At 39.8% G+C, this 144179-nt stretch overlaps 2 protein-coding genes across 2 annotated transcripts; both read right to left on the bottom strand.

Moving 5' to 3' along the window:
- Positions 1 to 41783: 41783 nt before the first annotated feature.
- Positions 41784 to 104927, bottom strand: LOC108665177 (rho GTPase-activating protein 7). The gene is made up of 20 exons (XM_018151905.2): positions 102676 to 104927; positions 62352 to 62423; positions 57714 to 57856; positions 57175 to 57274; positions 53914 to 54080; positions 53278 to 53436; positions 52702 to 52941; positions 51760 to 51913; positions 51099 to 51236; positions 49763 to 49901; positions 49425 to 49559; positions 48860 to 49076; positions 48196 to 48391; positions 47528 to 47658; positions 46961 to 47131; positions 46432 to 46673; positions 45842 to 45994; positions 45571 to 45696; positions 44713 to 44898; positions 41784 to 44482 (listed from the first exon to the last, which is right to left on the bottom strand). The coding sequence occupies exons 1-20, from the start codon at positions 104309 to 104311 to the stop codon at positions 44368 to 44370; spliced, it is 4620 nt and encodes a 1539-aa protein (XP_018007394.1). The 5' UTR covers positions 104312 to 104927; the 3' UTR covers positions 41784 to 44367.
- A 26478-nt stretch (positions 104928 to 131405) lies between these two features.
- On the bottom strand, positions 131406 to 134021 carry LOC108665168. Its single transcript, XM_018151896.2, has 2 exons — positions 133107 to 134021; positions 131406 to 131540 (listed from the first exon to the last, which is right to left on the bottom strand). Exons 1-2 carry the CDS (start codon positions 133995 to 133997, stop codon positions 131496 to 131498), a joined length of 936 nt encoding a protein of 311 aa, XP_018007385.2. The 5' UTR covers positions 133998 to 134021; the 3' UTR covers positions 131406 to 131495.
- Between the last annotated feature and the right edge of the window lie 10158 nt (positions 134022 to 144179).

Here is a 144179-nt window from a genome sequence, read left to right as displayed (position 1 = left end):
ACGCGACAACATTTCTTCTCGCTTCGAGTCACCGACATGTGGAACAGCCTCCCTGAAGATACTGTTGACGCTCCGAGTATAAACGCGTTCAAGAACAGACTAGAAAAGGCCATGCAAGAGCATATGTTTAGTCTTAAAATGCCTCGTACCCTACGGAACAACTGATATCTAGAATCGATTTTAAATCTACCGTCCGTTGAAAAGATCTGATCAAAAGGCCTTATACTATACTATACTATACTATACTATACTATACTATACTATACTATACTATACTATACTATACTATACTATACTATACTATACTATACTATACTAATACTATACTATAACTTTTTAAATATACTGTAAGTATCCTTAGTCCTTAAGCCGATACTAGTACTTATATTTAGGTATTAACATTGAGTTAGGTATAAGTCAACGTTAATTTTTTTGTACCGATGTGATCACTTGAGCTTTGGAATTTGGTGGCCACTTCAGCTTGAGGAATAGACGATTTCTGATTCTCTTCTTTTTTTTTTACTTTCGATGCTTGAGACGCTTTCAGTTTCTTGTAACTCCTTCAATTTTATGCGTTCAATGACTTTCATTCATCAATGCGTTCAATAGAAAAAATCTTTTGTTTGAGTGTGACATATACGTCTATTTTATCTATTTTTAATTCAGAATTAGTATTTGTTGATAAAAATGCTGAAGTATTTAATGGAAGTATCCGTATTTAAAATTCGCTTGGACATAAAATGAATACTTTATTTGTTGTGACATGAATCCAGAAAACGTCTAAATCAAAATTCACTTGTGAAAGCAAGTATTCATGTCAAGTATCAAGTTAATTGCCCAACAACTTGATAATAATCATTAGCTTAGGACTTAGGTCATAGTTCATTTTCTCTCAAATTACCTCCCATTAACCTAGTCAATCAATAGGTTTTTGAAAGAAATACCCCCATGCGGGCGCTGTTTCGAGCGTCTCAATGCGTCCATGATATTTGATCCTTACTAAATTCCGATGGTCAGTCATCGCTTTTTCTGCTCTTTTTTTATTACTCGTGTTTTGTTCAACTTGAAAGCCGAGCCTGCATGAAGGGATGCTCCTTATATCGATAGACCACATGAATGTCATGTGATTAGAAAACTGCGTATTGTGTAGATAGTCTCGATGTAAGATAAATTTTATTTTCAAAAATTTGGCTGCAGCTTCGCTTTAGTTTTCTGTAGAGTAATATAGTTAAGTGTGGTAAATTAAAGCTTATAAATTTATGACATCAACTTCTAGCTTTGGTCAAAACTACTGAGAAGCATAAAAATGACTAAAGTCTTTAATGAAAAAACTCAGAAGTCGCTTATTAAAATTTTCGTAACTTGACACGCTAATGTCAATATTATGGATAATTCTAAAATAAATAGGTTTTATTGTTCGTTGCTAAAAAATTCGCAAAAAAAGCTGTTTTGTGTAACCAGGCGCAGTGTTTTAGTCGGTACATCGTGTGAGCCGCGTGTAAGGATCTGTCTAAACTCGCATTTAAGCCTTCTAATCAAATTCACATGCATTTGTGCTTGGCACAAAATCAATGTAATGATTCAAAGCACTGCCTTCCTCCCCACGATTCACGAATGCAATTTTCCATCTGCCTTTACTATATAAACGTCTCTGCCGATCGAACATTTTCTATACTCTCAACTCAATGGGCTTATATTCAAAAAGAATTCCTAACGAGTTTCAGTTATGACTGTTCTAAATCAAGAGATGTTTTGTGCATTAGTGCTCAGATTACTATGGTATTGAGTTTGTACCAAAATACTTCTTCTGCCCGGCTACTCCTGCTGTCTCATCATGTGAAATTCATTTTGGACTGCTAACAATTTTGTATTATTTTTTTATCTACGCAAAACAGAATAACTGACTGCTCCAAGCCTTGAATCTCCGTTATCGGGTATTTGTGTTAGTTACAAAGTTTTTTTTTGCCTTTAAGAAACATATTTGTTTAACATTTTACTCACAACCGGCTTGAGAGTTTGAAGGAGTGACCAGGCAGGATCATTTGTCCTACGAAGGTTCAACATCGGTGGTGGTCAGGATGCGACAGGCAGGCATGGTATGGAAATCGTGTCTCGACACTGGATTTGCTGAGTCACACAACGGAAGTTTGCAGGCTTGGTGTTGGCAGTCCGAGGTTTTTGCAAACAGCCCCGGGTTTTGCTGTGCAAACTTGCCGGCCTTCTTGTGCAAACTGTTAGTGTCAGCCACTAATGGAATTATTGCTCGCGCCTCGCTGATGTTTCCCTTCGGTGACATCAGCGTGGTTTGACTTGTGATCTGACGTCAGCAAGCACACTCCTTACCTGAGGTCAGATACTCGACTTAATCCCGACATCATCAATCCGTTAACCATCACCCTTCCATCTACCATCACCCTACCATTACAAATGTGTAACTTGATTTAAATTGATCGTGAGGATTAAGATCAACGTCGAGGACTTGACTCTAGATTTTCAGCACGCGAACATCGAGAGCATATAATTATTACTATCAGATTTATGCTGAAACTAATTTCTTCAGTAACCCATTAATCACGTTGCATCTGTTCTCGGCATGAATTGCCACTAAATTCATAGAGTCCAATGTGAGCATTTATGTCTTTGCAAATTGCCTTTGAACGAGTTCGGCAAGCTTCTTCCAAGGTCCTGCACGCCTCCGGAGCCCGGCAAAAAATTTGTACGTTGAAGACTTCAGGTGCACGTGTGTGCCCTAAATTCTGTCGAAAGCTTTTGGAAAATTGTCTGAAGTGCGATCCGTCCATTATTTTGGATACTGAGAAACACTGATGCAAAGTTTTCCGTGTTTTTCATGCGATCTATTAAGGTTGTTGCCGCGCAGAGGCAGCTCCGCTCACCACCAAGATGAGGTTGCATGTGTAGGGCGGTCGGAGGAGGCGATGCAAGAAGATGGCTCATCCGTCGCTGGAATGCCAGGCTGAAAACTGCGGTGTTGACGGGGCGGACGTCATTAGCGAGCCAGGCTAAGTCTTCCTGTGTGTGCCGCTCTACCTTTCATATATACGCACTTGTGATGAAACAAACTAAAGCACAGGAGATTAATTCCAGTTGTTTCTTATTTGTGTAGACTATCTCTACTTACATGTTGATTGCTGTTTCTTCTGTGCATAATTAGTAGCCATCCTAGTACATTATTATTTTTTATTGATAAATCAATAGTAAATCCTTCTCAAAAGCTAGTGATACTTAACAATTTTTGTAGTGGTACTAGAATACGCGACTTTGTTGTCGAATCTCCTTCATTCATCTACTTTGAAACTGCATTTAGAGTAAACATTGGCATAATTGCATGGTTACCTTTTAACCCAATAGTTTTTTCAGATGCATTAGTAAGCTATATCATTTGAAATTCATCTGCATGATTTACACATACATTCCTTGCCGACACTTATAGTAGGTACTCTTGACCTTGCTTCTTGTGACGCTATCGGGACCTCGATATTCGTCCTTTTAAGTACCTGGCTTTCAAATAAGAGAAAGTTATGTCTCTGAAAGTTAAAATCTATAGGTTATTTGAAGCTTTCTATTCGTCTATAAAAAGCATATTTACTGATATAAGATACATCGCTAGGAGGCTGTTTTCCAAGCGAGTTGAACAGTACCACCATGCATTTATAAGATTAATTTCATCCATTAACCGATTAATTCATTTTTTTACTACAAATTGTCATCAGCGCTACAAGATAGTTTCTTTCCCAGCTAGGTGATAACAACATTTTTTAAGATGCTAACATTTATCACAAAACATTTGTCTACCTTCTATACCTGTTCACTACGGTAGACTCACCATGTTCAATATACCTATTATTCCATCGGGGCTAGAAGTAATCAATATCATTATTTCAATATTGAGCCATCCACTTGTTAAAACTATGATATTTCAAATATAACACTTGTCATAGAATATAATATTGGTGGTTTATATTTTGTTAAAACTATGATATTTCAAATAACGTGTATAACACTTGTCATGTAATATAATATTGGTGGTTTATATTTATAACGACGATGAGAAGACATCTCGTTGCTGCGACGATGTTCTGCCTCGAGCAAGAATGACGTAGCAGGCTCAGCACAGTCGGCGTGGCCGCACCTGCTTGCCCTTACAGCACCTGCTTTAGCTATGATTTACCCACTCCAGCTTGCTCCTTACATTTCTTACTTCAATAGCTGGACGATACATTTGTGTCAGTATTTTCATTAAGAATAATCTTTGCATTTTTTAGATGTTCGACTCAATACAGAATTTTCAGGTTTAGAATTACGAGCCCATTTATTCCGACCTGATTCCCGCAGTTTATAAATCAAATTAAACTACCAAAGAGGTATCTTAACATGTATAGCGTACAATTTAGTATTTACAATCAAATTTTGTCGATTTTTCCTTATAGTTCAGAGGATATTCATGATTGTTATGGTACGGAACAACTCATTATTACCAAGTGAATGAACAGTATTCATGATCACACGTAATGGAACAGTATTTATGATTGCTATATTTGTACGTGGTGGTATAAAATTCGTGATTGTTTTGTTGGTAGGATGATGTTCGTGATTACTATGTACTGAATAACACACGTATTCATGCATTCAATTGGATAATATTATTGTTTATAGTCTCTATTCAGCAGCTAGTACTCTCGGCAACAACATCCATCAGACCAAGCAGGTTTGTTGTTCGATAATATTTACTCCTGAAATTGAAGCGTTTTTGGTCGCTAAATATCTTTTGAAAATTATTTAAATGATTTTTTGAGTACGGTATATAATTTGAATTATACCAATTCATTTGTTGCATACTTCAATTTTTTGGGCGTAAATTTCATCTATAGTTGATTCAATGCAAAATTTTCGAAAAAAATGCGTATTATAGCTGCCGAGAATTAACGATGAAAATCCCAAGTCCTTCAGTGTGACCGTCCATTGGTCGCACAACATCGGCATATCGAGTGGAGCTGAAGACTTCTGGTCCAGCTAATCTATATGCGGTACAAATCCTGTTCTATTTTCTGCCCAAGGCGCCACTCCGTGGTAAATCAATAGCCAATCATCGTTGGCCAGCGGTGTGCCGACTACAATCATGCCATTATTTTCATAATGGCAGGAACTGAGAAGCCAATAGACTGGGCACAACATTATGCTTTTGTTTACCAGCGAACTTTTGCGCTATCTGAAGGCGGCATCACGCCAACGGCTCCTCGACAGCAGCGCTCAACACAGGATACTGGTCATGGAATTTATCCTCTTCAGCAGCGCACAACTCAAGTTGCTGGTCTAGAAATTTGCTGCAGTGGTTTCTGGCCGAGATGCTGGATGGTGGCTGCAAGCAATGGCTTTTGACCAGTGAATGCTCTCCAGTGAAATGGTCGCTGCCGAATTCTGCGTATTTCTAACCAACGCATTCAGACCAATGAATGCTGACGAGCGCATGTTGATTCACGGAAGCTGACTAATGGAAATAATTAATGATTTCTCACCAGTTGATGCAATCTACCATGTCTCACCAGTCAATGCAGTCCACGGTTCTGACCAGTCAATGCAGTCCATGGTTCTGACCAGTCAATGCAGTCCACGGTTCTCACCAGTCAATGCAGTCCATGGTTCTCACCAGTCAATGCAGTCCACGGTTCTCACCAGTCAATGCAGTCCATGGTTCTCACCAGTCAATGCAGTCCACGGTTCTCACCAGTCAATGCAGTCCATGGTTCTCACCAGTCAATGCAGTCCACGGTTCTCACCAGTCAATGCAGTCCATGGTTATCACCAGTCATGGCTAACCGTCGTAGGTAACTAAAGGCTGCTCTCTGTACGTTCCAGTGCCTGCTAACTTGCTATAGCAGACTTAACGAATGCATATTTAAGGCTTCATCCACATTACACGCGACATGTGAATTGTGCCCTGTATGCAGTCTGGAACGCGTCTACGAAACAGCGACGGAAGGCGAGATTATCTTGCTTTAGACTACTGCGTCTCGGAATAATTTTCTCGGAAAGAACCGGGACAACCCAGACGAGACGAGAAATTACTGTAAAAAAAATCACGGGACAGAGGTTAAAATTTGTCCCGGAATAAACGTATATGAACCGGGACAAAACTTGAGTCCTAGACTTTGAAACTTCTGTCTCGTTAATTATAAAACGATACGAGACAGATACTAAACGAGAGGTGTCGTAACGAGACGAGACATTTCATAAATATCCAAGGCAAAATAAGATATTCTCGACTATACGGAAACAAAACAAATCATTCCTAGCGTCGTAAGTTTCGATGTTGGTTTACCAAAGCTAGAGTTTACACCTTAGCGAATCATTAAAGAAAGTCTCTTATACCATCACAACCTGCAGCCTACAGCAGATTAGAGTAATGAGTCCCAACCAAGTAGTGAGCGTACACCCTTATGCTCTCCGAACTTGTTCGTTTGACCTCACGGTCATTTAATTTTGCACTTTATTTAAAAAAGCATAATTGTTTTCCTGGCAGATGTCTCGTAGTTTCATGCACATCTGTTCAGAACTAAGGGACTTGTGAGCTGTTCAGTTGTGTAAACTTTTTTCGTTACAATCGAAAATGAAATATTGTTGAAATCTGTAATAATTATTCGCGCTGAGCGTTTCTAACAATTAGTTATGTTTTCTACTCGAATGGAAAAATTTACCAAACGTAGGTGTCCAGCTACAATTTGTCCCTCTCAATGCGTACTTTATTCACAGCAAGTGACTTTCACCATACGACTACCGATAGTTTTTCTTTTCCGTTAAAAAATTCCTGTAGTGGTGTACACCGAATACCTAGGATATTTGGTTATATTAAAATTCTGCTATAAATTGAATTTCCTATTCATTTACTGTTTCTATAGTTGAGTTTAAAATCATTCATGTTCATCCCTCAACTTGATGCGTGAGGTTTCCCTTCTACATTTCCCTTATTACTATCCTAGTTTTACACTCCCCCTCCTGTACCCACACTCTTAAACTCGCGTTCTTGCACCTCAATTGTACACTCTCCTTTATGCATTCCAATTTTCCACTCCCCCTCATTGCAATCCCGCTTTCACAAAGTTCATATATATTCACTTCAACTCTTAAACTCCCCTGCACTCCTATACTCTTACAAACCTTCACATGTACTTCCACTCTTACCATCTTCTTCCTCCATTCTTACTCATCAACTTCTACACCTTATTCTTACTCTTTTTTCACTTCGGTTTTCGCATCATCCCCTTTAGCACTCCCTCTTTTACACTCCCCATCTGTATACCTCACTCATCAGTTTTACTACAGCACACCAACATCCAATGCCTCCACTTCGATTACGCCTTCTTCCTCTACTCCCTTCGTTACTTCTCTTCTCTCTCCGCTTCCTCTCAATCTGCTCTCTACAACGCTCTCACACATGTGCTCAGTTCTTGTTTGTTCAATAGGCAATTAATTACTTGCCTTGAGATCCTCAATGCAGCGAGTTATTAAATAAAAAAGAGCAACTTTAAAAGTGGATCATTCCCAACCATGCGTTGAGATCTCTGACGATGTCTGTTATAGCTGCGTTTCTGCAGAAAATATCTTGTTCATTCTTATGCACTTCGCCGTAACTTCCTTGTGACTTGAGTTCATTGCCACATCGCTGTATTCAAGATTCACAGTTTTAAACAATGTAGTAAATCTGCACAGTAAATTCACGGGTCAACGTCACCAAATAGCTGCGGTGTTGACGTGGCTTACGGTCATGGCATGCCTCCAAGCGCCTCTCGTCTCTTACCCGCGTTTCCTGTCGCGATCTCTTAAATTTTCACTTATATTGCTTATTCCCTTTTTTTGCGTCAAAGATTTCTGGGATTTACTTTTAGCTCAATTTGAAATATTTTCTCTGATTGCACGTTTTTTATTATTATCTATTAAAAATCACCAATTTTTTACGATTTGTTGTCTAAGTCAAGAATAATTAACAAGCATTTCAAGCGCCAAAATTTATTTTCTGCTTAAATAATTTTTTTTGCATGGTAGTAGATTATACATGAAACCACAAACCAAGTATGATTTGTGATGACGAGCATTATTTTTTTCTGTTTTCTTTATTAATTTATTTCTGTTCGTACTATTTTCGTCACTATCATTGTCATCACGTTCATTATTTTCAGCTGTCGAAAATAATCTTTAGTTTCCGTCCCCTCCTTCTGCGTTCCATGCACGTGTGGTTTCGTCAACCAACTTCTCCGTATGATTACCGATAACATTTAGACAAAAAATTTTCACTACTAATGGGCATAGCGAGAACTTCGTTTGGCTAGGGTGACCACAAGACTTATATATACTTACCTTCAAAAAGCTAGGCCTAAATTACGTATTCTATTGAGGCACTTACGCTCAGTTTGGAGACCTTTCACGGTTTCAATTTTTACCGATCTTGTCGTTGATGCGAAAACCACTTTCAGGTATGTCGAGTGTTTAAAATTTATTTCTTCAATTCTTCCTCTCGCGTAATGCAATTTCATACAAATTTTCATACCAGTTGACCTCTTCATTCGATATTTGTTTATGCATCGACTCCTTGCATGCGATCGCTGCGCATACAAAAATAATTGTATATCAAGCCATTATTATTATTTTTATTATTGTTATCATAACTAATACCATTATTGTTACTATTATTGTTATTTCAGCCTTATAGATCGCCAGAACGTCCTGCATCTCTTCCAGCTTAAGAACATTAGAGTGCCACCAGCTTGGTGTGCTACCGGTATGGCATGTTAACAGTTAAGCATGACATGCTATGGGTTTAACGTGTCATCATTAAGGCATGTTAACAGTTGAACATCTTATAAGTTGTACAGGTCACCAGTTGGGCACGTTATAAACTGTGCAGCTCACCAGTTGGACATGTTTCAAGCTGGGAATGTTACAGGCTGAGCATGCTACAAGCCGGATAAGTAAACAATTGGATATGATACAAGACTCGAATATTAAAAGCTGGTAATGTTACAAGATTGGAATGTTACGGGCTAGTAATGTTACAGTCAGGCGAGTTAATAGTGAGGCATGTTACAGTCCAGGCACGTTTGTGCGCGGGCATGTTAGTAGTTAGGCATGTAACCAGTCTGTCATTTCCTATGCCCGGTTTTGGCCTAACTCTTCCTGCCGACGCTTCCGCCACATTCCACCGACTCCTTAAAATCCTGAGCACGACTTTCATTTATCTGCTCCGCCTTGCCAGCCTTCTTTTTAGGATCTCGGTGCCTGGGGCTGAGTTTAACTCGCTCCATCTCTTTATTAAGTCGCCTCAATATTTCTTACGTCGCTGAAGTTCTAAACGTCAACGTCAACGTTATTTTTATTTTTTTACCTATGTCTTGGATTAGAGGAACAAATATATATTTGCTTCATTATTTAAGCCTTAAATTCGAATCTAACACCATTCTTGCATAGATCGTAGTCGCAGCCCGTATGAATCGCTAGGACCACTCGTCATTCACATGCTGGTGCATATTTTTCTGTTTATTAAAGCATAGTAAGGTCGTGAAAATTCAAATTTTAAGATTCGCTTCGTACGCAAATCGTTTTTACTTTAAAATGTACGCCCGAAATCAAAGCCTAGTCTATAATCCGACTCGCATCATTCATTTCATTTTAATTTCCTCTAATTTTTTTGTAGTCGGTACGCAAAGGGTATTCACACTACAAACACTGCGTGTGTCGACTCATGCTCTAGAATAGATAGAATATAATTCGTCTGGTCACGCTATGCCAATCAAAAGATTTGGTGTGTCATGGCGGGCTACCCACGCCTCTGCCCGGCTCACTTGGTATCCACAAAGCGCCTCTGGCGTCCTAGCAATACAACAAAAAACTCCTATTCATCTTTGTGGTCTTGATGAAGAGTAAAATCTTTCAAAGGCGGGAATCGCAGTCTATATTTATGTGTTGTTTTATGTGAATAAATTATCTGTGATACACATGCATGTGTATTTTTATGTAGGTGGACGGAGATTCGCTGAATTTTGGTGAATATCATCCAATGTAGAGACGCACAAGCGGTTGGAAGTGCCTGACTTGACGGTGCTAGAAGTGACGTGAGTATCTACAATGCATTAATGTTGTTTGACGAAATTATATTGAATTGTTCATTGTGCACATTTGCTTACATTGAGTTCAGTGTCGTAGAGCATCTCTACCTCCGTTGCGTGTATAGTGACGTTGTGCACCTTTGCGTACAGTGATACTGTGCATTTTTTAGTTCGGTGAGCTCAGTGACACTGTGCACCATTACATACGGTGCGTTCAGTGACACTGTGTATGCACCATTACGTACGGTGCGTTCAGTGACACTGTGTATGCACCATTACGTACGGTAAGTTCAGTGACACTGTGTATGCACCATTACGTACGGTGAGTTCAGTGACACTGTGTATTTGCACCATAACGTACGGTGAGTTCAGTGACACTGTGTATGCACCATTACGTACGGTGAGTTCAGTGACACTGTGTATGCACCATTACGTACGGTGAGCTCAGTGACACTGTGCACCATTACGAACGTTGCGTATCATGTGAGTAGGTACATTGCCAGCAGCGACTTAACGCACCTTTGTTCCTCGTTCAATGAGGCCTTTAGAACGTGTTTGCTCATCCTTTAGAGCGGCGTGGCAGAAGCTCTTTCTAAATTTGGTGACTCGCATAAACGTTTTAGTCTAGTTTTCTTCGACTCAGAAAAGACGATTTTTCACGGACAGGATAGAAAATTTTTTGCTCCGCTCTGGCTTAAGCAGCGTTTCTTCGATTCTCAATGTTCCGAATTTTTTGGCCAGTGCGTCCACTGAGGAATATTTTTATTATACTTGAAAAACAGATTTTCTAGTCAGGATTTTCACGGTAGAATTCATAATGACAAATTTACCAAATTTTTACAATATTCACACTTCTTTTTGACGAAATTTCTCCAATAGTTATTGTGCGAGAATAAATTAAACCAAATAAGTTAGCCGGAGAAGTCAGTGCCGAGATTAAGAAATGAGCGTAATTCCTGGTCTTTGAGGCATAATATTCGTTGTGTGTACAAGACTTAGGAGAGAATTGACTGCGTCATTCGAAATATATTGTCAAGCATTCACGTTTTCAAGGTTTCTATATTTTGAAAATACGCCGGCAAATAGCAATCCGTTAGTTTTATAATTAGTAAATTAAATTGGACATGTAGAATTATCTATCAGAAAATATTTTTGATGTCACTTTTACTTATTAATAAGGATGAAAAGATTATTCCCCTGCTGATCAGACTTGCCCAAGTGATGCGCTCTTATATTGAGTATACGATGAATAATGAACGTCAAACAACTCATTCACCGTTTGAACTCGATGAATTGATTAAATCTCGGAATATTCGTACGTTTCGTCTACGTCACTTGCCCACTAAAGCCCTTTAGTTGTAATGTCTAAGTTCAATTTATCAGAGCATTATTGAGCATCTGCGGCATCTGTTCGTCCCAAACACTATCGTTTTCAGCGATGATGAAAAAATCAAGCGCCAACGCACAAAAAACGCTTCGCCATGCCGCTCATGAAAACGTTGGGCGGATTGAAGTCTTGAAAAAAACGCCATCGATCAATTCCCTTGATAGACTGGCAGTGTGTCGCCGGGGAATGCATTGCTTTTTCAAAACCAAATGCAATTGAGATCAATCAAGATATCTTTTAGTTACTCGTGACGCTTTCGATACTTGTGCAGTTGAATCTTTCTGTTAGGGTTAAAAAAATATATGTTGTGAAAACATCATTAATTTGGTCGAACAACATGAAAGGAAAGGTACGATCAAAATTCAACGATCTGTGCGATTTCGGTTCGTATGGACCCTACGAGTTTTTTCTTCTTTTTGAGTTGCTGTGTTCGTGCTGAACAGTTCTAACGTCGAAAGTGAAGTGTTCCGTCGATGTTCCTGGTTTAGTTGGGTTTTTTCGCCTTTCCTGGTGTATCAAACAAACTAAACATTGTAGCTAAAATTGTTTCCGTACTCAAGTATTCCCACAATAATATAATTTGGTCGATCTTTCTCGAGAATGCCAAAATAGCTTACAGTTTTCATTTCAATAGTTATATTATTACCTATGAAAATTAAATTTCGCGCATAGGCATAAATTTGACATTGGATGATTCCTACTGTCGTGTCATTGTATAAAATTGTCCAGTTCACCTCAAATCGAAGCTGCTTCTCCTACCGAATGGCTTTAATCAACGCAGTCGATGATGCTATCGCTCCAAAATTGCAGCTTCTACCAGCGTTTCAGAAACTGATAATAAACACAACCTGTTCTGTTAGAACCTCACGGCGTCTTCTGTTTGTTATTTTAGATTTAGGACGTCATTCTTCAACCAAATTGGCATCATAAATTGGACGGGAATCACACGTTGTGGGCTGGTTGGCCCTCGATTTATGAGCAAGCAATTGGTATGAGCTTCGCTGCTAAACTTTATGTACTATGCGTGCACTAAATTTAATTTAAATAAATTTATTGATTCATTAAACATAGTGGGCAAGAAAAGTGAGTGCACTGACGACTGGTGGAGAGTGTAATAATCATAATTGTGCATTTATGCAAATTAGTGATTTTTTATTTTAGAAGTGATATCATCTGCACACTACTTCTTCATGTGCACACTGCCAATATGTTGCCCAGACAAGTGCACGCACATATTTTGCACAGATATTACTCAGATACCACCCAGATATTGCCCTAATAAGCCCATGCACAGATATTGCCCAGATTAGTGCATGCCCAGATACTACATAGATATTGCCCAGATAAGTGCATGCCCAAATAATAACTGGGAAAACTGACCAAGTCACTACTGGAAGCCGAGAGAGTGAGTATTGCTGATGCAGCAACAGGTATCAGAGGACGATGTGCACCAGCAAGTTGAAGAACTACGATGGAGCATTCCTGAGAGGAATATCTCATTGACATGGGTCGAACTATATGGAAATCATTACGAATAGCTTGTATGAGCATTTTATCAACGTAGTCATTGATAAATAACAGGGGCCTCGTCTTCATCATTAACACAATATCCACATAATAATTAACGCAACATCCACAAATTATCATTGGTAGCAAAAACATCAGTAGCGGGTGCGAGGGCAGCATTTTATTCGTATTCAAGCAGTAGCATCGTCACCAGTAGCATCATCGTCAGCAGCATCATCGTCAGCAGCATCATCGTCAGTAGCATCATCGTCAGTAGGATCATCGTCAGTAGCATCATCGTCAGCAGCATCATCGTCAGCAGCATCATCGTCAGTAGCATGATCGCAGCACCCGAGCGTGGGAAGATGACCTGGGCCGCTCACAGGGCGCACTCCATTCTTCAGGCCGCCCCTCTTCCCCCGTCACACTGCCCCCTTGCCCCATCCATCCACTTCGTCCCCAACCGCCCCCTCCCTCCTTGTCTAAGATTTGTACCCCCATATACTTGTAATATATCCCCTGATATTTGTTGCAAAATACTTCGTCACGTTAGTGTCAACCACGGCTGTCTGTGATGGCCTACAATGATTTTCACGACTGTTCACTGTCTGCCATGGCGGTCAACCATCGCTAGCCGCCATGGCGGCCAACCATGACTGTCCTCCATGGCGGTCAACCATCACTGTCCATCATGGCGATCAGCCGTCACTGTTCGACATGGCGGACCAACAGCACTGCCTGACATGACGGACCAAAAGCACTGTCTACTATGACGGTCAACCATGACTGTCATGACGGTACGCCCTGACGACCCATAACGACTGCTCCTTCACATCCTCCCGTCCGCTCCGTAGGATGGCCACAGGAGCGCCCATCCTCTCGTCATGCCCCGTCCGCCGTCGAGGCAGTCATGCCCACAGGCCAGGTCGGCATTCTTGCTCGCGATAACGTTATGGAAAAACTCCGACTAGCTTCTGCCGCATGTCTCAGGTTACCTCTCGGTAATCCAACGGAGCTGCTGAATTTGTTGCTGGTAGTCGCTACGAGATATTTTCTTGCCTGAAGTATTAGTGGAGTAAATTCGTGAGATTTTAACCTATAGTGTACACAGCCAGAAACCTTTGAGTAGTGGTAACTTGTTCTGACTCCAAAACTGTACGTTACGCGGTGTTTGGGTATTATTAATATTGAAATAACCTTATTCCTTATAAAACCTTTCCCGAGCAAATGAACTTTTATCAAAAATTAAGTTAATATTCGCTTCCATTTTTCTGTAACTGTTTTGAGTCTCTGAAGAGCAGCTTAACAGGATGGGATTATTAAATAATGTATTAAATTGGATCCTAGTCTCTGTGTTATCATTTATGCAATATATCCCCAAATAGCTCAGAATGACCCAGCGCTACCATCGTCCAAGAATGTGGTAGATTGCCTGGAACTTAACTCACTGGATGGCCAGCCTGACGTTAATTTTTATGTCGTTATCGCCCGCGGTGCGACGTCACTCGAAGCGTTTCCGCCCTAGGAAATTCTTCACGGTTAATAATTCCTAAGGTAACGTTTGTAATTTCCCAGGTAATCTTGCACATCTTAACCTGAGGCCGGGAAATGACCTAACGGTTGACACACCTACCGCGTTGCTGGCTTCGCCATCGCAGGAAACTTCGTAATCTAATTCAATTCAGATAATTAGGTATCTCAGCAGGAATTATTTGCAATGGCAATTGACTAAAAACATGTAACCAAGATTGTTCTTTTGTTGTCACTGAGGTTTTTATCAATAACGTTTATTAGATACTTAATACTTAGAGGTCAAAATTACCACCAGCACCGTGATTGTCCCTACAATTAACAAGATTATTTTACAATTATTAGTTCTCGTGCATATTTTTTCATATTTGCATTTCTGAGAGCAAGTACGCGGCAAGCTCATAAAGATCTCGACGTTCATGACAATTACGATCCTCTTTCTGAGTCAGGCACGTCATCGCGTTGAAGCTCCACCCTGAACTGTTGTATTCGTAAAATTCGTTACCTCAATGTTCGCCAAGGACGGAATGTTCGCTCATATCACCGAATATAATCGCACGTGCTTTGTTTCTATTTGATTCATCATCTGCAATACGGAGTAGTAAAAAGCTTATTCGCGGTTTTTCCGCGTGATATAAAGATCTTTTATTTCGAGTAGCCTCTTTGTGAGAAGATGTAAAAACTATTATTAAATTAATCTAATTATGCCTTTTAGTTTTTATTTCATATTGTGGAAGAACGCCAACAGCCGTGTGAAGCAATTAGCGCCCATCTCAAGCGCTAACTTCCAGCTGCCTACTTAGTTAGCTTGCTTGAAATACTCAATGTACCAAAATATTCAGGAGCAGTTGAGGTTCTCACCATGCACAGGGAATTGAATTCAAAATATTATTCACAACGACTAAAAAAAATTAGGATGCATATGAGGGCAATAGCAGACCACCCTAAACCTGCATAGTAATTCTATTACGGATAATAAGAAAGCCACATATTAACTATAAGGGGTTCAGATAGACCATAAGGTTAGGAAGGGTTCAGATGGACTTTGTCTATGGGCGCGGCCAGTCGGACCGGACGTGGCGTGGGTGGTCGGTTTCTTGGAGTCCCCGTGGGTGTTGAGATCTCGTGCACGGTTCATTATTAACTTCGGTTACTCCCATTCCATTAGGATAATAAAACTCTGAAATCATCATTATTGTCGGTCAAGATTGAGCACCGCACTTCACGGAACGTGATTCTTCTTTGTATTTTCTACGGCAGGTCTTTGTAGTCAGAGACCTAAATTGTCGGAAACACTTGCGACATACAAAGTACATTATCCATTTTAATGCAAGTTCGATTTGTATTGGAAGATATTTCATTTCAACCCCGTAATTTCGAATCAAAAATATGTCACTGAAGGTGTGAAAGTTTTCGCATTCTCCGCAACGCAATTTGTCTGACGAATCAAGTTGAATTCTTCTTATTACTGTTAATAATGAATTTCAAATTGGGTTCAAAGTCAGATTACGATTAGCGGATGAACGGATAATGCTTATTGAACTGTAATTTTCACACGACTGTCGTGTATGTTTGAGCGTGAAATTTCAATATTGACCTGCCGTTTATGTTAATTATTTGGTCTGACCGCTATGATGTATTTTTTATAGCCTTATGTAATAATTTTGAAATTCTTCAGACTATTTCATTGCATGGGCACCGAGCTTTGTTGGAACTAAAATTGTTAATTGTTAACTGATAATTTAAGTGAATTAAAAGAACAAACTATTATGAAGCACTAGTTTAATGAGCAGTGGTTGGCTAATTCTGACGATATTATGACTTTTCTGCTACGCTAAATCTATTAAATGCATTACCACAAAATCATTAGTTTATCACAAAGGTAAATAGTTATTAGAGACAATTTGAAGCGACGTCCTGGCCCTGACGTAATGACAGGAAGCTGCTAAGGGGGCAACGTGGCTCTCACGGCGCACCCCCGCACCTGATGCCGCGACGCGGTCTGCTGCTGCGCTGACACTGCGCTCTTCGTCATCACGCACTCTCACTCATATTTAGTGATTTTTGCCAACTTTCGGTTTATATTTCAATGTTTACAGGTATAGTGATCTAATTTTCAATGGTACTTGAGGTTCAATTGAAAGCGTCTATATTCATTTCTAATGTGGTTTGTGCATGAGAAGCACTTAATAATAATGAAGTAATTTCTAAAGCAAGATCTGCGCAATTCGAACTCGAAAAAATTTCGAATTCTAATTGGGCGAAAACTTCTTCTGGTTAATTCGTTTTTTCCTATTTTCCTATCTACTGGGATAATTATTCCTGCTATTAAGATCAAGATCGCATTAATAAAACATCACGAGAATTGAAGCGTTAACAGTCGTGTCAGTATCACCGCCATCAGCGAGCTCACGACCACAGCGCTATTTGCAATCAGAGCCTCCAAGAATAATATTATGAAGCAGAGGATGTGAGGGGGAATTGGTTGGGGGGAGGCACCGTGACATTTCTCACGCAGTGTGGGAGATAAAGGGAGCTCTTGAGATGCTGTTACACCGCTGCTCTTCTTGCTGATGTTGCTGCTGCACCGCTGCTCTTCTTGCTGATGTTGCTGCTGCACCGCTGCTCGTCTTGCTGATGTTGCTGCTGCGTGCAAAATTCTGATGGCCTTCCCGTCACCTCGGTGATGCGAGGTGTTGCTGCTGTTGGTTGTTGACAGTTTCGGTGTTGCTGTTATTGATGTTGTTGATGATGAAGTTTCTGCTGATGCTTAATCGTATGTTCTTTATGTTTACACTAATATAATTTTTTGGTATTGCTGCTTGTGCAATACCAAAATATGATATGCAATGCAAATGCAATACCATTAATGATATAACGATGATTTTCTAGAAGCTGCTAAAAGTTGAAACCCCAATACCTGACCGACATGATTTGCTGTTGTTCTCTTATTTTAAACATAACGATCACTGTCTTAACCGAAACGCTCAACATCGTAATTCGTAAATAAATCTCCGTACTCTATACGTCTACATGCTAACGTTCAAAACATGAATCTCAATTCTATATTTTATATATATAGATAAACGGTGGTTTTAATCAGTACCTACTTGAGCACGGGTTGAGTATGTATAGTATGTATATATGTATGTCCAAGACCAGTCGCGACAACCTTCAATTCTAAAATTGAAGAAATTCAATTTTGAATTGCATATATTAGTACAATGAATGAAGAGGTAATGAAGTTCATAGAAAAGAAAGAGGGTTAATGGATATGATAACATGTGTAGGTCGATAGTATTGTGTAGTGTACAGTGCTCGTTCTGAATTGTTTGAAATGAAGCCAACTCACTGTAATTTTTTATTCACCTTGATAAAGTTTAGGTTCCCACTATTTAGTGTTTACTAATTTTTGCAATTTCATTTTCCTCTAGTGGTAATTGGAATCAATTCATATCGGATTTTTTCGTCAGTGATTACCTGCCATTTACTTTCGATATGGCTGAGCATAATGGATACTTAAACCGTAAGAGCAAACTGCGTAGATTTTTTCAAGAAGCTTATCTTTTTTACAATTTACTACCACTTTGCATTTAAATGTTCCGTGTTATTGCGAATGACAGCAATTTGCGTGTTGTCCCGAAATTTTTAATTGAATTTATGAAACCTCGAATGACAGGCTTGTAATTAAAGAAACGTTCTCGTCGGTCTACTCAACTTTACGCTCACTTTGGTCATTGTAAGCAAGTTCTCAATGGTATACCTAGCTCAACTTTAGCTTATGTTCTTTCCTGGACATCTTAGCCTTAGTGAATGTCATAAGTTTTGCTTCAAGTTTGGCGATTATTCAATTAATCGCAATCAGGCTGGATGCGCTGATCAATAAATAAAGTTACAACTTAAATCGTCCGCAATACATTTATCGGATCACGAGGAAGCCGCAATTATGATACAAACAAAATACATTATCAACAAAAAAAAACTTCGTAATAATATTAAGGTTTTTTTAATCGAAGACTTTGGAAAATGACGTGCAGACATAACTATTGTCTGAAATATTTTATTTCTCTGCAAAATGCCTTCTATCGACTTCGGAAGGTTTCTGAATTTGTGCTTGGAATCTGCCGACCATGCACATGTCAACAACTGCATTTATATTATACATATTTTGTTACACGAAAAGCATCAGGTTAGTGAGGTTACTTAACAATTAAACAGCAATAACTCTGAATCGATTTATTTTTAAGATTTATGAATTGATACGTTTTCTTAATAAAAATAAATCAATAGCATTCTAGAGAATTTTTATACATTTTGTATTATAATGTATAATACATGTATTATACATAATACATTTGTATATATATTATATACAAATCCATTTTTTACAAATACAAAACGAAACGTGACGGATTATCGTAAGCGTTAAAATGTTGAATCAAAGCCGAGGCCTCATGACGTGATGGCCGAGAGGTGAGGCAGACTCGATCCCCTCGAGGAAGTCGAGGATTTGCTCGTAAAACGCTTCATGCAAAAGATCTACTGAATGAGCTCATCGAAGCGTCTTTAATCGATCCTTCCTGCCTTTGACGGTCAAAAATTTTATTATATTTTGGGCTTCGTCTATCGTCATCGTAGCTTATTATATTTTTTTATTCAAGTATTTGTCGAGCAGGACTCCAAATTATTGGTCAATATCATTTAGCGTTGTAAGTTTTATAACTTTTTTAGCAATAGAGACCTAAAGATTATTTTAAATGATGTTTTCTTTCTCTTTAATTAGCTTTTGAAGCCAAAAATGGTACCTCACAGTTATAAAAAGAACAGGTACAACTATTTTGCCTCTTTTGTTAAGGCAATACATGAGACCTGAGTAGCTCCTGCCGCGAAGAAGATGGGAGTTAATTTCTTAGCCACCTATGAATACGGAACTGTGAAGGGAAATAACATGGGAATTATTTTCTATGCTTGATTTCAGTGATCCAAATAAAAAAGTTCCATCGTGATCCGGGTATCAAGCACTAGAATTTCTCGTGAGACATCCTTCGGATTTTTTATGTAGCCACACTTCTTGCTTGCCAAAACCTGCCGACCGATCTTACCTTTCTAATTCTTATTATAAAGCTCAGATATTTATCTATGTAATTTATTCTCATACTCGTGCACATTTTTTTGTTCCTCCTGTTCCCCAATGACCGCAGCCACGTTCAACTGCAAGATTTTTTCCACAACTGAACCCTTCGCTGTTAACCTTTCTTTTGTTGGCTCTAAAGAAAACATTAATTTGAATGGCATGCCGTCTTCTCATCGGCATGCGCTCAGCCGACAAGTAGAGAAAAAATTATTTTTTTTCGCGTTCATTTCATTGATAGAAACTTTCAAGGAATTCCCTGTGCAAAACGTACCTTCGATATTTTAACGCAAAATCCAGTGAAAATGAACTCATGCCTTATAAACGTGATGTTTTCACCCTCCTCAGGTACGTTTTTTTTTCATTTCACGTATGTTACATGAAGTGTTTAGCCACTATTCCAGAAGTGTTTGGCCACTTCTGGCTACATTGCTACTTGAATTGAATACATTGGACTCTAATCATTATTATATTCAGTTTAATGACCAAATTCAAATTAAAGACATTAAAAAATGTAACATTCCATATTATTTAAGCGAAAAATTTCTCAGGTCACTATTTATTACAAAATATTCCACGTATCGTGATTATACCATTGATGATATAAAACGCAGGAATAGTTGAATCCATAAATGTGCGTATTACATTGTCAATACCTTCTATTGCAATTTTTCGTACATAATTGCAATAGAAGGTATTGACAAGGTCGTGGGATCGAGAGAGGCAAGATCAACCATGTACAGGAGTTGGAAATATCAGTGCAATCTTAACAGATTATTTTTTATGCATCGTAGCTTCGCTGCGCCACGGCTATCTCACTCGCAAGACTCGAAACATTTGCTCGTACTAATGAACGCCACTAAATCCGAAATGTAAAGATAAACCTATATTGTTTGTTTATGCTCACTGACATTTTATTAGCAATGTATATTCGTATTTTATTCAGATTTACAATTAATAATTGAAAATTTTCTTATTAGTTGTATAAAAATTCCGTACTGTGCTTTGATATAGTAGTCCATTTATCGCCCGCTTGAACAAATTTTAATCCCTAACTAAATCCTAGTCGGGCAAACAATTGATGACCAGCGCAACAAACTTGATTGCCCGCTACCCTGTGCAAGCGCTTATAGTCTTGGAATAACTGCTCTTTTCTATTATAATGATGCCTTTACAGCAGCATCCCATTAATGATGTAATTCACAGCAGCATTCTATTTCTTATTTTCGTTTGACAGACAAAATGTACACTGCTTATACATTTTCTATCTACCTTCAACTGGAAACTATCTTCTTCCAACTTCGATATAAAATAAGATTTCCAATCAATATTTTATAATTATTTTTAAAAAATCTCTACATACCTTGGAAAAACTGTCAGAATGCAGGCAAAGCACCGCTAATTTCCTTTATAGGCCCCGACTCCTGAAGAATTTTTCCTCAAAGAGCTGGCATAGGCCGAGTGAGATTTTTTTGGTTGAGGCAAGGTGCAGGCAGGAGCCAGCGTGAGAAGATCCTCGAAGAAAGCAGTGCATTGTCGGGGATAAAACCTTGCCGCATCGGCAAGAAATCCAAAGAAATTTGGCTCGAGAAAGGCAAGGAATGTGCAAGAATAGGGGCGTAAGTGAGGCCTATAATACCTGTAGAGGTGTGCTTCAATGGCGGCTTAATGGCAAGACGTATACAGGTCGCATTCTTGCCTCTGAATTTGACGGGGTTTGCTGGCACTCTTCTTCTATTCACTATGTCATGCACGGTACTTAGCAGCTACTGACTACTTTCAAATGGTGCTGGCGTATTACCTGTAGATTTGTTTGGTCGAGTTAGCATGAGCGTCAAATATTGCTTTATAATTTACATATCAACTCTATCATATATATATATACATATTTGTTATTAATATTCGGATGCGATTATCTTTAATTCTTCATTAAATTTTATTTCTACTCTTACTAAGTGGGACACCACAATTTTTTTTCACAATGATCAGAGCTGAAAGAATTTTGCATCTTAGTATGTTAGGGTAATTATAATTGTTTTTAGGCCTCTCGATAATTTGGCCATGACCTGAAATCAAATTAATCGCCATAACTTGCAAATCAACCTCCTTTGGCCATGGTCTTGAAACGTAACTATATATATTCCACCCTATATATATATTCAATTAGCAGGTCTGGAAAATCAGCGTTCACGGTTCGACCCCACTTCCTTAAATAAATTTATTCCTAAAAAATGTTTGCAACGAGTATTTAACATAACGTGATCAGTATTAATAACGAGTATTTTAGCCAAGTAGTAATGGGAACTAGTCGTATTGTTAACAAGTTATTTTGTTAGGCAATTAGTAGGATTGATAATTAGAAAACTATCATTATTAAAATTTGCAGTAGTGTTGACAAGAGGTGTAAATGCGTGGGGCTCTTTTTCTGCAAGTATTATTGTTCATGTGCCGTTTTCATCGTAAGTAATATGTTAAATTTTTACTGAGAGGAAATTCTAACAACGCATGTGCGAGTGATGTACTTAACGAGCTTTATTGAAAACGGGTTAGAATGATAACAGTTAGTCTCTTGCTATATTGCTAAACATCTGTTGTTCCTGCGTGCTTTATATTTTTCATGCCATTTAGTGATGCATCAACTTAAAGTCTACGCAATGATTTGCTGGCAACAATGCAACGCCTGCGTCTTGGAAGATCATGCGGCAAAACCTGTTAATGGCGCCTAACTTTTGTTTGTTCGTTTATGTCATTTGGCATTCCAAGCGGCGTGTGTGCAGTTAGCGACCACGACGTTTACGACAATAGCCTGGCTCCTCGTTGTCTTCTTTTTTTCTCTGTGCTTTTGGGACTGAATTTTATTATCCTGTGACTACACACAACAAGGGAAGCTGCGTCCAAACCAGCAAGAGAATGAAAGCCAGCCTCTTCAGGTAGACCGAAATTGGGAAGCAGCAGCCGTTATAAGAGGAGTCCATTGTTTGAGCCTGTGCCTTCTGTCCTGTTCTGCGCGACGTATTTGGAGAGGCTTCCTAAAATCTGCCCAAAATCGGCATCGCTGTGCTGCTGAGGATCACTTTTGCGCGCATTCCACGTGCTGACAAACGCGCTGATTGGAAACGGCTCGTCTGACGCTTAAAAAATCGCGACCCTCAAAGGAATTTGGATTTTCGAGACTTTTTCGCGGCTTTCATCTTCGTAGATGCACCAAGCTTATCGCATTTGAATAACAACGAATTTTTTTTATTTCAATAGAACACAACCTTTTGTAATTATATATATGAATAATTTCGTCGAATATCGTATTTTCTATTTACTTCTTCTTCTGCACTATAAAAAAGTAAATCTATCTTATTTTTGAAAATATGCACTTGCATGTCTAATAACAATTTATTTGCCTGTTTTCTAAGTAATCTACGTGCTAATGCAAGGTATTGTGGTATCCTGCATGCTGATCGCATTTTCTGTAAATTATCGAGCATATTCTTCATATTCAGGAAGTCGCCATTCATTCACGGGTCTAATTTTTACTGGACAATTTGTGGAAAATCTTTTAAAGGAAATACAGGCCCTTTTAACGGTCTCTTTGTCCTTACTGGCTCGGAATGCAGCTCAAGAGCCCCGCAAAATGAGAAGCTTACAAATGCATTATGTGGAACTCGATTTTTTGCACGTAAAAAAATGAAAATGCCCTGGCACGCTCTGACTACCTTTACAATTAAAAAGGCTTCGTCCGCTTTCTTCTCCTTTGTAATATTATGATAAAAACTTTTTGTCATTATCAGGCATTGCTATATATACAATATGACCTATATCAAAGTAGTATCAACGTAGTAAGTGATTGGATGCAGTTGATTTTGCGGTCGAGTCAGTACTCTTCTCAAATCTAGAAAATTCTCATTAAAGAAAACAACCTTACCATACAATTCCAAATATTAATATTAAACTTGGAAATAATTTGCGCAATCAGAGATCGCCTGACCATTAATCGAGCTGAAGGGAACGGTTACCATCTCTGCCATCAGTCACTCTGTGGGGCTGTGGGGCGTACGTGTTGTTCTTGTATAAAATTTGCATTGTTTGTGAAATACTTTTTGTGGCTTCACTATTCTGGATAACAAACATTTGCAGGCTTCACCATCGCAAAGTCCCGGTCTGATCACGTTTGTGTTGAGTATACCACCTTAATTGCACCTGACAATCCCATTGTAGTAAAATAACTAGAATTTGGTATATTCTGTCCATATTCATGTAAAATTTGTAAATCGCTCCAAAAAGTACTAAAATTATTAGATTGATTGTGTGACAAATTCATTTAACAAATAAGGTGACAACGTTGCAAATAAAGTTTCCACCCCGCCTCATAAAACATCAGAAATACGAGTCAATGGAATAGTTGCTAATTTTTTGCATTCCTGTTTTTGGGAAACGGCCTTGGGACTATAACCCTTTGATGCAGTGTTTGTTGGTGTAATTCTCGTTTGTCTGTGAATTTCAATATGTAAATGGATTAGAACTAAAATTGAATAGATTCGAGCAAAGTTTAAAATAGTTGGTTAGCCTGGCGATTCTGCAGTTTTTTCTCCTAAAGTTTTAGCAAAAAAAAAAAATCACTGAAATTGTAGAAAAACCATTAACTAGAAATTTTATTTATGAAATATTTCGCTTCGTACAAATGGAAGCATCAATTCGATACTTGATAAGAACGTATAGTTTGATTCCTTAATTAAACCATCCGTTCTACTGAATGTTGCTCCAAGTATCAACATTTGCTGGACGATTCGTCTAAAACTAAGCTGTGATGAACAAATTTTTGATGTGTTGAGCCGTTGAAAAGTCAATACTGAAAAACACTCGAGTAAATATTTTTAATTATATGCAAAACTGAAAAAAAAGTGCACTTGAAGTCGTGTTCAGAGCTCCAAAAACATAACAATGAAGCATTATTTCCGAATAAAGTTGACTTTTGTTATTGTTTCTGTTTTGATGCATTCTTGTGGCTTCCTTTTGATCTTTGTTCGCTGTAATTCGCAACACGGCTGACAAATTACTCACAAATCGTTGAACAAATTTTCCCCATAGTTTACCTTGTGAATTGTTTGCCCTGAAAATCACTAACGAGAAATTTATGTTCTCCCCAAACCCAGTTGACAGCCACGTTACCATGTAGCTCATCTTTGGCTTAGTTTACAACAAAATAATTAAACCCAAAATATTTAAATCCAAATATAAATTTCCACACACACAGTTTTCCTAGAAATGATTCACCACAAACCCCACTTATAATATATGTTAAGTTTGTACGCGTATTTAATATTATATCCAACCTTAGTATACTGTAATTCACTCCGTACATATTTTTCGTATAATATTTAAATCATATTCTAGTTCGACCTTACAGTTATAATATTGAACATAGTTATCTCAATTTTCAAATACCGAGGCATTCGTATGCTTCATTTTCAAATAAATGAATTGACAAGTCTCTATTTTGGTATCAGGATAGCCATGAAAAGAGATTTGAAGATGGCCAAACAATTCTGTGCGGAATTCATGAAAAATTGCCTGGAAATTATGCGAGGTAAAGACACGTTGAACGAGTCTTTTATATGCAAAACTGTTCGAAACTCTTAAAAACAAAGAGTTTCGAACAGTTTGTTCGAAAGAACAAACAAGTATCATCAAGTATCGAACAAGAGTTTCGAACAGTTTGTTCGAAACTCTTGTTCGAAAACTCTTAACCCTTTCAGGACGGATGTAGACTGTAGTCTACATTAAATTCTAGGCTATTTTTAGGGCATTTCTAACTACAATCTTGGATATTTTTAAACGCCGTTGCAAAGAGTGCATCAACAGCTACAAAGTGGAACTAAGATTTGCTTCGTTGCGTCAGTAGTATGACAGCTATGATCGAGAGAAGACGCGTCAAAACACGTTCCTGAGTCTGGTGAGTGTTACGCTGTTTTTTCATATTTCAAATCTAAGAAATGGTACATGCGAATTTTTTTTTATTTACTGGACATGAGTGTGGTGAATTCTTGGCTTTTGTATAAAAGGAATTGCCATGTAATGAAATCAAAAGTGAAGAGTCTGTCCGACTTCAAGGAAGATCTAGCCATTGGATTGATGAGTCCAAGTTCAACTCCAAGAGGAAGACCAAGCCGCGTGAATGGAGCCTGCACCACAAAAAGAAGGAAACTCTCACATCCATTAGACGCTGTACGTTTCGACAATATTGGTCATTTGCCATTTATTGCTGAAACAAAACATGGATGCAAGTTTTGTGTGAAAGGTTTCACTAAAGTAATGTGCAACAAATGTAATGTAGGTTTGTGCCTTACTAGAACAAAATCTTGCTATGTTCAATACCATACTAAGTAGCCATTCGAAATTGTCTATATCTGCCGGATGTAGACAAAAGGCAACATTTTGTAACTTTTTCAAATAAAGGAATATTTCATAACTATTGTTCTTTCTGTAATATTTAACACCTAAATAACTCATTTTTAGCATGAAAATATTTTATTTTGGATCGCAAGATAATTCAGGCGTGAAAGGGTTAAAATTAAGCGTAATCCAATGCAGCATCCTCAGAAACGCCTTGGTGTGTAGTTATAGCTGTAATATTTGCTTCCACCGATGTGGAAAATAGTTCGTATATATACGGCGCATCACCATGAATGGAATAGTAAAAAGCTCATCGGCCGTACCGAGTATACTATTCTACACTACATACGTACTACAAGTTTCTGCTATGCCTCACATCCTTTATGCTCCTACGAAATGCTCTAAAAAACATCAATGGATACATTTTTCTCTTTGAAGACGTGCCTTTTCCTTCCCATTGATCGTCACACTGGCGGTGGTGGCATCTATTGTACCACTGAATGTTATTCCTACCTATCGATTTAATGCTGGCCTTCAATACAACTTCTTGCTTGCTATTCCTTCGCTTACTTACAAGGCCTGCATGTTATTCGTAAGGAAGAAGCGTGTCGGACGCTTCTACCTAACCTGATAGCTCTTTGATGCTTAGGCCTACTGCAGGGCTTAGAGGCTGGGGCAGCTTGGCTGCAGGTGCGTCCAGGCTTTCCTCTTTGTGCGATCATACATGTGGCGCTACGGGGACTTTTTGCTTGCTCGCCATTGTGGCTGCGCCGTGCATTAATATGTGATGAGTAGGTCTCGAGGTTCCCAGACTCGATGTCAAGCTACGATCTTATTGGATGTCGAGCGTAATATACTCGTTGATAACATGCAATCGATTGATGTTCTTACTCCGAGCATAGAATATTGCATCGGAAACATATAATTCGAGCATTAATTGTACATTTTCAGTAAATTTTAAACGTTATCAATATCTTAGGGTATCACCTCTGATGTAACGTGGCAAATATTTAATTTGCGACAGCGTTAATATCATCATGCATTACAATTAAATTATGTAACTTTCTAAAAGACTGTTGCTAATTTTTTCTGAACGACATGTTAAATTTGGAACTAATGTGCAATTTAACTGAGGCAATGTCCTTCGTCACGAGGTTACTAGTGAGAAAACAGAAATAAAGAAGTTCAAAGTATTTTTTTAATAAGGGTTGCTGCTGACAACGGTGCCCAATTTTACAAAGACAACTAAGCCTAAAACTATTTACCTACTTATAGACAGAAAGTAAGTTGATACTACCAATATGTTGAGCTCCATGAATATATGAATGAATGAATGAGATATGGTGATCTCAATTTATTCATTCATCTCATTTCAATGACCTACAATGTGTCCTTAACGAATTAAATTGTAATTAAAATTAACCAATTATTATATAAGTATTGTTCGAAATTATTTGATCATTTAAATTTATATACTATTTAATATTCGGAACAGTTCCTCACATTTCTCGAGGCCTAATAACCCATTTTCGATGCCTAATAAGGGTAAAAAGTGGGCAAATGAGATGTTTCTCTAGCTCTGAACTCACCCGTTTGGAAGTGTAGCATTTCAGCGGAGTTGGAGGCTTTATGTTACAACATCTTGGTTCGATGTTTTTGCCGTGCGTATATGGGCAGTATTTCCCCTTTAGATTTACCCGCCTTTGTTGGGAAATTTTCTTAGAATTTGACAGTCGCTTGATGCCATTGTGCTGCTGTTCCCTGTGCGAACCTGACACTTTTCGTTATTTTCTGGCACTGCAAATCCTGACATAAATTGAAATTTATTTTTAGACCGTTCAGTCGCATACTTTGACGTAAAATGGTGATCTGTATTTTTTTCGTTCTATCATTATTATTATTACCTTGACATGGTATTAATAGTGTATTTAATGACGTCATCATTATTATTATAAATAATGATTTTTAATATCTGACTTATCTCTGACTTATGTGAGTTATCGTAGAATTCAATCTAGGACGAATTTCTAATCTTTAAACTGATTGTTGTGAAGTTTATTCAACGATTACTGGGTACTTATTCTACCAAAATATTCTTATTATTTTCTAAAAAGAAAAAAAATATAAATTTAATGTGTCGAAATTCTGGGTTTTGTTGAAATTATCTGCTGCGTTTTCACTGTTGATTCGTTTCCAACAATTTCCGAACGAAGAGAGAACAGTGAAAATATTCGTAAATAATTTACCTTATTTTAATTAGGTCATTTCCCTGAACAGTGTTTTTTCCTGAAACGTTTCATGAATAGTGAAATAACTACCAACGCGGGACAACATTCATGTTACTTACGAACTTAACGTAATAAACTTAATTTATGTATTTGGTATACTTGATATTAGATCACATTTGACACGTAATTTTACTTTAGAATTTTATGTCACTATAAAATGATACAAAATGTTTCATGGCTTTGTTGTAAAGAAATGCATTTTTTTAACTTAGTTCTTTGGTGATGCTGGCTTCGCGGATTGACGAAGTGGTCGTTTTCTAGCGTCTCAGGATGTGGTGGGTAACTGCTTCGGACAGACGACCTGCAAAACTCTACGGAGATTGTAATCCTGCTTTAGAAGATTATTGCACCTTACTCTACATACCCATGTGATTTACGTAGATCATAAGTCATTCCACACACTCATTGCGAACCGGAAATTATCGTTGCAGTGAGGTAAGAGCTGAAATGAATCGCTCAAATATTTTAATGCCTGTAAAAATTGGTGCAATGTTGTGGACTGTTTTAAGATGCAAAATTGTTTGTTTGAAAACAGGTTACAAAACGGCAGTTACATTTTACCTTCCACTGTAAAAATGCTTTTGCAGTATTTCAGTGATTTTGATAGCTGCAATATAAATTTCAACAGTGTAAATACAGCCGCGTTGCTACATTTTTAAAAGTTTCTTCCTACAGTCGTTTGTTGTTGTTGAACATGATTCTGAGCAAATATAAAGCATCCGAGCAATTTAAATCAACTAACCTTACTTAATAGAATCTCAGGCTAAGACGTAAATTTAATAAATAATTTTTATTCCGTGATTCAAAAATATTTCACTCTGCTTCCATTTCTATTTATTTTTTTTAATTATTCGCATTCATCAAAATAGCCCGTGCCCGCACGCTCGTTCCTTAAACAAAAACGCGAATATGCGAACGAGAATCTGAGAAAACGATGGCAGCTCAGTGTACGTTAAACGCATAGTCCGCCATTTTTGGGATCTTCAAACGCTAATGACCGCTTCCTTATCGCGAGACTCATTTTAATTCCTTAGCTCCAATGATCGCATCACTTCTTTCTGATCTCAATTGGATCCTGGCTTAATAGAGATTATTTAAGCTTGCTCCCTGCCCATTCACGTGTTTATGTTGGGCCAATACACGCGCAGGCTCAAGTCGTCGGCGTTTTTGCGAGCATTAGCGTCGAATTTCGACGCTCGAAGCCAGCAATGTTGGCTGTTCCCACGGTACCGCAGTTCGTTTTTACGCCTTCTTGTTGTATCTGCGTAGAGCGGGCGTATTTTTTCTGGCACTTTTGGCTCCTTTGGTTTACTCCAATGAGATTACAAGCTGTGACACAAAAACGTGTCTGGTGAGGAAATACGACAGGATGTGGAGCAGGACTTGTGGCCCGAGCCTCGTCTTGTCTTACGCGCTCTCATGGTTGGTCGGTCGGCCAGGCTAAATACCTATTATAATCATGTGAAAATCATTGGCGGCCGACTGTTAAATGGAGTATCACAGCCGACAATTGTACCCCCAGTTTATATAAGGGAAACATTTATTTATAAGTGTTTCTATGTGTATGTTTATGTGGTCTTTTTCCCCCGACTGTTATTTTTCAACTTGCAACATTACTACACATTTTAGTTTCATCCTACGGTACTGTTGTCGTGGCAACTTTCCCTGAATTATATTTTCTTCCAGGCTATTTTTTCCCACTCGCTACCTTTCGTTTTACAAAAAAAATTCCTTATATTTTTAAAGAAATTAGCACAAATGCTATTTCCGAACATAAAAATTACATCTTTTATTTTTATATTGAGTACCACTTTCGGATATATCAAATTCCAGTGACTTAGTTTCTTCCCATTTATTACCCCATACAAAAATTATTTCTCTTGAGCACCCTCCTTTTTTTCTGAATATTCTTATTAAACAACGACATTAAAAGAAATATTTCGATAATGTAATTTCCCTCTCCCCCTCCCCAACTTTAAGCCCCACGAAGGAAACGTGTCAGCGACGTGTTGAGCGTCTGCCATCATCGCGCGCTCGTCTGCCAGGCGCGTCGTAAGGCGCAAGCCGCGGCCTCCAAAACAAACACGCTCCTGTGAAGGCCTAAAAATTGTCCCCCTTTACTCTGGGAACTCTTATTGCATGGGCCTATACAAACACCATGAGAAATTTCCCGCTCGCTAATTTGTTCAAGAATGTGAAGTGAGTTTAAGATGCCGCGTGAAGATGCAGGTGTCACTGACGTGCCAGTGTCGTCATCGTCACTGAGGTGGAAGGTTGTAATGACACTTTATATGTTCACATTTTTTCTCCTTGCGCTCTATTTGATTAACATCCACTTTCGAAGACAAGTTATCATTGCCACAATATTAGTTTCTTATCCATATTACTTACAAAAACATAATTGAGAAGACAAGTTGCTGAAATCATAGGTTGTGGTATTAATGTTCCCGCTGGTCACATTTCATCATAATCACGAAGCGGTAGCTAAACGTCTCAGTATATAGCCACACGCCTTCTCTCATTCACGTCTCGGTTGCCCCACGTCCGGCTAGTGACACGTCGCAGTTACCACACGTTCATTCACACGCACGTCTTGGTAGTCATACGTCCCGATATTCACACGTCGCGCTAGCCACACGACTCTACACGCACACGTCTCGGTTGTCACATGTCTTGCCAATGACACGTCGCGATAGCCATACTACTCTACACGCACACGTCTCGGTTGTCACATGTCTTGCCAATGACACGTCGCGATAGCCATACTACTCTACACGCACACGTCTCGGTTGTCACATGTCTTGCCAATGACACGTCGCGCTAACCGCACAACTCCCCACACGTACACTCCGCGATTATTACACATCGCATACACGTCACACATATAGCAGCAGTCACTCGTCGCCGTAGCCACAGGCCTCATCACGCACTCGTCGCGGTGTCACAGCTGAGGTCAACAGGCGTCTGTGTCAGGTTGATGTCAGCTAAAGAAGAGGCCAACCTGCGTAACTCTTATCGAAATACTTATAATGGTATTTGTGTGAGCATTATGTTATCCTCGAGCTTTTGAAACTCTTACATTTTGAGAAATGTAAGACTTGATATTATGAGATTTGTATGTAAAAGTATGAGATTTGTATGAGATTTTTAAGTAAAAGGGGTACTTCTATGAAGCTGTAATTAGAACTTTTATGTAAGTTTTGAGATCTAAAAGTACACAAAATAATTAATTATGATTAAAGATTTCGTAGATATTTGATGATAATTACCTGTGAATCTTGTCAAGCTCAGGCCATTATTGGGTAGTCCGATCAAACTGTGGCACAACGGGATAATTTGCACTCGACATTTTCGTAGTTTGTTGTGGCCAGGCCCTTATTTTTTCAATTGTTATAATGATAAAATCTTCTATGATAAAAAAAAACAATTGTATGGCCAACGGTTGCTTTCAAGTATCAGCCAAGCTTATTTTTTCACGCTGGAAGCTTGACCTAGGAACGTGATTGCAGTGCAAGGTTCAGGAGGTTGTGGCTCCGAGGTTTGACTTGTTCCTGCCTCCTTCAGCGCCTTCCACTGCACTTCCGCCGTACGAGAGGCCAAGCGTTACGACCGTCACAATTGAGCGTGTGAAACTCCAGCTAATTAATCACCACATTCTCTAAGAATCAAGCGGTCATCGTATGATCTATAATGATCGCATATCATCGTCTGAACGTCAGGCCCTGAATTCCTCTAAATATAAATAAAATAAGGTTCACCTCTTTATAAAAACCCTAAATTCACAGATGATATTGTTTCGCTTGTCTTATTTCTTTAGCTGTTGCAATCCTGGAAGTCACTTCCGTCCGCTCTATAGGTGCGCCGTCAGTGCGTACGTCTGAACTGCGGCGTTCGCACATGGAAACCAAAACCAACGGAGCGCATCCGCATGTCCCGTTCTATGTTAAATTTTAGGGCTGCATAACCTTTGACTTGACAATTCGGCGGAAAACACTGAACATTGTGCACGAATATGTAGCTTTAATAATTCAATGTTCATTTTTGACAAAACTCACTCGAGGTTGTGTTATATAACGAAGTTTTCCATAGACAGGATTTTGACAGTTGACAGTAGTTTGAGTTGTACTAAAGAATTAAAACTGGCGGAAAATGTAAAACTTGCGAGTTTATATTTGTAATATAATTTTTTTTAATTTTGCTACATTATTTATTTTATTGTACTTTTGTTTATTTAATTTTTTTTGCCGAAACGTTGCTCAATAATCTTAATATATCTGTGTGCTTTATGTTTATGAAGTTCAATCATTTGCCATACCTTAAAGGACAACTTGACGAAGCTTTTGCCAGGTTAGTTAACGAATTAATTCGATTAATTAGTTGTTAAGCAGTAAATGAGTATGGAAAATAAACTTGCGGTTTACAATGAATGTGTGATTACTGCTATAACGATTTCCATTGCATTCACGATCACTTCGAGGATTTGCATAGAGTAAATTTTTTAGCATTCTGAAGAAGTGGCCTACGAAGAGAGACCTAGCTAGCGAGATATCTGACCTAGCGATGTTTTATTCATATCATTATGTGGGGAAAATAAAGGCCCTACAATATCGAGATGTGAGAGTAACAAGTGTGTTCAATCCTTTACGTTGTGTCACAGCCCGATCAACTTCTCTTTGATTAAGTGACTAAGCATTCTACGTGCAATTATGATCGTATGGTAGCAACCGAACGTTCAATAATCAACGTACAACTGCCACATTAAGTTGTCACACTTAGCGCCATTACTGGAAGAACGCTTCTGCAGCGCCCGGAACTGCGTTGAGAGGAACTACAACCTGGTCGTTGGTCATATATACAGTATATATCACCCTTGTTCATGGTTAGGGTATACATTGTAGGTCTAAACTTTGGTTCCGTTTGCTGAACTGAATTATTCTACAAATCTTATACAATGCATGTGTGAATTCATTAATTATGCTGATGAAAGTCTTGGATTACGGAAAAAATGTGCGTAAAATGTAAAAGCCCCAATTTTCGTGGAGTTACGTACGATCTTCCTGGAAATTCGGATCATAATATTTCCTTTTACACTCGCTTGAAATTGAATAAATTTTATTGACAGCCTCCCACTGTATATAAGATTACATGGACTTGAATAGTTTTCTTACATCACACCGATTGCTCAATTATAACTAATAAGCGAATAAAGATTTTTAATTTATAACAAAGCACAGAAACCACGTTTTGTTTTCGATCCAAGATTTTCGTGGTTCAATTCTTGAAACAGCCAAGCAAGCCGAATTAAGGGCCGAAGATGCAGCCAAGCCGTGGGTCAAAACTGCAGCTAGCAATCGTGAACCGAAGCTGCAGCTAGCCATCGGTAAGCCGAAGCTGCAGCTAGCCATCGGGTAAGCCGAAGCTGCAGCTAGCCATCGGGTAAGCCGAAGCTGCAGCTAGCCATCGGGTAAGCCGAAGCTGCAGCTAGCCATCGGGTAAGCCGAAGCTGCAGCTAGCAATCAGTGGGTCGAAGCTGCATGCTGGCAATGGGTGGAGCCGAAGCTGCAGCTAGCAATCAGTGGGTCGAAGCTGCAGCTAGCCATCGGGTAAGCCGAAGCTGCAGCTAGCAATCAGTGGGTCGAAGCTGCATGCTGGCAATGGGTGGGTCGAAGCTGCAGCTAGCAATCAGTGGGTCGAATGCGCAAATAGCAATCAGTTGACCGAAGCTAAAGCGAATGTAACTTTCTACTCTGGTTTGTGCGATTAAACACTTTTCAAAATATTTTTAGCCATTGATGTTTTATTCGCTTTCATCGAATTTTGTTAGGTATGATTCATGCTGCGCGAAATCTGATGGCATTATGATACCTCTATTATAATTACGAGTTGGGATGAATTTTTAGTTATTCATTCACCCGTTTGATGATGTGGGAATTTCTACAATGAAAAGCACCTGGCTCATCTCATCGAGCGCGTATGTTTTCTCTCCCTTTTTTATCTTTATTTCCGGCAATCCTGTGAACCAAAAAACGTTAAATTTATTTTTCAGATAATTCCTGCCGCAGTTCCTACAAAACCTGAATTGTAATGTTTCATACAAGTAAATCACGATACAATAATTTTCCAGCACCAACGAAATATCTTGCAAAATATTCCAGAGGTTACAACTTCTCGTCAATAAACATCGTCGGGTTTTATCCCACTAATTGTTCCAGCGAAGATACGAAGCAAATTTACGATCATCCTCCGACTTGAGATCATCGTAGGCATTTTCTTGAACGCAGCTGCTCACGGGTTCAGGAATAAGAGGGCGTCACATCACGAAACATGGAAGACGCTGGCGCCAACAGCTTCGTCCCGCCAGTCATTGCAAACCGGCTTCAAAATACACCACAAATCTTGGAAAAAATTCCTGACGGGCGTTTCTTTGAAGCATCACCATTGTGTTCACTGCTTGAAAACAATGCGGATTTATTTGAAGGTGATTTTAGTTACGCTTCTTTTGTAATGACGATGCAAATTAATCAGAAGGACGCGTCTGATTTGTAGCGTAGCATCTCAACTATTGCGTACGTGAGAATGTGCGTTGCACAATCTTATACTAGTACTTATAATCTCACTTCAATATTATCAATAACAATTTAGTTGATAGCAAGGTGTTTCTATGTTCATTATTCAAGTTAACGCTTGACGAACTCAGTTTGAACTTGAATGGTCAGGGGTAACTATAGGTATACGTTGCAACGCTTACTGAGTACTTGACTCCCGGACGTGAAGTAAAAGAATTTGTTTTAACTAATATAAAGGTACGGAATTGTGGGCGAGGAGTCGTGATTGCGGTATCTACAAGCTGGGCTTGTGCTTAGTTTTTACAGGGAATTCCCATCAATATCTTAAGTATTCCCTTATGTCACAAACCAGTCGCTATAATGAACGTAAATTATGCTGCTCCTCGCACGGCAATGACAAGCCCTTTGACGCCGATCCATTCCTGTCCTTGGAGAGTTGTGGTTTTTTTATTTATTATTTTTGTCTCACGAAAGAATACTCAAGTTTTTCATTATTCCCATTTAAGTTCAGATAATTTCGTGGAAATATCCAAATGCTTTTTATAAGAAATAATGGTAAATTAATATGTATATTAGTATTTAATATAAAGACATTTTTGTCGTTTTTTAGAGCTGCAAATTCAACGTCTCCAATAAGTATCCTTCATCCGAATGGAAATCTGCTTTAGGACAACCACCTATATTACACACAGTAGAGCTTTTATAAGACGACTATGGACCAATATCATCAGCCCTGAAGTGGAAGTAATTTCCAAAATAAATTCTAATAACATCTTTTTTCTGCCTGTCTATAAATTAAGTAAGGATCAGCAAAATTATTATTGTTACTCTACTAGTTGGCATTATCCTGCAAGTTGATGATATCCTTCTAGTTGACGATATCCCAATAGTTGACGTTGTCCTACTAGTTGACGATAACCTACTAGTTGACCATATCATATTAGTTGACGATATCCTACCAGTTGATGGTATCCTACTAGTTGACGTTATCCTACAAGTTTAAATCCTAGTAATTGAAGTTTTCCTAATAGTTGACGTTATCCTATCCTTCTAGTTGACGATAAGTTGACTTTGTCCTACTAGTTGACGATAACCTACTAGTTGACTGTATCATATTAGTTGACGGCGATATCCTACTAGTTGACTATATCCTACTAGTTGACTATATCCTACTAGTTGACTATATCCTACTAGTTGCCTATATCCTACTAGTTGCCTATATCCTACTAGTTGACGATATCCTACTAGTTGATGGTATCCTACTAGTTGACGTTCTCCTACTGGTTGACATTATCGTACTAGTTGCTGTTATCCTACTAGTAGACATTATGCTACTAGTTGCCGTTGTCCTATTAGTTTCATATAACTAGTTTCAGTTATCATACTAGTTGACATCATGCTACTAGGTTTCATAATTGTTGACGCTAGTTTACTTGTTAATCTTGTCCTACCACTTCATGTTATCCTATTTTTCCATTTTATCATATTGAACGTTTTCTTTTTGACGCTGTCCGACTAGCTGACATTATCCTATAAGTTCACTTTATCCGTCCACTTTAGTACCAATGCAACTAACATAACCAATTAATTAATATTAGCGAACTAGTTAGCGTTCACCTACTAGCCGGCATTAGTCCACTAGCCAATGTTTTTCTAATTGTTTAGTTATAATTGTGAGCAGATATTGTTCACTTAAAAAACTATCGTCTTTAACAATAGATAGAACGATGAGATTTTCGTGCTGTGGATCTGATTTTTGTGCAGAGATTTTGAAGAAGCCAATTTCCTTTGGATTATGAAATGATCTTATTTGTAGACAGAACAATATTTTTTAATCGTTATGTGCACTCAAAATCTCGCTGGCAGTTATCGTTCATGAGAGTCGGTTAATTGAAAATTTGTTGAGATCGAACAATTCAAAAGCTAATATAATGCGATAGTCATGACGAACGAAATATAATAAAAATGACCGGTAACAGCAATAACCGGTAATAAAAATAACCGGTAAAAGCATTAACCGGTAACTTAAGGCCGTGTGTCGGATTTCCACAATACTCTAGTTGAGCATCAGAGATTGTTTAATTGTAGTACTTAATCTGTTATAATCGACTGTCCGTATTTTACCAAGAATTTCAAACGTGGGATGCGTAGGTGGCTGTTAACGGACCGGTACCGATGCACCGCTGTTGCAGGCATGGCCCCGCATGGCGTATTCTGAGCCTGGGCTGCACACCAATATCATTCTTGTTATTCTTTCTTTCTTGCAGATGGCCGGAAAGGTCGGCACACCCCTGGTTATCTCCCCTCCCTCGTCCCCGAAGGAGCCCCCAAGCAAGGGCATCAGCTACGTTCCATTCCCCCAACCCCACCTCTAAATGTGCACCGCCGTTCAACCTGGGCAACGGACAAGCGACCCCCAAACGTTCGGGTTCAGTGAGTACCGAAAAGTTGCTATTTTGTCACGTCTTCTACCTAAGTTTGTTTAGCACGTTGTTGATTTTTGTAATGTTGTGCGTATCTACTGCTTCTTCGAATCGTATCTCATTCTTGTCCTCATCATAAACAAGAAAAATTGCCTCTTCCATAATGAAATAAATCAATTATGATGACCGCAACTGTCAAAATTTAAATTTTATCATTGATCAAAACTCAGTGTCGTAAAGCTGTAATCACGTTTATTGACTGCGCTAAGGTAACATTCGAATACTGTAGATTAATTCGCGCGACGATACATATGCCGGCGTTAATCTTGACTGAAGGCAACAATGCTGCTTGGTCGTTAGAGCATTACATTTTACCTTACCAAATTGTAGGGAATTAAGGAACTAACTGACGAAAAACCGGATGCCTTTAGAATAATTGAGATTGGGAGATGAAAATATTGCGATGGTATCCTTTTCTTGAAAATCTGTGAACATGGAATATTGTGCGTAAATTATGTCAAATTTCCATAGTTTTGCATGAAAGCATTATTTTCTTTTTTAATTTTTGTGGAGTATTAAAGCTATACTCTATCCAATGCCTTTCGTTTCCTTGTGTTGCAGCGGTGTTCCCTCGCTAGTGGGGCGCCCAGACAAGTCGGGTGGACCGATTGAAAAAAATTCAAACTTCATGCCCACCTACACCTATAATTTATAATTGATTGAATATTGAGATGATTCAGACTACAGATGGACATAAAGACAATAAGCGTTCAGGCACACAGCATAACACAGCTATGCTTTTAAGCCTTTTTATTAAGTGTGGAGCTTACTGTCTTCGCGGTTAGTGATGCTCATCCGACGAATAGGGAGTTGAATGAGAGGAAGCAGCCATACGTGAAGGAGTTGTTTGCTGCCTTGGATCCATGCTTCAAAATCACTTCAGGGAACTCGTGTTCTGGATACGTGCGACATTGCAAAGAAATTAAATGATTAAATATGACTTTGGTTGGAAATAGGTAGTGTAAGAAAAACGATTGACGTATAAATTTCAATTGCAGCGCGACAGTAATTAACAACTTGATCAATAGTAGGCTCTAGTGGATACGTTCACTTTCCAAATGCATTTATTTGTGATAATTTTTTAGCCTCTTCAATACCAGCTTGTTCAAGTCATTCTAAATCGTACCCTGACATTAATGTAAATGCGGCTCATTCAACTTATCTACAATTTTTTTACTCATTGCAGGGAAAAATGGTTTCCTTCTCTTCCTTGTTAGAAAAAGCAAAGTATACAACTTGATTATTTGACTACGAGTATGCAACTGCTTTCTTATTAGCGCATTTTCTCGTTTATGGAAAAATGCACTATTGTGCTCGCCATGTCCGTCCGTCCGTCCGTCCGTGACCTCAAGTTTTCGTCGACGAGAAAATGCGCTCTCTGTCACTCACTGCAGTGAGTACTGAGTTGGATTTTTGTGTAATTATCGCCGCACTTCATCGTAGGAGCACACCATCTCACTCGTATAATTTCACGTCGTTCCCCAGATATATTGTATTAACAGGGCATTTGATGTAATCAGCTTACATTTACCCCTGCATTGTGCACCGCGCGCTATGCAAGCCCTGAGCTCACACAAAGTGAGACGCCCAGGGCTGGACGGGCAGCGCTTGCTAGCAGCATTCCTCGGCCGCCGGCCATCGGTGCCAGCCAGCCCACCAATGCACCTGTTACAATCCCGGCTAATTACAATAGTTACAAAACACCTGTTTCTGTGATTACTTGCTTAAATCTATTACCAAGTGCGTTATCAGATATATTCTCGGTTACATCAAACAAATGGCGTCTGTTCAAGTATTTACTTGTTTGCATCAGTTACTAGACATCAGTAATGCACTAATTTCTCTCATCAAACACTACGCAGTTGGTGGAGATGGAATTTTAAATATCGCTTATCACGTACCATCCAAATATTTTTCTAGCAATTAGGATTCATTCTTTTAATATTTATTTAGTGACATCGGTTACCGCCCACTTATTTCATTCTTGGTTACATTAATTTTGCGGGATATTACCGCCTTTCAGGGATTCCTTTTAAACTCTCTAGCAAATATTTTGAATCGTAGATGGTCGTTATCTCCCAAATTACCAACTCAATCACAAACTACCTAAATTCGTACCTACTCAATCCCTCCCCCTTACACATTAACTGAACCATAATCGTAAATTTTTAGTTTATCTGTATATATACTGTGTGTGTGATAGGTGGTGTATTTTAAATGGTATATTTACGTTAATATTGAGACAGCGTTATTCATCCCGTATGTTTCAAAAATATGATTTTATTTTGTTATTTGCCATGTTGTATTGTTCAAACCATGAATCATATAATCAAGGACTATTTATACATCATGAATAATACTATGAATAATTTTGGATACATTTACCAAAATTTTGTCACAATAAATGAGCAGACGAATTAATTTTTCCTTGCTCCGCCGTTTCTACTTGGCTTTTCGCTTGGTTGCAGTCAGTCACGTAGCCACCAGCCCATTCATAGGAACCCGTCGTAGCGTTGCCTGGCAGTCGCCGTTCCAAGCGCGCACGAGAGCCAAGGTGAGAAGCCAGCCCCCAGCCGCCCCAAGATCAACGTGCTTTTTTTAAAGCCTCGAGCGCTGCAGTTCATTCTAAAAGGGACACTCCTTGCAATATGGTGGCCGACTGGTCGGACCGGTATTTGTTTGCCGAGTCCTTTTTATCTGGCCAGGTTCGAAGTGGTGTTATTTGTCCACTCTCAGCGTAAACACACCAACTTCATTCACGTCTACAACTTGAGTGAGTGTCAGGCCTCAGTATTTGTGTCTGTCACGTTACACTGCAACTGCGTATGTCTCCGGAATAATTTTGAATTTCCTTGCAGTTACATTTTCCCCTCCTATTCCAAAATACTGTCTATTCTATTTAAATGACTATGCTTGAAGCATATTATCAGATAACATTTCAGCAGCATGCGGTAACAGGTATCGCTAAGTTGCGCAACTTACAATGTAAATAAATTATTTTCCGTTTTTTAATCATAATCTATAAGACATCCTAATTAGTTTTTCAGTCAATTATGTATCCTGGAATAGATCGAATATTCACCCGTTCATTTCATACATGAAACCATAATTTTTATATTTTATACAGTGTAAGTAAACATTAGTCGAGAGACTTGAATGAACCGATGGGAGCTATCATGAAATAGTAACAGAGGAAGAAGATGTCTTCGCAACAATTTGAGAATAATTCGTATTGCTCGATTGAATTTTACTAAATGTTACATATTCCTAGATTTTTAGGTGGTTGTAAGTTGTCTGCCACTATCATGATATCCACTTGAACATGAGTTGTTGATATTATTATATATTAGTGCATGACCTCATGAATGAAATGTTGGGGCATATACGCGGCCGGCGTTGCGAGTATCCCCACTTGGTGCAGATTCATTCATGTGTTCCGAACCATTCATCTCGGCCTAGCATGAAGTTGAACTTGCAACCCCAGGGTCAGTCTTAGCCCAAAACATCGCACACCCTCGCAAGAGGCGACCTTTAGCTCTCGAACTTGCTTCCCATTCATAAATTTCTGGTCAAGTTCATCTCCTTGCATGCAGTTACTCGCTCTCTTCTCATTTGATAATATCTTTTGTCTCGTTTCCAAGAGTTAAAATCATAAATTGATCTTCATAACCCGATGATGAGTGATCATCGTTTCACAAGGCCTTACTTTTATCACTAAATTTACTGTGAGAATCATGAAGTGAATGCGGCTGCAAGACTCACGAGTGCTATGCGCTGGCTCGTCCTTCCCATTGAAGGCTGGCTTGCCAAGAGCTGCCAAACGCCTCCACGCGAAGGCTGGGCCAAACCACCCGGCCATTAGTTCTCTAGGCGCCCAGCACAAGAGTTATCTACCTTGTCGAGCAAAACGTTTGGGATATAATAAATTCCTATAGACTGAAACTGCATGGCTCATTTATGAAATTTTTCATCATCTCTTTGATGATAATAGGAAAAAAATTTATCGCCTTGAAGTTGCTCGCTGGGGCACTGTTGTTCATTGTTGGTCACATTCTTCCTAATATTCATCACGAAATTTTTCTGAATCTTGGATTATTTGCGTGAAAATGAGGGCTATCAAATACATTCTAAAGATTTGAGCAATTGACGGTTTCAAGACACAGCAAAATTTACGTTGGAAATCGAATCGCCAAAAAATATTCGATAATTTTTATACTCCAAGTCAAAAGCTGTTGTAAATAATTTTCAAAATAATGAAAACCAGATTCTTAGTTTTTGCAACTCTCGGGCGTCTTTTCAATGGAGTGAATGAATTGGAAATACCATGATTCTGGACCCCACATGGACAGACATTAAATGATGCACTTCAAAATCATAGGTAAATTAAATGCGATTAGGTATGAAGATTATGTATTGCGGAGAAGAGTTGGTCGAATCACGAACAGACAAAAAAACTAAAATCCGTTCAATATATTCAAAAAATATAGCAGCAAGGTGAGTTAGCGAAAAATGAAATAAATAGCCAATATGGTAATTTCAGTAAAAGGATCAGGTCTGGACTAAGGTGACATTCATAAGTGATAGAGCTTTTACTAATGCTCAGTTAATGAGCATATTTCTTGACAGCATAGACTAATCAAATATACCAAGGTACCAAATTTAATTTTTTTTTTCAATAATCAAACAATTCAGTAGATATCCTAAATCTGGTCATACAACAGTAACGATAAAGTGATGAAATTGTAAGAAGTATGTAACAAAAATAAAATGGTATTTACACAGATATATCTATTACTATCGAGGTAAAAATTACCCAAAATTGAGACTAGGAATGTAGACATCATACAAAATACACTGGCAATGTTCTGTCTAATAATTCTTTTCACAACAAACATGATGCACAAATTCCAAGCTCACTTTTAGCCAAATCACCCGCGTGGAACAACTACATAGCAAATCTTGGTCCAAAAAGCAACTTGCTATTAACCAGTATTGAAATGGTTCAATTCTTCCATAAACTATTGATAAACATTTACTTTGAGCACCAAAGCGCTATTTCTTTAATTGACGAACCACATGCATAGAATAGAGCATTGTTGTTCAACGCTTTTAAAATGAAATAACATCAGTTCTAAATGATTGGTCTTTCGTCTGTCGGAAACCCTAACACTGAATAGTTCAATGGATTTCGTAAATAAAAAACTTTTCCATGCATTTTTGACTCTAACCTAACGATGCTCACGCCAACAGATGTCATTCAACTTTACAAAATGCTCGTGGAATGTAAGTATTATTCTGATAAGTTTAATACAATTACACAGCAATTGTTTGTATGGTCTGACAACATGAAAGTTATTCTTTTCGGTGATATTAAACATCAACGTAAGCGGTAATCAAGGGTCTGGGTCCAGTCGATCAAAAGAGTAATAAATGTACGCATGTTACTAACACGTCATTTACTACGCGACATCAAGTAGAAATATAAACATCATTACTTTTGATATAAAGGGAAGACACACAGATTGCAGGAGCAAAGAACTCGACTAAGGTTATGAAAGTGTCATCTCATGAGATGCAACAACAGTCGATACTCTATTGGGGTCTGCCCAGTACATGCATCGTAAGACGCACAACAATATTGTCAGCAATAGATGAACTGATGCACATGAAACCTCCATGTTTAAATTGAACACTAAGTTCTTGCTGACCTTAACTTTTTGCTGATGAATTTACGGACAATTTTAAAGATGAGCTACGCAAACACGCGATCTCGCTGAAGACACGAGTCGAATATGTCAACCACTTTCGTACGCGATAACATCATTTAGAAATCGATGCGAGACGAAATCTCGCTCCTCACGCAGGTTCGTAACAACTTCTAATCTATAAAGACGTACACACTAGTTATCTGTACACTGTATTTCTCCAGTGATTTACAAGTTCACAGGTTTTCTTAAAAGTTTTATACCATAAAACAAACGTTTATCTTATTAATTAAATGCTGACTAGCGAAGCTGCAACGGAACAGCTCTGGGGCAAGAAATGCACAGTCGTTTCTAAGACGCAACCACAAAGGATTCATCCATATATAGACATAATCACGGCAATTCATGAGTCTCAAGTAGGGGAAAAATTCAAATTGTAAACTGTAAGCCAGATTAAGAAAGACTTCAGGAATCTACAGTAAATAGGCCAACTCTGGAATGGATTCAATTGACGTTTTACAAGCATGAACATGAATAAAATAAGGAGAACAAAGTGATACAATAAAGGATAGATTGGCAGCATCTGGAAGGCCTGCAACTAATGCTTTGCTCAATCACAACTAATATCTTGATAACGCTGAAGTAGATCTGCACTGAAACGCTCGTCTCACGTTTCTAGGTCATACTGATTTTTTCTGAAATTCTTGATTTTCAGCACGGAGTAGAAAATTGAATGTGAAGCCAGTGTTTTTATGAGAATGAGCAGACACTAAGCATCACAAAAATAGTTTTTTGTCGGTTGTGTGCAATTTAAGCTGGCTATTCTTAGAACGAACATAACCGCTTGTGGAGCGTCGAGTTTTGTAAGTACCGGTAGTTCAAACGCAAATATCGTGTCTCATTGCACACTCAATACTAAAATCCCTAGTATTTTAGTTATGGTAAAAGAACGTTCACACTGCAATGATAAATGGACTGTCAAATCCCACTCCATTCCTTTTCACAAGTTATGACAAAATCCGCATGGTACATTATAATTATGCAGAAAAAAATTTCAGACGCAGGCAAAGAAAAGTTACGCAATATGATGGCACGCTTCAGGTAACTCAAGTATATTATTTGATCCCGAAATTTGTTTTAAATTCTTCAAAATTACTCGTAGCCAAGGCTTACGATAGACATGATTGATTGAACACTGGCATTGCGTTAAAAATATATATTTTCTGGCACACAGGAATGTTGTTCTTAAACTCAGCGATCGGTAAACCGGTGCTAAACTTTGCTCTCAGGCCCCTCAGCGAAATGCTTGAAGCTGTCGCGCAAACGAGCGATTTTTCTCGCTGCGAGAGCGCCGTACGATTTGTTGTACCATTCAGGGGACCTTCCTCTGTTAGATAAAAAAATAGTGAAATGATTAACATTTTCCAATAGGGCATGGTGCTACGTAATGTTAGAAAAAGATATTTATTCTGTAATTTTTGAACAAACAGAGACAATACCAGATGAATGCTAAAAAGTGCAAACATGGAGCGACAACGATTCCGGTTTACTCTTCTACGATGTCATTATTTCATTTTTTTTTCAGCCAAATCGAGTATAAATTCTGAAAAAACAAACCTGAGATCAATCCTGGACACGTGCGTGACTCTGGACTTGCCGCTGCCGCAGGGCTGGATGAAGTAGCGCGACACGAGCACCACGCCGCGCGTGCAGCCGTCCACGAGGCGGGCGTCTGGATGCTCCACTGAGGTCTCCACCAGAGCGCAGGCTCCCCCTACGCGGCCCATGTCACTGCGCCAACATCTGAGTAACATGCTTAATTTAGTAAGTCTGTCTCGAGAAAACCAAGAGGCCTTATTGCTTTCATTTCCCAAACAGAGAATAGGAGAATTCAACACGAAAACTTGATGTTAATGTTCGCTTCACGTCAGTTCCTTACCACGAATTGAAATGTCGGCCGATGTATAAACTTTTCCTTACACTCATTGGAGTAAAAACTTTCATTCATACGCATTACACACAAATTTCGGCAAGGAATAACATATTTCCTAATAAATAATTGCGTCTCGTACGTCAAGCTCCAGGTGAGAGTTCAAATTAAGGTATACATTTATGCAATGCGAAAATGAAAATTTTATCGGTGATCTTGTTTTAGTGGATGAAATTTCCGTAACGAAGGCAGTTTGTAACCAGATGGTAAAAAAATTAGAATTTGTATTTAACTCGGCCTAGAATAGTCTACCATAAATTGTTTTCTTAAAATGATCCATTTGAAAACATACATTTCTGAGTATCTATATAATTTGTGTCGTTTAAATGAATCGTTCTTAATACTATGGAAATGGTAATCACAAAAAATTTTTGTGGTAAATCATTTTTACATCAAATATTAGGCGTAAGGGGGAAGAAAAAACTTCAAGGAATTTGTAATAACTTCTTTCCTATTTTGAAACATTTCTATCAACTGACTTGTACCTTAGCACGCAGAAATCATTGTGTGGCTTTGGTGGCATGGACTTTGTTATGAACTGCAGCACGTCCGACTGATGGTCGAGTCTTGCGATGACTCTCCATCTCACCAGACTGTCGTCCCACACGTGCCTGCCAACACCGAGTAATAAGGAACAGGTTCCATACAAAATAATGAAAATCCGAAAACTGACTGGATGACAGAACAACGACGGAATTTTTCGAGGCTATTCAACGGCATTAATGTGCAAATAGTTATTGCCACTTCTTCTTGTACCTTTCGCGCAGAACTCTGGTGAGCAGTTCAGCGGGAGGTGCCTCTACTTCAGTGGTGACTTTCCATAACCTCAAGGGGTGACCATCGCCCACCTTCCTATATATCACCTCAACGTCGGGGTCGGGAGACATAATTGACACGTATCCACGATTCCTGCTCAGCATAAGGTAATTATTAAACCTCGTATGCAAGTGGAAATCGAATTTGGATAATCGATCTCATGCAGTGAACGGTGTTAGGGAATAGTACTTATTTGTATTGATTAGTAATTGACATTTTAGGTATAGTTACAATTATTCAATTTTTCTTTTGGGGTTTTCCGGACTATAGGTTTTCCTTCTTTCTGCGATTCAATTCATGTTTTAGAGACTATTCGGTGCAGACTACACGGCACAATGCAATTGTACAATACGTATTGATCAAATGTATTTATGCATATTCGATGTGCAATAATGAAGAGAAACCTTTGCACGATATAGTGTTCACATCGGAAACAGACATAATCCTCCAGCAACGGTGGTGTTCTGTACCGTTGCTGTTTTTTTTTCATAATGCGACTCAATCTGCAGGATTGCGAGCACATCACTCACTTTTCCTTGACTTCCTTAACAAGCGCCGCTATACAAGAGTCCATATACGCGGCCCAGTCTGAGCTGTGTTGTGTCACGGCGGTCTTATCTCCCGTCTCTTGCCCGTCCTCCGTGGTGGTGTGGTGCGATGGATAAGTGGAAGACAGGCCTAAATCTTCCACATGCAGAGGCTGGCTATTTTCCAGGTAAGTGAAGGATATTTTACTTAATGTCTCCGCCCTGACGAAGTCAATTTCTGAAACCTGCACAGTCATGAATCGATTAAACAAAAAATAAGGAATAAAAATACAGGAGTTAGTAGAAACAAAAATTTTAAAGACTGCTTAATTTGGTAAAACTTTGGCATAACCAATATTCCTTAGGAAACTGACAGAGTAAAATATGATATTTATATTATTTGTGCCTGTACGGTCAAAGTTCAATGTTAGTGTATAATACTATACATATATGACAATAATGAAAAATCATTTAACTAATGTAAATAATAGACGTCGAATATATAACAAGGCATTTTTTTTGAACAGTTTACCTGCTGTATCATGGCTTGGAGACACACGTGCGCGGCTTTATTGTCGTTCAAGTCTTTCTGCTCGGGCGTTCCGCTCGTGTTCTTTCTTCTCAGCGGACTTGCACCAACTCCACCAATACATAAATGGAACAGCGAAGGTGCAAGACACACAGCCAGATTACTAGCCGTCATCTACAGAACCATAACAATATTTCAGGAATGAAATGGTCAGGTGAATATGATTTACATTATTAGTAATTACATATAAGATATGTAAGAAATAACTAAATTGTACGCTCAAATGTTTTCATCATGTCATATTAATACAATTCCATTTCCAACGGATTCTAATTGAAACGAGCCAATAAAATGCATGATTGCCAGATGGTAACCAGAACGAAACAACTTGTAATAAAAACCAAAAGTAACTTTATGGTCGGCAAATGCATATAATATGGATCGTGCTATGTCGCTTTATCGTGCTATTATTGCTTTATTATGGGTTACTTTCTGCAAGAAATCAATCCCATGACACATGAAAGCAAAATGAAAACTTAGTAAACACAAAAATAAAAAACTTGAAAATACCTGATTAAGGCTTGAATTATCTGCTATTTTGGCCAGGAAAGTCAGAAGCGTCATGAGGGCTTCTCTGTTCTCATCAGGCATCATCAAGAGCCCGCACTGTACCGCCTCCAAGCGATCAGCTTCTGGGAGATCTGCAGACGATAAAATCAATTAACACTTGTCAAAAAACTTCCTGTTGATTTGAATACGCAGAGTGAAGACAACGAACAGACAGTTAAATATCGTCCACAGAAATCCTTTAATTACCACGACATAAATTCCAGCAGTTGTGACCTAGTGTCCTAAGTAACCACAATGCGAGGTCTTAGAATTATTGAACTAACACACATTAGTCTTCTTGGTTCTGTAACAAATAATAACCTGATAACCATGCACAAACAGATTTAATGACGATATACAGTAGTTGGGTCAAAAATTCGGAGATCTGGGGTTAAAACACTCACCAAAAATGTAAACTCAAAAATTAATGAATATTTTTAAAACTTTTTTACCGCTCATTATTCAGTATTTAAAATTTTTATTTCTATTTATTCATTATACCAAACTTCTTAATAATTAGATAATTTTGTCGCCACTTATTTTCATATTTGCTTTTATTGATTCATTTATCTTTCATGAAAATAATCGTTTTGGTTATTCTGAGCTCGACGAATCAATTCACGACTTACAATGAAAAATAGCGAGGAAAAGTTCAGAGATTTTGTTGGTGAGGAGAACTTCAGGGAGCTCTCTGAAGTAGGTCTTGACCATGTCTGCGACGTCGTAAGCACCGTAGGTCGTAAAGTCCACCGTCTCCCCTTGGTCAATTAGCTCTCTAAGTTTTTGTATACGGGAGCGCACGCCGGGTTTGCGGAAAAGTCCCACCTGTAAATATTACTTTCTTGTTAAAAATGTAGTTCCTAGTCAATATTTGTTTAAATAAGAAAATTATATCGGAAATTAAACTCTTGTAAGCATTTAAATTATATAATTATTGCAGTAACTTGTTGAATTTCATTATTTTAATACGGTGCATCGTGACTATTTTGTTATCTTTTCATCAAGTTTTCCAGTTCCGATAATTTCAAAAAAAATTCAACACAGTTTACGGAAGAAATGTGGATATAGTCTGGCAATTGTTCAAGTTCCGGAAATAGTGACAACTTTTCAACACAAATGCGTATTTCATATTTGCTAGTGCCGAAAATTTCGAAAATACGAGAAGAATGTAACCATTTATTTTTTGTGACATATATTGTTTACGAATGATTCTTTTGATAAGATACATAGTTTAAAATGATCGCGTATCATGCGTATACCATTATAATAATTTGAACATTCAATTGAGCATACCTGGTCAGAACATGACTTGTGCAGGTAGCTGAGAGCTTCCATGATGACCGGCGGCAGCGGGTAGCCCGTTTTACGTTGAGTGACGTGAAGGCTCACACCGAAGACTGCAGGAGAAGTCTTGGCGTCGGAAGGCCTGAGCCTCTTTAACATGAACTTGGGAAGCTCCCAGTTCCATGACGGACGAGAGGGGCAGTGGTGTTCCATGAGGGCAGTCAACCTGCCCGTGCAGATAAAGTAGTATACAGAAATTATTGCAGAAACAAATGATGACATGAAATTATCATAGGCATGAAAATAGATATCCGGTCAAATTCCTCAAAAGTAATCGACTAACAACTTGTGGCAATATAAGTGTCTTTTAATTCCATCGTGTCGACCATTATAGAAAATGGTCTTGTGAGTTTCCTTCTAATTATTAGATTTAAATAGAGTAAAGTATAATTTTGATTTGATAACAGTGATACTAAACTGAAGCTTTCGATTCAAGAATATTTTTTCAGAAATTTGGTAATTCATTAGCAAAAGATATATTTCAATAATATTTATGCTGATCTGCAAACATTACCTCAACAAGGCTCGTTTCTTAAGTATGAGCAGTTGTCCGGCACTAAAGTGCGAGATGGGCATGCCCTTGTCGCAGGAGTATGTCGAACGTCGGCTGCCGCTGTTGAAGCTGTGCCAACGGTCCACAGTGTTTCTTCTGCTGAATAGCAACCAGCGTTAAACTAAATATTATAATTTTAAAGTAAATGAAATATAAGCAACGCAAACTTAAGCGGGCTAATTAATTGAGTTTGATTTTAAAAGTTTTTAGTTCCAGGATCAAATGGCGTTGAAGTAATACATAAGTTATCATACGTTTGTCAGAGATACAAATTAGAGACAATGATTGATATGACTCGCCTCTTGGGTTGCAGCACGTCGAGATGCTGTGCCGCGGAGACGACGAAGGCAAGCTCGTGGTCGGCCGGTGAGAGAGAGTCGCGACTGTCAGCAGGGAAGCCCTCGCTGCTGCCTGAACCTTCTCTTGCACTTTTCAAACCTGAGAAATATCAAAAATGAGTACGGTACCCTATCATTTCATAACACAGAAGCAAAATTTTCACACATTCATAAAATTAAAAAATTAATCATATTTATGACAATTTAAGGTTTAAGGGGAGCGTCTACCCTAAAATTGAAAATTTTCACTTTTTCGGTTTTTATACTCATTTTAAAGCTGACATTCTGCCCTATCCAACGGTACCACTGCCATATCTGTACGTTTATTTATGCGTTCACGACAGATCATGAAAGGGAGGGGGGTGGGGTAGTTCTTTAACAAATTGAATGGGAGGAAATTCGCTGCGAGCACTTTAAATAGAGTGTCTGCTTGAAGTGCATCTTAGTTACCCGCCTGGCGTCGTATGAGGAGGTGTGCATGCAGTCGCTCCCACCATCCTTGACTTGAATCAAGCTCCAGTAACGTTTAGTTTCGTATCCTTGCTACATTGAGTGCCTATTCTGATGCGCGCGGGACTTTGACGGGCTCTACTGAAAAGTTAACTTATTGTCACTGCAAACCTATCTCCTCCTAGAGTTTTTAAGCTACATCAATGAGACATATACCATTCGATTAGAAAATGAAAGATCTACAAACTTCACTTTGTCGTTTTTCCAATTTCGTTATTATTCGGATTTTATTTTGCAAAAAGTGGGGGAGGGCGGGGGTAAAATCGAAAAATTTCGAAAAATATCGGAAAAAATGCTCCCACACCCACAAAAATGAGAAATCCAAAAAACCGCTAAGTGACGTTTGTAGATATGGTCTTTACGCATCGAATGATACGTGTCTCGATGTTGTAGCTTGGAAATCCTAGGAGGAGATAGATTTCTACAGTACCCCCTTTTTTGGCCGTTTTCTAAGAATTTCACGTTTTCTTTCATTTTTTCGAAAAATTCACACGAACAAAAATGTCTTAGAATTCTGTTCTACATATATGTACCAAGTTTCAGAGTGATCCGTCTGTGAATAGCCGAGATAAATTTTACCCTAGACGCTCCCCTTAAAAATTAAGAAATAATGTGACATCGAAAGCAGCAATATAACTAAGATAAACATCAGGATAAATACCACCATGGCCAAAAAATTAATGATCTTAACAATTTTTCAAAAAACAATTTGGTTTAATGTGGTGCACATTCTTCAGTGAATTGTTGTTCATTAAATAAAAAAGTTGTCAAACTTGCGTATATATACCTGAGTGCATGGTGACGTCAGGCTGGTATTCATGGTAGCTCTTATTGCAGATGATGATGGGCACGTTGTCGTATATGGAATGACGCTCTTCGTCCCCAGAGCTCGCTGGAGGCAGCGGCGAGCAGCTCATGCTCTTGTCTGATGAAATCATTTGCCTTCATTAAGCCTTTAATGTTACCAACAAATGTACATGCAACAGATTAAAAATCAATTAATCGAAACTAAAATCATTTCGGCATGTTTCGTTTATTCTGCTCGGAATTGAAGGAACTTTAAAAAAGCAACAACAGCCGGAACTCACGGTTTACAGGAATTATTTTCAAAGATTGTTCATATTGTTTAAATTATTTTTGAAATACTAAAATTTTACCATTTTTAGCGTCAAGTGCAACCAGATGAGTAATCATTTATAGGTTTCGATGGGCAGTAGCTTCATAGTCCTAAATAGGTAGCTTAAATAAATGTATGTAACTATATAAAGGAATCCAAGAACCATTTAATAAACGTCTGCACTTCAGAATATCAGATTTTTTGATGAATAATTTGAATCATTGTATCTTTTTATAAATGAGTTAACAAATATGGCACAGAAAAATACTGCATTTAGGTAATTTTACATGAAACTATAAGTTACTTGATAACTGTGACAGTAAAATCTAACTTCTATTATTGATGAGCATTTGTTGTTTGGTGGGCGGAGGGTTAGCCAGCCCAAACGGGACGTTGATAGAACTGGAGTGCTGGAGAGGCAGATGCTCCTGTCTGCTCTCTAGGGCACCTTCAGCTGACAGCTGAGCTCGCAGCTTGTTCTGATCCTGCAGACAACAACAAGTTAGTTATCACTATACAGACTCTAGCCCGCATCCCATTTCAAGTGCAATCATCATAAGATCCTGCAGACAACAACAAGTTAGTTATCACTATACAGACTCTAGCCCACATCCCATTTCAAGTGCAATCATCATAAGATCCTGCAGACAACAACAACAAGTTAGTTATCACTATACAGACTCTAGCCCGCATCCCACTTTAAGTGCAATTATCGTACGAGATACTTAATAATTTCGATGAGAATATTATTTTGAATGAACTGTAAGTTACTAGATCAGCAGTGGTAAGAACTCTTCATTACCAAGAATTGGAGGAGTTAACATTCGTTACACTGTACAAAATGACTTTCGCTGGAGGAAATTGCAACTCGCAGAGATATTATAACAGATTTTCAATACTTCTAATATGTACTGCTGTGAAGGAAAACTTTTTATTCGGGGACATATGCTGTGACGATGAATAATGGTGAATTACTTTGATCACGTCAATTCCGACATCATACTGGCTTTTTTTAAATACAAACTATATAAACAAATACAGCAACTAATCAGGGAACACATACAAGGTATATAATAAAACCGGCCCGTTCAAACGATCGCGGGAGAAAATTTTACAGACCATTTTTAACCAAGACGAATATATCCACTCATAAGAATATCACTCAGCACTCTTGATGTTATTACGGCTACACATATATAATATATCATTTACATATTAAAAGAAGTACTATATTACATAAATTAAAAAGCCAGGGAAAACGTTTCGTAAAGACCTGCGTAAGCCTGTGGTCACCACTTCTGTTGGTCGGCAACGAGCACTCAGAGTCGCTGAACGCAGTACCACTCTCGCCACTCCTGGAGCTGCCGTCGTGACCGCCACTCTTGCCACTCACGTCACTCAGGTTACCGTGACCACTCGTTTCGTCGTGGCTTGGCAAAAACTTTTTACGGCGCCGTGAACGGAAAAGTGGAGTAGAGTTTTGTGATTGGTCCGATGTCAATGAAGAGGAATCCTGTAACACAAACAGTTTAGTTCTAAATTACCGTTTCATGAGAATACTGCGCTTACGCTCACGACTCCGCTCGATATATCAAGAATCGGTGACCATTTTAGCCTAACCGTCACAACCCGGAAGTAGCATGGGAAGTAAACAGAACAAAGTACATATTTATGCAGGTTTGATTGAAGACCAGAGCACGCGTTTTATTAACAATTTCCTTACTTTTTCATTAAGCCCAACAAAATTTCTTGCTATAACAACAGAGAACAAATCGACTGATAGTATAACACTGCTCTACTGCCTGTAATAATTTCGTCGATTAAATATATTTTGAGATTGATTGCTCACTTCGCCCTGAGAGTGAGCATGTCTGGAGAGGCTGCGATGTCGAGGAGCCACGTGGGCATCGCGTAGGGATGAAGCGACATCGTCGCCCGCGTCCTGCCTGGGCAGGTCCACGCACGCAAGACCTGCGACGCGGCTCTCCATAGCTGCAGGGTCGCTTATCTGCACAAATATCTACAGTCACTTCCCAATAAAGAGATTAACCTCAGGAGACTAACTAATAAACGAACACGTATCTATGATACTTACCTTAACCTCAAGAAACTCACTAATCAACCAGCACGTATCAAAGATACTTACCGTGTTGAGATATTACCTGGACCTGAAAATTTATTCATGGTGGTAGAACAGTGAGGTATTATAAAAAGCGGAGGAAAAAATTGGATTGAAAAATAAATTAGGTTTTGGAATTGGAGTATCAAAATTTATTTTGATATAGATCAAATTTGTTCCCATTTTGAAACGAGAATCAAACGAGAGTTCTGTGAGCTACGTTTGAACGATTCATTCTTTAGTTAACAAACAATAGCGTTATGATTATTTTTCGAACTCCGCCGTATAGCAAGATTCAATAATAACACGTATTACCGAGGCCAAGCGCCAGGCTAACCAGCTCGTCAATATTAAAATAAGACTCACAATAGGTGCACCAACGCGCATGCGCAGCTTGCCATCCCGCGCAGGTCGTTTCTTTCTGCGCGTGTTCATAGACTCGACTCTCCTGAGCAGCTCTTTGGCCCTGTCCTTGATACGCTCAGAGCCCGAGCGCTTGAAGGGAGGTGCTGCTACGTCCAGCATTCTGCTTTCTGTAAATCACACACACTTGATGAGAAAATGAGTGACAAAATAAATGTTGATTTACCAATCAAGGACTTCGTCGTTGATTACTTGTGAACTACCATAACTATGATCTTTTATTAAAATTATTTTAAAAAAATATTCGACGATACAATGAAACAAGCGAGACCGACATCACAATTATTATGTAATGGATAGAACAAGTTTGGAACCGCAACGACAGCGACAAAGGAATATCATCATTTCAATTTTTGAATAATAGTGGAGTCATCAAAGTCACAAGCAACATTCAAGATGGTATGGAAGTTTAAAGAGATAAATAGCAAGGGCCACGCAAGCGCTAAATAAAATTAATATGACTAAAAGCTGGTCAAATCATTTTAGTTCTTAAAATCTTACTGAAAAAATGTTGCACAGATCGTCGACTGTGGGATATTTTTGGCAGGATTGTAAGTAAGAACTTTAGCAAAAATAAAAGTAAATTTACTCCCACATTTAAATGAAATGTAGTCGTTGCATTTTTAATTTGTGCCCGTATGATAATTATGCGTTATATCGTATTATCATGATAACAAAACAAAAGAGTTACAAGCGACTAGCGAGATACCGTACTCACGAATGCTCACAACAATTGAAGTTTGAAGCATGTCTACGTTTACGTCGTTTAGCAACGTCACGGAGAGGTATTTTATTTAAGGTGATTGCTTCAAAGGCTTAACTGAAACTTGATATTTCCCAAAACCGATTGAGTAGATAACATTACACAAATAATTAACCTAACAAGTGTTCACTTTTAGGCACAGTCTTAGTATATTTATTAGTTTGTAATTTTCATTAAGTATTCATTCATGAAGCATCAATGCTGGGGCTCAAACTGAATACGTAACAACTAGTATCATTGAAATGAAACCACGCAACCGTTCTGAAGACAATAAGTCTAATCAGTAGATTATACAATTTCTTACGTGAGTGACATTCATCACACTAATTAATTATATTAGTGGTTAATAATAATTGTATGCACGACGTTTCACTAAACTTGGCCGAAGTAATCAAAACTGCAACGCTTGTTTCTAGAACTGGATGCATGTATACAAGCAGATCTTGGTTATTTTATATTTTAAATACAAGTGGGATTCTTTAGTGGTCGTGGGATTGAAATTGGATGATGGAACACAATCATTGGACATTGGAATGTCGTAATTCGGTTAATATCCTGTAGATTTATCCAACAGCTTGATTCAGACATATATCTCATACTTGTGTCGAGCGATAGAGTGTCACAGATTTTCTAAATTAATGCACACCAAACGCTTTACAAAAATGATAAAAATTTGTCTACGCCTACATTCAAACTATGACTTAGAGGACTTCTGACGTATGTGTTAAGCCTCAGGTTTGATAGCTGTCACATGTTTAATTAACATTTCACAATATTTAGCTGTTGAACAATGGCTGTCTCAAAACTTTAACACCCCGACCAGCAGTTGAGCAATTTTAAATAATTTTAATAGAAGTGGCCCTGAGTCGGAAGTCTTCATCACACGAGGGCACATAACCTGCCTCAACAACGGCACGCGCTCAACTGCCGCGCTCGTCACAAGATAGTTAGTCACGAGCCAAGCAGACGACGGGGAATAGGACTGAACCGTCCTGAGACTCGGATGTTATGTTGGGCATCACAATTCCTTCAAGAATTAATCAATAATCAATTAGTTTACAGGAAGTAAACAGTACATTATCGATTAACTTATCTCTTTATCCCTGAGGCGTGTTGTTTCAGAATAGTTTGTCGCCAAATAGGAAACCTTGGCAAACATAGATTCTGGCCGAAGGATGATTGGCTCAACGTGACCAACACAGCACTATATCGGTAAAATATAAATGTGAGTAGAGGAAGAGGTCATTCATCCACTCTTACCGGGATACCTCGATAAAATCCATCTTTAGTTGATTTCAGATAATAATTGTAGATCTTAATTGCGTATCGAACGCCACTTATTTTCTGAAAATGGAACTGTTTAATTTCTTTAATATATTCTAAGGTGTTTTTTTTCGATGCTGAATAGGTGAAAGCATGAGCAATTTAAATGCAAATATGAGCATAGAGCTAGATAAACTTTTTATACAAAATCAAAGATGTTTTAGAGTCATGCAGGACGTTACCCTCGAATAAGTGAAATAAAAATGTTTGAACTAATTTTTGAACACGCACGTGGCCTTAGAATAAAAGAAAATAATCAGGATCGAATCCGATTCCCTAAAACAAAAGGAAACATAACATTTATTCAGAACAATGGCACTCAATCCGGTACAAGGAATCGTACTGAAATATAGAAACTTCATGGCTGCTAAAGGCACATTGTAAATGCAATTTCGATTGTTTCCATCGAAAGGCCACAGGAAATCCAAACAATATGCTCCAAAAAAACTACCAAATAGCCTTAAGGAGCGGTACAAAAAAAAAAAAAAAAAACCTAGAACAAACCACATTGACAAGAAAAGTTCAATTAGGCGTTGCCTTCAATAGAAACAGTAGCACTTGGATCACATACAGAGAGACTACAATTGAATTAGACGCACAAATGAAACAAAAAGTGATTGAAACAATGATTTATTTTCTCGCAAACGTGAGGCGGCTTGTGTCGTTCATTATTCGCAAAAAAACAATTGAATAAAAAACAAAATGGGAACACAGCACGCGCATGCAGTATTGAGTGCGTGCCTGTTGGAAGCGAATGTCGATTGCAGAGAATTATGCAAAAGTCTGGGAAAAGTGAATGTCGAAAAATTATAAAAAAAGAAGCTCATTGTTTCTTAAACAGTTCTCTCGAGATGAACGATGGTGGTTAAACTCCAATTTTAAACTTATCGCAAGTGGGCTAATTTTATTGTTGAATGTCTGTGTAAAGCGCTGGGACGATTGGTATTTGGTAATGTTGATATAATACGAGTTAATTTTGATGATTTAGATAAATGTTCAATTTCATTTAACCGGTTCTACAATTTTGATGCAATTTTCATTAAATGCAACATCTTAAACAAAGCGAATTGTTCGGAAAACGAGATAATAGATTATGATGAATGTAAATGATTACTGACCGGGTTCAGCGCCCACTCGTGACCAACGTCTGGAGTTGCGCTCGAAGTGCCAGTTGCTGCTCAGCGCGCACTGCTGCTCTTCGTCGTCTGAGTCATCGTCCTCGAGGAGCCAAACATCAAGAGAAAATTACCACGATGTCTAGTTTCTTAAATAAATTAACTATAGAAATATATATTCCAATATAATGAATTACCAAAATGTCTAGTTTCTCAAATAAATTAACTATAAAAATATATCTATTTTAAGAGGAGTCAGAGAAAAAGAATGGTCAGAAGGCTGGGTTTTCAATGATATGAGACAGCGCAAAATAAATTCATCTGATAAACATTTTACTAACAAGACCAGCACTAAATTGAATCACGAACGCCCGTGAGGTAAAGCAGTCATGTTTGAAAGTAATAATCTGCATTCTGTCAACTTTCAAATTATCGAGAGAAAAGAATATGGCGGTCGAAACAAGATCATCAAATTACTGCGTATAGAGTATTGCATCGTTCGAAGAGTCTGCTAACAGTGCCAGCACGGAGACGAGATTCACCTTTTTAACGGTGCTGTGATCGAAGCGCACCCTGGCACACTTGTTGAGGGTGACGATACGTTTGGTGAAGGCGTTCAGCTCGCCTTCGCTCAAGAAACTGTGATCGCGACGTGCTCCTTCCACGTCCACTGGAAACTCCATGCCTGCGCAAAAAACTAATGTATTAATTCGATATATTAAAAAAATTAGCCAGTTTTGAGAAGTGCTTTTCTTCTTGAGAACGCTCTCTGCTGTAGACAAGTCTTTGTGTCAGCTCGAGGAAAAATACAATAAGAAAAATGTTTCAGATGCATAGGAAACGAATATTTTCTAATGAATTAGTTGCTTTACCTAACTAACATTGAGTAAAATATCTTTTGCAAGAATAAACTGCGCAACAACGAGGTGCACAGGATGAGGAGCAGAGATAAGTTGCAAAGGAAACCTTCTCCCCCAAGCTTGAGGAGACCTTTCGATTCAACATATTTGCGCTACCACAATAATTAATAACAGCAAGCGAAGATCGAGATATTGTTAGAACAAAGCCCGAAACATCGATAAAGATATAACGCCAATAAACAACAACAACAACACATCGCGCAAAGATCGTCATTAAGCTAACTATTGACGCATCAGTCTGACGATGGCATTAAAGCAATAGCTTATTCATAGACGTTCTCCATGGGAACGTTTTCCAAAGGCTACCGAGTATTCGGGTCACAACACGACATTAAGGTTATGCGAAGGTATCTCGAGTACAATGAGAGTATCGAAAGGTATCGAGGTTTCGAAAAATCAGAAAGAAGTATCGAAAGTACAATGAACAGATTCAGCAGCAATATGATTTCAGGTGGCAATAGTGTGTAATTATCATTCAAACAATGCTAAGTAGCTTCATCATCCTCACCCAATGTCAGGGGCACGATGCTCGTTTCACCATGTTGCTTGTCATGGGTTATTGAGAAGACGGAATTAATTGGTTCCAAAAAGACTCTGCCCACTCTTGAGAAGGAATTTACCCCGCTGCGCGCACTTCTTCCAATACAGCGCCGGCATTGAGCACGGAACATTGCCTTTCGTGTTAGCTCCGCTTGCGCATTATTTTATTAATATATATGTTCGAGACGTTATCGCCGTTTCTATTAACACAGCGCTAATTTTTTGCAAGCAGTGCAGCTTTTAACAGCAACGTTTCGCTGAACTAAGAAAACGGAATACGAAAAAGAAAAAATTCCATACAAATTTCGCACGCGCAAAAACTATTATTTGGGGTACTTCAGTCAATCAAAAGAGACACATTTTAATACATGCCCATAAAATTTAGGGAAATAACGACCAATGATATAGAATAAATAGATTCATGAATGCACTCCAATTAATCACAGAGACTTTGAGGCGTTTAAATCAATGGCGGACATCTAATGGGAACTGAAAATAGTAGATATGCTTTTCATGATACTTGAAATTTTTTTGTTTATTGGATTTTCACAGAATATTATATGCCATTCGTTGTTCCAGACCACTTTAATACGAGCCCTCTTATAAAGAAGGCTCAGGCGAAGCCTAATGAATCTCCAACTTAGTCCGAGCTACTTAGAATTGTTGATCTTTCACTGCATGGAGGAAAGTCAATGTTGTATCCTATAAAGTAGATATTCTATCATGTGCATTGTTCCATTTCAATAACAAAACGTTGTCACTATCATAATCTTGAGTCATATTCTATTGCTTACGCTACCTTCTGCAAAAATAATCTTTACTGAGTGAATATATTTACTTCGTAATCCCTATATATATGTTAATAAAATTCTGCTTTAATTCCGCACAATTTTGACTTCTCAGCAAATTCTATAAGCAGGGATTATCGTATACAACGTATAACAAATAGGCTATGTCGGCAATGATCAAAGAATGCTATAATTCCAGTGAACAACCATCGGCAAATTTACCAATATTTAATTTAACGGATACAATTTTGTATCCGACAGAAGTTTATCATGCGTTAATTAGACACAAAAAGGCAACCTTAGATCGAAACACTCCTTTCAATATTTACAATAAAACTAGCTAGCAGCTGAAATCAAGCGTACGCGGAGATATAATCACTGATTTGTGAAAATTCCGTTATCCCAAACCATCCAACTATTTAAAGTAATATTAGCCGGAGGAAGATCCTTTCAAGCCCACGTTCAACGGAGAAGTTATATTTCCTTGAAGTTTCTTGTTTGAAAAAAGCAAGATTTTTTGTTTGGACATATTTACAACCTCGCAATTGAGCGTAAATTTAATATTCTACTACGAGGAAGTATTAAATGGAAGAACACCGACTTCAAATCAGCTCAAATAATGTGAGAGCGTAAAATCAAATGAACTGTGCACGTGACAGTAGGAAAGAAGAACGCATCATATCGGGGATCTCACTCATGACGCAATGAACTAAACTAGAAGTTCCTGGCAGAAAAAGAAAAGGCCATAAAATTACACCGGAAAACCGAGAAGGGGAAACTTGTTGTCAAACAACTCGCGGTCAACATGGCCTCGTATATTGGCTACAACGCACGGTATCAACCGGAAGTTAATATATGGCAGGAGTGCAGCGATTGCTTGGAGCAGGTCTACTGAAGACGGTCCGATTACCGCTTTACATTACATGATTGATGTAAGGACGTACATAATATCAGTTCTAAATAACTTACAGGAGACAAGTAAATAATTTTCTGCTGCATCCATTAACGCAGACTATTGCAGGGCGATGCTCAACATTCATTAGCCGATATTAATTACATCTCCGCGAGTCAAACTCGAGGATACACCAACCTGTATAACCAGCACGCCAGCATCTCATCCTCACCAATAAGGAAACATGAACGTAATCTCTACTATATAATACCCAAACTACACTACGAATGCAGCTGAATCGAGTCCTAGATCATACCACCATATAAAGTCCTAAACCACACCACCAATGCAGCTGGACCAAACTCTTGATCACAACAACAACAAACCACACCACCAATGCAGCTGGATCGAACCCTTGATCACAACAACACCAAACCACACCACCAATGCAGCTGGATCGAACCCTTGATCACAACAACACCAAACCACGCCACCAATGCAGCTGGACCAAACTCTTGATCACAACAACACCAAACCACACCGTGCACCAATGCAGCTGGACCGAAACCCTGATCACAACAACACCAAACCACACCACCAATGCAGCTGAACCGAAACCCTGATCACAACAACACCAAACCACACCACCAATGCAGCTGAACCGAAACCCTGATCACAAAAACACTCTAAACAAGGACTCGCACAAGTCACCGTCACGCGTTCGGTTCGAGCGTTCGATCGGTTCGAGAGTCACGTAATGCCCCAGCAGAGGGTGTCCAGGGGAGGTAGAGGGGAGGACGGGCAACATAGCAAACGCGAGGAAAAACGACAGAAAGATAAGGAGAGCACGACACCGCAGCGACGAGCGACGTTTGCACATATCCTGTGCAGGTGGCTATGGCGTACGACTTCCAATGACTTGAGTGAGGTTTAAGGACAATTTTTCCTTAGTTCACCAGTGAGCAAAAGTCCACATTGTAAAATATGTTTTAAAAAACTTGCAGTTACATAAATGATGGACATTTTATGTTAATCGAATAAATTTAGTGTGTTATTTCGAGTGTAGCGAATGACTAGAAAATGCAAAAAAAAACGTGTATGCGCAACAACTCGTCGTTCTGAGCGTGCGAGAGTCAATTGTTGACAAATACCTTAAGAACTGATAAAATAAAGTATAAAACAAAAATTTTCCGGCTTGCAATGAAGAAAACATTGTTAATAAGAAAAATTGACTAACATTTTAGAGATTTAATGAACTCTTCCATAGGTATAGTTTCTATGGAAAAGCGCGAAAGTCAGTAACATATGAAAATATGGATTTTATATTTTTCGCAATAAGAGCGAAATCAGCTCAATTAAATCGATCACGAAGGACGGCTCAGCGTGATTTGCACGCAAAGGGGATGTGAAAGTCACGCACATAATTGAATTGTTCAACTCTTGCCGTTGTCACAGCTTCTTCCTACTTGGCGTGAAAAATGTGCGAAATTTTCTGCCAGTTCCGTGCACCTACTGCAGCCAGCAACAACACGATCGAGCGCTTGTTGTGTATCCAAACCACCATGATTGTAGAAGGGAAACAACAATCAGCGTGCGTTCAGCCATCATTTACCGAAACTCGTGGGACAAAAAATAGGTAGAACAAGTTCGTCAAGACTAAAAAAAAATCATCAATATCATCACGATTTTGCTACATAACTAAACTTCAAACTGCGATAATAGTCAACAAGCTAAACTTGTTGAGCAAGATAAAGCAAGAGTCAGAGAGCAAATACAGTAGAAAAGAATTATTATCACTAAAACCGGCAATGGCAACCGAGATAATAAATATGAACGAAGGAAAAATTCTCCTCAAATTTCTTGTTTCTAATATTATTGTCGGCAACATTTAGCTTTTAATTGCCACGCAACATTTAACATTCGTGAAATAAAGTATAAAGTTTTGCATAAATTCTTAAATCAAAAGTGAAAATTGAAACATAAATGCGAATTTCGTAACCGATATTTCGCTATTGATTTCCTGAATGTCGGGGTAATTACCTTCGTACATCTGGACGTATTGAGGAAAGCCTGCCGCTCTCAGCCATTTGCAGCACTCGAGCGCTTCCAGCTCTGTAAGAATAGAGAGGAGAACGTTAAAGAGTAGTCAACACAGCGATGACACTCAAACAATTTAACGACTGTAAGAAAAAGAACAGGGAAAATACCGTGATGTGTTGATCGTAATTCAAGCAACGGCCGGCATATAAAATCTGCAACGGTCAATTAAAAATGAGAAGTATAATACGGATTAATCGCAAAATGTGCGATATTTATAAAATAAGAGTCAATTGCATATGTCAGAGCTCATTATAATTTTAACGAAAATACAGAAAAAGAACATTAATTTGAAGTTTTCGCGGACACGGTCAATTGTGTCCGATAATTCTACTGTACGTTCAACAGAAAAAGTAGCGCAAGTGTAATTTGAACTTCACATATACGCTGATGGCTGATGTACTAATAATGCAGTAACAAAGCTTATTACAAAAAAATACACAAGAAGTGTATTTTAAGGTATACAACCAACAGATAACATAAAAACGCCGACTGATCATACAATAAAGCAGTACACTCGTATATAAGAACAAACAATTATGTGGTCACTCCTCATGTACTAACCGACATATGTTGGCATGCGTAAGTGTGCCATACACTTATACTTAATGCGCATTTGATGGCATGCAGTTGGTTGAACCGGATATTATATATGAGCATTCTAGTTCGTTTGGTAACTAGAAACCTCATGTACGTAAATAGCAAAGCTTAGGAAACAAGCACAAAGCCGAAAGTAATTGTTCAGTCACTGGGTACACAAAGAGAGTGGGTATTCTGGAGACGGAAGGACGCAACTCGCGAGGCATTTAGAAAGCCGCGGCACAAGTGGCTTCCGATTAGTTCAAAGCAACGAGCAGCTGCATCCTTCACGCTGCGCTGCTCACTCAACCGCAGCGGTATACACGATACCAATCCGCAAAATAAAGCGGAATCAAGTGATGTTTCCCCTCAAGTCAAACGTATTAAATTAATACTCACTGCTTTGATAAAAATAATTTGTCAATTTCTTCCTCATTTAAGACCTCACTCCACATAATTTCCCTCCGCAGTCTTATTAACTTATACAAATGTCACTATGAATTCGGCACAATAACGGGTCAACAAACCAAATGTAAACATGTTTCATCGAATTAAAATTTTCAAATGAGTAGTACAACAGTTGAATTCTAGACCTAACTGCCGAGGGACATGTCTCGACACAAATAATTTCGCTCCATGCACATCGCACAGAAGCCTGACTAATTCATGCTCCGTAGAAATTACGTACACTTTTGTTGCTGTCGAAAACTATCAATTGCCAATATGATACTAAAATATTGAACATCATTATCTGATATTTTAAATGGAAATAATGGTAAGTGCATTTTCGATGGCGGTAATTTACAAGTGCCCTTTCAAATTTTGCAACAGTGCGATGACTAATCGTGAGGAAAAGAACACGTTTGCAAAACTTAATTTACAACTATATAAGTGATCCAATCAAGCACGTAGTTACGACCATCATAAAAATAACGAGCGTTGCAAAATCAAATCCAGAGGCGGAATACTCTGTCAAACACCATTCCAGGAGCTCACACTCTGCTGGAAACGAAAAATTGTCGAGGCGGCAGAGACAAGTTAATATTATACATTTGAATGGAATTTCAACGGTGAAAGTGAATAGGTGCATGAGCGTTCAGATGATATCATGATATCATACAGCATTCATTGTTTTTATTAAAACGTACATAAGAACACAATTGCGCTTTTTTTCTATTACAAGGAGCTGTGCTGAATAACGCCTCGCACACTCTCATAAACACACATTCCTAAGATAAATAGGAAGACCGAAGAAAATGTAAAAAACAATACCTCTGCAATATGTACCTAGAACGTAAATTGCAGCTAAATGTCCTTGCACATCTATAAAAAGTAATAAGTAACTTTCTCTCAGCGCTTGCCGCGTTTTTGCGCCTCATCCCAAACAACTTCGACTGAGCAGAGGATCAAGGCGGCAATTTATGGACATTCCGGCGATTTAAAACGAACGCCATAAGCCCATAACTCAGAAAGACCATGAAAAGATCAGGTTCAAGGACGTTCTGATCCCGATAAGCCGACGGCGGTTGAGGTCAAAGTATGGTTGGGATATGTTCGGCCGGATTAAAGGAGTCTAATACTATCTAAATCGCAATCATATACGTATAAATTTAATTCGAAGGGACTAGGGTCCGAAGTTATAAATTACACAAAAAATTAGACCTGCGGTAGAATACAAATGTATGCCTTTCAAAAGCCGTCGTAGTCTAAAGAAGGAGTCGCACCTCAATTCAGGTGAAATATAAAGGCTAATGATGGAATATAACATTTGAGGAGAAAGATGAAGAAACCAAATACCAAGTAGTTATTCTTTCCGAAATAGCACAATATTACATACGAGCACTAGAGTACGCAACCGCTGTTCCTTCAAATACTTCGTATGTGTCATAAGTCTAGCAGCTTACTTCCTATTGCAAAGCAACCCTATTCATTTATACCTTCGACGCCGTCCTATGCGATAAGCTTCAGCCTACACCTCGGCTGCTAGATGTTAAAGATTGATTGTTGACACATAATTAACGTGTTATTGTGATGGTTCTTTTCGTGTATATGTACCAAACCCTGCCAATAAAATAATTGTCACGTTTTTTGAAAAATTAGGAGAATTGTTCATATAATTTCAACCGTAAGGTGGAGTGAACAGTGAACGAATGAACGCACGCACGCATGCACGCTTGTTGTTCTGTATTTGAGTGCGACTAACAAATGCACATATAGCCACTGATCTGAATCATACCATAAAATTACGGGGAATTAAGACTCGCCTGGTGGGGCCTCTGTAACCAACTCTAGTCTTAGCACAGTATAGTTACACCTATCGGCATTTGTCCCATATTCTTTAAATGATGCTTTTTTTCCTCATGTTATCCGCATTATTCTAAGTTTCCATGAAGGCCAAGGATTGAACGAAGATCGTACAATATTACTATTACGAGTTTATGTCTACTGATGTCTGGCCTGCCCAAAACTAAGTAAAAAGCATACATACACAATACCTAAACATTAATAAAGGCGGGACTCTTCTCACAACTCCGTCAACACGCCTCAGCTTCCCACCAACTCACGACCATATCCAGCCACCGCCAATTTAGGGCGAAATCTGAACAAACAGACACGGGACGCCTAGTGTTCGTGACACAACCTACGTAAATCTGAACAAACAGACTCAGAACGCCTAGTGTTCGTGACACTAGGGTACATAAAAACGGCGCGAACAGACAAGGAACTATTATTGTGACCCTACGATCGAAAACGGCTCAAACGGACTTGGGACGACTACCGAACCCACAAACACAGGACGTCTACTATCCATGACACTGTCCGAATAATGCACATTATTCATGGGCCGCCGAACGTTCGTGATGCTACGTACGAAATTAATGGCAAGCAGACATGAGGTACAAAGTTTTCGCAAACCCAAGTATGAAGACATCAATGCATTTTTTGGACAGTACCTACGTAAGAAATCCATACTTTTTCGTGCGTGATCCGGAAGATAACGAAAATGTTGGAACAATGTCATAGTAAAGTAGACGACTGATGTGTTCTAATTATAAATTATAAGACACTTAGCTACTCTTTCAGGCTTCCATTGCAAATAAACATATACGTGTTATAATCATCTCAACATTCAAGAAGAAAATTCCAGTTGATGTTCACATAGGAAATTGCTTATTCATATGATCTAGCGGCAGGCGCTGCCAGCAGCCAAGTTGCGCGACACCAAGACGCTGTCACGGCGCCTGGCTGCGAACGTATCTTCTTACACGTCATGCAACCACCACAGAAGGTTGATGTAAGGCATGCACGCTGCGTGCGGGGCACATTTCACGATTGTGAGGCGTTTAGGATAATTTCAGAAGCACATTCTTGTCATTTGAAGTATTTTTGGGTAATGGGGCGTACATCACAGCGTCATCGCGCTGTCAGTGAGCCAGTGAGCACTGTGAGTACGTAAATGTGACGATGTGCATGATTCAGAAGAAGGAGGGGATTGACATATTATTTCACGAAAAAAAACTAATTTATGCAATTTCATTTCGTGTTATGAAGCTTTGATTGAAGATTGCATTATAATGCAAGAGCCAAGAGCGTACTAACTGATGATGATACTCACGGCTCTCTTGATTCCATTCGACTCCATTAGACTGATTCGTTTTCATTGGACACGTGCCAAAACACAACGTGCACAGTACATTGTAAAGTGAACACTTTGTAATTTTGTGGTGCTCATGTAGGATACATCAAATTAATGTGAAAGATCTCGGAACAAATTAATCGGGTTCATTCAAATGAAAGAACCAGACTCGCTCATTTTTCTGTTTGTGTAGCCGAGAAGCTGCAACCGACTTCAATCTGACACGTAATCAGGACAATGCTAATTACTGATACAATGAAAAAATATCGAATATTATTGATACAGAAGAGCAGCAGCGCTCTGTGATATACTTCAACTTGATAGGTCATGCATAAAAATGCTTACCTTATAATAGGCTATCGTTATCCAGCTGATTGAATTATGGAAGAATGTACGGATTTCATTTAAATAAAAAAGCTCCGAGAACTTACAGCTTTAGAAATTTTCTTATCTAGCAGAGGAACCAGCTCACCAAACTGAATGCTGAGGAAATAAGCGCAGAATTGTTAGGCATTGATTAACTTTCGGATGGTTTTTTTCAACGACACTCATGCTAAGAACTGAAGTTTCCCACGCGTTCACACAGTATGTCTTTGTTGCCGTGAGAATAAAATATCTTACGTACACTTTCAACTAAAAGTGAGAGCAGAGCACCTGCGCTCGAGTGTGACGGCGTCAAACAAGCAGCTGTTAAGGACTGGTTAATATATAACTTTAAGTACAGATATATAAGAGAAATTAAAAATTACGACCTCGATTTTGCGATAAAGAAAATGTATATGCTTAAGAATGGAGAGAAACAAGCAATAATACAAGATAATGAAAAAATTACAACAGGAAATTTTGGAATTTCCTGTTGGAATCAAATTTTTTGGAAGAATTGTTAACTCGGAATTGAATCGCATATCCGTACCTACTTAAAATTAAAGAAACTCGAAGTATTAAGAAGTTAGTTATTTGGCTTTGTTATTTTTTCTAGTTTTTCTCGTCACCAGAAAACTTTGAGGAGTCACCAACCTGGCTACCACGAAGTAAGTACAACTAGCAACACAAATGTTACCTAAACTGTTACCTATAAGTCGATCAGCTGTTACCTCTGTTAAACGACCGTCTGTTTGGCAGGCATGCAGTGCGCTCGCTGTTCTTGTTATTCTTACTATCGTATATGTTGCACGGGGCACGCCCGCAGTTGATGAGTTATTATTACGAACTCTGTAAGTTCATTACGAAACTCTTGCCTGCCTATCTCGTTACCTCCACCTGAATGACATGGACGTCATGAGCAATGCAGTAGAAAATTTAATCCAACGCTAAGTACATGACAATTGTGATGTCTTCAATCTTGATTACGCAACGAACTTTTTTGCGAGAATTAATACTTATGGTTTTGTATCAAACCCTGTCAATAAAATAATTGTCACGTTTTTAAAAAAAAGTAATAGAATAAGAATATGGTATTTTTTGCTTACGCACTGCAATATCCACACAGTATGACTTATTTAATCGCATTACAACTTTAAAAAATGATGCCGCTTACAGGACGTATAGCGACATCGTCACTTTATTGGAGTTAGCAAAAGTCCGATTTTATAGGCGCAGTAAGTCGCCAGAACTTGCTGCCGCCCGCGCTACAAGTTGATGCGACTTTAACGAATTAATGAGCCTAGGCATCCTAAATTACCACATCCACAATTGTATTCATACATTAGACCAAAAACTGTCCTCAGTTGAGGATTATCTCACACACAATCGCCCCTGAGATATTTTGTAAACTTTTATTGCAGTTTACTTGAAGTGTGGGACATAGATGATTACAAGACAATTAATATACGAACCCGAGACGATTACGTTCATAGCCTTATTGAGCATATTTAACAAATAGCTGCCATCTTTCTACACGGCCCTTTGACTACACAGTAGACCCTAGGTTAGCGGCTACCAATTTACAGGGCAGATTTGGTTCTCATCAGAAGCTGTTATTGTTATCTAAATTACCTTTTTTTCAAACTCGATAATATATTGCTATTTTCGTCATTAACTATCGCAAAGGATCTGAAAACTCGTTACCAACCATGTTACCGTCCCTATATAAGAACGTTATGGTTACCAAACTGCCAAGCTTCTACCTCCACCCATCGCTTCACCCATCCTTAACCTGAAGATCCCCCAAGTTTCATCACCAACTAGTTCATTTACTAGTCGATCATACAACATGAAATATCTTATTCACTCGATATGATCATTTCAAATCTATTTATGTATGCGAGCGATACCTGCTAATCTGTCTCCAATCGCAGCGCCGAGAGCATGTACGCTTTTCAATCGATTCTGCACTCCGCCTTAAACTCCAGTTGATAAATCTGGTGTGAAGTTCGTTCACTGTAATAGTTTCTTTAGCAGAAAATGTCAGCAATAAAATAAAGCCTATCGGTTAATCCAAGCATTGATGGAGCAATAAAATCAAAGACCACCACTCCCATGTACACTCAAGAGTATTTACCTGAACACTCATACAACGAAGGAATAGTGACGTGGTTCTAGCACCAATTAGTCTAATGGTTCGTTATCCATTAGCGTCACCATTATCTAGTCGAACGAAAATACGAGACAATGGCCGAGAGGACATTTGCATATCATATCTGGAATCGTGGGTCGCTGACCCATGAAGTTCGCCTTCCTATATAGACGACCGATCCTTATGCGTATAAGCTTAGCCCCCATAGAGCAGCTTTAGGGGCAATAATTTCATTTTTATGAGGACGATTAACACATCCCATGAATCTTTTATGATAACTCTGTACCCATATGTTACTATAACTAAGCAAAACCCTAAGTAATCATATATGCAAGCAAGTGAGTCTGTCGCTAAGTGAGTTTTATTTGCCTACCATCTTGCAGGGACGGTCGCTGACCAATCGAGTGCACCTGACAATGTGGCAGTCTCTCACAGCAACTGGACGCCAGAAATGGGTGCGTGAATAAGGTGAACGTTGAAAGCATGACCATCCAACCAATAGTAAATGAAATTAGAGCATATAAATAACTGTTATTTTCATTAGAGGTAAACGAAAACTAATTTATGACCACAATATTGCAAGTATCTCAGAATCATATGAGCTTTGGCTGTCTTCTACAGGCCAGTCACTGTAGCCATCTGACACCAACAGTGATTTTTTTTACAGGGCGGGCGAGCTTCTACGAGGACTGAGAGCAGCGTTGCGGGAGGGCATGAGACCAAAGAGAAACACTCCCGGCAACGTGGTTCGTTTGCAAATTAGTTTGAGCTCCTTCTCAATTAACGTTGACTAATTTTTTATGGCAATTTGAGGTTTTGAATTTCAAAATATTCACACAAGTCGACAAAGTAAAATAAAAAAATATTACAAATTTTCCTCCAGTCGAACAAAAATAAATGTATTTAATAAACAGACTTAAAAACCGGAACAATTGATTTCCATTATGCATGATTGCCGTGGTCAAACTGGAATTTCATCTAATCGAATTCCCACATCTGTATAATAAGAGCACATTTTGCAATCATTCATCCGCATGGGGTGTATACAGTTCGCGTTATATTCGTGTAGACATATAATCCCGGATTTATTCGAATGACATTGATTTGCCGCCTTCCAATTCACACGGCAGTATTCTCATTTTCACGCAAATTTAAATTGTGAATTTGAAACTAAGGTTTTTATATGAAAAAAAAAAACGGAATTAAGTTTCGGCGGGTAGGCAGTATATATGCCTCTCTATCAAGCAGCAGGCGATCAAACATGCTTGAGCCCTGAAGAGTTTCCAGAGAAAGGGTGTTTGCCGAGCGCGCCGGGGTATAGGGCTAGGCTGTTTGCCCAAGGCTTTCCATATCGAAGATAAAAATTACGGTCACAGGCTATGTTTATTGAGGCAAAAGTCAACGCGACAAAAAGGCAAAGATGGCAATACAAGTTTCTATATTTGGGGATCATTGAGCCATTCCATGCATTACAATTCACTATAATGTCTGCGGAAGGAGACGGAATATTGAATTGTCGCATGTTGCATTAATTCTAATTAATTCTTTGATCGCCGACTTCAACCTTCGCTAACAAATTATGAGAGCTTATCACATATGTCATAATTCTCATTGGAAGAAGTTAAATATGACAGAAAGCCATGTCTGTGAAGAAATATTTGTGCAGTGCTACATCTTAGCTACAAAAAAAGAATACTCATAAAATTGTTGGTAACTTTAGAATTAAATTTATTATAATTAATTAAATCACGTGTCATTGACACATTGATTGCGCAGAGGGGTTGTGTAATTAAATACATAAATTATACATTAATGCATATGTGATAAACTATATATGTTCTTGTACTTACCTGAATTTCTCATTTTACGGACAATAAAAGGTTCATTCGCACCGCCCACTACAACTCCCCCCACGCCGTGCGGGTAGAGCACAACGCCTCACACGCAGAGATCACGCAGTGCGGGTAGAACACAACGCCCCACACGCAGAGATCACGCAGTGCGGGTAGAGCACAACGCCTCACACGCAGAGATCACACAGTGCGGGTAGAGCACAACGCCTCACACGCAGAGATCACGCAGTGCGGGTAGAGCACAATGCCTCACACGCAGAGATCACGCAGTGCAGGTATGCCCCCCGGCCCCAGAAGGGCGTATGCGTGGGCGCCGCCAAAGCTCTCATTTTTCACAATAGACGCCGTCATTGTAAGGAGATGACGGCGCGAGTCGTCAAGTGAGGACTCGATTAATTGATGGCGGTGCATCGAACCAGGTCGGGTAATGGATTTGAACAATGGTTCTAATTTAAAAATTTTCTTGTTGAATAGAGACCTTCAAGAAACAACTGGACGTTTTCCTGTGCACAATTCCAGATCGACCTCCCCTGCAACACTACCAGCGGCGAGAAGCAAGCAACAGCATCGTGCATCAGGTGGCCCAAATGAGGGCGGATGAACGATATTCAGAAGCGGCGATCCATCGTGGCCTGGGACTGCTATGTCCCAAACAAGTACCAAGATTACCAAGATTTGAATCACCAACGACGCTGAATATATGGATAGTTTAGTCGTGCATTATAACTGCAACGGTACTTCTCAGTAGCAACAGGGTGCACTAGCTATCTGCACTGACCGCACTTACTGATGCACTGCCCAGTGCACCGCACATGTACTGATGGCTAGCTCATCATGTGACGGTCAGCTCATCATGTGACGGTCAGCTCATCATGTAACGACTCACTAAATTGTTTTCGCCTCAGCCATGTCCATCACTATACCTATCAACCAAGATGTCACCAGGATGTGCCTCCTCAATTGGAGATGATGAAGATTATCAAATAATATCATGCAATAGGATAATAAAGACTACTTAGCTTTATCAGCGATTAACCAAGTTGAAAAAAAATCTGAGATCTATCAGCGAAATTTAATTATCAATTTACAGTACAGATAATATACTGGTTATAAAGTTGACCTCAAGTAAACGTTAAAATGAAAAAAGTTCATTAGTAGTACTTGAAAGTCGCTTATAAATATAGGTTTCAAATTATGCAGACTATCTCAAGAAGCTTGTTTTCTTCGAGTTTATCAAACTTGTCTTACATTAGACTGCAAGATAAAATGCCGACGAACTGTTCAGGGGAAAGCGTGATGAACTCACTCAGTATAAGGCCTCGTATCTTGATTACTTGTACTGATACCTAACAGTTTAAAGGGGTGCAGAAAACGAGCGAATAGCGTAATACGCGTCTAATTCAGGGGAAATTATATACATAAAGTTGACTGAAACACTGACACCGGATGTGGGGGCAAGGTGAATGATTGATATCACGATGAATCATTGATATCACCAGGAGGGAAATGAACAGCAAGCATGCAGGAGAAGCTCAAGTTGATGAACATTGGCAGAATTGTTATTTTGTCGCTCAGTAGTGAAGTGATTCAAATTTAATGTTATTTCATAGTATTCAACATCAAAATAGTTCCCAAGAACGTTCTGCAACAGACAAGTTCAACTACATATTGTCAATTCCAGGGCAAGAGGCATCCACAACATATGGAGCGGCTCTAGGTTTGTCTGTCTCCATCACACACGGGCAGTTCTCTGGCAAGCAGGTTTTACTTCTCAGGATAATCCTATAGATCTGGGAGGCTGCACATCTCATGGATGCCTTACATCAGGGAGGTCCTACTAAGCTGTCAGCAGCAATACGAGAAAGGTAGACGTGAAGTAGACTAAAGTAGGCCCAGCCCCTGCAATCGACAGTTGGATCGCCTTATAAAGTTTAGGATGCCTTTACTTGGCAGAACTCAACTAGAATTGAAGAATTTATTCTACGAGTTCGGACGAAATAATCTCATTTGTTCCTACAGAAATCGATCTATACACGCGTCTAAAAAAATCAACGTAATTAAAATGCGTGAAATTGGAGCGTTTTAACACGATATATATTCTCGAGAGTCAGCCCATATTGTCAGAATGGGGCTCCAGTCAGCCTAAGCGTAAATTGATGAGGTCACGTAGCACTAAAAAAATTGCCTCCGCTAAAATAGTCATGCCATTCTAAGCCTAAAACATGAATCTGCATACGACATTCGCTTCAACAAATCGGCTGGGCGCTGCAACGAACGTGCACTCACAACTGACTTCACTGCAACAGTTTTTTTCTGGATTGAAATTACGTGCAGTGAAAGTGTCACCAAGCGACGAGTGATCTTATGAGAGCAGCAAAATCTGTACATAAAAACGACTCGAGCGACAGGCTTTAATAATTTATCGCATGCTCCTACAGGTGACTACATCACAAATATGTAGGATCGATCTAGAATATCTCAAATTTTATTGTTTGAAGAGAAGCGCACAAGAGACACATCAATCGTAATCAATCTAATAAGTCGCTGTTTTTGAATTGAGCTACCTTGTGGAATGCTGAGGGGCACACAGTGAAGCTTGCTTTTACCTTTGTTACTCACAAAATTAGCAGCAAATTTGCATCCTGTGAAAGGCTAGAGTCCTCAAGGAAGTGATTGGAGTAGAACGTATTGAGACGGTCAGTTTACTATATACCCACATGCCCTGCAGCATCTCTCCACTCTCCATGCAAGACAAAGTGGAAGTCGAACGCTCGTCCAATCCTAGATAAGATGATGGAGAAAGCTTGACACTTTGCCGATGCTGAGGTCTGTAGTCAGTTAATTGTTGGCCTTCGAAACGAGTAAACCAATGTTCTTTGCATATTGCGCACAGCAGTAAAGTTTCCATGGCATTTCACTAATATTTTTTCTGTCAAAAATTTGCAGCGATTAGGGAGCAACAGAACCCAATTTAACAACTTATTTCTTAGTAAGATTTCAATCGCAGTATATATTGTAACAAATATTTTGTGACATTTTATATCTATTTTATAACATTTTCTATCAATCATTTCAATAAGGAAAATTATAGAAGATTCATTCAAGATTTCCAACGTTATTCATCCAGCGCACGATGAGATTTATCCCAGAACATTCGTGTAGAAATTAACTTCTCAGGTCCAGTTGATAAGCTTTTCAAATAATTCGTATTCGTTCTTATCTATAGAGCATCAAAAACAGTAAGAATGGTTTCCCTATTGAGGTTATCCAGAGATGGAGGTCTTTCCTTCTAGCCATATAGAGTCCTGTAACAATCTCCGTAACCTGAGCGGAATATAGATGACCACCATCATTCTATTTCCAGCAAACTTAGTCACATTGAACTTCGAGAAATGCTCGGCTAACCATCAGGTCTTGAGAAATCTTCCATCTTAAGCCGATGCTATTCCTTTACAACTCACATATTGACAATTTACTATAGTAAGAACCCACAAGACACTGTTGTAAAGTTTATACTCTGAGAAGAGCATCTTCCAGTTTAATTTTTGCAGCCTTTACAACAAAACGAGCCGATGTGTGACTTCTTCATTTGGCACTCAACACTCTGCTGATAATACTCTAAACTTAAAGTGTGTTTGTGATTGCAGGCATGAAGCATTCATTAGTGCAACGGTATTTCTGCCGCACCTCCCACCAGCCACAGGTCACGACTTCAGCAACTCGAGTGATGATCACATCCACTCACACAAAAACTACACAAGCAGCAAAAATGAGTAAATTCGAGAGAGTCAAGAGTAGAGAGCACACCTGGTCGACCAGCGTCGTGCAAGAGATATATAAGCCGAGGTGCACGGATAGCCGAGGCGCACAATCAACGTGGCGGAAGCATCGACACTTTGAACAACGCATCCATGGAAAACTTATTAATTATTATTAGTTGTGTACTCGGGTCATGATGTGGGGTGAGATAAGAATCGTGATATTCTGTTAAATTTAGGCAATGAGGCAATGAAAAAGAAGGGTACCGATGCAAAATGAGATAATTTTAATGATGCAATGTAAGCAAGGGTAATGATTCAGGATAAGGTAGGGGTCAGGCTGCAGTGTAAGGCAAGAGAAAAATACAGGGGGTAAGGCAAGGATAATGATACACGATAAGGTGAGAGAAATGATGCAAGATAAGGTAAGGTAAGGGTAATGATGCAGGATAAAGCAAGGGTGATGATACAGTGTAAGGTAAAGGTAATGATGCAGGGTAGGGTAAGGGTACTGATACAAGGTAGGGTAAGGGTACTGATACAAGGTAGGGTAAGGGTAATAATGCAGGGTCATGTGAAGGACCAAGCTCTGCTGGTTAACACTTTCCCTCGCGGCATGCAGCTCCCTCAATGCCTTGAACTTTCTATTCATACTAACTGACCTGCAGTGCTGTGAAGCACCACTGCAGTGGTGCTTCACTTGCACAGTGCTACACTGCACTACGCTACACTGCAGTGCTACGCCACACTGCACTGCGATCGTCACACTGCAGTGCTTCGCCACAACGCAATGCTACGCAACAGTGCAGTGCTACGCCTCACTGCAGTGCTACGCCTCACTGCAGTGCTACGCCTCACTGCAATGCTACACCTCACTGCAGTGCTACGCCACATTGCAATGCTAAGCCTCACTGCAGTGCTACGCCTCAATGCATTTCTACGCCAAATTCCAGTGCTGTGACCCACTGCAAAACTACGCGCCACTGCAGTGCTGTACGCAATCACTACACGCATCAAAGATGCGTCTCACCTGGCCTGAAGTGCACACCCGCGTCAATACTACACGATCGAAGGCCTTCGGGTAGAGGAGAACCGGCGTGGCGAAAAGGCAAGAAATTTAATTACACGTTTCAAGATCTAGATTTCTACATCAAGTACGGTAGAGTAATTATGTAGCATATTGTTATACAGACCATCCAAGTTAAATACGCAGGCTCTTTAGTACCATAATAAGTGATTATACATCCGATACGAGACGTGACCACGAAACGCACCGCTTATTGGTAGTCTCATATTCTTCACTCGCATATTCCTCGTCGATGGTTTTCATTGATCATTAATAGTCTCGTCTCTACTGGTCGTTAATTAAGTCGTATTACACTACGACCATTGATTGCTTTGTTTCATTCACTGCTCATTGCTCGTCCCGTCTCCCTCACTGCTCGTCCCGTCTCCCTCACTGCTCACTGCTCGAACCATCTCACGATGAAAACACTGGGCTACAGGAAATACCAACACTCGGCGCGGTTCTTTGAAGCCGATCTCACAACTTTAACTTCGTCCTGAACCGGATTAGCGAACCTTAAAAGGACCCCACAATCTCAGACTTGATTAAAAACTCTGCTTGGCAGCCCCCTTCCATGACTCGTGCACTCGTAACTCAACAAATCTTCCCTAATTTTTGTGAAGGTTTCCTCATAACTTGCGGTACCCAGAACTGCTCTATTGGACCGCCAGATCTTCATTATTATGTCCACTCATAACTAGACAGCCCTACATTATTTATGCACGTAATTAAGATGCCATAAATTTTATTCCTCAATTCTAAGAAATTAACAATAGTTAAACAAAAAATAAAATCGCTTGCTTAAAGTTTTATGAAGAAAAAATTAGCAAGCGGTACAATTAGGTCGAACAAATCTACGCTTGGCCAAGCAGATAAACTTGGCCTCCTACATTCCCGAAAAATCTCTTGAAATGTTATATAATTGAAATTTCGATGTCCTATGACCGCGTATTTGGATCACAACCACCTATTCGTTCACTTTCTATTACTTCATTGAAATTAGTCGCGTTTTTTTTGCAAAAATCGTCGTTTTATGAAAATGTCACAGCCAATAGTAAAAAAAAGTAGCATGAAATGCTAAAAAATATAGCTGTAATAAAAAATCACAGGTGCGATACACTACTGTCCAAGACAGTGCCAAATATTAGACGTGTTATCGGCGCAACTGACCTGCGATAATAGGGCGCGTACATTATATAAGGTACAGGGATGCTCGTTAACAAGGAAGCCTTGCAACGTAACGACGCTGAAGCCCTGTAGACATGGACGTGCTTGTGGGGTCTGATACGTCAATGACAAGACCCTAAGTGTCCACGGGGGGCCACACTCCCCTATAGCACTATAATGATCGTACGCTCTATGAAAAGCATTAATTCTTGCTGGATGAACTTGTATTGAAGCAAAAGTGGATGATGTGTGCACCTGTATTAAAGCAAACGTGCGTGCTGTGTGAGCCTGTTTTAAAGAAGGAGTGTGCTGAGTGTGGCTGTATCGAAGTAGGAGTGCAGGTTGTGTATGTATACCTGAAGTATAGGTTTGTGCTGTGCGCGACTGCACTGCAATTAAGTTGTTTGCTGTGTGCAGCTGTAATGAAGCAGTTGCATGTAAAAAGAATAATTAGAATAACTGATCAAGTCAACGCACAGGTTAAATACCAGTCTAAGGTTAGGGAAAAGTTTTGGAGCGTCCTAAAATACAATATGGATTTTGGACACTAATCGTCTTACGCATCGGCTTGTTAAAGCATTATGCAAATAAAAGTAACCAAAACTAAGATATCTTACGCAAACGTTCAAAGCGAAAGAGGTAAAACCCACTATATGCAGGGGTTGGAGAAAATAAGGGAAACAGCTGACATTTTGATATATTAATTATTGAACATGTTATAAACAATGAAAACGCGACATATTTTTCTGTTTTGTTGTTTATTGTTGCTGCTAATTGAATTTTTATCCTTGGACAGATATTTTTGGTAAATTTTTGTGTCTATAATACTATACCTAACCTATAACCTGTAAATGGCAAACCTCTCGGACTTTCAGAAAGGCCAAATTGTTGGTGCTCGTATGGCATTTGCTAGTGTGACAGAAATTTCCCGAATGCTTGACGTTTCTAGAGGTGTACTGTATCAAAAGTAATGTTTTGAAAGGGAAGGAAAAACGTCCTCGGCAAAGCACAGGTCTGGCCGAAAGTCGAAGTTGTCCGAGAGAGACCGTCGGTACCTAAATCGAGTTGTGAGGGACAATCGAAAGTCGACGGCTATTAACATTACTGCAGACCTATAGGGACATTAACAGAACCCAGTTTTCATAAAAATTGTCTGCCAAGAGCTGCACAAATCTGGATTCTATGGAAGAGCTGCAATTAGAAAACCTATGGTTTTAAATACCAATGCTTCAAAGCGTTAAGAGTGGTGCAAAAACCTTCAGAATTGGTCGAGCAGCCGAAAAATATATGATTTTCGCTGACGAATCATCGTTTACCTTATTTCCAAACTCGACTGGCCGAGTTTACGTTCGGAGACATGCAGTCAAAGGAGTCATTTAATCCCGACTGCCTCCTCCTAACCGTTTAAAACATGGCGGGCGATCCGCCGTGATGAGTTGGGGTGATGTTTCTTGGAAATCCGGCGGACCGATTATTTCTCTTCATAGAAGAATAAACAGCCGTGACTATTTATAGGAATTTTGGAGGACTAAGATCATCCAATGGTTCAAGCATTGTTTCCGGAGGGGAACGCCACCATTCACGATGACAATGCCCCGATCGATACAGCTGGAATTGTTAAAAACTGGCACAAGGAACATTTTAATGAGGTTGAGAATTTCATTTGGCCACCACAATCAGCAGACCCGAATGGTATTGAACATATATGGTCGGTTTATGAGATGCAAGTGAGAAGTCGATACCCGTCGCCATCGCCTTCAATTAAAAGAGCTGGAGTGAGTATTAACTTAAGAATGAGTTAAAATTCCTCTGGGAACAATTCACAATTTGTATGAGTCAATACCTCGGACAATTGATGCTGTAATTGCCGAAAAAGGTGGACCTACACCATAATAAAATATAATTTGTGGATTTCTCAGGCGTTTCCCTTATTCTGTGCAACCCCTGTAAAGCTTGTATGTCACCGCAGCATTCGCTCGATCCGACGGGCAGGCTATGGGCAGTCACGCTCAGCAGCAGCGGCGTGTCGTCAACAGGTCGTGAGAAAAACAACTCCAGTGTTGATCCTCGTGTGGGAAAGTACGTTCAGTGAGACAAAACACTTATAACTTCATACGGGACTCGTAGCCTCATACAATTCTAATATTTCATACGGGCTTAAGATGAAATTACTGGAAGTGTAAAGCTTGTAGGCGTAAAGGTATAACTTATAACATTACTATCACGATTTGTATGCATAAAAGTAAACTTTTGGGAAGGAAATTGGACACAAAAGCAATTTTTACAATAAAAATTTTGCTCGGCGTTAGAATTTGGTCATAAGTAAAATAATATTAATAATATTTGATTCCACAACATAGAAACAAATATAACAAAAGATAGATTAAATGTAAAATGTGCAACACAATTCTAGATTTGTATACTCTCCGAAACGAGAGCAAAATGCACTCTTATTGAACAACAATTTAAGAAAACTAAAATTACGCAAAGCGTAATATTTTTGGAAAACATAGAAATAAAGGCTTCAACAATGGAACGTTCACGTGTGCCGGTCTATACACATTGTGTGCAGATGGACATTCACTGATCAAACATTACTACCAGGAATGCGTTCTAGAAACACAGACATACAGACATGTCTGCCGATCGCTGACCAAGACATAGAGCTGCACATGCATGCAGATATACAGCAGCACACAAATTGCGGTGTATAGATAGTCAGATGTATATTCACACAAACCACTTGAGCAGCCACAGAGCCTGCCTCTTGAGCCAGAGAAACAGACCCATTCTTAATGTTGTTTGAGGAAGCAGACGACAGTTAACTTCCAAGTGCGCAAATAACAAATAAAATCAGAAATAAATACAACGAATTCAAGATGGAGAAGGTTAATAAGGCGAGCGAAGTAAGAAAACTCTTCCACGTGCAGTCGATAAAAGAAAATGAACTCTTGGTACTTCCATAGCTCAAAACCAAATGGTTCGCCTTAAATGCTTGAAAATTTTACTGCTTCTTGATTATATACTTGAACCATGCCTATCCAATCTTACAATCTACTCCAAAGCCTTGCGCAGAGAATGTATAAATGCTCTTGTTAATGCACATTCGATCAGGATCTTCGAGAGCAGTAACTTGTAGAACACGAGAAAAACGTTCAAAGAACTTGTCAAATTCTTGGCAAAACTATTAGTTGACAATTTGTACGTGGGTGAAAGGATGATATCGAGTTCAGTGCGAGCTGGTTGTTCTCGTGAATGTTTGAATTTTCATTGAATGACTCGAAAGTGACACGACCAGAGTGAGTCAAATCCTCGTAGCGGGACCGGCGCAAGCGTGAGTGAAATCCTCGTAGCGGGACACGCGCGAGTGAAATCCTCGTAGCGGGACAAGCGTTAGTCTAATCCTCGTAGCGGGACCCAGACTCACTGAGTCGAGGCCAGATGCACTCAGCCTTGACTCATCTGATGTGGGCAGCACTCTGACTTTCAAGAGCAGCCTCCGCCTGCCACTCGTCCTTGGGACTCGCCTAGACCAGGAACCTATATAAACCAAATGACGGGCATTTGTTTCTGTATGATAGGACTGGGTGGTCCTTACGATAACCTACCGGGGGACTTGTTATTTCAACAACCCACCATGATGTAATGTAGTGAACAACGTTATACGGAAATTTATCACGTTCTGGTAGGAGGCGGCTATCCATCGTGGCCTGGGACTGCAACGTTCGAAAGAAATACTAAGGATAGGAATAGCACTGTTATTCATGGCATAAATGCTTCTGGCAGAATAATATTGTGGTAAAGGAAACACCAAGGTCCGAATGTCGTCATCACAGCACACCAATCTCGGGGTTACAGTAAAGCTGCAGTCTGCCGTTATAAGCAGGTTCCTATTAGCTTAGAATCAACGCAGGATCTTAGCAGATGACATAAGCAGACGGCTTATTGCAGGATGCATGAGGATACTCTGAGGCTTATACGACTGAACTTAGTGCATTGCAAGAACTGACCATAGCCTCAACGCGAGGATTGTTGCAAACGCAAGCATATTTCGGCACCGTATTTCAGAGACTGGCACTATAAAATTTTTTTTATTATTTATTTGAGCCTACACAAACAACAGAGCATGGAATTATGACAGGTTTGAAAAATCCAAACAACAGGAAACACGAATAAAATAACAAGAGCGCAAATTTCTTTTAATTCTAAATGCATTTAGGGCACGGAAAGCTATCCTTCGTAGGTTGGCTAAGATATCGCAGGGCCAAAGTATCCTTGAGTACCTAACACGATGACTGAATAAATAAATACTCTGCAGAACGAGGCACTGTTTTCATCAAAAGTAATTTTCTTCAACACGTAACTCAACTCAGATTTACGCAAGGACCATGTATGTTATGTCCATCTGCATGAATGTCTTTGTATGTAGAAATCTTGACGCCACATAAATATTCAGAGCACACGAGCAGTTTATGTGTGCTAAGAATCACTGCATAAACAATGTCTGTGCAACCAAGGGCAAAACAAACACCACAAGATCAGGCAAACAAATACATGAGTCACTCAATCCTAATCGAAATATGGACACAAAAAAGCCGGCTATTCGACGGCCAATTATTGGCCACTATTGAAACCTGACTATAGCCTTATAATAGTCAGGCCTGAGAAGTCTTATGGCACCAGACGGCTTTGACGCAGCTAAATACAGCAGAACGTTTCTTATTTCTATAAGCAAACAACTATTACTATATCTCGTAACTAAAATTGGTGTTTAATAATTCAACATTATTTACTATTAAGGATAATTCATTGAACTTCATTCAAATTTATTCAATGGAAGTCCAGATCTACATTGATACATTTTAACAATATAAATCTGAATAACGATAGACTAAGAACCAAGATGATAAAAAATCTGAATTTTACACAATATATTTGAAATTGTTTATGAACATAGTTGCGGCCCTATTTAGCGGCAGTAAGCAGGCGCCTGAAACCAGCTTGTGGCAGTGCTTGACATGAATCATGCTCACTTCAATTGGAACTTCTCGCAAGATTTTCAACAAACCCAAGTCATAAATAAAAGCGGAATTTATTTTGTTTCCATTTCTTGTGAGCGCTCAAGCAATCTTTTTTAAAACAATGAAAATAAAATGGCAAATGCAACGAACGTCAATGTGCCGTCCAACGTGGCAGGAAAACAATTGCAAAGGCTCAACGATTAAAGATAAAAAAGAACATCAACGAGACACAGTAAATCACAGTTTGCCATTTACAAGGAACACGGCAGGGCGCCCAGCCTCTACACCCCGAGGAGGTCAATATATCAAAACAAATCACGAACCATGGAGCAAAAACGATCAACAACAGGTCGAGTCATGCATTATGCAACGGCTGAACCTGAGGATTTTCGCAACTCGATATCATCATAGGCACATCACAAACACCAGAATTTTTTCCTCGTGGATACAGTACTCGTCGAATGAACATCTCATTGAAAATGAAGGTTATTACAAAAGTTTGACTTACGGAAATTTCAGGTAATTCGGCAACTCGGTAATGTTTTTCAGGCTTACGATGATTGTTACCGCCAGCGTAGCGTCCGATATTGTTAAAATCTTGCCATTGTTGACGATGGCGTCTACGACATCTGCTTCTACTTTTCGCCCAGTACACACGAAATAATTAACAGTTTATGTCACATGTAAAACAGTACGTAAAGGTTCACAGTATTTCCGAAACATCGAGTTATTTCAAAAGCCATTTGATTGCAGAAGCAATAATGGAAAAAATAAAAGTTGAGGCCCGCTGACTGACTGGCTTGCGGATTGAAACAATCTTAAGGCACAGTGTCTTGCAACGGACACTCCTTTTAAGTGACCTGTAAGCTCCCCTTATAAGTGACCTCTAAGCGCGCCATATAAGTCACGGTTTCAGCCATTTGTTCAGTAGCTAACAATGCCACAAGCCCTTGTTAGGAGTGACGCTCGAATCCAACACAAAAGCCATGTCATGGGCAGCGATAAACAAATTCGTCAATAGATCCAATCTCTGTACAAGCTTAAGAAATATAACGTGTCAAACTACACGCAATTTTTTTGCAGCTGGGTATGTTTTTTTAAATACATTGATGTTGAGTCGAATCATGGAGATGAAACTGCTGCCATCCGATTGATTGGTTTCTTTCAAGAGACAATTTCAGCAGGCTTAAATATTTTGTAAATATAGTAATAACAATAAAATCCCAATTTTCGAATGTAATTCATTATAACAACCCTACAACTCCCTTCACTCGTTGTGTTTATACAGTTTCGGTTAACTGCATAATACGAATAAGTACGTAGTAACTTACTGAATGTCGCCGGAATCGTTCAGTTTTGCCTGAGCAGATGACATCAGCCCCAAACAGACCTAGCACAACATTGTACACGGGCATGGCGAGGCGGTTCAGTGTATATGTTTTATTGGTATCATTTTCACTGGAGGAGCAAAACGATGGGTGACTAATGAAACCGTGACCAAAGAGGTCACTTCTTAGGTAACTAATGTAGCGTTCACCAAACGGTTCAATTTTACGGATTAAGGGATCAATTTTACGTCACCAAAGGTGTCACTTCTATGAGTTACCATAGTCTTGGTCATCCACATTCTGCGGGAGTTGACGATCAGCAGTGACAGGCAGGTTGCCGTAGCTCCAAGCGTGCGTCATGCACCAAACTGTGCGTTTGTCACGAGCTAACTAACGTACTTATAATGACCGGTTCCTATACATTGTTCATGGTAACTAAATATATGAAGGGTAAAGTTGAAGGGACTGCATAATGTATACGGGTACCAGCAACCTTATCACGCATTGCTGCCGGTGAGCTTCACCGTGAAGATGTAACTAACCCTCTACTGCTCATTTGCTGGCCGTCCCATGAATTAAGCGTAGGTCATTTTGACTTTATTTTACATTATAATATTGAACATAGCTTATATTGAGAAGTGATTGCGCTATGTTAAGCAATTCTAGACAGTATGTAACTTGACCACATGGCTTGGGTAAAATTTGGGGAGCGAGTTGTTTATATTTTTGTAACGGACGAGGGTACCGAAAGGGCTGACCTTTGTGGAACTCAAAACGTCGCGGCGTCCCTTGGTAGGCTCAAGTGTGCGCAACGTCTGTAAGGACCCTAAAATTTGCGCAAAAAAAATCATGCTAGCACGGTCTGCACTCGGCGGACGTGACGGCAACGGCCACGGGCCGGCGGCCTCACCCGTTTTCGAACATTAACAGTCGCAAGTACTTTAGACTCATCGATACAGCTACGATTGCTGCAAGAGCATCTACAAATGACTACCCCGATTTTCCCACATTTCTGTACGACCAACAACACCGCCACGGCCGTTAATCTATTGCGAGACTACCCGATAAGCAACTAGAGGAACAGCGTTCTACAGCCAGCAATAATTCAAGTAACGCCGAGAGCACGGTCGGACACAGCAGCAGCAGTACGGCCACGAGCTGACAGCAGCGTCGACAAACTTTTGAAACCTTTACAGCCATTTTGAAGTACGGCTGTTAAGTTGTTAACACATCTCTCTAGTCATGCAGACTACGGAACTTGAGATATCTTCCGTAGAGACGCAACGACGGCTAAAAAACCACAATTACGGTACGGCTAATACTAAGAGCAAACGACCATCATTACGCAGGAGACGCTCGTGAACTTCGTGAGAAATAAAGGTTACGGCATGGCAACCGTCCTACTCAATCGGATCGAACTACGTATCAACGTTTCCCGGTGAAGTAGGAATGCGGTTGCTCCAAGCAGTTCATTTAATTCTTTGATTACGAGTAAAGAGTGCGGTTACAATAGGAATAAATTTCATGCTCTGAATTTATTAACATTATTATCATTTCGATAACAGTGACTTGGTAAACTAAGAATGTGCCTTGATTTTCCCAGCTTTTATTATTAATTATACCAGTGTTTAATTGAAACCTTCCCTTAGTACCAGTGCTGTGGTCATTCATACGAGAAGTTTCACGTGAATACTCTGAGAAAGCCTATACGACGCTACGAACGTGTCCTGATTTAATAAAAGCAAGTTACGATCAATGAGTTATAAGTTATAATCACAAAGAAGAAGAATAATCTTTAAAAACCCACTGTGATAACCCATTTTGTTACACTACATCTGCACATTGTGCTAATGTTGTTGGGCAAAGGCCCAAAAAAAATTCATCAAATGTTACAGTGACGGCCATGAGAATTAATATTTTCGAATTCTCATAATGATAATGAAAAAAGATCAATGTCTGGAGTGAAATTTCTTCATCTTAAACAAAAATGATTAGGGGCAAGGGTAAAATGATTTGTGTGAATCACGAAATATGATGAGAGAAGAGCCTCAAATATTAGTTCGTAGTTCAAAAATAAAAGTCTCACATGCCATCGAATAGGTGCACAAAATTTATCCAAGTATCGCATTACGAATGATGAATGTTCTCGAGGCCTCTTTGGGTTAGGATGTGAAGTCGACATTAAAGAGAAGTAGAACCATACGTGTGGAAATCAGCAAGAACCAGGATAAAGTGTTGCACTCCACCTCTCTACTAAAGTAGCCACATTAGGCCAAACGGTACAAAGGCAGAAGTAGGTCGAGGAGGCTAATCTCAAGCCAGAATAAAGGCTTCAGATTTGTACACTTCTAATAGGAGCACCAGTCTCGTGCATGAATCAAGAGTGTTGCATCAACCCTGCTGTATAAAATACAGCTGGTTCACTTTTGAACTATCTTTTATTTCCAGCTGATCTCTTGTTTAATTTGTTTATAATAAAATTTATTTTTAACAAGCTCTATAAAAATCTATAACTTCTCACGATCAATGATTTCAAGTCCTTTTAGGCCCATTAATCTCGGCTCACGTGAACTGTTTGGAAAGAACCTGCGCCGCTCCAATGGGCTTCTTGACCGACACAGAAATTAAGGCCACGATTGTCGGGGTATGTGATCCATCAGGACAAGCCTAAGATGCGATTATAGAGCCCAAGAGAGAGGCTTTCAAGTCCGCTTTTCACGACACTGTTGGTCCAGCAAACGCAGAGATAGCAGAGCTGGGCGCTCTGGGGTCGGCTTATCGAGCTATCATGACTATAGCGAGTCTCTGACATGCATCACGTATACACATCGACGGGCTCTGACTGGCAGGGGACTCATCTTTGGCTGATCTTAATATACAATGTGTGTATTGTGTTCATGTACGCAGGCAGCGAGAGTTTATTTTTAGGGGAGGTGATGCATTATACCAGTATGCATAATCTGATACTAGCTCTTGAGTTCAAGATAAATTCAATTGCACATTATTAGCTGGGTGCATGGTTCAGAGAAAACGGTGGAAAAACATTTTTACGTTTTCTAGAGACGATGCACTCAAATTTATCAGCGATGGATAGATTAAAAATGCTTTCCAGATCATTCCTCAGCATGTAGAGGTAGTTTTGTGAGGATACTTAGTAAGTGATAGGTAGTATAGCAAGATAGTAAATGAGATATGAACATTGACAATTACATGCAAATACATATTCAGGCAGTGTTCAAGGAATCGCGGTTCTCTCCTCGTATCCATCACATCGTCGGAGCAAAAAGCCAGGCGCTTGTTCCTTCAAGATGGACATGAGATACCAAGAGCCATGTCCAAAGACATGCATGACGTCAGAACCTGCTTGTCTAGAATACATGCCTGTCAGAAGAAGGAAGAATTTTCGGTGCCCTATCCAACAGGCCCACAACCAATTTTATACCAAATAAACAATATAGCTACGCTGGAAATTTAGAATCATTTGAATTGAATAATAGACCTTTTAGTTCGAGTCTCCGCAACTAAACATTTGCATTAGATTAGAATCTAGGGTAAAATGTAAAAAATACATTTTAGTAGCAATCAACCATGCATGCTTGTGTCACCAAGAATAATTCCAACTATACGCAGGTGTTTGTCTCTGCTACTTGAGCACCGAACGAGTAACTCAATGTACGGGTTTTGAACTACACGCGCTACAAAAGACGAGTCACAGCAAATTAGCAACGTCAGGGGACACAGGGAATTATGTGGGAACGGCAACACGCTTTATTGACGGCGGTAATTGAAAGAGGGAGCCACGCATTCAGGGATACAACGAACTGTCCTGAACTGAGTGGAACCCAAGCACGGGTGTGTGTACATACGGAACAATGAACACGGTGTTCCTGTTATGAGTGTACAACTACAAGTGACCCATACACGGGTGTGTACATACGGAACAATGAACACGGTGTTCCTGTTACGAGTGTACAACTATATACAAGTGACCCAAGCACGAGTGTTGTTACACGTGGAACAGTAAGCACGGCGTTCAAGTTCACATCTTGGCACTTTCGCATGAATGCATCTAACTTCTGTAACTTGTTTCGTCCACGATTCCTCAAGCACCTCGAAAACTTAGAAAAAAAAACAAGTTAAGCCCATAACTGACCACAATGCGAAGTTAATAGGAGAAAACGATAACAAAAGACACTTGTAGAGACATAGTTTAAAATTGCTGACGCCTCATTAATGACAGACGAGCAGTCAGTGGTACTCACGTGTGGGTCAATCTCACGCCCATATGGGTCAATTTGTTGAGACGGTTTGTTCTTGCTGCTCGTCAAGGGTACGACTTGAACCTATTGCCTGAGAGACAGCTAGCCGTTCGGACAGAGATGCGTGCTGCTGGGACAGAGATGCGTGCTGCTGGGACAGAGATGCGTGCGGCTGGGACAGAGATGCATGCGGCTGGGACAGAGATGCGTGCTGCTGGGACAGAGATGCGTGCTGCTGGGACAGAGATGCGTGCTGCTGGGACAGAGATGCGTGCTGCTGGGACAGGGATGCGTGCTGCTGGGACAGAGATGCGTGCAGCTGGGACAAGCAGGGATGACACAATAAAAGGGACCGACCCTCATTCAGTATAAAAGGAAACGCCAGGCATCAGATAGGCGCTCATATCTCCCGCGTGTGGAGGAACTAATGGAGTACAGCCGCCGTTTGGTCGGCGTCGATGTGTTGAAGATCAGACGAGCGACAGCCACTGTATACATTTTACCGTAGTTTTTTTAGAAAAGTTATTGTCCTTTATCAATTTATGAGGCGCTTTTAATAAAGAATCAAAATAAAATAGTTCGTGCATGGAGCTTTCCATGCGAGGGATGGAAAAAAAAAGTTGCAAACATATGAGCTGCTTTGCTGAAAAGACTTAAGCGGGGACTAATATACAAATAAAAAGATCAGAGGGCACCTGAGAATCATTTAATGATGAAAACTTTAAAGAAGTTCATGTCTAGCGTGACAACAGCGCTATAGCGTGTTGTGTGAGCCACTCCATAATTCGAAGCACCGGACAGCATGTCACACTCCGATAATAAATCACGGCAGCCGCGCTGTGTTGTCCAAGCTGTCTGCCACAGACGGCCTAGCAAACTAATTGCCGCAGCTGCCACTCCAACCAACCAACCACCAATATCAGATACTAATGAATATATCTGTTGATTAAAAGCGCATCTGACACACGTAGATGCGGACATAGCATAATAAGAATATTTGTTACAGTATCGATGTGAGTCGTTTTGAGTAGGATGCCAAAGTACCTGCGGTTCTCACGCATGAAATGCCATGAAAGACATAACCGCATTTGATCTCTACCTAAAATTAAAATTGTTGAAAATTGTATCAGAATCACATAATAAATATAGTAATAAAATCAAAGAGTATAAAGCCAGTTTAACAATAGCTGGAATACGAGTCATAAGCATGCAGTGTGTACAAAATAAGTTACTCAAGGAAAAGACAAGAAAGGAATGTCATTTACCAGATGCTTGCGTCTCGCTCCTCTCAAAACAAACGCACGGGGTGCGTAACTCGGGGCCACGACACGCACAACACGAGTGCGTGCGACGTGCTACACGCATTTCGTGGCTCAGCAACACGTGTACGACACGAAGCAATGGGTGCTCCTGCCTGCCAGCCGTGCGATGGCTTATCAGCGCTGCAAGAACACGGCGGTATCGCGTCTACGGGGCTGGCTTCGCTTCCTAAACAAATACGGAGTCCCATGTCAAGAAATAAATACGGACATCATGAAGTAAAACAGGTGCAAGGCGAATCAATGAATAAAGTAATCGGTAGTAAACTTGGTGTCCCTTGAAAAAATTCTGTAAATTGTTATTTGAATGTTTGTTGAGAGGATACAATGAGCGTTGGACAATATAATTCATAATAAAGTCCAAGTAACCAGAACAATTAATTTACCCAATTTAAAATTGGTGCAACCTGATGATTCACTATTAGTGGCACACTTGTAAATGATTTCCTTGTTTCATAAAATATTTCCGCATATTTTTTCGTGAAAATTTGTGTACAAAATATATTAAAAATCCAAGTAATAATAAAAAAAGCGAGCGAGAGTAGGAAGGCGTCGCTGCACCTAATTAAGTAGGAAGGCGTCGCTGCACCTAATATAAATTTGTGGGCATGAAAGTTCTCATTACAAAAGGTCTCTTTGTCGCCAGCAGATAAGCAGAGTTGAGGTGAGAGGCAGCGGCAACCAACAATGAAGCAGTTTAGTCGCCTACAAACCAAACACAGCGTCACTCCATTTGCAGAGCAAAAGACGAGACTCAGAACACCCGGTAGCAATGAATGCATGTTCAGGAGAATATTTGTTTTATGCTTTGCCTCATCGCACACTGGACGACAAGACAAGATAATCTGCTCACCTGCTTCAATTTTCCATCAAATACACCACGAGCTTAACTGACGAAGGGAGTGTACGTAAGACTAGGAACCAATATCTAGCTGAGAAAACCAAATCACAAGCTTGGCTATAGGATGGTAATATGTCAAGTTGCAGGGTAATACGACCAAGCGATCGAGGCTAAGTGCAAAATTTATTAGGGCCGAAATATGAGTAGAGTTTGTACGGGTAAATCGATATTTTATGTTACTAGGTAAGCCTGCGAGGGGCAATAAATGGCATCACAACATCAGACGAGAGACCATACTAAGAATAACTTACGTCCCAAACTGCCGTGCAGCACTCAGCGACTGCTGACGCTAAGTGGCTTACCGTTCTGCACGAGCGTCTCTACATTATAAGCCTTGGTGTAAATTTATTACTCAATCTATATGCTTATGTTAAGAAGACCAAAAATTATCGGCTATAACACAGTTACCGAAAAAAATTATTTAAACTTATTTCATTACAAACCAGGACCATTAATTTCTATTTGCCAATTAAGAAAGGCCCTTCAAACTAAATCAACTAACAGATCGAAAGTCTAGAGCGACATCGTTGGAAATTCTATGGCGAGAAAATTGCTTAATTCAATTAGCTAGAAAGAATCTGAAGTGGCCAGAAGGCCGTTGAGGGTCTATTACCAGATACTAAAGCATACAGTGGCCACTAAGGCCTATTGAGGCTCAATAACTAGATAAACGAAGCATGTACGAGCTATATCAGTTATTCAGACTCATATCTATAAATAATTTATAGAAGTTCTACTGATTGTACTATTTACACAAGGTCTACTAGGACAGGAGGAGCGAGGGCACTAGCTGATGCTGGGTCGAGGTATATGAACACACAGCCAAACCAGAGCTGAATTTATGCGCTAACAAATCAACGTGAAACACAGCGCGCTCCTGAGACTGAATGGTAAGCTCTTAGCTGCGACACGAGAGTCTTCTTTCGGTGACCTTTTACATGTGAGCATAAACATGTTCGGTACAAGGGTGCGTTATAGCAAGGTGCTCTATACTGCAGCACCATGTAGAGTACCGAGCACCTTGAGAAAGTAGAGCCTTAGTGTAACGAATGTACTACGGACGGGAAGTGGCTTCAATTTTGGTAATGCGCATCAATTAGTTTTTTTTCCTTATTTTATTGAAATGCGAGCGATCAATTGAAAAGAAGACAAAACTACATGTAACGAAAAAAAATTTTAATTCTGTCTTCCTTCCTCAGTACTCGCATTTCGGAACACCGGGCACCTGCAGTCAAGTCGAAGCGGAAATTTCCAAGGTTTTCCACATCTAATAAAATAAATTTACAACGAACTTAAGATAAAGAGGACCTATGAAACCGGGACCAATGCGCTATTAAAGAATTTGAGGTAGACTATGAGTGGCAAACTATATAATGTCCGTTGATTATGAGAACTTCTATGATGGATGTAGTGATGGGGAGCGTGTTACAGCGAAGGCGATGATACTGTGCAGCAGATGATGATGGCCAGTATAAGGCGATGATACCGTGCAGCAGATGATGATGGCCAGTATAAGGCGATGATACCGTGCAGCAGATGATGATGGCCAGTATAAGGCGATGATAGCATGTAGCAGATGACCGCAGAGAGCGGCAGTGCATCAGGTCATTACAAAGCAGCCTTGTTATGGAGGCGCTTAGAGCTTAGGCTAGGAAACAGGCAACGCGTCCTCATAAACTCGATCAATGACCGATGCCCAGACCTTGTACACGAGCACGTCAAGCATGCATAAGAACAACTGCACATTCATACCATTCTTATCATAATAAATGCGGTGTAAACTAATAAACTGCGAGCAAATTCATGCAAATTTGGTTTAATCGATAGCACGCATTCAAATAACTCTAGAATAGATGGTTCAGAACTTAGACTCTTAAATGATCTTATTAGTAAACACAAGAAGACGGGATTTTCATGAATGGACCTTATCAGAGGCCAATCAGTGATAAGAATCGTCGCCGACATGTGTAACGCGTTCACTTCCATTGACGTAAAGAGTCATTCACAAACAGCTCACTAAGAAGATTCGAAAGCAATACGTACGGTACTTATAAACACTAACGGAGTTCTTGTGCGGTTCTATTTTACACATTTGTCAATGTCATTAACACCACCAAAGTGATTTCACAATCCTTCACCCGATAATATATATATATATAGATAAAGATTGGACTTTTAATCTATTGTCGTTTCATACCTACACTGTAATTTCACAGTGAGCTGCCAAATGAAATCGGGTGGCGATGGTCATAAGGCTGAGCGGCTCATGCAGCAACATCATTTCCATCAACACATCTTTACCAATAATACATCTTTGCAATCAACACATCATAACAAGCAATCCATTAATATCGACACATCATAACAAACAATAATGCACCATTACGATCAACAAATCATTACAAATGAAGCATCATAATTAACAAATCATTACCATCATTAACACGGCTACAACGCATCACTAACAAGGCTACAAAGTCGCAAATAAAAAATCCTCCGCCGCCTCATAAAGGAATAGCAAAAGGAAAGTTAAGCAATCAGTCCACTCGGAGAATAAATAGAAGAAATTCACGGGCAAGTTATTATATCTTTTATTATAAGTAAAATTGGTGGGCACAGGCAATGACGCAAAGAAAGTGAAGCGCATCCACTAATTTTCAGTGTGATTGACATAAATAAAAGAGGTACATATTGCAGTGAATTGATTAGTGTTGAATTTCATAATTGGAATACTTTGTACACCTTTGAATTATTCTATTTGTTTAGCTAGCTAATAATTAGGAAGGCAGTGAACTATTTTCCTTACATAAAAAGAAAATATACTAAATAACAAGTGAAAGTTACCACCTGCTTTTTTCGGTACAAAATAAGGATGAACAGCGTATTACATGTGAAACCTTCATGCTAACTTTAACAGCTAATGCACAGCCGGATCTTTATATGCGCGTATTTCCCTTAAAATAAGAAAATGAAATATTCATACTCCTCACATCGACACACAATCGTCTTAGAACGTGACACGAGTTCTTAACTCAGCCGGGACAAATAACTTGGAACTACGTAACGTGCCTACCTAAAACACAGGGATATCCGTGATTGAATCTCAGGGCTGTGCGTATGTAAAACGCTGCGCTGTGCGCACGTAAAAAACGGGGCTGTGAGCACGTTATAATGTGCTGGACTGTGGCACAGCGTGGAATTAAGTCGAGTTACGTATTGTGTCAGTGCACTGAGCGACACAACATCTGGTGCTCAAAAACAAGAAAAGTGTGTGCACAGGTGTAACGTAAATGAGGTGAGCGTTACTGTTTTGCGCTCAATTTACGCACTTGCAGTGCGTTACATTATTTGCACAATTTTAGGAGACTGATGTAGATAAAGTATCTGATGGAGCATGGTTTGCATAGAAGCAACAGTACACATTACAAAGAGAGCAGTGCACACACAGACACAAGCACACCAAACTTCTTGTATGTACACAGAGCCACAAAGTACACAGCAGACGAGACGTTCAACACGTGTTCTGCCAGCGTGCCTGACAGGGAAGGTAAAGCTCCGATAAGCCACGCCGCTGCTCGCTCTCAGCGTCGATATCTGCCACCCGAAATTGTTACATTTTTAGCGCATTTTCTCATTTAAGGAAAAAAATGTGCTATTGTGCTCGCCATGTCTGTCCGTCCGTCTGTCTGTCCGTCCGTGACTTCACGTTTTCGTCGACGAGAAAAGGCGCTCTCTGTCACTCACTACAGTGAGTACTGAGTTATATTTTTTTATTCCTGTCTGTTATATTGCCGGTAGTTTAGCTCGGCGTGGCACCGTACAGATAATCAATGAGATTTGACAATTCTGTTATAGAATCTATAATTTCATGAGAAGTTGAAACTCGTTTTCAGCAACATGCAATTATAATTATACCGTCCCGTCAAATGTTGAGGAATATTTTATCCAACAATTTTCAAATACAAATATAATTAACTTAAATTCGAAATAACCAAAGCCTCATGATTACGCCACTAATAGTGCAATTTCAAGTCCGAGCAATATTAAGAACAGTAGGTATTATAGATACGCACTCGAATAGAGCCAGGCCAGGTATATTTCCTGAGCCAGGCTTGCATCACACAAACCTATTCAAAATATAAAATATACTATACATTATTATCTACCTTATTTAAATGAGATCAGAGTACTAGGGCATTGATGCGCAGTGACAGATACAAACCAGAAAAAGCGAGTCGAAGTTAGCAAACCTAATGTCTGAGTAGGCAGCTTGAATGCAATTACAGCGATTAGCACTATAAACAATCTACTTCACACATAAATATTATTGACACTATTTCACCATTTATACTCATTGTGTGCATAATTTTAATACTCTCTTCATCTACAAAGTTTCATATTAAATGAAAGCGTTTAATTAAATAAATGATGCGTGCACTCCAAGCACATGGCTCTTTCGCACTGTTCTAAATCTTGACTTCATTTATTCAAGTCGCATAGCCACCACAGCGATATGGCTATTGTCGACTCCACAAAACGACGCTGAAACTCACCAGGTTCGAGGACTGTACTCTATCTTGTAAACCAAACACTGTTCTCTTTAGTGTAACCGTGACTCTAATTCATATTGTAACCCGATGACTATTCTCAACACTACAGTATACTTGAGGGCCGTACTTCACAGTGTACCTTCGGACTTAACTAATAGTGTACCCTATATACTGTAGTGCACTCGATAAGCTAAAAAATATCAAAAGAACGCTTTTAGTCTATGCATCGCATGAACGTCTCTAGAACCCACACAATACACTAAGCTAAATTCATTTCGAGTATCAACAGTGAAGTTTGTCGAACAGGAACTTAAGTTTTCTTTTAATTTGCTGTGAAAATGTCAGGTCTCAAAATTCTGACTTAACCCGATGTTTCTAATTTTGTAAATCAGTGATTTTGTAGCATCACCTTGTGTCGTGGAAATTTCGTCGTCATTTGTGAACGCATCAAAATTAGTACAGTAAAAAAACTGACTGTGGATGCTTGGCGCTTGAAAAGTACCAGAATGAAAACAATCGTAAGGTTATCGAGTACGCTTGCGTTATACACATATAGCCTGAGCAATACACCACTGGTGCCTATACAGACAGTAAAGCTGTACATGTGTCTCCATAATTTACATTACTGGCACACTTGGCACACAGACACACCTGTGCCGTGTTACCCAGAGACCTGGTGAGTCTGTGTATATCTACGATGCATGAATTATTTATATACATAAGAGACTAATCTGCATTAAATCGATACGGGAACTTTAAAAATTATATCACTAGAGGAAATGCTTGTATGTACATGATATGGATTCAATTACACTTTCATATATTTAAAAGAAGTGCTTTAAGGATTAATAAATTATAAGCAAGCCAGTTATTAATGCATTAATATTAATAGGGACAATTTCCCACAGTGTTGTATTAGAATGAAAGTATAGAGGATCATTGTACGTCGTTCTTTCAATGCAAGGCCATGACACCATAAATGAAGTCATTGATTAGTTGAACTTAGCCTTTCTTTGTAAGTAATTTCAGCGTTACAAAACAAGGAAATAATGCAACACACAAGATCATCGTAACACACAGGGTCGCGCAATAATCGCAGAGAATGGCAACAAAGCGCAGAGAATCGCCGAACAAAGCAATATATTCGCACAAATCTTGTCATTAAACTAGTACAGTTGTCATTTAATTTAAAATACACAGAGAAAAACAGGTGGATGACGTAACCAGCAACGACGACAGCGGCAACATAATTAGCATCGGACGCAATGAGGTCGGCGACATCGTAGACATTATCGTCGGTAAATCAGGGCTAATGTCGCCCAAGAACCGCGCGCAAATAATGGACGAGTTTGTGTGCAGTCCCTGGCGTGGCAGTTCGTGCTGGGTGGGAGCTTGAGTCATGCTGACTCGCTTGACAATCGCAGAAGGTCTCTGTGTTGATGGCAGTACGACGTTTGGTCGCATATCATAATTGCGTAGAAAAACATCGTTGCGCACAGCGGGTATTGTATCGACATTACCATTAGCAGGCATTAGATTGGTCAAATGTTACCTTGCGCATCGCATGATAGAACTAAAAGGTTGCACAGAGCGCATCACACCATGGCATCGTACGTGTGCCGGGTAATAATGAAGGGAACGAGGCTGCCTGATTTGCGGCACAAGAGGCAACGGGCACGACCAGACACGCCCACAAGTGGAAGGCGCACGGCAATCATCGTAATTAAATTACGCTGCGCACGAAATTCCAGGGATTTACTTTATTCGCACTACGCGGGAAATTCGTCGTTATTCAATTGCACCGCGCATGGAATTCGAGGTACGTTATTCACTAGATGCACGGGAATCGTCAAAATGAAATTACGCCACGAAAAATTCCAGGTACTTTCTTTCGCCGGGAAATCGCAATTTAATCGCGCCGTGTATGGTGTCAACATACGAGCCAAGCCAGCACGCTCCCACTGCGTCTATATGGCTCGTTGCATAGGCTGTAAATCTATACATGAGCTTCAAGAACACATTGTCTGATTAATAGCAGGATCATGGTTTAAATCCTACTATACGAAAAGAGACTCACTATAACATTGAAAATTCGTTTGTGAACGAGGTATACTGATTCAGTCTGATTGCATGATAAATGGAACGAGTTAACACTCTTAACAAATCCACTTTGGTATAAACTGTGGAGTCCAGCGTAAAGTCGTCGGAGCTCGCTCGTTTTAGTGAAAGCAGGAACAAAGATGAAAAATCTCTCCCGATTGTCACGAGTATTGCAAACATATACATACTTTAATAAATTGCTGGCTTCATTAAACGTACCGTATTCTAATGGAGAATCATCAATTACTTACAATGAATAATCTATTATTCGAGATTCTTAATTACTTATGAATCAAACTTTTAAAATTTAAACGGAGGTCCCTTGAAAATTTCTTTTCTTCAATCAATTTCTCTTTCTTCTATTTGTCAAGTTAGACAACCTGGAAATTGAAGCAAAAACTTTAAGATTAACTTGAAATCGACGATCTGAACCCATTCATCAGGAAAGTGGTAGTTAGACAATACCGAGCTGATATAGCCAAAAAGACAGACTATCACGGAACGACAGGTAGTGCAAAATAAAAAAATAATAATAATACTTTTTCTTTACAATGGAAATTTAAAACGCATTTCGGTAACGAGTAATAAATTCTGGTTAAAGACACGATGAGGCACCACTTAGTACGGTCGACATAAAAAAAAGTGCAGGGAGTAGATGTTTTTAATCAGTTCCAAACTCCGCCTCGAGTGGCAGAAACCATTAAAGAACCGTTAGTCTTGCAAGCGATTCCACGAAAAAAAGTAATTTGAAAAAAAAACTCGCTTATGAAGAATAAATATTAAAGAAACAGGACGCAAGTAATACGCTACAGTAGCCATCGTTTGGCTGAGATAGTGTGCAGCAAGGAGGCTGCATGCAATAGAGGATGAGTTGCACGAACCCAAGTCCCATTGTCCCACTATTGACGAAGCCGCGACTCTTCCAACACGCGCGTCTTCTGCACCAACATATCAAGCGGGCAATACTTGGGTAACAGCGTCCCCGGCCAGGAAAAAATACAATTGGATTAGAAGTTTAATCTCGAGACTAAACCGATAACAGCTGCTTTGGGCACGAATTTACGCATTTTTAGATCAGCCTTCTCATTAGTTATTTCACATTTAAAATACTGAAATTTCGTTGCCAGGTCATCAATGTTGAATTAGCATGGGACACATTTCGTCTCTGAGTGTGAGTGTAAATTTAAAGCTCACTAACAGCAAGCGAAGCAACAGGTATACAAATGTAGGAACACGAGCACAAGCCACCCCACGCGAAAGCAAACAGGCGGTGTCCTGTTGTAAACAATGCCCCGTAGGCCTAGGGCGCAGCGTTAACAGAGCAAAGCTGTTATCAGCGGCAGCCATAAACAGTCGTGACAGTCCGAGAAATGAGGCTTTCCACACCACCACAGCGAAATATTGCACCGTGCCAACAAAAGAAACAGGGTACGTAGCGAATGTCAGGGTCATTACCAAACATTTTAAGTCATCGTCCAGCCATTGAATTGAGGAACAATACTTACTAGACTCATGAATAATGAATACACAAGAAAACATTGAATACAATAACCTAGCAAAGGTAAGAATGGAGTGCTGTTAGGAGAGTGGAAAAGATGGGTGTTCAAGGCAAAGCAATAGTACCACCAAGAACCACCAATCGTACCAGTAAGAACACTCTGATGCTGATTACCCGGAAACTGTAGGGATAAAAAACACTTACACAATACGCATATGGCTCCCGAACAGTCTATGCAAATGTTATTATTCTTAAACAATAGTTCAGCAAGAACAGCGTACATATATCAGTTCATGCTTATAATTGTTTAATCCAGAGAAGAACTTGTGCTATAGCCAAAATGAAAATCAAAATAATGAAGACAATAACGGAGACCACAATAGAAGATACAATAGTAATTCTTTTAAATTCAATTATAATATTGATAAATATTTGAAATCAAAGAATAATAATTCATGACAATAGTTATAATGGAGGTAATGATAACTGTAGTGAAGGTCAAAAGATTAGATCATCTAGCAAAGCCCAGGTATAAAGGGTGCAGCAAGGACCTGGTGCAGGGCTACAACACAGGATAGACGCTTCAAAGTAGGCAAGCACAGCTCGAGCTCACCACATAAGGCGCAGTCTGTTCCCCTACACTTCTCACTCTGGTCAAACTTGCTGTCGATTCAACGAAGGCCTGCGTTTAGCCAGCGGGTACTGCGTAAATGCAGCGATGGCTAGCCAAGAGGGAAGTAACATACCTTGCAGCCAAGCGTGCAGTGTCGGGAGACTTTACTTTGGTAAACTTTCAAGAGCTCTGATTTATACTCACGGATTTATTACAACTTGCAACATAAATAAACTTGTAAACATGTGCTAACAGCATCAAGCCTTCTAACTGAAACTTCGTGAGCCATCGTCAACTGGCCACCCGCCCCACAAAAAAATTCAACAGGAATTAACATGCAATTTTTAGCGGCACACCCTGAATATGAAATGTAATCTGACGTTAATAACTATCGTATATGAACTAAATACTTGGCATTCAAATTATTTGATGAGTAACAGGAAAAGAACTAAAAATGCTACATAATTGTCAACCGCAACCGCGGAAATAAATTACAATTACATGACAAACTAATGTAACCGGTAAAATTAAACTCACAAATAACTGAACAATACAAAGCTGAACCGCGGGAAAAGAAATAAAATCTCCAAGAAAACCAGCGTACAGCTGCCGCGTAGGCTAAATCCTGGAGCGTGAGCTCGCTATGAGAATTGTAGGTTGCATCCATGGTCTCTGGACCAGAACTCCCACAAGTATCACAATGCATGACTCACCCTACAACCATCGTGGGCGCTCCCAACGACCAAACTGCTTCGCAGAAGAGGCCCATCTTCGATGCTTTTGCGGCGAGGACGAAGAGATTTTCTCGGTAATCTTGTATCAATGAAATAAAATAAATTCTTGGCCCACGCGGAAGAGCCACAACTTGTGGCCGATACGACGAATAGGTGCGTATACGAAAGATGTGAGGAACCTACGATAGGAAAATTAAATAGTCGTTGGAGAAAATTGTCGCATCATTGAGCTGGGACGCAGCGACATCGAGTCTTTTCGAAGTGGACCAAGCGCGAGACTTAATTCGTACGTTCTTTAATGTCAATTAACTTATTCTGTACATTTTTTATAAATAAACTGTAAATTTAATAAGATGCTTTCACAGAATTTCTTTTGCGTTCCTTTTTGTTGTTGAGTTTTAATGATGAATTGGAAGTGTGTGTATGTGAAAATTATAAATGCTCTTTTACAAAGGTACTTTCAAAATCAAAATATACTATGTAATTTTTCGAAAAAATAAAAGTTTTAGATTTGAAACCGAACGACACCGAAATTAACAATATTTGTACGACAGTAATATGCGGAATGTAACTAAAAAATAAATAATCAACCTCGGTGAAAGTTATTCTAAACACCGCACGAAACTAGTACGGCTAAAAGTGCCCACCCAAAGTTTCGGCGTGGAGCCATAATCCAGGAAGGTATTCCCTGCGGCGGCTTGTGTATGAGAACAATGTCAGTCTCGTGAGACTTTTGAGCAGCGATGAGCGAGCGAAGGCCAATATCGGGGACGCTCAATATACCGTAACCAAACATGTCGACTCCAGAACAATCGGCCAAGACCACACGCATCTCAAAGCCTTATTGGACGGCGTGGGTTAAGCCGTAAAAACATTACGGACTTAGGACCTTACTTGCAAAAACTCGATTACGGAGTGCGCTGTTCGAGTCCAAACGTCGAAAATAAGACTGACGGATTATTGCGTGCATGTGTGAGACCAGACATGAGCAGTAAAAGTTTGAAGAAATTAGAAATACTCATTTTATATTTATTGTGATTGAATCGAATTTAACATATAACCATAGCGGAATTGAATGCAGACGGCAAGTGGGAGGTATAGGGCGGAGCCACTTAGAGAACAGCGGAAAACCGCAAACCATCGGAAGCAGCCCATCGATACGTCGGCCCCCACAAAGGGGTGCCGTGAACGTTGCAACGGTCTTCGGGATCGCCGTGAACGCCCACAGGGGACGTTCACGACGTATTGGTCGCCCACGAGATTGTATGTGGGGCCCAGCCTCATGCTCAGAGCACCCCCAGCAGAAATAAGGTTAACCGACAAAACTTGTTCTTACTCTCTTCGTTATAAGAGCTGAGATAGGTTAGTTTGATAGCCTCAGTTCGTCGCCAGGGTTGGTTGGAAATCGGAATTGGCGTTTGGTGAGGGACTGGCATTTAATGTTAGGTTGAACCAGGAGTCCGACGGAAATGAACGACACCGCCCGCAGATACGCAGCAAAGGCTCCCACGCAAATCAACAGGGAGAGCGTAACCTCAAGTAAGAAATATTACGCTAAAGCTACTTCACCTGCTGTTGAGTGTAACTAATTGTACACAAGGAGGGGTAAACTGAAAAAAATATATATTAACTTTTGCAACTTTTATGACAAGAAACACGCAGAAAATGATTAAACAAGAATTAAACGATTTTATGCGTCTTGCATGCGTGTAAAAGGCATAGTTATTATTGTTCTACAACACTAAGCAGTATATATGAGAGATAAGGAATGAAATATAGGCGCAAATTTGAGTGGCCAAGAAAAACATGACGGATATAGACACACTCGCGCATTCATATGGCGTGACGCCAGCGCGACAAACTGCACACCGTTTGTTGTACGTTTCAAGGACAGCACTAAGTTGGGATAATTCAATTTTCGATTACGTGGGCATAGCGAATACAAGGACAGGACCATTGTCGCGTACCATTTGCAAATGTGTTATCAGGAACCTTCATTTAAACAAACGGCTAAAACAAAGAAGAGGGCAACAAAAACCTTCAAACTTATTATCTATTTATTTAATTTACTAAATTTCTTACTATTATTATAATACTACCAGGAGATTAAACTTGTGCTAGATTTTAAAAATTGTTCGTCGTCGATTAAAGAGAATAGATTTTTTCGATGCATTTCTGAATGTTAATTTAAATTTTTTTAAATAATATTATGGCACTTGTTTAGATCGATAATCTCAAAGTTGTGAGTTAGGTGGAGTTATAAACTAATGTGCAAAAGTGTACAACTTTGTATTTATATTACGATTTATATGATGGTGAAAATATGATGAAGATCATTAGCATGCAGGAATTGTGAATAACCTAAAAACAAAGAAGCAACAAAAAAATTATTCGTTATCATATCACATAAATAAGATATCAATGCTCACACTTATGAGCCGCTGAGCCGCAGTTACTACATTAATGTTAATATAAGATTGTGAGCTAATAAAGTGCATTAGAATTGAGTGGATGGCTGAGCGACGAGGTCTTCCGGCAGGTCGTGAATTGGACTGCAGCGGTTGCGTTATTCGGGATTAAGGACTCTTGCAAATTGAGTCGCTGGCCAGTAAATCTTACGAAGCTCTTCATGTGATGCAGTCTTCGTCTGACCTTTATGTCAAGTGACGCAGTCAGTGCCTGGCCTTCCTGTCGTGCGAGACAGTTAGTATCTCAAGCTAAGAGAGGCAAGCTCAGAACAACGTTCCCTACATAACTTTAGAAAATTAACAAGGTGGACGAATCTCGTGCACCTCAATTATCTAATCGGGGCTCAGCAAAACCTATATATTAATGCTCATGCTACGGCCCGTCCAAGCAGCAACGTAATGCAGACGCAACGGTGCAGCAGCAAGCGCCTGTCACCAGATGTCATCCATTATGTACAGCTCCAATTTTAGCAAATTTAGTTTGGTTCATGCTGAAATCAGATCAGATTGCCGAGAAGTTAATTCCCTGAAAAGTTTTGAGACACCTGATTTGCAATGCTCGATCGCAGTCATTGAAAATTTTTGGACTAGCAACCAAATCTCAGATTTTCGACACTCGCGGTCACAGACAAAATGTCACTATCTTCTCTTTCTATATAGCGTCTTCTCTCGCTAGTCATCAACATATTTGAGTGTCAGCTACCTGATAACAAAAAGCATTATAATTTCTTCAAATTTGCGGCGGATTGGTCCTGTTTTTTCCATCAAATCATAAAAGAATTAACGCTTTCTTCTTTCGATGATTAACGTTAATACGCGCGATGATGTCTGGATAAATTAATGTCTCCACTCTAATGCCAATATCTTACATTTATGACGAGAACAATATGATACGACTCACCCAAACAATTACTGCAGTTACAGGTGTAGAGTTTAGGCACAAAGCCTTTCTTCTGGCGCACGCGTACGTATTCTCCGGCACCGCTCGTATCAGCGACATCTACACTGGAGAATTCTTCTGCTTTGGGCAAGGGAGGAGACGAGTTATTCAAGCAAGGAAACTTTTCAACAGCAGGGGAACTGCAGCCGGGCAGGAACTTGGAAGCAGTAAAGACAGGCGAGTAAGTCTTATTGGAGAAACCGAGGGATTGCAAGCTGCCCTCAGAAGACGAACTAGTTTTCTTGTCAGAGATGTCGTCGGTTTGCCATAGATTTTGATGGCCATAGTCAATTTCCTTCGCCATGCCGTTGTTCTGGTCGCTCCAGTAAATATTCTTACGGGCTGAAGAAGCTTTCAGTTTGTTCTGGTTTCCGTTACTGTGGTTGTGACTACGGTGCAACTGAAGATATAGGTTCTTCCTGTCGTACTTGGGCTTTTCATCATCAGGGCACGTGGGGATTGCATTAATTTGACCATTCGTAAATTGATTAATAACGCAGTTCGTATCCTTATGCAATAATCCTCCGTACGGGGTCATGCCCAAGGGTACTTGAGCAGATGTATGAGTCTGGCACAATTTACAAGAGCCGCAACAACAATGACCTTCACTGTTGAGTGAAGAGAATGACTCGATAAGTTCAGCCTCAGGCACATATCTCAATGCATGCTTATTTCTTTGTCTACGCACCAAAGGCGTCAAATAAACATTCAAATCAATTTTCAGCTTGGCTTCCAGTTCTCTTAGTTCCTGGTCCGGCGTTTTCATGCCGGCGACATCAGGTACAATGAACTTCTCCTCAAGACAACCCGGTAGTGGTTGAAGTTTCTCCTGCCGCAACGCAGCTTGTAGTTCCGCGCACTCACGTTCAGCGGCTTCACGCTGTTCACGTAACTTCCGCTGAAGAACCTCAAGGCGGAGCTGAACATCGTTCAGCGGCTTCAATGCCTCATTTCTCAGTGGCTCGAGCTGAGCTGGAATTATGCTGTCTTGACGCAGGCTAGACGCAGCGGGACGTCCGTCCAGATGTCGGACAAGTTCTGGTTTTTCAACGCATTGCAACGAGGTCACCTCCTTCAAAAAGCTTGCCTTGGGGTCCCAACGTTGCTCCAAATTCTGTTGACAGTCATCGCTGCAGGTAGCGGGTAATTTGGTCGCAGTAGATATTCTTTCCCCAACACAATCGTCGAGAGGTTGTTGGACTAGGTTTCTATCTGCTAGACAAAAATCGCACGTAGAAGTCATATTCTCGACAGTTTTCCCGGTGTCTTTTGGAATCATTGGACTCGAATTGGGAGGGGGATTTGGAATGGAATTTAGGACAAGAGAAGCCGCAGAACTGAACACCTGTTGCTCGAACTGAGGCCTTGGTCCAGGTAGCGCACAAGTTAGGTTGCCATCTACGGAACTCAATTCTGAAGTTTCAGAAGAAGGACTGGAGATTGGCAGTGACACCTCCTCGTCCTGTTGTTGCTCGCGCTGTTGTTGCTGCAACAGAGTTTCGCTGTCTGAACTACCGGCTTCTGTCTCTTGCCTGTGTATCTCCAGCAAAGGAGACACGAGAGGCCCGGCGAGATATGAATTCTCGAGACGCATCATGACAAAAATAAATTTGGATTACCCAAACTCAAGATCAGTGTAATGAATAGATTAACATTTCACACCTGGTAAAGTTCAACAACTCACTAAATAAACTGAATTGTTTTACACACACTGTGAAACACGGACAAGCAAACATACAATCATTTGCATATTTTGCAATACATGTATGTATTTGCCATATTATATGGGAATCCGGTTTTACTCATTGATTAAAGTATTAAACAATAACAATGTGTGCGACGCACTTTTCACAAGTATTGGTTCACATATAGCAAAAACATAGCAACTTTGACAAGTCAATGACTTGATCTTTCGAACCTTGCTTTGGTAATCAAATTACCTGTCAAGTTCAAGCACGTCCAACACCGAATGTTGTTTGGAGATATTTCTGTGACAACAAACGCCCACTAACTTCAGCGGGCGCATAATATGCGTCAAATCTTAAACAAAACGCCTCACAATACAAAATACTGTGAAAGGGTACTTGTTAAGAAAGTACCTTCAAACAAACTGAATTGTGAAAAATAATGGTGCTATGAATGTCAACGAAACAGGAGACTCAGGTTGGTCCACTCCCACATCCAGACCGCTGAACACAACACACCATACACTCTCAAAGTTAGCGAGGTACTGAGGCCAGAATGTCTAGCGAGGCAATGCCGAGAGGCCCGAGTCAGCCAGATGTGCTGGCCCTGTGTAAAATGCTTTTATTTTATTATTTGAACTAATATTACAGAAATTTCAAGCCATCAAACAGGTTTATTTTCAAGGCAATGAAGTGATATTATCTTGAATAAACTAATATAGAAGAATGTGACTTGTGAAAAGTTCAAATTTTGTGCGGATCGTACGTCATAAACCCGTTGGGAACTTGGGGGACACTCAGGCTAGCCTCGACCTTGGCTGTTGTCGTACACAAAAATATACGCAGAGATGATGATGATGAGGATAAGGGGATCGTACAGAGAGAAGTCCGATGCACTATTTTGATGTTAATGCTAATAACGAGTTACAAGCGTTTCCTTATTTCGTTAAAATATTGCAAAAACCAAACACCTAACTGCTTGCGTAAGTTGAAGGGTGGGTATATGCTAGATGGAATTGTGTTCCAACAATTTAAGGTAGGATGAAAATTATTTATAAATATCGCGTAATTTATAGTCATAATTGATATAAGTCAAGTACTTACTTATTATTGGCATATATACGGGTAAATATAATCAATGAATGTAGATAAAGAAACATTTTTGAAAACTACATGATAAAGATTATTGTTGCATTAGATATTGAATAGTAACAGTATATGCTAGTTAACAGCTGGAATAGAAATAGGATAAAAAATAAATGCATTCCTCTCTCAATGACCATGAGTTTAAAGAACGGGATTCCGTCGCTCTTAATGAAGTCACAAAAATTTTAAATTCTGGTAACAATAACATGTCTTAGATCATCATGTTGTTTGACGCTTTCTCTGGTATAAGAGATATACCATTAATTTCTTTTATATAATCTAATTTTATCTATAAAAAATTCAGTAGAAATTATTTCACAGCTGACGCGTAAAAATAGGACACTGGTTTTCAATATCTATTCAATATTTCTTCCAACAATTTAAAACAATCTTCGCGCATCTACATTCGATTAAAGGTTCCAGGAATATATCATTAAATTCTGATGACTTCAGTTCGATCATAGTTCTGATAGTAGGAAGTAAAATCAACAAAAATTCAATTATTGCCGAACCGATACAATCTTGCCACCGATATACCGCCATTATTAAGCTGAGGAAAAATAACCCCAAATGCAGAGTAATAATTTCGTCGTAAATCAGGTTGTCCTGAAGGAAAATAGCACAGGGAAGCGCCAGACAGCAACACGATGGTGGTAGCGCGGCTCTAAACTGTGCAGACGGATACATAAAAATGTTTGCTATAGATACGACGTAAATTCGTCGTCATTCAATCAATATTCAAGCTTTGAACGAATCACGTCAGTCACTGACGTCAATCCTGAATGTTGGGCGATGCTGCAATATTCGATCGTTCAATTATTCATTCTAGTTGACGTAGGGTCGTAGACCTAAGACGACTTGCGCTCAACTTAGAATAGATGATCACTGTAAACTGATCATCACACCGTCATTTAGGATCGTTTAGGACCAGCGGATTCACCGTTTAACTTACGTACGGTCACTCCAATAATAATTGTTAAGAATGCACCGCGTATTGATTTGGGCTGGCAGTAGAGAGAGCGGTGGCTACAGGAAACGGAGTCGCGTAGAGGAAGACGAGAACACATAATTTACGCAGACCTGCAGTTGTTACGCGGCCGTTCCGTCCGGTGGTGACGCTGCTCTCACACGCAAGGTCTGTCGTGTGTAGTGAAGAGCGTTCTATTCAACTAATATAAAATGTGCACTGCGCAAAGCAGTGTATATTATTATTATTAATATTATTATTATTATTATCATAAATATTATTATTATACTACAAAGCATTTATAATGGCGTCTGGTTTAAACGAAATTCGAAGCCACGTTACACACAAGTTCAATAGCACGCAAAAAGTAAATAGACACGAGAAAGTATGAGAACGGATAAAAATGACTAAGCACTTGATTCATAGGCTCCAAGAAATAGTTTCGCCTTTAAACCTCGATGAAACTCCGGCAACCAAGGAGCCGATGTTATGAAGCCAGCAGACTGTTCCTGGTTCTGGCAGCGGCGACCGGGAACGCTCTGTCGCCGACGGTAGATAGACGTGTAGATGGAACGACGAGGTCCGCTGTTGATGACGAACGCAGTCGTCTTCTAGAAAGCAGATCCGATACGCGCTGCAGACATCCCGTGAGATGAGGAGGCGTCAAATCGTGATGGCATCGGAACGTCAGAGTAGCGACCTTGAACTGCGTGCGCTGCTGCATGCGCAGCCAGTGAATATCTTGCAATATCGGCGTAATGTGGCCGAATGATACGTCAAGTGGACGCAATAAAGTGGCGTGGTCAAACGCGTCCGCGACAGGCCGAGTAAAGCCAGTGCTGCAATATCGCCGCTATCTACCGCTCGCAGAATGTCTGAAAGCATCTTCAACACATCGGTTTCCGTCGAGTGGAGATGACGGTATGCGCGCCGCAGACTGGAGGCGAGGCATGAGATTTCATAAATAATATAAAGATTTCGTTTCAGCTGTTAGGCCACAATGCGTTCTAGGAGTTTCGACAAAATCGACAGGTTGGAGATGGGTCTATATGATTTGGGATTAGAAGCGTCACAGTTTGGGTTTTTAACAGAGGCGCAATTTAAGCTGATTTGAAGTTTATCTGAACAACTCCGTCAGTGAGGCAGCGGTTGAAAACCAGAAAAGATGCTAGGGTTATGACATTCCCCTTAAGTAACGACGTCGGCAGCGGATCGCTGGCACACTGCTTGTTAGGCAGCGCGCACTGCAGCGCTGGCATCGTCAGCTGTGACGCAGGTGAATTCTTAGAGCACGCAGTCGAACAGGCACGGCGCAAATGCTGCCGACGATCGCACAGCAGAAATTTTGTTTTCAACAACCGCATGGAATTCCTCCACGCTTACGTCACCCGAAGCATATGTATTCATTTATAGAGAACATGAAGTGACCAAAAACAGGTAAAAAACACAATAACATTTAACATTGAGCGTTTGAACTCACGTCGTCTAAAATAATCCCAAGATATTAACATTAGTTACATTGGCCTACTTGTTTCTAGGATACGCGCCTGGATATTACGCAGAAATAAATTAATTCAGGAGAATTCCCGGCATCTCACATAAATTAACTGCGAAAAATCATGGTATAAAGAATTGATGTCAATTGAAAAGAAGTTACTGTTTTTCGTAAATAAGTTAGACTCGGGTAAAGGAACTGGTTATATCTTGCATTGAAGTGAAGATAATCGTAGCTCGCCCCTGAGAATTACGGTCATAAGCGCAAGTGAACCCCAATGCAGAGTCCATGAACCATCAACTGACTGGTCATAATATGGAAAGAAGGAATCCGTAGTTATAGCAGTAGAGTTTGATGGGCCCCATAGAGTGGGGAGTATCGACCACCATAGGACGGCGAGAATACCATGAAGACACTTTCGTAGTAGCCCCGTCATTGACACACCATCTGCATGGATGGTCTGTTTTCGGCGTGTTCGATGGACACGGGGGTTTTGAAGTAGCGCAGATCGTGTCGAAGTTCCTGCCGTAAACCCTTAAGCGCCTTTTATTGAATATAAATCCGCAACAAATGAACGATCGGGTGATTGTTTAGACCCTAAAACTATGCTTCATTAAACTGGATCAGCAGCTTCGGGACATGAGAGTAGGACACAGCTGTGGTACAACAGCCATCGTGGTTCTGGCTTCACCTACAACGCTGTACGTCGCTAATTGTGGTGATTCGCGAGCGATGGTAGTTCTCACCGATGGTAGAATAGAACACACCAGAGACCACAAGCCCAGCCATCCGACAGAAAAGTAGCGCATCCTGGCAGCGGGATCCTCAGTCATGCATGGAAGAGTCGGAGGGAACCTAGCCGTTTCCAGGGCTCTAGGAGATTTCTAGTACAAGAACGTAAATTATATTTCGCCGTAAATGTAGGCAGTGTCACCGAGTCCTGAGGTATACATATGGCCCCGACACGTTATAAGGGCGGCCGTGTTGGCTTCTGACGGGGTTTGGGATGCCCTTAGCTCACGAGAAGCTGTTGATTGCTTGGTTGGAACACCGCTGAGAGAGGCTTTGAGTTGGTCCTACGCGCTTGTGGCTTGGAGTCACGACAACGGAGGAAATGATAACGCTACGGCACTTGTGTTGAACCCTCTTGGACCTTAGTACTACTACAAACAGGTTCCATGTGACCCTTACAAGTACCGTCGTGAGGCCAGTCACGTTCAATATCCCACATTATTTGCCGAAAATTATCAACTGTACACGAGAGGAGGGCAGTCAATTGTTCCAAGCGCCTATAAGATAAACGTGAAGTACCGGCCTCACCCGGTGGCCCAGCCTATAACCATCGAGTGCCAACATGGTGTTGTTTTGTCTTACTTGTGAGATCAACAGGAAGCTTTGAAGAGAATTTTGTACATTAAAGGTTTTGAAGTTAAAAGTTGAAAGTTCATGTACGATGGCCTTCCAGCAAGAGGAAAATATGCAGTGTAACTCATCTACGTCTGCTTGATGATAGGAGCTGTGGACACAACACTCGACTTTAGTGATTGTTCTGATTAAAAATATATAATTTTAATGCTATCAGACTTATTTATTGTTACTGTGATTAAAAATCCTATTTCTTACTACACTTTTGCGAACCAGAAAGAATAGACATGAATTATATCTTAGGTATTGGTGATAGTCCAGCTCTTTTGTCTACGGCTCTTATGTTGCAACGTCGTCGCTATGCTCGTACACTCGTTACCGATCCTAGAAAACTAAATTAAATTTGCAATCAAAACTAGAATGTAGGTTTTCTATGATTAGATACGTAGGAAAATTTATCAACAATCATACTTATGCATGTATTCAGCTGCACATTTTACAAGAGGGCATTTTCCGCGCATCCGTGCTCAAGTTATTTTACCTGTTTGTAGAAACGAAGTCTAATAACAAATGCATTTGAAATGTACACACAAAATTTCAAATCACTTATAATTGCATTACTTTTCCTTTAATGAAGCAGACAATGTAAAACGTATCAGAGTCTTGTAACTGTACCCGAGATAATCGGCAAACTCGTCACGTCCCGAGCATATATTCACCTAGCGTAGACACAGTAATTTTCCCTGCACTGCATGGAGAGAGGAAGTAGTCTCTTTAATTGTGACTTAAATATCGAGGAATGTAAATCCCGAGAGCTTTAGTTATTTATTATGTATTGAGTTTTAGTTCAGCAAACTGCGCCCCAGAAGCGCCTAAGAGCTTGCGTCCACGGGCTTACATGCACGACCAAAACTAGCACCAATATCACTTAAACTAGCATCCACATGACCTGAACTAGCATTTCATGACCTAAACTAGCAATTCATGACCTAAACTACCATTTCATGACCTAAACTACCATTTCATGACCTAAACTAGCATTTCATGACCTAAACTAGCATCGCACATGACCTGAACTAGCATTTCATGACCTAAACTAGCACCCACATGACCTGCATGAACTAGCATTTCGTGACCTAAACTAGCACCCACATGACCTGAACTAGCATTTCATGACCTAAACTAGCATCCCACATGACCTAAACTAGCATCGCACATGACCTAAACTAGCATTTCATGACCTAAACTAGCATCCCACATGACCTGAACTAGCATTTCATGACCTAAACTAGCATCTCACATGACCTCAACTAGTGTACACGAGCAGCAATAGCATTGCAAGCCGCAATACCATTCAAAGCTGGAATTCTATCAAATCATTCACTACTATCGAAAGGACATGCGTTTGAAATTAACTAAAGAAATGTGTAATAAAATAAACATGAATAGGCTTGTTATTAGGCGACAAGGGTAGTCAGAGGGAAAGTACTAAAGAATAACAGGTTAATTATTAAGCCTCTGTTATCGACGTCTGCGTGGTGACCTCATTGACATATACAAGTACAAGTATGCTCATGGTTTATGCAAGATCCCAAAAGGATTACTAGAATTTGAAACGAAAACAAACACCAGGGGCCACGGCTATAAACCCCCAAAAAACTGCGATGCAACTCATCCACGCGACAACATTTCTTGACGCTTCGAGTCACCGACATGTGGAACAGTCTCCCTAATTACATCGTTGACGCTCCGAGTATAAACGCGTTCAAAAACAGACTACATATGTTCAGACTTCAAATGCCTAACACCATATCGAACCCGGTGGAAATATAGATTATTACCTAGCTATTCAATTTCAAAAGATCCGGTCGAACTATCGTCAGTTTCAAAAGTTTTCGAACTATCGTCAGTTTCAAAAGATCCGGTCGAAGGACCTGTTTTTAGATCTCCTGTGGACAAGTCAAGAAAAGTACAAGATTCGGCGACAGGCCACTTCAAGCATATTCTTCAGCGCCGATATCACTATCACTATGATATGAAATGAAACATATTCCATGAACAGAAGTTCAATTAGTAAAATTGTATTAGTCTTTCTTGAATCTCTACAGTAGAAAAGTTTTCTTCTTCAAGAGAAAATTTTCTTTTCAGATTTCTGCGGTAAAAAAATTTCATGGTTTGTTGAATTCTAGGGGGGACATTTAAACGCATTAGTTGCAGCACGCAAAATGGGCAACACCGGAGCGGAGCGGCGCGTAGGACAAGTTCGAAAACAAATGATCGAGCATCAGAAATCACGTAGAAAATACGCACTTGGAGCAGGATCGATTCGTTTAGACTCTTTAGAGTTTAATTCTTTTGTCACGAGACGCGAGAGGATTTAAAATCGATACACAGTTATAGACACTAAAAAATAGTGACTAAATTACCGTCCAGCGCAAATCACAAACAAAATCTAAAAGAGGCTCATTAAGCTGATATGTGGCTCACGTCTCCTCATCTCATTAAACTGACTAGATTACCGTACCGATACTAAGTTGGTCTACGTATACGTTTTCCAAGACGTCATGTATTTACAGTCTAGACGTTGATAGAGTGACTGTCACTAGACGGTTAAGCGGGAATAACATCATTTCATCTTTGCGCGGATCAAAAACGGGTCGCCTGCCGAAAACCACCACTGCCCTGGATGTACTGGACCATCATGATTCCTGCCATCCGGAACGCAGCCTTCAACACTTCTGGACAATCGTATCTAGGCCGTGCGTCGAACCAGCCCTTGGTCGAACGGCCACTCGTCGAAGAACGATGAATTTTGGAACAGAACTATGCTATCTGAAACCTAACCTCAGATGCGGTGAACGTAAAATTACGTAATTTAACGATGTCTGGAAGTCATATTCGACCCGCGGTCTGGTAGTGCACGGCAGATTTTCTGCAAGGCCGGGGGAGGACAAAGCCGAGTGGTTCATGGCTGATTGGTGCATGTCCGGAGAGATCCAAGGCGTTCGATTTTGGGCTTATTGGTGCACAAAATTGGTGGTGCACGGCTGCGCTCCCTCAAAAACCACTTGATTTTAGCTGTTTTGAACGCTGTTTTTTAATGTTGCAACGAAATATTTTTACGGGCATATTTGTGACTATCAATATTCTACACATTATAGAAAGCAACGAACGCTTGAGCGTTCTCGAGTCTTGGAACCTTTGTTGCGCTCACTTATGTCAAATCGCGGATTTCAACGAAATAATTTTAAATGTTTACTCTAACGTTTGCCTTCCGCCGCACAGCAACAACATAAATGAGACTAAAGTTAAAGAGTTGATCCTCCTGGACATGAATGCTGAACCTGCGCATGTGATTAGTTCAGCATGCATAGTCATTCAGTCGTCGGCCCATGGGAGAATCTGCTTGCTTCACACAATTAAAACTGGCGTATAGGAGCTAAACTGGTAACTATATATAGGAGAATTATTTCATTACCTGCGTTGCCATAATCAACTACGTTTTCTACTGAACAAAAAATATGAAATAAGCTATCATGTTACATTTTTAATTGAGTACTAATTGAATTTTAACGAGGTCGAATGGAATTGAGGTCGAATGGAAAACAGGATCATTGAGGCGCATTGTAGAAACCGAATTCAAGTCAACAACCGACTTAGTGAGCAGCCGATGACTGTTAACGAAATGAAAGCAATCTCGATTAACTGCGCGTTGTATTGTAAGCCAAAGGTTGACTCGGAATTTGACAGAACGATTGAGCCGTGAAGTTGAATATGGCATGGCATTTGCAGCAACTTTGCAATCATTATTGCTTTGCTAGTATAATTCTGAGAGCAAACATCTCGTTCTGATTACCAGCGATTGATTGTTCGCAGTTTAAGACCAATAAAATAAAAAGTTCCTTTTGCCGTTACAAAAGACGTTAATTTTAAATAGCAATTCAATGAAATGTGTAATTGTACATGTTCTAATAATTCAAAGTTTAAATAATGTAATTGTAAATCGTACATTATGAACGGATTCCGCTCCACTCGCGTACAAACAGCAAATGAAAATAATAAAAATCAAGCATAGATGACATATCCTGTGGTAACAAAGTATACGACATAAATCAGATCAGGCTTTACATCATTAATGGAACCTAAAACCCATTGAATGGCGGCATTCGTGTCCATATATACGAAAAACTACGATAGCGCGCACGCATTTATGTACATGTCAATTTGTCAAATGATGTCACACAAGCAAGACTTTTATTACTACGAGATATTTTTTAATAACTCATGAATTGGGAGAACAAAATTGGCGTTTGACGTCATCCACAGAAAACCTAGCTTGTGAAGGCATCTTATTGTCGTCTCCATGCTTTGCCTGAGATAACTCACCGTCAAAATACGACCGTTTATTTTATTTAATACATGAATAAAATTTCACTTTGACACAGGAAAACTTCGCAAAGGCTGCTGATATAATGGACAACAATAATGGTTCATTTTCTGCAGCTTCTTAATATTAGCGATATTTTACACATTTAATGAAGACGTAATTCCGGAAAACCCTTTAAAACTTACGCGCAATAAAACCTGACTCCACGGGAGTAATATTCATGCAATTAAAATAACAGAAGCGCAAGAATTGAATAGTTCGATAATTAAGTGCAGGTGAGAGTTGCGGGCCGACTCTCAACAGAGTTTCTTCTCGCAGTGCACCATTAACCAGATCGATGTTGGCACGATTTTTCCAACCCTTAATGGCCAGCCAGTTTGCGAGCGAATAAAACATTACAACATTGATGAAAAGGCAGGAGCGAAAAAAACTTTACCTGAGAAAATGAAAGGAATTTTGAAGACGCATACTCACGGAGGCTTAGCTTTGCATCTATTTTCATGGCCGAGATCGCTTACCTGCAAGAAAGACAGAAAAAGTTCAGTCAATGAAGAATTACGATACATATTAAAACTTTATATAACGCGTATATATTACGCGCAGGGTCATTCCTCTTTCCAGGCTATGAAAGTGTAACGTGAAAGCATTTTGTGCTCGCTCAACTTAATTAACTGTAAAAATAAATTTTCTAAATAGTTCCGTAATAGTTTTTAGATTGAAAACATGGAGTGAACAGCATCATTTCGGGAAAAATTTAACATCTTTGACACGATCTTGGAGAAGCACTAGCCTTGCGGAGGTGGCAATCAAAATCACGTCTACAAGTTGATTTTCCCCATCCGGGGACGTCGAAAACTCAGTGAAAACGTCATCGAAAACTCAAAAAACTAGTATCTTCTTCATAACCAACGGAAGGACACGGTCTTGATATGAAACGCGCTCTCGCTCTCAATCGATGACTAGAACTCGATAAGAAATGGAATCGACCAATAAGATGTTATAATGATGTCAAAGAAATCCAAATCTAAATATAGAGAAAATTATTTCACTTTCTACTTCCACTAATACCAGTCAAGGTTGACGTTAGTATAGCAGTCTATATGTCCAGTCCAAGAAGTATGGTCTCGAAAATAATTTTATGGCATTAATCTTAAAACAATTCGATAAGATTGTTTAAAACCTTACTGAACAATAGAGACCAATTAACTAGCTTGCTCCACAAGATCATTGCGTTACGCAGAGTGTAGTGTGGCATACAACCGGAGATATATTATGTTGGCATTAATTTCTAACTGGGAATCATGAACAATTTCGTTCAACATCAAAAATGATGAGTTGAAAAAAAGATGAGTTTAGGGAGCCAAATAAAGCAGTTTGGCCTGATTATTCACCTTTAAAAATATGGTAAAATGATTTTTATTAAACATACGAACATCGCGAAAGGGCCAGGAGTTGCGAGGGAGTCGCTATCTGAGTCCGGCAACTCACTCTAAAGGCCGGAAACTCGGTTTACCACCGGACCAAATATAGCGGCAACTCCTGCGGAACTTTCTCGAAATGAGGAATGATAGCGATCGCAGAAATGAGGGATGGTAAATTCCACTAAAAACGAATGATAAATGTCATTAAAGAGAAGGATGATAACTACTGTAAAACTGAGTATACTGATAAAAACCACCTAATATAGAAATTATAAGTATTAGAGAAGTGAGAAATTATAAACTCTGCGAAAACAGGCGCGGGTGAATAACGCGGGAATAGTGAGCAATAAACATGTAAAAACGGAAGGAATAAACTCTCGGATAATAATGAACAGATTGGCATAAGTAAAGTCCACGAAGAAGCACGGGTTCCCATTTATATAATTTAACACCACGCGAACAAGCACCTACCCGTAGCTAAGTTTAGAAGTTGTCGTTGACACCGTAGAACTGTACATAAATATGAAATATATACATTATAAAAAACTTGCAAAATTTTTAGGGCAACTCTCCCATTTTTTGACACAAGAGACGTTTGCAAGTGAAAATTTTGAAGGGAGCGTCGGAAGTTACGCGAGTCTCCCAGGTGACGTTGAGCATCAGCTTTAACGAAGGCCGTCGCTCTAGGGCTGAAGTGAGCAACTGTCGTGAGCGCAACATCAACGCTGAGCGTATTGAACAGGTCGTGCTCAGAGCAACAGGTTATGTGGAGCCAGGATATTGACCACACGAACAACACGCACGAGGGAATGTGGTGCCTCGCACCAGACAGACACATCCCTCAGCACTGTCATGCGCCAGACAGACACATCCCTCAGCACTGCCATGCACCAGACAGACACATCCCTCAGCACCATCATGCACCAGACAGACACATCCCTCAGCACAGTCTGCACCAGACAGACACATCCCTCCGCACCGTCATGCACCAGACAGGCACATCCCTCAGCACAATATTGCGCCATACATAAGACGGATAATCTTGTCAGAACACTGAGCCGTGAGGCGGGATTAATGTAGGATTACACTCGCAACACAGGTATTACGGTGTGATTAATGCGAGATTAGCGAGCACGAATAAGAAGGCGCATTAGAGACGTACGTCGATCAAATGAAAAATTGCCGACACGCAAATAATGCAGCAAATGTTAACGCTCGCGGTGAGAATTAAGCGCTTTTAAAATTTCATGAAAATTGAGGAATAAGCATCAAGCTCAAATTGTAATATCGTTTATCAAATAGCTAAAAGTCTATCGAAGCAAAATTGATTCTGCTCACATTGCGAAATCAATTCTGATTGTAGACTAAAACCTGTTATTAACAATTCATCCGCGTTCAGCACACGAGATGAATAAAGTATGAGCAGCAATCAGGCTGTAATGGAACAAGTAAAGAACATGAAATCTAAAAAAAAACTCCTCACACTAGAACGCCACTCGACGGCAGCGGCAGCATATCTTAATGAGCTTCTGCTGCGATAACAAAACCGATAGCGGCGCTGGATCGTTCTTTGTTGTACCGCTGCGGCACCCGTCCCGTTCAATGACAACAATGACAGTCGGAGCTCCAGTCCACCAACACAACCGAAANTCAATAAAGCTTCGGGACATTTTTAGAAGTTAAAGACCAGAGTCTCCATCCGAGAAACTCAATAAAGCTTCGGGACATTTTTAGAAGTTAAAGACCAGAGTCTCCATCCGAGAAACTCAATAAAGCTTCGGGAAATTTTCAGAAGTTAAAGACCTGAGTCTACAGTCTTTAGTTGTAGTATGCAAGCGTTGATAAATCGAACACAACCACCCGAGACGACGTTAGCAGAGATCGTCGTTAAGGACCAGCCCCTGAGCGACCTGTAGCTAGATTGCCTTCAGTCGAGGAGCTAATGATGCTCACGACAGAGCTATTTACTTCATTGCGCGCGAATACCTACCATAAATCATCACCTACGTATGCGGTGTGATGCGTCACCTACACCAGTAGGTAATTTACATTAAACAAATTACTACACAATTTCGTTACAATTATTAATTCGAATTTTTTTCGAATAAAATGTGTATGATTTTCGGTTTTGACGCCTTTGCGTTTAAAGCAATCGAACATAAAAGGATGCACAGAACATACTGATTCCTGCCAATACTTGCACGTTCAAAAGTCAAATTGCCTCTCGTGTTCGTTCAGTTTTGAAGATGTGAAAAAACAGACAACCGACACACGCTATGTAGAATTTATTAACATCGCACTCGCATGCTTAACTCCGTCGCTTCCATTGCTTCATTCCGTCCAATTCCGTTCATGAACAACAACCACTCTTACTGATCTTACTGATCTATTATTTTTACCCATAATTTCTCACATCCTACACTCACATTCACCAGAATTTCTCAGGACACAAACCCTTACAAACTTCTCTTCCTCAACCTGAGGACACCCACAACATCCACGTGACACTCCCTCAACTCCCTCACCCATAATACACCCACACGTTCCTCACACACAAAGCCGAGGGCACTCACCCGTGAGTCTGTGTTCACGTAGACTCATCCATATCCTTTCGACGCGCCTCCTGGGCCTCAGCTGGCCTCCTACCCTCTGGCTGAGGCTCCTGATGAAGCGCTGAGGCCCGCTGGACCACTCATGGTCCTGGGCCTTTACCTCCAGTGATGCCGTCATCGTCGGTGGTGACAAAGTTCAATAAAGTCCCATGTCTCCTCAGAGCTGCTCGAGTCCTCGAACCACGTTGGCACTACATGACACTAACACTGAACAAGGACAACTTTAAAATAAACTATCATATTCAAACAGCCGGAGAGTTTTATTCAGTCCTTTTAGATCACGCCACTAGTTTGTAACGAATAGCTTATATTTGTTGCATGGCACATGGTGTTATAAATCAAATTTATGGTCATCCAAAAAGCAATTTTCACAAAAATATCCAAGGCGATGTTCTCGCCATTTTTCCGAGCGAAGCAATTTAGAAAATTTTCTTCTCTTATGTAATCCCTCACACCAGAAATAGCTTAATACTGGCATTAAAACCTCATAACAAGTCAGTATTTATTATAAAAAGTACTCTAGTTTCAGGGGAATTAATTACAATTTTGCCAGCATAAATCCATACTACCTTACTGTAAAAAAATTACAAGGACATTATAAATTCTACACCAACCGATAAAACTCATCAGAAGACCGTGACCAGCCCGGTAATGTGCCGGACAAATCAAATTCAACAGATATCATCAAATAATTATTATCTTCATGACTCATCGTACACACTAAAGAAACTGCTCATTTGCCACGTTCTCATTGGTTCATCAACTGAACAATTTTTAAATAAAGAGTCGGCACTTTTCCGATTGCAATTGCACTAACATCATCGAAAATTGAAGAAATGTATGAGTTAAATTATTAGTTATCTTAAAAATGGATGATATTCAGTAATCACAAAGATGAAGATAATTACGCCACTCTAATGACTTTTCAGTGACAATGATACCCGTTTTAGGAACAAGTGTTTCACTAACAAAACGTGAGTTGAGTTGAGATATCAAAGAGGACTTCGGTTCGGCTTTAGATTACGTCGAAGCGTAGTGTCGAAAGTCAGACGCGGTGTGCGCAGTGAGGCTTTGTTGCTCCTGACAGTTAAGTGCATATATCATGAGAACTGCAAGGTTGACGTCCTAGAAATCCAAGACCGAGTCCTCTTTATTCCACGTTCATGTAACATAAGCGACACGACAACTCGGCACCGATGAGACAGCGATTCCGCCTGGCAACAAAACTACGACACGGCGCAATCTGGCGACACGGCTGCAACACTACGACACGGCGCAATCTGGCGACACGGCTGCAACACTACGACACGGCTGCAACACTACGACACGGCTGCAACACTACGACACGGCTGCAACACTACGACACGGCTGCAACACTACGACACGGTCGTAACTCTGCGACTCTGTCCAAATAAGCGAGTCGCGGCATATGTCAACTCTGCCACCCGGCCTCCACTCTGTGTCTCGAATACAACTGAATTATACATATGCAGCATGTTGCAAAGCAACCGTTGGCCGAAACTATGTGTCACGGTCGTAGAGGCAGCACAGCCACAAATTTGTGCCGCTATCGCACTTTTGCAACTCGGTAGGACGGTCCCAACTCTGTGCCACGGCCGCGCACTTTTGATACTCTACCTCAACATCTTGTCAATAACACTTGAGGACGTCAGAGAGCGGAAATAGACCAGTCCTCTTTGACGGCTCTTAATTAAATAACGGTAGGGATAATTGGACATGCGAAGAGACGAGACGAAGTCATAACATTTCAACGACATCCTTGCATCAAATGTATAAACGTATTTCAGCTGGAAATCGTAATAATTAATTTCATTTTTAAATAAATTATTAGAATAATGCTTGAAATTAATAATTTAGTATGAATGGTTACTGTGATGCAAGGTGTAACTAGTGGCTGCCCTAGCAACACCCCTTACTTTCTAAGCTGACTCGCAGGTGTTGCGCAAGGATCGCACTTCGAGTCAACCTTACCTAACCATTACAATAAAAAGCCCGAACGCTCCTGGAACTATTCGTGCGCTGCGAAATAACAGAAATAATATCTTTTATTCAGCAGACCTCCTGTACATCAGCATATCAACCAATATACTAGGACGGATCTCAAAAACTGCAACTGGCAGAACACACAACAATATTTCTCCAATCTTAATAACATTGAAAATCTGAAAATTTAAACTGGGAAAATTTCTGCTCGCAGTTCGCTTTCGACATTTCAATTCACCTCGTCAACGTCCTTGGGAACTGCTGCTGAGTGAAAAAAACATATTCTTAAATTATTTATTCTTCGTCAGTAAAATTTTTTATATCACGCACTATAAAAATGTTGCGGAAATTTACTGGCTAGTTTACATTGAGTATGCGCATATTTTATGCGTATCTTTAGTTAGTTGTTCTTATGTCGACGTCACTTATTATGTAACAAAGGAAGATATGATTCACCAGTGAGCATTAAGCGATTGAATCGATATTGTATTTTGATGAACAAAAACCACTAACGATATTTTTGAAAACAAATTCAGTAATACAGTAAATTACTCTAAAATGGCCGGGGCGAATGCTAAAAACTCGAGCCCCGGCCGTTAATTGTCCTTGCCCGACCTACGGCCTTTAATTGGCTATTTTGTAGTGCGTTTTACATGACAATGTTTGAACTTATGTGGTGATCATCATACGGAAAAGCGAGAACTGAAGGTTGTTAAATCAAATAGAAGTTACGCACGCTTTGATAGCGAAGTTTAGATTTGAAAAATGGGACTGTGACTCATCAACGGGAAATTAGAGTATTCAGTGTGTGATTAATTTGTTTATTATCGAGAGTCTTCTTTTAAAAATTATTGAAACATCAGGACTCCGCGTGAGACAAAAAATTGTCGAACGTTAAAAACCAGATAATTTTCTTTCAAATTAGAATGTAAATATGTCTGCAAATGTCAGGGTTTCCTAATTAATTGCAGGCTCGCGCATGATATTAATTTATTACGAAAACTTAGTGGAAAAATAATGGTCATTTTAATCTGTTGTTTCCGACATAATGTGCAAGCCAAGTAACGTTGAGGTCTGGAAAGCACGTCTCTCGCGTCCCACATTACGCTTGATCATTAATCAAAGTTTCAGAACAAATGCTATACCTTGTATTTGTATTTGGAACAACGTGAACTGAAACTGAAATTATTCCGTGTAAAAATATCTCAATAACGTCACATAAAAGAGTCAATTTTATTAATGCGAATGAAAAACTTACTCATTTCAAATTGCTGCCTAAATTGCGAATTAAAAGTACCATTCGATACCGAATAAATTTAAGAAAATTTTTTGCAAAGGTCGTCGATAGTTCTTCATACAGTGTCGATACATATTGCATATATTTTTTATAAATCAAACTTAATTGTGTCATTTGGGCAAAATGTGAAGACAAGGTAATTCTAAAAGTTTACATATAAGCCTCGCAAAGAAAGTTACCCGACCATAGCATTTATATGAAAGTTAATTTATGGCCCAGATTTCATTCAGAGATACACACATGATTGAAGACCAGACATAATCGAGAGAACTATTACAAGAAACGTGGTCGCGAGTTAATGAAACCTGATGCACATACAGCGTAGACTTTACTCTAATATACGTCTTTTAACCTCTTCTGGCACTCATTATTCTCCGTGCCTGTCATTCAGTAAAAACTGCAGTGTAGGATTTCATGAAAAAAAAAAAACATTTGTTTTAAAGTTGTTTTGTATGTTTGGTAACCGTTTAATTACTGCCAGAAAAGTTCGGCTCAGCCAACTGTTTCACTATTGAAGGCTAGCTAAACTCACCCGCAACACGCTCACGGCGTAAGTTGCATCTACACGACGGTTAGATTTTTATTTTTGCGATGTTAATTACCAGAAATCACTATAACTTCAGAATTCGTTCAAAAATACAAAGGGATATGAAAATATAAGACTGATCTTTCAATCCAACATCACGTACCAGTTTTACCGTTTAATTCATTCAATTTGTAACATTTTACCAGATTATGTAACATTCGCATAATATTATCCCGAGAGCGAGCTTCAGTAAGTCTATGATAAAAATAGTGCACTATATATGCAAATGAGGCATGCCGTGTCGCACGATACGCAAGCGGTCTCGACGAGCGCGTCAGGAGTCATCTTTTTCGTTGCCAGAATTAGTACATGTTTCTAAATCATGTGTAAGGTTAATCATCTTACAAATAGCTAATTTCTCTCAGTTGAAGCTATTAGTCTCAAATCTCCTTTTCTCTTTAATACTTTCGTAATGAAGTCACCGAGATATCCAGTATGAAGGTGAACAGAATCGATCAATTCAGTTAAATGATAGCCCTGAAGGCCGTTCTGATACAAGCCTAATTTAAATTCCACCGTGCAAGTCCAGCCGCTACGACATGTCTTTCCATTGATGCATATTAGGGATGTCTCCGAGCCACCGCTCGCTGCAATCTCAGCTCCCGATATCATCGGAATTACATATGTGCGTGCCCTCTGACAGATTCCTGACACGGCTGGTTATAAATTCTATTGAATATTATTCGGTCTCAAGTTATATAGAAAACATATCATAATAAATCGTCTTAGCGGGTCATAAAACAAACGTCCACGTCTGGAATGGAATCTCTTTAAACGCAAATTAAAACATTAAAAGATAAAGGGAATCATTGTAAGCTCATAAATAGCTGTCGTCTCGTGGAAATGTTTCACTTTCAGCATTAAATTGAATAGGATTTTTTAATGAATGACTATATTATTATTAATGAATGACAATATTATCATTCATGAATGGCATTATTATAAATGAATGAAAGTCAGCGTTATTAATTAATGACAATAATTAAGATTATTTCAATCCCGATTGATCAAAACGCCACGCAGCGTCCTCACCGACCACCATTTGTGAAATTCAAGAGAAATAAAAATAACCAAGATGCAAAACAATGCAGGCTTCTTATTTGGAGCAACACAGAATTTTAAATGCAAAAGCAAACAAAAGCTCTTGCAATTAATGGAAACGTAAAAGAATTGAATATTTTAGTATTAACGTGGGACTACGAGTGGTAATTAATTTTTAAGTAATTTCTAGTTAACTTAATGGCCTAATTAACTTGATAAGGCAATAGGAACACAGACGAGCTGAGCACCGCGTGACCGGCGCTGCTGACTCACCACCAGAGTAGATACGCAAACTCCCCGAGATGAATGAACCACCGTGAATGCTGAATTTCAAATTTATTTCAATAAGATAAATTGAAATCTAGCGTTCAGTAGCTAAAATACACGGAAAAAGTACTTTTGCACGATAAAAAAGTAACGAAAACAGAAAATATCAAAAACACTAATACTCGCATAAAAACACCACTACCATAACCCCCTCTGTCACAACACAAGTACCATCCAACATCACCACATCCACGACGCAGCATCACCTCGAAACGCAACATCAAGAACATCGTCGCGGCTCAAGCAGAGCTTTGTCCAGCCACGCGGCCCAGATTGCTTCTTTAAAGCACTTTGAATGAATCGGAGCGAGATTACGTTCCTGAGCCTGCTTCCTTATTGATGGACTGCGCACTGCAGGCGCGGACACGGACTGCAGGCACGCGGACACGGACTGCAGGCGCGGACACGGACTGCAGGCGCGCGGACACGGACTGCAGGCGCGCGGACACGGACTGCAGGCGCGCGGACACGGACTGCAGGCACGCGGACAGGAACTGTCTATTAAAAAAGAAATTCCAATCGACCATTAATGTCCTATAAATAATGCTTCCAACGAACTAACATCTCCAAAAGAAATTAAAATTACCAATCAACTAACATTTCTAGCCAAATATTGTTTTAAATAAATAAATAAACTAACATTTTCAGTCAACTAAATTTTCTAACAAAATAACTTTTGATACGTGACGATCCTCTTTAACAAATTAACCACGAGAGATGAGTCGAAAATTTCTATTCAACAACACACAGAACTTTTAAACGAATAACAATCTGAATGAAACCTCCATTGACCAACGGTGAAATTCCTTGCTGAGTCGCAATCGACTCCAGATGAACAAGGATTAAAACAAGGATTTTTACACATCTCATTCCACGCAAGGAGTTCGCTATACAGCATGAGCTGTCGCGTTCAATGCGGAGTCGAGAGGAGAAGATTCACCATGAACTGTGCAGGAAAGTATTATGACTTGACTCGTTAGTAATGGCATCTGATAGAGCGATGCGAAAAATTCCACACTATTTGCAATATAGTTTTTGATGCGTGTAAAAGACTGCGTGTCTATGATACGTGTAAAAGACTGCGTGTCTATGATGCGTGTAAGAGACTCGTATTTAATCATATTTCCTCTATATGTCCCAGTGTTGGCAAACGCATTCATATATGTACGCCAACAACTCTCTATGGGAGGTTGATTGGAAACTCCGTTCACCTTTTTCAAATTTAAAACTTTTTTTGCATGGGACACCGGCGCCGATCTTCCCCCTGTAACAACAGGGGCGCTCGCCAGCAATGAAGGGAGCGAAGGACTTGCCATTTAAGTCCCCTTAATGAAGGTAAAAATTTATAGAAAAACTGATCGGGAAATCCGAGAAAGTTTCCAAATCCGCAAAAAGTGAAAACATAAATTGCATATTTGTGTTTCCTAAGAACACTAAGGGAAGACATACTTCAAAGTAATCGTTCGATTGCACTTGATGTTTCTGTTTTATATTGCGTTTAAGTATCAATCCGAATTCCTTTCAAATGACGCTACCCATCTCTACTATACCTGCAGTATATTGCACTACTGCATTGCATCTCTGCAGTATATTGCAGCTCTGTAGTATCCTACCATTAAGTGAGCACGATACCGAGCTCCCAGCCACATGTATAGCTAGGCACGACACCGTGCACTATTGAGAGCCCAGGCCTCCAAACTAAGGTACTCATATATACGTTTCAAATCTGCACCACCGTACCCGCAATATCCCACTCTTCCCCCCCGTTCCCACAACATCCCGTTCTTCCCCTCGTGCCCAGAGCATCACACTCTTCCCTCGTGCCCAGAGCATCCCACTCTTCCCTCGTGCCCATAGCATCCCACTCTTCCCTCGTACCCAGAGCATCCCACTCTTCCCCCGTGCGCAAGCATCCCACTCTCCCCTCCTTTTCCCTCCGTGGTCCGTGTGTCCGAGGATTGACACAGTTCCAGGAATCGCAGGTGCATGAGTCAGGGCAGGGCTTGAAACCATTACTATATACCAGGACAAAATTATCAGCACATAATTGCATCCTCGTAATTATCAAACATAAATAATTATACTAAACTAATATTCTAGTCCTACAATTTATTGGTGATTTGAATAATTGTGAATCTTGAAACGCAAGCGACCATGCTTTCAGAATTCATCAACCCCTCTCACAAGCTAACGACTAAAAACGAGGAAAACTTTAAATACGTTACAATATTTCTATCACTACTAATATTACATATTGATTTAGTACTAATGATGTTATTCATTGAAATAATGAAAATACAAGTAATACTCGCTCGATATAAAAATGAATGTTCATTACTAAGAGAAAAAAATTGAGAAGCCAGACTGATACTGTCATGAACCACATCCAGAAACGAACGTGTACCACATCGAACACAAATGCGTACTTGCCAAGATTAATCAGATTAATCACATTATATAACGCCAACGGATTTAAAACCTTAATAAGAGCAGTTATAATGTGAAACAATCAAATATAAATGCTGAAGAGAGCAGCACTGTATCGGCGCGGCAACGCACGTCGAGGCGTTAAAGCTAACAGCAGGTCCGCCGTAAGAAGTTCCCTCTTTAACAGTGCTACGAGCGTAAGCCAACCCACACAACTTTCCTCGCATTTATCACACCTGCATAGATAACTTCATACTCAGTCCAGATAATCCAAAACACGGATTATGAGTAGCACTTTTGAGATGTACATTCAGCATACACAGAGTAACTTCTCGTGAAGAAGATTACAGTTCGCGATGCCCACGAAGTCGTGCGTTGTGGGGGACAGTGCGCTGTAGTATTGCACAAGCGCCCAATCATTACAAAAAAAGCGTAACCTAATTGAGTGGGACGAGTTGTTGCAGTTCTATCAGAGAGCGAGACGCTATCGATGTGAACACCTCACCTCACGACGCCGGGAGAGCAACTGAGCAAAACTGTCTGAGGAAACCTAGAGGGATATAGGATGGAGATTTCAGTCCTACGGCATGTAGGATACGCGGTAAACTGGGGCTCGTACCTACTGCATGTAGAATAGTCGAGAACCGGGAGCTTAGTCCTAGAATAAGGAGGACTCAAAGTAGAATAAGTAGGACAGACTCAAATACTTTTATTCCAAGAATATGTACGACGCGAGAGCTGGGGAGCTCAGGTCTGGGATACACAGGATACGTAGGACACGACAGCTCCGCGATGAGAAACTTAAGCCACGCGGGGCACCGAAAATGACCCGCTGCATTTTGTATAACAGGCCAAGTTACCCACATCGATACGAATGGTAAAAAATATGAGACTAAGTAATATATTTACTTATATAATAATATTTATTCAGTCAGAGATGCAAATAATTGAACATTTCAACAAAGTAATTAAACGTAAACGGAACTCAACCTTAAACCTTTGAACGAGCCGATCCTTCCAACCCACACACACAGGCACAGTACACAGCAGTGAGACCTCTCACACAGACCTACACGTCACTAAAATACACACAATACAGAGGCCGTCTGTACTCCACCACGAACAAGGCAGCAGCTGCAGCTACACGCAGCACATCAGCAGCTCAAGAGTGCATCACGCATATATAACGTCCCACTCTGACGGTGGCTCTCTATTGTCTGCAAGCTGGAGAATAACTGCCAGACTTGCTGTCTGACGGTCAGCATGTCCGGCGTGCTGCCAGACTTGCTGTCTGACGGTCAGCATGTCCGGCGTGCTGCCAGACTTGCTGTTTCACGGTCAGCATGTCCGGCGTGCTGCCAGACTTGCTGTCCGCCACAAACAGCAACGCCACCTCCAGCACCACACTAATCAGGGGATAAGTGCAGGTGGTGAAGGCAACAAACAGCAACGCTACCTCCAGCACCACACTAATCAGGGGATGGACAAGTGCAGGTGGTGAAGGCAACAAACAGCAACGCTACCTCCAGCACCTCACTAATCAGGGGACAAGCGCAGGTGGTGAAGGCAACAAGCAGCAACGCCACCTCCAGCACCACACTAATCAGGGGACAAGAGGAGGTGGCAGTGAAGAGGTTACTTCCAGCGATAAGCTGGACCAGTTTGGTCGCCGGCATATCAGCCTGTTGGTGATAGCGAGCGTCGTTGATTGCGTGATACGAGGGCGAGGTTACTGCCTTCACGCAATGCACACAGTCATAGCAAACACTGCAGGTGATAAACGTACAGCATGAAGAGACTGCATGCAAGCACATAAAGCAGTGGTTCCCAAACTTTTTCAGGCTGGCGCCCCCTTTGGCTCCCTAGTGAATTTCTAGCGCCCCCCCACAGACATATAAAAACATACGCCTCTTTCTTGAAATTTAGTACGCTGTAATTTTAAAACATAATGGTTAAACACAAATGTGTATTTCACAAATAGAACCCCATTTAGCAAACCAATATGTATTTCAGCTGTTTTAACTGTTTCAGCACTAGAAACCTAGGACGTCTCGGGCAAATTTACGGCTGGACTCGTGGCCGGTCACACTGCCAATCTCCAAATTCAGTGACCAAGGAATATCTCCCAAACCAATGAATGCAGCTCAATGAAACTTGAAACATGTATTCATCAGAACCTAACGGTGATGTTTACCCCGTGAAAATTTGTTAAATTTCACCTTCATTAGTGAGTTATATTGCGATACAGGCCGAAATTCGCAGTGATCAAAGAATTTCTTCCTAACTACTGAACAAATTTGAACGAAATTTTGAATATACATTCATAACTAGCAAACGGTGATTTTATTTTTTGTTTAACTTTCAATAAATTTTTTGATTTCGCCTTCGTTTGCGATTTTTTTTTTCACTTCACCGTCATTCTTGATTTCACACTTCCTTATATTCGGCCCGCATCGCCGGGTAATTTGTCGCTTAAATTCGCAGTGATCAAGAAATTTATTCTAAACTACTGAACAGGTTTCAACGAAACTTTGTATGTAAATACCTTACTTCTCAACGGTGATGTTTAGCTCGTGACAATTTTTATAATTTGCTTTCGTTATCGAGTTATACAGATATAGGGGAAACGACCGGCTTTTCTTCCGGACGGTTTAACCAAGAGCCATTTACGCATATAGCCATAAACGTATAGCCATATAACTCGCAAATGAAGGCAAAATTTAGAAAATTTTTACGATCTAAACATTACCGTTAGGTCCTAATGAATACGTGTACCAAGTTTCATCGAGTTACGTTCATTAGTTTTAGAGATATTCCTTGATTGTTGATTTTGAAAATTGGCCGTGAGACCGGCCGGCCGTTAATTTGTCCGAGATGTAAACCCAGGAGAGGTTAAAAAACAGATGTGGGTGAAAAAAACCATAGCTAGGAGTCATGTGCTGCAAGTGTTGTGTATAAATCGTCAAACAAACGCTAAAACTTCTGACTTCGACTTCGGACTGCCGCCCCCCTATCGCCCCCCTATGGCCCTCTTCTTCCTTAACGCCCCCCAAAATCTTTCCATCGCCCCTAGGGGGGCGATATCGCCCACTTTGGGAACCACTGACATAAAGCTATGCAGACAAAAACTTCGGGCTGCACACTGAGGCTAGAACGATGTAATTCATGTAACGTTTTACTATATGCATAATCATGAACATGTAGTAAAATTACTCTTTCAATTTTCACTAGTATCTGCTACATAAATTAAAACGTATTTAATAGTTTTACGTTATAGGTTCATACATTCGAGACTCTCGCAAGCATCCACAACAAGAAATAAAGTTCAGGATGGATGTATCCGAAGGCAATTAGAAGATGTTAGCCGTACTGTTACAAATTGAATTCCAACTCCATAAATTTATTTCTCTGAATTGTAAGTAATTAAATTGAATGAAATTTACGAGTTGCTTACAGTTTTGCTGCAAGGTGCTTGCGACGGAGACCATGCAACGTGTCGAGAACCTTTCCGCAGGAGCGCGGTTGCGTTAGTGGAAGTTCAGTCATCCGAAGTGAAAACTTTGCTGCTACTTTGCTTTGTTAACCATAATATACTAAAAATTTACCAGCGAAACTAAGCGTTGTTTCGCGGAATTTTGTTAATATCGGTTCAATAGTCTTATAGAATTATAATAATCGTTTTTCCTCTAGTCAGATTCAAATTACTACAACTCCGACTTAATTTGGCATTTATTTGTTAGAAATGCTAATTTTTTTAATAAATGCTTCTTCATGGATTGAACCCGAAAGTGCAACGAAAAAAATATTCAAAAATGGAGCAGAAGAAAACAACTTCGCGGATTGGCTTCGTTTAAGGTCAGTGGAGCAGAGACAAGCGAAGTCGAGGTTTCCAAAAAACAAGACAGGAAAACAACAAGAAAGTTTGAAGCAGTGTGGGAACCATGAAGTCGAAGCTAAAGTAATCGGAAACAAATCTAAGCAGATTAAGAAAGTTTATAGTGGCGTCGACTGGCCATGATATCTCGAATTGATATCACTGATAAAAGGCCATGTCTGTTTGTAACAGACTTGCAAAACTAATATACATATATTAACACGTATATGAGACGATAATTTACATAAATTCATAATATCAATTTTCTTTATAAGTCTTAAGGAAGAACAATTCATCTTAAAATTCAGCAGCCTTCATATCACGTTCTTTAGATGAACTTTGTCAAGTCCTCAACAGTTAAACGTTTGTTTATACAACAACAATCTAAAATTTGTTAAAACTCAATGATTTACACGTTTTCCAAGACCAAACCTCATATACGCAAGCAAACCACATACAAGAACGTTACTCAAGTCATCACAACTCACACGTTATCTAGACTCTAGAGCAAACCACACGTACGTTACTCAAGTCATCACAACTCACACATTATCTAGACTCTAGAGCAAACCACACGTACGTTACTCAAGTCATTGCAACTCACACATTATCTAGACTCTAGAGCAAACCACACGTACGTTACCCAAGTCATGGCGTATATCCGTCACCACTATACGTGACTGTCGCTCACCAATCAGTCACCAAATCTAGCAACACGCGACGCTCCGCTGCTCATTTGTTTGCATCACGACCACCAGCTGGCGTTGCCTTGACAGGTAATTTCTACGGAAGACTTTTACTCTCCTTGCTTTTCACCACTCCATGCAAAAGGCATATTTAGCAGGAGTGGTACAATTAAACGTCTATTTTTAGAGATGAGGCAGTTCATCTTATCATAATCAACAAGGGTATAATAAAAAATACGGGTAAGTGAAAAGTTTCAAGAATATTTGAAGTTGTTTGTTGAGTTTTATGTTGTGGTGATCGTGATAGCGGATGCCATGGTTAGTGTATACTATAGGATATATTATGGTAGTGGATACAGTGGTGGAACTTGGTGTTGAACAGCCACACTTAGCTCAAAATAATTTTATTGTGTTTCAAGTTCATTCACAAAATTATACTAAATCATACTCATCGTTCATGAATAAAATTCTACAGAAAAGGAAGAACTTAGAGGTCAGCTATTGAAGTGCACTTCATTAGCCTGTTATTTGCCAGGCGTTGAAACTCTTCGCCATAAAACGGTTGGATCAGACCGAGTTCAAGACGAATTTGAGTTCAAAACTCAAACAGTAAGTGAGTTTTAATTCCACGTGAATTATATCATGTATAAAATTCACGTTTTCGAATGCATTTAAATATTATAATGCTCATGCTCTTTCATTGCACGCAATAAACCCTGATGTATTTACACAAAAAAACAAATCACTTTATAAATGTGTGAAAAAAATTAAATGCTAAGAAAATGACAAGTAATAGTAAAAAATTCAGCGTTTCAAAGTTCTGAACTTATTTGCGATTTAAGCAAGCAAATGACATAAATAATTAAACTTTGTTCAAATAATAAAATATTTGATATTTTTAGCTTTTGTTATTTCATTCATAACTAATTAAAAACCGCGACCTAAGATAATTAAATCTTTATCGTAATGTCCGTAGAGTATTGCGATTGATGTCCATAGAGTACTGCGATTTTCTGCTGCGAATTTTTCTAACGTTCTTCAACGAATTCACAGGGCTTTAAATTGTGAACTAAAACTAAAGATCATTAAAATTAACTCTTTAACTAAAAATCCCTACTATTGCTCACAAATCGCGACGTTTTTACGTTTTCCTTGCGATGAATTATGGATACAATTATTTTGCTGTTACAGATTAATAAAAAGATAACTTACGTACCACAAATAATTATGAAGTCAAAAAAACCTGCAAGATTGCAAACTGTAACGATAAAAAAGAACAAAAATAATAATAACTAAAATATGACTCTTTGGGAAAGAAACCTTTATGCACTTTCAAGAAATCCACACCCCAAATTCGAATTGCGTTCACATTTGATATCCATTAAACGACTACCGTTAAAATAAAGTCTGTTCTCAGATTGGAAAAGTGAAAACTAATTTTAAAGAAGCGGGTCACGACCCTTACTCACCTATTCGTTGCAAGGAGTCATTCGGTGTGTCAAACTCCTGCAAGAAAGACGATAACACATGAAGAATTTCGCTTAAATAGAAAACAAGCCTGAAGTAAAATATTGTAAGAAGCAATTCCAAAGAATTTCTGGCGTGGAAAAAGGACTAAACATTAGTTTGAAATGAGTGATACTGATATACAAGTATATAGATATTAAGCCTATTTTACAGAAAATTTATATAAGCTTATCATGCGGTCAATACGAAATAAAGAATTTCGTAAAGAAGTAAATGTCGTGAGCTCAATCTTGGTTCCACACCAAAGCTATTGAAACGAAGAAACCACGTTTGAACTTTGAGCTACATTTACTACGCCTAATTCGGCCAAACTTCCTTACGACACAACACATTACAATTTACAAGAATACATTACCTATTAAAGAAAAGTTATTAAACGTGATCTACAATAATTAAAACTTAGTTATTCTGTTTTAAAAAAGATGTAGATAAGCACAATCGTTTATCGCGTACACTCATTTAATTGGTCAATGGTCATGTTCTCATAAAGATTCGAGAAATTTCCTTTAATGCAAGTCTATTAGCTAGTCATAAGAAAGGATAGCCACTGAAACGTTTTCTATGAGCATTAACATGTAAGAAAACTTAGATTTTCTTACACATACTGTGATACACAGTACGAAAACAGCTCTCTTAGTAAAATCCAACATTGTTACTATTATTTCAAAAGAATACGCATTGCATGAAAATGACCCTAACTTTAATGCTGGATCAATGTTTAATGTATTGACCAACTTTCTTAGGATTCCAACATGAATTCAGAGTTACATTAACGAGAAATGCATACGAAATACTACTCGCAAATATGCTTAGATATTTGCGTTTGCGTCTCGAAATCGTTTATGAAAATACAGCGACACGAAACGAATCGAGAAATTTCTGAAAAAAGTCACCGTTAAAGGTCAAAGTTCACCAAGTCAAAGTAAAAAAAAAAGTGGAAAGAAACAAAAGTTATAAATCATGAATCAAGATGATAATTGTGTCATGAAATTTAAAATAATTATGCTGAAAATCGTAATAATAATTTACATCCAAGAAACCAGGAAACGGGCTGTAGCAGATTGATATGAAATGAGCAGTATAGTGCCAAGCATACAGTGCACGACATCAAATAGATCCTAGATATTATATTAATTTTTTGTTAGTCTTTTATACCTGTCATAGTTTGAGTACAGTTGAATTCAAACTGTCGCCGAGTCAAAAAGATGCCACAAAACTAAAATGATAGTTGAAAATTCTTTGCGAAGCAAAACAGAACCATTCAAAAAATCTCTAAATTTCACCATTATTTAAAGACCGAATTGAGGATTAAATGGTACCGTATGTCTCATTATGTATAGTTATGTCCCGTTAACAAGGTGTGCTATGTAAATTCCGAAAAATTGTAAGTTTAAATTTTCTAGGATATCTTGAGTACCTAGCAGGTAGATATCCAAAAAACTATTGACTCCCGGTTTAATTTCACACATAATTCTCGGTGTATTTCTTTGATGCCTTCACATAAATCAGATTAGAAATTACTTGCAAAATAATACAATAACTCACCGACGCGATGTTGCCAGAAGAAGAGGCTGTCGCAGCCACCGACGTTATGTGAGGTTGAGGTGTCGAAGTCAGGGCTGGGGTAGACGTTGCTTTCAAATGATATTTCGCCGACGATGTTTCCAAGTTATTTCCATAAGTATAGTAAGAGGCAAATGGAGCGAACGCATACCTCAGGTTGTCGATGTGACCTGAACGGTAAGCCGAAGTTGTAGTGTCTGTTTCTTCATTGCCCCCGGGACTTGTAGGATAGGTTAGGCAGGTGTTGATCGGAAACGGGAGAGTGCTTGAAACTACTGGATTCAGATGCAATCGATTTCGCTCCATTGCAGCAGTGTGCTCAGTTTTCCCGAAAATAAAAGTGTCGGGGTCTAGTTCCAAAAGTTCCTGGAGTTTAATTTCAGGACTATAGCATGCCTTTACATTCAATTGCTGAGGGCGGGCTAAGGGCGAACCAGCGATCCTCCCCGAACAATTTCTAGATTTTTGTTTCAGCGGCAGTGGAGGACGCAAAAGATTATCAGAGTTCGCCACAAGAGCATCTACAGAGACGAAATTTTCTTGCAGAACAGGCAACGCTCCTCCAGATTTCTTTTTAGCAGCTAGAGAAACATCGCTGAGGCATTCCTTCAGTGTATATCTATTATTCGTTGATTGGGGATATTTAGAGAATAAGCATACAAGACGAGGCTCAGAGTTAGTGCGACGACCAAGCTCTCCGGAATCACCAGTCAGCGCCTGACTGCAGACCGGTGCTGATTCCAAGCCGTCACTTAAACGACGTTTATCATTAACGCAGTTTTGTATGGACGATGACGTGAAGCGATTGCGTACCGACAAACATCGTGAAGCGATTGAATAATTACACTGACGATTCGGCTTCGCAACTGACATATCTAATTTTATATCTTCAATGGGATTCTTAGCATCAAGGGTTCTCTCGTCAGTCTGCGTCTCCTGGTCACAAGTAGCCACAACTCGAAGGGCTTGAGCATCTTGAATTTTAACGTTCGCCAGGTTGGCGGCGAGCAACGCCTCGCGTGCGCGTCGTGACGACAGACTCCGTCTGACTTTCCTGTCTATCGAAACATCGACGCCCGTGTCCTCTGAAGACAAGTTGGACGTCGAGCGTTCCATGGTTCTCAGGGCGGTGGATGGCAGATTTGCCATAGGTATAGGCGGAGATGTAGATATGAATGCTTGCGGTGGAGGACTGACCGAAGGGCGGGTGGATGTCGTTCCAAGTCCAGACTCTTCGTTTAAGTCGTCCAAAGTGTCCAGAGACTCGGATAACGATGGACTGGATTCCCTTTGAGGTGGAGAATTAGGAGTAGTTGGTGTCGAATCTGGGGTAGAATTCAAGGATGTGACCCACCATGCATCTCTTTCATCATCAGTACCGCTGTCATCCTCCTGTTCATCTCCACCATCTGCATCCATGTCATCCTCAGTAGCACTAAAACCAATTGATGATGCGTAAGGATCGACAGATGCAATATCACTCAACCAGCAAGTAGAGGCGGCGGGCGATAAGTTCAATAGAGTCGTTTGGGTGCCTACGCAGCAGGTTTTGCTGAGAGCTACGCCATTGTTGCAGTCTGTGGCGGAGCTTTTGTTTTCGTCGCGCGTCACTGCCGTTGGCTCTAAAATTCTGGAGGAAATTTCCCGCAAAAAATCTCTTGAGGCTTCTTCACACTGCACAACAGAGAAAATAAATTAATGATGTTTCAGATAACTGCATCGGAATAAAGAAATGTGTAATGATGAAATGCATTATTGGACAGGAATTAATGGTGTTTGTGCATTGCGCATAACACTGAAATCTGCACACATTTTTCACGTCAGGGTCATGGATATGTCAGGTAGATTTTCATGTCAGGGTCATTTATCAAAATCTATTCAAACTGACAAGTAAAAACCCTAAAGCGGTTCTCGACGGCTTCGAATAACTTTTTATCTTTTGGTTAGTAATTGCCAATTCTAGGAACATTAGAAAATTTGGCAACTCACCACGACAGCTTTCCCATACGATATATCCTTGAAGCTCTTCGAGGGCCTCAAATCGTGCGTACTTTTATAGCCGTCAAAGCACCAGCTTCTACGCACCAAACTCCCGCTCTTGGTCACCTTAGAAACGCTATTAACGATGTTATTGTTGGGTGCAACGCGCTGATTTCTGGACCATTTCTGTTTGGAGAGATCGCTTCGTCTGGGTTTGAGATTATCGAAATAATACTGTAAAAACTCGGAATTGTCCTCCAACTCTGGGCTGCTGTCGTCGCTGTTTTTCACACGCTCTTTTGAAGGTTTGGCAAAGTTGCAAGCAGCCGAGGAGTTTCGAGTGACCCATTGAGAACTGCGTGGCTTTTTTATTAGTAAGCACGTATCACTGTTGCGCTTTGGTTTAACTTTTCTCTTTTTGCGTCTGTGGTTCTCAGGAAAGTTGCGCTCCTCAGTCACATGCTCGTGCTGTGGATGAATTTGCGGCTGTGCTGATCTAGGTTCAGGCGACGACATAGGAGAAGGACCGTCGCTAGAGTTATCCTCGCGATGCATGGTAGTGGAGAGCGGTGCAGAGGAATGAACCACAGGAATATGTGCAGCCACAAGATGTTCGGGAGCAGGAGGCAGTTCAGCAGAAGGGTGTTCAACTGCAGGTATCATAGCTGAAGGCCGATCCGTTGGAAAATTTGTACAAGAAGCTTCTTCAGCAGATTCCACCGTATCATTCGTTGAATTTAAGCATGAAGCCCCATTCGCAACCTTTGAATTTGGAGGCTCGGGTGAATGCTCAACATAACGGACACTTGCTGATGCGACGAAAGCTTTTGAAGTCAATTCGCTGGCACTTTCATGAGTACTGCTGACAGCAGACAGTGAAGTCAACGATGATGCCAGAGAGTGAGATGAAGATATGGGTACATTTGCTGATTTTGCTGTTGAATAATTTTTATAAGGTAATGTTTCATGTGAAATCAATATTTTGTCAAGGCTAACCTTCTCTCTCTTGGAACAGCTCACATCATTACACGTATGAGCCACAGATGGACACTTGTTAGGGGAACATTGCAGCGGTTTGTCTTCCATGACTTCGACCTCTTCGGCAGGAGGTAGAGCATCCCATGAAGTTGTATTAAATGCAGGAGGCACGTATAGAGTCTGGGCGCCTGGTCTCACTGGCAGAGTATGTCTTCGGGCATCTTGGCATTGGAAGGGCACCACATAATATGCAGGAAGTGAAGGTTCACTCCGGCGACCTAGTCTAGGAGCATCAGGGAGGGTGAGGAACTTTGTTGCTAAAGCTTTGCTACTTGAAATCAGCGAGTTTTGGTTTGAGCAATTTTTGTTGTCCTTCATACTTGGAACGTGAGCATACCTGCCTATTGAGCGAGATTTTTCCAGGAAAATATCATTTTCAGAATAAATACCGTCGACCACATTTCGGCCATAACCTGGAATTGAATGCCTCCCGTTTTTGAAATCTCTGCTCATTGTTGAGCTGTTGGAGTTCACCGAATTTCCCAATGTCGAAGTGGATGACCGTCGCTGGTTAAAAATTGAGATAGGCGATGATGGAACATCATAAATTTCAGTTCGCCAAGCTTTACCACCTGCTTTGAGCAACGGAGTTGGGGCAGGAGTTGGCACAAAGTACGTCTTTTGGGACAGCGGAACGAACGCTTCGTCTAGAGAATGGGACCGTGACAACCGAGGACCCACACGGACCAACTGACACGGAGACGCAGATGCATCAGGATGTTCGGATGAACTTATCCCATGTACCGCATTAGCACCAAGGCTCACGCGGCGGCGATGGCGAGGCAGAGTCCCGTACATCCCGGGACAATCTCCAGGCCCTAGGCTGCTGGCGGAAGCCCCCATCTTGCTTGTCGAGTTTTCTTCCGGATTCTTGATTACAAAATCTGGTCCTGAAGTTGTAGCTTGCAAATTAGATAGAAAATTATCAAATGCATCGGAATTTGAAAATGACCTGCAAAGAGCGAAGTGATGTTTATTTTCCTGATTTACTTTAGATTGAACGCTTAATTTGGAAAAAGATTTTCGAGGTGGTGGCTTTGGTGGCCGACAAGTCTCAGCATGGGCAGGTGAGTTCAATGAAAGAGAACCTAGTCTCGGAATGGCATCACTACTGTCAGGTATTAGATGATTTTCGCTGCAATCAAGTCTTGATGTGTTCAAAGTTGTGCTTAATTGCAAGTTGTATATTTCTTCTTGTACGATGGCATCAAAGTCTTTCAACAGCCCTTGAGACCAAGTCTGCAAATATGAATCTCGCAACGAACTTTTTCGCCCTGTCGCTCGTAATGATGGAGAGGAAATCCTGCGTGCAGGCAATGCTTTCTGAGGTGAAGTTTTCTTCCTCAAGGTAGGAGGACTAGGTGTCTTAAGAGGTAGTCGATTCGGTGATAATTGGCGAGATTTCAGCGGAGTTGGCGGGGATTTTTGTTGTAGCTTCTGGAGGATTTTGCGAACTTGCGGAGGTGATGGGAGAGCAGTACTCGTCCCCTTCAGGCTGGTCGGCGGACGACAGATGTCAGCAAACGCCGCGCTGATGTCATCCTGAAATAAAAGAGCTTCATTAGAAGCATTCTTGAAAAATTAAAAAATTTAAATAAATACAGAGTTAGAGTAGAAGCAGACGTATCTCAAATTAAGCAACACAGGAGAACTCGTCGCAGTGGTCCTGACGAGCCTCGAGGGACGCTCATTACCAGAGTCATCTTGACGAAGTTGGCGCCAGCAAAGGACTCGACAAAGTAAACTAGATCTGCGTTCTAGCCCAACCATGTCTAGATTTTCCTGCTTTAGCGAGCCGCCGCCTCAATGGACTCCTCTATATCACCGTTTTCTGCTTGTTGGGCATCAATGGAGGTTTCTGATCACGCCGCGGCAGAACCACATGCCTGCCTTATATACTCGACTGGTCTTATTCAGGAGCAAAGAAACTGACATAATTTACCTTATGAAATTTGTTCTTATTGTGAATTAGACATTTTATTTAATTTAATGCTATATTTAAAAAATAAAGGCAGCTCTCGGATTGACTAGACATTTTGTGCAAAAATTAACTAAGTTGATTATCTTTCGTTGATATTAACGAGAAATTCTTGCTGATCTAGAAGATCTGTACTCTGTTTACGTTACACGTTTTCTTCGCCAACAAGTGCAAATGTTCACAGCGCATTTGAGCTTTTGCCTGCGGATGCCTAACGGTCGGCAAAATGCTTTTAACTTGATGTACCCCAAAAAAAAATAAAAAGTAAAACACAATATGAAAGTACCGGGAGTTAAAAAACAGTCCACATTTTTTTTTTAATTAGAATGGAATGATAATGATTAAATAAATAACCCCGAAGTACCACAATTGTATCAAGCTTCATGCATTTCTTCTATACAATAACTTTATTTCATACTCGACAAATTAAAGTGTTTGCAGGCTCCCCACACTCAAGTCATTTAGTATTTACACAACACATCCATGTCATGGCGTAGTTTGTCTAAGATGCAGGTAGTTAGCGCTGGCTAATTTACTCTTCAGTAATACATTGACGGGCTGTCGTGTCAGTACTGATCAGTTTTCTGAACCATTGTTGTAGGCCGAGAAATTAAATTTAGCTGCAAAATTAAGTTTTCCACGGTAATATTCGAAACAATCGAGTTGCGCAAGGTTAAGGGGAACATCTCGATAAAAAAAAAACGAAGAAATTACGTTTTCTGTGTTTTCATTTCCTTTTGCAGAAAGAATTATTCAAAGCGGCTGCAACAAACCGTGATGAGGTAGCTTTCGTGGTTCTTTCACATGGGAGTTTTAAACTTTTATAAAATTAACCATTTTATAGGTATATATTATTTAAATACATTTCTTTACTTAAATCTATCTTTATAGATCATAATTTGCGTTAATTGCAAAGTGTTTGCACTCGTTTGCAGGCTGCAAACATGACGCGTTCAATGAAGCAACTACCATGGATGTACATGCTATATTTTTTGCGTAAGGCTGTTTTGAACTTTTATAAAATGAGCATTTTATAATAATTTTTAGCAATTTTTGTTTTAAAAACGGTTTTTATGTATCATTATTCGCGCTAATTGCAAAGTGTTTGAACTCGTTTGAAAGCTAAAAACAGAACGCATTAAATAAAGTTTATATCAAGGAAGTACATGCATGCAAGACTTTTTGCGTTAGGCCGTTTTGAACTATTATAAAATGACCACTTTATAGAAATAGATATATCAGAAAAATCACATTTATAGCTTATTATTCGCATTAAACTGGACATGAATAAGTTTAAACGCACGCGATGGTATCCTCAATACGAGTAATTGGTAATGGGAAGCTGGGGCTGTAGTCAAGCAATTTTGCTACCGCGAATCCAAATATGTTTTTCACGAATCGAATGATATTTCTCTTGATGTTGCATCACGTTAATTGTAGGACGAGATATGAATATCACGTCTTCTTTCATTTCTTCGAAAAATGTACAAGTACAAAAAGGTCTTAAATTTCTGTTTTACATATGTGTACCAAGATTCAAATGATCCGTCGGTAGATGAAAAAATTTTGTTTTGACCAAGACGCTCCCCTTAATAGTGTGTTTGACTCGTCAGGCTTATGAGCGATGAGCCTGCGTAGGATCACACACGCATTTTCACATCTTTAATCACATCTTCACATAAGAAACAGATCCGCTTCTTATGCACTGAGTCTGCGGTCAAGCGAGTACAACAAATCAGAGTGATAAGAACCAATTACATCAAGGGGCACTTTTCTCTGGCAAACTGTGCGCTCGTAATTACGTAAGAGGCGGGTGGAGCCTCAGCAAAACACACATAAAGTGCACAAAGTTGTCGTTGATCCTCAACACGAATACGGAGGGAGTTTAGAGAGAGAGTTGAGCCCTCACTGCGCATCACTCATCTACGTGGTCCATGCGATGACAGCAAATTGCAGGGCTGCTAAGCCATATTGGGCTCCATCTTACGATATCAGGACTCATGCAGAGGGAAAAATGTTGCATGTAAGTCGATGATCAGGACTCCCAGAGGGGTAGTGGACGCTATAATCTCAGCACGGAAGCCTCGTCATGTGCATAAGCTTACACCAACTTGTGCTCGTGCGGGTCGATTGGTCACCAAGACCGTCATTCAAGGGAACTGGTTTATTTAATTGCGCATTCTAGAAACAACATATTTGTGGAAAAGAGATGGGGATCGGAAGTGGTACAAAGAGAGAGGAGTTCGTCCTAAAAGTAAACGCATTAAAAAACACGAAGAAAGCTAAGCTAAGCATGAAAGCTAACTTGTTAAGATGGTAAGCAAGAAGGCGGTTACATCAAAACAACAGCACATTTTTAAACCTATTCCAACTTGAACAATTAGATGCACCGAAAATATCAGCAGCACTTATTATTAAGCAATTATTTTCACTACAGTCAACTTGGCCCACTAGTCAAACTCGAGTATGTAAACCCTAATGTCAAGGTATTAGATTATGTTAGATTATTGATCCCAATGCAAATGTGTTGACAACCAAGTCACATTGGTATCTTAGAGAGTCAGCTCAAGTGTATTGTGAATGCGACAAGGGCCGACACATGAAGTGAGCAGACTTGATCCATGATGTTCATTCACAGGTCGTTGTATCGGATCATTAGGCATCTGAGAACAAGCGAGCTATTGAGCAGCATGCACATGCAGCGTGCGGGTGCATGGTGTTAAATGCACCCTTCTTCTGCGACACGAATAAACACTGGCAGGAAATGCGGTCTGCGTCGCCTAGGAAACGCGTTTCATGAACACGACAAGGCCGAAAGTCTCATGTGTCGAGTTTGATCCATGATCGAGATATTGCATATTTAAATGCAGTATTGCTTTGAAAGAATGAGTATCGGTATGATTTTGCATTCACAGTAGGAAGAGTAAAATATTGCAGTATGTTTGCGAAGTGCTTGCATCTATGTGTGGTGATCTACCACAATCCTACTGGGAAGATTACACATGTGTATAGTGGTGATCTGCTCCACTACCATAATAGAAGAATGAGTGAACCATCGAGGCATGATACTTGTCTCCTTGGGAAGTGAACCACTGCCTCACTCCTACAGAAATAACTGAACCACTGGGGGATGATAATTGTCTCCGGGGAATAGGAGATGATGTCTCTCTGCAACAAGGTAAGACTGAACTATTGAGGCGCGAAACTTAATTAACTCTTTGGAAAATAACCCCTGACTCACTCCTTCCGAGACACTCCACTGACTCACTTCTTCTGAGACACTCCACTGAATCACTCCTGCTGGAGTGGAGTATCAATAACCATGCACTGACTCACTTCTTCTGAGATATTCCACTGACTCACTCATATTGTAGTAGTGTCAATAACCACTGACTCACTTCTTCTGAGAAACTCTTCACTATTGGGCACGACAAACCTAGTCCAAATTACCAACAACTGAAGCAAATACTTAAAAAACTTAAAAATTTACTTAACCTTTAAAGATTAATAAATTAAATTCAACGAGAAGTCGCATACGTATTACTTTTAGTTATCACGAATAGTCGGGTCTTTTGTAAAACTCGGTAAAAAAACACGAAAAATTAAGACCATATAATCTCTTCCGTAATTAAAAAAATCGGCTAAATTAGTAGGGAGAATTGCGCATTCAGTTAGAACAATAGCCAGCAAATCTAAGATCTTATGTACTGTAGAGTCACTTTGTCTTAGAAAAAAATAGAGATGAAACTCTTAAAAAATAAAGATGAAATTTGAAAAATTGGTTCCTAATTAAGTCAACACATGATCCATTTTTTTCCATTTGGACCCTTCCCACGGGAAAATCTAAGCGAAAAAAACATGTTGATTCTCAATGACATATTCAAGCATGGACAATATTTAACCCCGTACAAGAATATAATTTAGTGATTTCAGAAGAGACACATACGTGTATTGAATGGCTGTCTTCTTCAACAGCCCTGGCTGTTTGTATGTTTAGACTCCTAAGTTTGTTTTTGTATGTGTCCGCAATCACAACGTCTAAATAAGGCAGCTCTGAAGAAGTCATCAATAACTGCTGCAAAACTCTAATCACTGGCACTAAATTGAAATACTAACTCGTCAGAGATGCAAACAGGAGAACTTGAGTTTGTGATTTATAGTTATTTTAATTCCTGATAAAAAGAAAATGGTACATGTGTATTTGAGCGGATATTACTTGAGAACATTTTATATAAATGTATGAATTAAACTCCTAATTTTTAATGCCATCCCAAAGGACCAAAGTAATTTTGCTGATATTTACATCTAACTTAGGAAATTTTTACTTCAAATTAATTACTATTTTGGAAACTAAGGCCAACTGATATACAGTGCAATCATGTACCATACTTCGCGGATCAAATATCTGTAATAATTACTTCAACACTTTTTCGAAAATATTTATATAGCGCATTTTTAGCTAAGTTGCGAACTTCTGTGGATGTGTCTAATATAATCTTTTCAAACTCGAAAAGGACCCGCGATTTTCTAATGATTTAGCATCTATGATCATGTTCACGTGAAATGCGCTAAACGGAATAGGTTTGAGCTTTATAATTGTAATAGAACGCGAGGGTTTATTGTAGAGGGGTTCCATTAATTGCATTGGTACAAGGAAATTTGTATGTGGAATAAGACGAAAACAATCTGCGTCATAACTTCGCAGCTGCTCGAAAATGGTTCAGGCTCTTGGTACGTAACCCCACGATATTCCAAGAAAAGCATGCATTCGGTATAGGAGCAATACGCGTCAAAGCGCACCGTAGTATCAAATGTTGCTGCGTGCATGATACCAGAGAAGTGTTGCTGCACGCGCTGTAATTACAGCTCAAGAGAATGTTATGCATGTTCGCCACTTATGATCACAGCGCATTTGCACATGGAACTCAAATTTGGCGCCCCCACGTGGTAATTACGCAATCGATGAAATCTGTAGGATATGTGATTTTAACCACACTGTGTCATGTATGTCTTGACGTGAAAAGGACACGGTGAAGTAGTCACGGTCACGACTGCGTAATCAAATAAATTTAATGAAATAACCTGAATATTATTACTTGGTGTCAAATGGAAACTAATTTTGCAATAGAGCATGATCGATCATACATGGAGTTATCCTTCACACGCTTTATTTGTGCGCACGTTATTTGTGCGTGTTACCTCACGCACGTTTTTGTGCCAAACACACAGCCAATTTATTGTGCGTTCATTTACTGAAGTGCAGGTTCAAGCAATGCTGCTGAATCGATGCTGATTCCAGTTTTTACCCAACCAGATTCTATTTTTAGCATATTTATGAGTATTCAGAAAGTTTCATATTCAGAGCTATTTCAGAAAGTTTCGAGTGGTATAAAAAAATTCTCCAAGTCTGTAGCAAAATTGATGCTGCCACCAAGTTGAGTTATTTCCGTTATAATAAAAAAATCAGTTATAATTAAAGAAGGAATATTAATAATCTGAGCAAACTTAAACCTGAAATTTGACTGCGCACCAACACACTAACAGTATCAGCACGAACAACAGTAACAGCCTCCAGCAACAGCAGCACAAGGCAGCGACACAAGGCAGCAGCACAAGGAAGCAGCACCAACAATAGCAGTGGCAGTAAGGCAGTAAAGCAGCAGGGTGCGTACTGGTACGTATTTAGAAAAAAAAAATCCATGACTTTCCATGACTCTCCATGACCATCAATATAATTTTCCAATACACGTATACGACAGGTTTAGCGTGACAAAGACCTACCGTGCATATTCTGTCATCTTCTACAGTTAATAAATAGCAAACGTGCAAATGCATAGAGCAGGCAGACACAGAGGAACAAAAATGACACATATCTGAAACTAAAGCCCCCACTGGTATTATTATGAATTCAATAGTGTCAAATCACAACAAATATTGAGTAATGCACACAAGATTGTACATGATAATGTCAATACAGTTCTGAACACTCAACACCACTACCCTAACATTCAACTGGCAGCTATTTCATTAACTTCTTCTTTAATGTTCAGTTCAAGAGT

This window comes from Hyalella azteca, unplaced genomic scaffold, assembly GCF_000764305.2.
Source record: "Hyalella azteca isolate HAZT.00-mixed unplaced genomic scaffold, Hazt_2.0.2 contig9044, whole genome shotgun sequence".
Classification (NCBI taxonomy): domain Eukaryota; kingdom Metazoa; phylum Arthropoda; class Malacostraca; order Amphipoda; family Hyalellidae; genus Hyalella; species Hyalella azteca.
Note: the sequence above shows the minus strand (reverse complement) of the source record. Positions and strands in the feature narration are given on the sequence as shown.

Excerpts from the sequence above, each read along its gene's own strand:
- LOC108665177 (XM_018151905.2), bottom strand. The coding sequence starts at position 104,311 with ATGATGCGTCTCGAGAATTCATATCTCGCCGGGCCTCTCGTGTCTCCT. Across the intron at positions 47,659-48,195 it reads TTTCCTCGCTATTTTTCATT|ATCTCCCAGAAGCTGATCGC; the intron begins GTAAGTCGTGAA and ends TATCGTCTGCAG. Across the intron at positions 45,995-46,431 it reads GTTAAGGAAGTCAAGGAAAA|GAATCGTGGATACGTGTCAA; the intron begins GTGAGTGATGTG and ends TATGCTGAGCAG.
- LOC108665168 (XM_018151896.2), bottom strand. The coding sequence starts at position 133,997 with ATGTCAGTTGCGAAGCCGAATCGTCAGTGTAATTATTCAATCGCTTCA. Across the intron at positions 131,541-133,106 it reads CTTCTGGCAACATCGCGTCG|GAGTTTGACACACCGAATGA; the intron begins GTGAGTTATTGT and ends TCTTTCTTGCAG.